Raw genomic sequence first — 144,179 nt, 5'->3', positions numbered from 1 at the left:
AGAGATCTACCACTAACTCGTTGCTTGGAGAAGCGACTGGCCCTGAGGGAGTTGGAGGCGGATGAGCGAAGAGCTCGAGAAGGAAGATATTTAGGAAGAGAGAGTTGGAGGTATTGGGGCCCCAGGCCCCAGAAGGCCTTGTGGATGATGCAGAGGGTTTTGAAATTAATCCTCACAGCCACTGGGAGCCAGTGCAGAGATTTCAGTCCTGGAGAGATACGATCCCTGGGGTTGAGGCCAAGGACAAGTCTCGCAGTCCTGTTCTGGATAAGTTGCAGAGGGCGGAGAGTAGAATCAGGCAGATTTAGAAAGAGGCTGTTGCAATAGTCCAGCCTAGAGAGAACATGAGCTGTGGAGACAGTGAGCTTCTGAGGGAAGGGGAGGAAAGGAAGAATACCTCTGAGGAGGTGCAGCTGATAGTGTGACTTCTTCGAGACGTTAGAGGAGAGAAGGAGAGTTTGGAGTCGAAGATGACCGCGAGGTTTTTAGCCTTGCATGTGGGAGCAGGAAGAAGGCCAAGAGAGGCAGGACAGAGAGCTACAGGAAAGGAGGGAGCAGGTGTGCTGATGAGGAGAATCTCAGTCTTAATGGCATTAAGGCAGAGGTCATTGGCGGAACACCACTCCTGGATAGCAGACAGACAGTCAGAGATCAGGGAAGTAGAAGAGGAGGCCGAGGTTAGCCTGAAAATGAGCTGGGTGTCATCTGCATAGCACTGAAAGTTGGGGCAGAGAGCAGCGATGTGGTGGGCAAGGAGTGCCAGGTATTGGTTGAACAGCCAGAGAGAGAGGTTAGACCCCCGGAGGACACCACAGGTAGAGAAAAAGATAGTGGAGAGGAAGGACCCAAGTTGGACCTGGGAGGGTCGGTCGGGGAGGAAAGAAGTCAGCCACACCAGATCCTGACCAGTGATACGCAGGTTATCATGAAGATGGTTGAGCAGGATGACATGGTTGACAGTGTCAAAGGCAGAAGAGAGATCAAGCAGGATGAGGACGCAAGGGGTGTTAGAGTCACGGTTGGAGAGCAGGTCTTAACGGATGTTCAGGAGAGCAGTTTCTGTGCTTCTGGCAGCTCCAAAGCCAAACTGATGTTCATGAAGACAGCCAACAGATTCAGTGTGGAGATTAAGCTGGGAGATGGCCAGTTTCTCCAGGAGCTTGCGCAAGAAGGGAGTGATGGAGATTGGGCGATACTTAGCCGGGCAGGAGGTGTCGGCAGAGGGTTTCTTAAGAAGGGGGTGCACAAGGGAATGCTTCAGGGGGGATGGGAAGACTCCAGTGGTGATGGAGTGATTGTAGAAATCCACCAGGGCAGGAGCCAGGGAGTCGATGTGGTCCTTGATAGTTTTGGAGGAACAGGGGTGAACCTGTTTCGACGAGACTTTCATAGATCGTACTTGTCTAGAAACCTTGTCTGCGAAGAACAGGGAAAAGGCAGAGAAGGAGGGAGGAGAGGTGGCTGCAGAAGGGCCAGAGGAGCAGCAGGGAGTAGGGGGAGGGATGGGATAGGAGGAGAGTGAGGACAGGATGTCCTGACTTTTAGAGATGAAGTGAGAAGCCAATGCCGTACAGAGGGCCTGGGAAGGGACAGGAGAGGTAGAGACTGCCGCAGGATTGGCCAGTTCCTTGCAGATTTTAAAGAGTTCAGCCGAGTTGTTAGAATCCGCAGAGACGTGGGCTTGGATATGAGCTCTCTTCTTGGTTAGGACAGAGAGCCGGTATTGCCTTTGCAGCAGTGCGGCAGGCCAGTTTGTCAGAGGCTGTACATGAAGCACGCCATTTCCTCTTGGCCACCCTGCACTTGTGTTTGAGGGTGACAAGGTCTGAGTTCTACCAGAAGTTGCACTTGGCTTTGGGATTCAGGCAGATTCTCATGACAGGGGCAAGGATATCAAGAGTATCAGATATAGCAGAGTGGAGCGTGGAGAGGGCTGTGTCAGGATGAGAGTCAGCCAAAGGGGGAGGGGTGGTGAGAAGTTGGCGGCGAAAGCCTCAGCTGACATGCGCTTCATGGGTCGGACGCGCTTCATGGGTTGGATGACCGAGAAGGTGGGTGGCAGTGATGGAAGTGGCTTGGCCTGAGGGGTGAGGAGGGTGAGGTGGGAGGAGAGGAGAACGTGATCACTTCAGGAGAGAGGAGTGGAGAGAGGGACAGAGAGGGGAAGGTCTGAGGAGATCAGAACATCCAGAGTGTGCCCTGCAGAGTGAGGTGGGCCAGAGGGGAGAATAGTGAGTGAGAGAGAGTCGCAGAGGTCGCAAAAGAGTCCAGAGGGAGGAAAGGAGGCATCAAGGTGGATGTTGAAGTCTCCAAGAAGGAGGAGTTGAGTGGTTGAGGCCAGGAGTGAGGAGGAGAGGTCTGCCCACTCAGAGAGGAAGGAGGAGATCTGACCAAGTGGTCGATAAATAGTAGCCACAGTAAGGGAATGGCTAGGGGAGAGAGAGAGCCTGCAGACGAGGAATTCAAAAGAGGAGTAGACCTGTGTAGGAGTGATAGAGGCAGGAATCCACTCGGGGAAGATCAGGGCTACACTCCCACCAGACTGGTTGGACCTGGGGGCGGAGAGGATCTTGTAACCATCAGGTAGGAGCATGTCAAAGCTAATGACAGAGCTGGCTGTGAACCATGTCTCAGTGAGACCGAGGACATCGAGGTCAAGTTCTTCAAGAAGGCGGCAGATATCAGAGGAGTGTTTGACAGCAGAGCGGGAGTTTAGAGTGGCAATATGGAGAAGGTTGCCATCTTTTAAGGACTTCCGGGGAGGGGTACAGATCAGAGGTACGCCCTTCGGAGGTGTAGAAGGAGCCCAAGAGGGGACAGAGAGGGAAGAAGAAGGCAAGGTAGCCAAGGAGGAGGCAGAAGGAGGTGAGGTAGCCATGGAAAGGGGTGAGGGGCCAGCGGGAGAAGAAAGGAAGTTGATGAGGCGTGGGAAGCGTCTATCAAAGAGGTGAAGGTTGGCCTGAGGGCCTTGGAACAAGACGCTCCCATTGGAGTAAACATTAATGATGACCTTAGAGGAATGGAAGGAGGCCAAGCGGGCGTCCCAACGGGTGCCACCATTAATGGGAGAAGAGGAGAAAAAAGAGAGCACAGAGACCATATGAAGGGTCCATAGGTCTGGCGAAGGAACGACAAAGAGGATGTCACTGAGAGTTTCTTTGGAGGAGGCACTGGTGTAGGTGTCAGCGATAGGGAGGCCTGGGTTGGAGACCAGAATGTCCTTTTTAAACTTCTTCCTACCAGATTTAGTGAGGAGAGCAGGATATCTATCCACTACCCACCACAACTGCCGGAAATTGCTATACCTGGTGCAGACATGCTATTGCATAATGATGCAAACACACACAGCAAAGAGTAAACTTCTAATCTTCCCACCACTTGCAACTTATACTACTTTCTCCAAGTATGGTGTTGGAACATCCTTATTGCTTTTTTGTTTTATTGGGCTGGTGTCTTTTATTCAGAGATCTGCTCCGAAATGGGTACTATATTGGTTGTGCACACTGTGTGGGGTCAGAAAAGGAAAATGCCACTTCCTATGTTAGCCAAACACTGGAAACCCTTGCAGGAGGGAGACTACCTTAGCAGTACCTGCATTGGAAAAGATGAAGTGATATTCTTCCATATGTGATGTACTGCCTCAGATTTCCCCACCATGACCATCCTTAAACTGTCACTCGGGTGATTAAAAGGAAACTTTAAATCCTAACTCCCAAACACACTTTCGGACAACATTTTCCCTAAACAGGATTTGATATTCTGGTTGGTTTGCATACTGCATTTTGCTCAGATTAATACCACCTCACCATCCCCCGTCATAGTTATCAGTCTCCGATCTCATTTTTTGTGATGGTAAAAACAAAACATGATTTATTTGTTTGTTTGCAAGACAGACAACTTCCGACCCATTAGCCAGTTCCTTCCTGACTACCCCAACACATTCTTTAGACCTACATCTTTTCTTGCTGAATAAAGCCACCTGACCATCGAGTGTTTGCAAAGGTTTGGATTAGGCTTTCCAGCAAGCTATTCCTACCTCCCACCTCCAACAAAGGGAACAGTCATAAAAAAAAGATTAGTCAACTTCACTACTAGTGATGAAAAGAAATTACAGCAATAACACTTCACGTTCAACATGGTATCCTTGAAGGACCTTTGGTCTCGCCTCTTCAGGTGAGGGACATAGGGCATTCGCCCTCATCATAGCTTCAGAATTTACGGAACAATCTTGTGTGGGTGCAATCCACTAATACTAGTGCAATCGCCTTGTCTCAGTGACGAGACATGGTAGAACATGCTCATATTCAACAGTTCTGGAGCATATGCACAGTCCAGTTCTTATGGAGCTACAGCTTGCCGATCGCAACGGGGAAAAGGGGGTTCATGTCTCCAAAGTTCACTAAAAGAAAAAGAAAATAATACAATTCCAGGTACTGGGGCAGGATTGATATGAAAGAGGAAGAGAGCAGAAAAGACCATAGGTAAATATTCCTGAAACAACTAAAAAAACACCCATATTTATTTATTTGTCTAGTCTGGGCACTACACATTACTGCAGTCCCACCCATTGCAATTCTAGTGCAACAACACACTTCAGAGAAGCATCTCAAAACATATAATAACTTTTCCATTAATTGTATGTTCCAAAAGTATCGTTTTTCAGGCGCCAGGAAAAATGGCTTTTACTATCGAATAGAAATAGAGTCTCATTTTGTGAATTATTGAACTTTCATTGCAGCTCTTGTTGAATCTCGCAAAACTCTTCATACACATCATGGAGTACGAAGGATAGGAAGAAATCATCTTTGGCATTGAAATTTAAAATTGTAGGGTCTAGGGGTTGTGTACAACTGTGCCAGTCTGATAGCACAGGGAGTAGAGTGCTTGCTTTGACATCTGTGCAGAGCCTGCTGACGCAAGTTTGAATCCTGCAGCGCCAAACTCAGCTTTTCATCCTTCCGAGGTCAATAAATGAGCACCACACACCGTGGGTAATAATAATCAGCGCTCAGATACCTGTGGGTTTGTAGCGCTATATAAGTGCTAAATTATTAATATTATTATCCTGCCCTTTTTTGTTACAGCATCTATGACATCGTACTATGATGCCTGCCAGGAAAACAAAGAACAGTAATACACATAAAGCTGTGGTTCGAGAAGGTTGCCCAGGGACTTTATTATTAACATAACATAACACAGCACCTGGAATACATAGTATGACTGTACAATGGGCAACCTTGTGTGCCTTTTCCTGCTCCTTAAACAATACCTCCTAGAGACACTTATTGATATCTGTTAACTTCTTTATTTCTGGAATCAAGCCTAAGAGATTCCCAAAGTTCCTAATTACAAGCACAGGCCAAATCCTTAGCATTGCTATCTGCAACTTCACTGATCTTTTCTCTACTCCTGCCCATAATACACATTGCTGTGCCCCTATTGGTATTATAAAATGTACATCAAACAGATGGGGTAAACACTACCAATATGCACCTGTCTTCTCCCTTTAATAACAACTTCCCACTTAATTCAATCCCTGCAGCTCTGCCATCCCAACATATCCTATTTGCAACTACTATTGCTGGTGCTCTAGTTAACATACTAGTACATTGCAAATGGGGTGACTGTAAGGGCCATGTTTTCCAAGTGGAAGCAATACTTAACCATAAATCAGACACTATCCCTGGGGCACTGGTCAAGTAATGTGCTGAGCTTCGAGGAGTTTGCACCTTCCACAAGTCTCAAAGCGCCACCCAGTCCCAGCTCTATCCGGCCCATGGGCCTGGTATGGTTTTGCTAGTGGGGCCGGGTACTGGCCCCTTCTCCTTGAACCTGCATTCTTGTTATCCACTACTCCACTCACTGTATTGCCAGAGGTCTCTCTATGGCCACAGCTCTTCTGGTACACACACATAGGGCCTCATTACACGTAGTGCGGTAAGGGTTTACTGGTACCGGTAAGGGCACCGGTACCGGTAAACCCTTACCGCCTTACTACGAGGTCCCTTTGCGGGTTGGTACTTTAACGCCTGCTGTTTAGCAGGTGTTAAAAACCAACCCGAAAAGGGACCAGGGTGCTAATTACGGTACCGCAATTTGCGGCACCGTAATTAGCGCCTTCCCCATTCCCATAGAGCCCTATGGGGAAAAAATGGGAATGGGGAAGGGCAATGGGGGAAGGGGGAATTACCGCCCTGCCAACCTTGGAATAGGGCAGTAATTCCCCTTTCCTCCAAGGCGGTGCCAGTATTTTACCGGCATGGACCAAGGTGCTAATAGCACATTGGTCCACTGCCTACCGTGTAATGAGGCCCATAGTTTCCTAGGAGTCTTGGCCAGATTTTGTGCAGGATATCTTCTCAGATGCTGAGGAGCTCAGAGTGTAGAAAACCTTGTACTCCTTCAAATGGGATGTCCCACAGACCTGGAAGAGACGACTCCTTTAATTATCTGCTGTATTATTACACCCTGGGTAATGATACTGAGATTCCCAGTAACTTTCAGCCCAACAGTATAGGCATCTGTTCTGGTGAGTTGCGCCCCGGACATAAGTCTGATAACTTTTTCTAATGTAAACATTGTCGCTGATGTATGCTACAAGGGAAGTATTGGCACCATCCCAAATCCATCCATGAATTTTTCTTTCTCCTCCTGGGGAACTTCCCCTTCAGCTGTTGCAACTTTATGGTGACACCCACTTGGTGTAATCTAATTGCGGCCCCTTCATCACAGTTAGGAAATTGTATTGCGACCTGAAATGCAGATAAAGGGAGAGTAACAATCATTTTGCTAAGGGAAGCATTTTACATGGCATACTGAAAGCCTGCGATAGCTACCCCACTTATGGTATTCCATCACAATGACTGCTGAGACACCCGCATGTTATTGTGAAACTTTGAAACCTCCAAGACTTGAGAAGCCACGAGCTGATTCAATGTGCATGTTCTATTCTCCTTATGGGTGTTATATTGACTTACAGCATGTATCACATGCAAAAATATTCTTAACACCTCAGTGTCATTCCTGTATATCAATGTAGTTGCCAAGAAACAATAAAATTCAGTTGAAGTTTTATAATCCTTTATGTCACCTTCATTCATGCTCAGTGTCCTCATTCACATCTATTGAAGGTGAATCATATCAATGTCATATGATGGTCTTCAATATCTGTTCCTACCCTCTTCTGGAGTGAAAAACAGAATAACAATTGTATATTAGATCAGAAACATGGGAAGATTCCGTGTATATTTCAATAGGTTCAACCATACAAGTAAACGTTACAGCATTGCACTTTTGGAATGGGTTTAGGGTTCTTGAACCTATGGTCATCAGCTAGTGCATGAAAGTAATCCTCATTGGACATCCAATTTGAGAGAGCTTCACAAGGGAAAGGGACCTGACCTGGCACACACAGAGCTGGTTTCAGAAGAAATCCCAATAACAATTCCACTTTGCGCTCCCAACTGGCGATAAACCCGACCCACTCTCCAGACTTTGTTTTCTTAATAACTTAGCAACCAGTTCAGATGTTTTTCCTTTACCAGAGAGGCTCTGTTCTCTACACATGGTTCTCAAAAGCTCAGCAGTGTAGTTTAAGAGGTTCTCTTCACTGTAGTTTTCCATATTTGACATGATTTTTCAGTTAATAGACTATAGCCCACCGCCCACCTGGTACCTTCCTGCCTGTTGCTCTTTTTCACCACTTAGCAAGCCCCGCCCACCTGGTGCCTTCCTTCACCATCACTGTCTTGTGGCGAATGCTGGATTTGACTTTTATGGACTTCATTCACGGTGTGTCACTCTTTCTCAACTCTCATGCTGGACTTCCTTTGTATCTTGTACTCATGGTGACCCTGAATCATGCTGTTCCCATCTTCATCTTGTATCCTGGCTTGCAACATTATGTGTTACTACTGACTTCTGCAGTTGTATTCGCTCTCCATTCTTGCTTCTCCACTCTTTTTGACTGCTTACTCTCTTTTTTCTCCTCCTTTCCCTTCTCCTATCTCCTCCCCTTACTTTCTTCTGTGCACTTACTCTATCAGAATTGTCCCTGGACCTAATATGATAGCAACCTCGTCTGTTTCCTCCACCCTCCCATTACTGTTTTTATCCTCCCCACCATCCCTCCAGCACTATCTGAAATGTCGTCAGGCCTAGTATGATAGTCGCTTGTTTTGTTCCTCCCCTCCCTTTCTGCACCCCTCTCCCTCACCTTTTGTTTTTCTCCGGCTCTACCAGAAATGTCGTCAGGCCTAGTACGGTAGTCGCCTGTCTGTTTCCATTTCCTTCCCACTCTCCCCCTCCCTTCCTTATCTATGTCTTAGCTCTTGCACTATCTGAAATGTCGTCAGGCCGAGTACGATAGTTAATTTCACATCCTTACTGTTCATGGCTTGTAAGAATGTGGTTGTATTTTCCCTTGTTCCCTCCCTTGCCTTGAAGCGCTTTGAAACACATTGTGTATAGGCGCTATATAAATAAACAATCATGTCATGTCATAGTGGTGTTTAGCCATGTGGTTAGTTGACCCAAGGTAACAGCAGCACTCTAAGTGTAATCACTATACTTAAAAATCCCACCGCTGCCACCAGTGTTAGGCAGAATCTTATGCAGTGCCCTTAGGGACCACTGCACACAATTAAGACTACAAGTGGTAGTACAATTTCACCTTTGGTACAAGCCTGTACTACACAGAAAGAGTGGTATCAATGGCTGAGCAGCCAGACTTATCTCAAGAGCAAATGAACAGTAGTAGAGATTACACAAAGGACTACAATTACTGTGACTCAAGCAAACACTGACTCAAGGTTTCTGGTTAAAACATATAAGTACATTCATTTTTGAACCATCTGTTCACAAAACACTTCACTTCTATTAGAATAAAAAACACACTTCATATATACTACACACAACCAATTCCCCTTGTGCAGATCAGTTCAAGCTGAGTACATTGGGTTTTGACAGACCGGTGTTGTGAAACAAAGACGTTACCGGGGGTTCATACGCGATCAATTTTTGACAGTAATGAAAGTTCAGTCTTATGAAAGATAAGCGTACTCGCGGGAAGAAATGTAACCGAAGTCAAACACACTTAGCACATGAATTAGCACAAGAGAATAGGGGATAAAAATCATAGGCAATACTTTTGCCAAGGCAAATAGAATCAGAGGACACTTTCTAACAAGTAAATAAAAGTCAATAGGCCTGCGCTAATGTCAAATGTAACAGGAATCCTGTTGCCGAGGATCACACGGTTAGAACAGTTCATGATTCGAGATTGCCAGGAGTACTTAGATATTGTCACAAAGGGAAGCAAAAGTTATAAGTGGGAAGGAAGTAAAGGACAAGCCTTTAGTAAGGAAGAAGGGTTCACCCCAATTCCACAAAGCCGGACACAGTACCTTATTCGTTTGAAGAAAGCTGGTGCCATGGCAGTTGTTCCTGGTAGTTCCTGCAGACCCACGGTTCCTGGAGCTTCAGTCATGGGGACAAGAAGGAGGATGTCTGGAGCGATCTGCACTACCCAGGGATGAGGCCAGCAGCAGCAAAGCAATGGTGAATAAAAGGTGCGCTCCTTTAAAACAGGAGAGGCTCTTCAGATGGCTAGCCGGACCACTACAGCTGTGTGCAGCGATTTCAACCAAGAAGAGGGCCCTCTGGCTGTTGAAGGTGAGCTGGTTGATCCCACCAGGCTCAAGGGAAGAAGACTCCGGACTGGATCTTCTCTGTCGTTGAAGGGTAGATAGCTCAGGATTGCAGCAGGGCTTCACCGGGACTCGGGAGTTGCAGCAGCTGCCTTCTTATCTGCTTTTCTTCGGTTCTTGTAGTTCCAGTGGTGACTCTGACTTCCAGCCCAAAAGTCCTGCCATTTATGCCAAAATCCCCCCTTCACACAGCCTGGCTGTCAATCACTCAACAGGGGGTTGTCCGGCCCGGGCAACCACCTCAGCCAATCGACACAAACTGCGACTAGGGTCTCCAAGGAGACCCTGTGCAGGGGGTGACTAAACCCCTCCCTCACATTCAGCCCACCTAGACACCCAGACGCCAAAGGAGGGCTTCTGGACAGAAACCCGCCAAAGGACTGCGAAGAAAGAAGGCAAACCTGGTTTGGCACAAAAAGTAAAACACAAGAAGGATGTTAACAGAAAGAAATGGCAACTGAACGCTACCAGAGCCAAAATAAACAGTATTTGGTCAAGCGAGTTTATGTTTGAGGCTAATACTATAGCCTAAAACAGTACCACGTTTATATAGTATATTTGCGGTAGAAATGTTAGTGTAGATACCACTGCCACTAGCCAAGTCTAAATGTTAAGAGAGCAAAACAAAGCTCCTAGAGACACAGACAAAAACGGGGTAGGAATTAACCCTTTCCAATACTCCATGTGAGATGGGGTGTGCTGGGTCTGTAGTTTAAAGTGACTATATAAAGTTAATGGCAACTTAACATGTTTCTGGGGGACAGTAGTCAGCCCCAGAAAAATGGAGTCAGTGGGAAGTCTCAAAGACAACCCTGTGTCACTGCACTGAAGGTGCTGTGTAACACACACAAAAAGTGGGGCTCATGGAGTGGTGTGGCTCCAGAGCCCAAGATCACACAAAAAGTAGAAATACACATGGCAAAACACATGTAAGAGTGGGAAAAAGGCTCACACTCTTACCAGGTGGAAACAATAAACTCCAGAAATCCAGCAAAGCTGCTGAGGGACACACCCGGGGAAGGGAATTAGCCATAAATGAGAATTCTCCCTAACAATGGCACACCTTTCACTCCTTGACAAAACAGGAAGTGGCATCACATAACATTTTTCCTCAGTAGACTGCGAAAAATATGGTTACAATATCACTGTAATATGATACACATTTCATACAAGAATGGATCACCATATGTAGCATTAATATCAGTCTACATATGCCCATATTACCCAATGACTGTGAATATAAGCATGTGCACCTTGGCTTACCTGAAGTTACAATCATTCACGAGGCTCCGGGCAAGGCAATTCAAGCTGCTCCTGCTTGGTGTTGGTGTGGTCCGGCTGTCCTTCTCCCAATCCTGTGCCACAGGATACAGAAACCTGGCGTAGAAGAAAATGGCAACGTGTGGTCAGGATGCACAATTACACTTGAACTAATGCAACGTTCAAATAACGAAAAAAAGAGGCAAAGCAGCATCCAGCAAAAGGACAGCAAATCCTGACTAAATGTAATTCCCTTGGATTTCATGGGGAATTTAGCAAAAACAATGCAGTCAAGAAAATAATTGTTTTGTTGTTCATGCTTTATTTCGATAATACTCTTTTTTATAAAGAGAACTTGAAAAGTACATACACCATAGTAAAGTACTCACACAAATATATAAACACTTATAAAAATATGTGAGGTAAAAAAATTCCAATTCTGGCATTATTCCCCCAACGTGATAAGGGGGAAAGCTTGGGCATTCCATTGTTTGCAATAAAAGCACAAAGTATTTGATTTGAGTGAAATTTGCTACAGTGAATACATTATGCAGAGAGAACAAATTACAGCCCTGGCTGCGGACTCCCATCCAAATACTAACCAGGCCCAACCCGGCTTAGCTTCTGAGATTGGGTGCTTGGTTGTCTGGCCATATGCAAAGAGTGAGCCAATTCTGAGTATCTTGTGCTAGGTCGGCCCATTAAAAGCAATATAACTGACAGAGATGGTGCTCTCTCACAAGGAAAAGTAAAGTAACAATCCCCAGAGAAGGGCAGGACTGTTGAAACATTTGAGAAAACCTTTTAGCACCCACACGTTGCAGAGGCGACATCTGAGAATTGAGGTGGGTCGGAGAAACAGCTAGAGGCCAATTCAAATAGGGCGCAAGTGCTTCCTCAGCCTTTCATGTCCCAGATCAGAAAGTCGAGTGGAATTCTACTATAAATGCTAGTATCATGACGCGCAGTGGCAGGAGGAAGCTCTGGCTTTGGATCACTATGTAAAAACCTGATATTACTGGGAAATCAGGGTGCAGAAGAACACAGACGCCCAGACAGCTGAGAAATTAACTCCAATCCACTTGCCCTTTCTGCCACTTACTAACATTCAAGCTAAGGCCCACAGAAAAATTATTGCAGGACGAGTACCAAAAGGTAGCGGGCATAGCGCCCATTTAACAGGCCATTGGCTATGCCATGGAGATTCATATCTGTATAGCGGTAGGGCGGTTACATACCATACATTCAGCGGTATTTAGCCAGCAGCGAGTTGAATAACAGGGACACAGTGTAACTTAATAGTACATCAATACATCATGACACACACATGGGTGTATTAAGCTGGACCACCAGCGCTAAATAATTCTGACGCTCTCTGCCCGACCCCACGCCTGCCTTACTGTTCGCCATCCATATCTTGCACTGCCTCGCTTCTGCACTCTGGGCTTCATTGAGTCTGTGCAGTACCATAAGGGCACACAACAAGCAGATCAGCGCTGCTTCCACACAACACGAGAGCTGTGGCGTCGTTCCTTTTTAAAGGAGGGTAATTACTAAGGAAATGGCCGCTGTTTACACTGCTATTGAATATCTCCACTGGGTCTGGAAGTAGTTTGTGAATAGCGTGCCCTCTCTTACCCCTTCCGTGCCGTTACAGTTCATAGAAACAATCTTATTGGGTAATTCTACATCGGCGGAGGAGTTCACTAGGTCAGGGACTTGAGTCAAAAGCCAGTTTTCACATTACACTGTCAACCCAAGCCAGCAGCTGGAGAAATTGCAGACTTTGGAAGCAAGAACAAATTAGCATCCCAGCTTCGACCAGACAGTGCGCTCCTGGTCAAGTGACAACCAAGCCAGTCAAATTGTGTAATTAAAAAAAAAGAATCTAGCTTGGAATAAGGCCAAAATGCAACCAGCATCCAGCACTGTAATCAAAACTGGTTGCATAGGTTGCAGGTGTGATTCCGGTCACAGCAGGTCACTCGGCATAAATACATGCCATCTGTCTGTGATGAGTGTGGGGCATACCTGTGCATCCTTCTCTTGGGTTCCCCCAAAGTGCGCCCTTCCTGCTATGGTTCACTTCACCATCGTCCAACATACACCCTTCATTTCAGAGCTGAGGCAAGCCTGGTTTCCATGCAGAAGGGCAGGCGGCTCTCACACTGCCAGTGGTTTAGATTCATTCGAAACCTTCCACCCATCACTTTTGTGGTCAGTTTGTTTCTCCTTGTGAGAGAGGGTATGCCCAGACGTGGGTCCCTTGCTCGCTGCGCCACAGGGAACCAGGCTGCACCTCACTGAGGAGGTCCAACAAGGCCGAAACATGTCTGGGGTTGCTTGGTTTTCTGTGCAGAGGGGACCTGGCCTAGCAGTTCGGGCTGGGCTGCTACCTTCGGTGGCGGCAGCTGCTGACTGATTTGCACATGGCTGGTCCCCTTTTGCAATGGCGCAGACGGGCTAAAAAACGGTGGTGTGGAAGGTTGGCCCAGAGCAATTGCCAGTGGTTTAGATTCATTCGAAACCTTCCACCCATCACTTTTGTGATCAGGCTCTCACACTGCTCTCATTGTGAAGGCTTCCCAGCCCCATCCCTTCCTCTCGTGAACAGAGGCAGCCCCCTAGCCTAACCTTCACTGCCTACCCCCATGGCGTTCCAATCTCTGGCAAGGGAAAGACGTCTCCAGTGAGTTCGGGGCTTGCTCACACAACCCTTCACTGGCCAGACCTCCTCCTTTCAAATGACAGAGGCCCAAACCCATCACCTGGCTGGGCGAAGCCTCCTGCTGCCTGAAGTTGGCCTGGTACTGATGGAAGTTTCAAGCAGCTTGTTTCCGTCCCTGGCACCACCTGGGCTACAAGCAGCGGCACCAACTTTACATTTTCCCAGGGGGCGAGGAGGGGTGGGGGGAGGCTCGGTAGTGTAAAGCCGGCACCCAAAAGCAAGTATAGGGACTTCTACGCAGATCGCCGTTCCCGGTATGCAGTTTCTTCACAGGCAAGGTGACATGCCCTCCCTCTGTGGAGATTTTACCAGGCCATTATGATCCTCTCCCTTTGCTCCTCCCCTCCATGGACATCGGTTGGATGAGATCTTTGTTGCTAATCAACCAGAGCACCCGCACTATGTAGCACGCTCTATCTGGGGTTGCAAAGACCATGCCAGTAGTAGCAATGGGGATGCTAGGGGTAGCTGGACCTGCCACCTCAGGGATTCGAGTCATATATCAAATATAACCGTACCCATCAGAATCAGACTGGGAAAAGAAATAGGCCCGGATATCCCCAAAAAAGTGGCCCACCCCTCTCCTCAAAAAAGTGGCCCACCACTCACCTCAAAAAAAGTGACCCTCAATCCATCATCTGTGAATCTCGTCAATTTACGATTTTACTGAAAATACTACTTATGGAGGGTTCACTTGTCTGTTGCATGCTATATTTTGTGTAAACACTTGAGAAAGTGATAACATTCCATTTGTTCTTTTTTTTAAAAAAACATCATCACATAGCTAAATATTTATGTTGCAGAGCCAGACTCAAGGCATGTCTACTCGTCGCCACCAGTAATGAATATAGAGTTGCATTTAATAAGCTGTACAGCCAAATGATGACACCGGAAAGTGCCTTGCCAGTTGTATTCCTGCTCAAATATTACATTACAACACAGCTCATAAAATAACATAACTTTGCATACAGTTGTGTGACAGAGTCCACAGCTCCGAGGCGCAGGAGTGGCATGAACCAACCACCCCCACTGCGCTTTTGAGACCTGCTGCAAGTCGTTGCTTATACAGGGGCTCCGCAACCCCAGCAGGGAAGGAAGGATAGGGTGACAATGGTTAGATAGGAAGGGGGGAAGTAAGGACACCGGGATGAGGTTTAGGGAGATGTTATGGGTAGAGTGGGGATGTTAGGGTAAGGTTTTGACCAATGTGCACGCTTCCAGCGAGCTGTTACACAGCACTCATACAAACATACGTTTCTGCTTCTGGCTCTACACACACATTCAATTTCACTATCGCAGTATACAAAGGCACAGCACAATAATGTTTATGTTTATGTGTATTGGTTTATATTGCGTCTGAGCCCGTAGGCATCAGAGCGCATATAAACACACTTGAGGTAGTGCAGCACTTAGCTTAGGTTAGTTATCGCCCAGAGTGTCCCTTTTTGTTGTCTCCTGCGATTTCGTTGTGCCAGGATGTGTCTTAGTAGCTGTTCAAATGCTGCAAGAGAGAATGCTACAATTAGTGCACATAACAAACACTGCCGCGTGTGGGCTGCTGTTCATGTGCATATACACATGCAGGAGATTTAGCGAGGCCGCACATAACTACTAAACATGCACAGTAGGTGCCGCATGTGGCTCTGGTATGTGGTAAAGTGTTAGTTAGGGAATGCAAGAGTAAGCAGTTAGTAACGCCTTAGGGTTCAAGAACTGAACAAACACAGATGCCGAACACCATGAATGGCTCTGCTTTCAAAGTGTTAATACCCCTGTGCCTTCAGGCCAGTATTAAAGACCCAATTGCCCGCCCTTCCCAAATCCATCTACCCACCATTTAGCAGACAATGGCTTAATACATTGCTCACTGTTTTTTTGTTTTTGTTTTGGCTGTTAGGTGCTGCTTTAAGCCCAAACTATTGCATTAGAGTACAGATAGAGAGAATGGTAGATGAGGAGGGACACAAAACTTGTAGGTGTTATTTGGTTATTTGCCCACCCAATGACTGCCTATGGACATGCTTATCCCCATGGCCATATCCACCCAGTTCCTGCCCCTACCCATTCAAAACACCTCTCCATGGGAATTCTTTGAGATTGCTTTAATCAAGCCTTACCATCAAACTTTGTAGTGTTTTCTCAGAGCAACCTTCAACAGTTAAGGACATTATTGGAGCTGTAAACCGGCGAATGGTGTAATAAAAAATGTCTTAGACAGGTCTGCCTTCAGACGCTATTTGTGTCCTTCACTGAAGTCCTGTTGAAAACAAGCATTGGGAAAGCCAAAGGTTTTGTCTTATATATAAGTATTAGGCATTAGCCAGGCACTGCTATTGTATGCCCATATTACACCATTTTGCTGCTATCATCAATGGCCAGTTAATACCACTATGACAGGGCCTTTCCCATTGCTAGCACAAAAGCCCAAACTGTTGGCATTACCACTCATTCCTAGTGCACAGTTAATCACCATAAGGTCCACTTGATAGACAGAGTGAAACAGTTATAACCCACAAAAAATCCCCCAGCATGAAGCTGTGCAGACTACTTACTGTAAGCCTTTAATATGCATGGAAAGTTGGAAACTTCAGAAAGTACGTAAAGCTTGCTTCTTACCTGCCTCTAATCCAGACGTGCAGCGTCCATCGTGCGACTGAAATTGGAAATGTTTGAAGGAGATGGTACGTCGGTTTGCTTTTTTCCTCCTTCACTTGAGGTAACCCAGACTCAGCAGCTCACACATCACCCACCCCCAGGATCGGCCCGCCCAGTCCACCCCAACCCCAAGCCCCCAGAACCATAGTGCACAGTGCACTTGGAGGAAGAAGCAATTTGCAACTTGCAAATGCACACATCCCGTTACTGGGACTCATGTTACTTACAATTCACTGGGAGCGGGCTGGGTTGAGGCAGCCCCAGCCCCGCCCAGCCTGGCCGCTCCCAGTGTTTTGTAAAATAGTAACACTTGTTGTCTAACCTGTCTTCACCTGGCGCCATGGTGTAACCAATGGCAGTTGGCTCAGGGCTGCCTGCAGGGCACTCTGCGCACTGTTGGTCGCCGTGCCCGTGCCTGGGCCTACTCTGATCATGCAGGCAGAGGCATTCATCAAAGAAAGGTAACACTTTGGTGTTATTTTTCTCTGATGAATGCATCCACGGCGGGCCGCAATGGAAAGCAATGTAACTTATGTTACTTAAAGTAACGTAAGTTACATAAAACCCAATCCAGCACCAGCGTGGGCTTCAGAAATCAGCCCCCAGGGCCACACCCGCCTCCAAGTGATTTCGGCACGGCCACGGGCCAAATGGCCGATGGCCCAGTCCAACCCTGTTACCCATAGATGGGGGAAACAGAGACCTCTCAGAACCATAACTTGGCACTTAGGCCAACCCAGTGAGATAAGAGCCAGAGCCTGGGCTTCTAGGGAGGCCCGCATTCTGCTCAACCCAGTGAGAATGTTCAAATGGGAACTGGGAATGAAGTATTAATCAGACAGATGCTTAGAGTAAGTTTCAAGTAGCAGTCCTGGTGTTCGTGGGCTGTCCGGTATTCTTGTTTGCTAGGTTTGTTCACTCTGGAACAGCCACCCCGCGGTGTGAGATGTCATTTAGGTTGCGTAATGACTCTTTCCAGGATACCAGGCGATGGATCTCAGGATTCTGGGTCCATTAGAACCATAGCTTCCTGCATAGATGAAATACACTTCTGTTTACCTTCCAGCTTGGAAATAACTGAACACTGGAAACCTCCCCTTCCCCTCTACTTAATGTCTTTCCCACAAAACCAAGACCTGAAGTCTCGCAGGGCTCTTTTCTTAAGAAATTAAGGTGGATGGTGCCAGTTGGTGCATTCATATTAGTTGGCAATCTTTTTTATTTCATATTTTCATCATGCCTGTTTCAAACTGTCCTCTTTAGTAGTGCATTTGTGTAAGAACGCCTAGTGTTAGCTTATTTTGTTTATCAAATGTCAAAACCTCTCTGTGTTTTTGTTCCAATCGTTTTTTGTGCCTTGTAGGGGCAATTTAAAGTGGTCTTCTATGTAGCTCTTTAGGCCGAATCTTGCTCTTGCTGAGGATGCCGTGGATGAAAATATTATTCCTTCTGGATCTACTTTGCGGCATCCTCTGGTCTTAATTGCAATGGGCAATATGTGATTACGGGGCTCCCACTCTGAGAGATTTCGCAGCTTTGATGACATATAGAATTTTCCAGCTTGTCTACTCTAGCTTCAGGCATATCAGCTCTCTTGTCAACTGAGGACACATTTTGTCAAGGTCAGGTATTGAGCTTTGGATTTCCTTATTAAGTACGGACAGCATTTGGAGCAGGCCATTCTTGTGGCAGGCTCAACAGGATCATCTCTTACCTCTGGAGGTGCATGACTCTGTGCCTCCATCATTATCTCAGACTGCTTCAGTCTGACCTCATTGTGCCTTAGGGCAAGGACATCAGAACCCTTTGAACATTAAGTTGATTTGCTTGCCATGTTTACTGTACTCAATGAGTATTAAAGTAGGATTGATGGCACCACCGGTTGATGGCACGTGGTTTCACCACCAGTCGATATATATAGACCTGAGGGATACATTTTATGTGCAGAATAAATCACCTCCGCTCTGGAGTTACCCAGGCAAGGACACACTGGAGGAGAGTCAGCCTCTGGCTGCCCCTCATCTAGCAGAGCTGGCATGCAGCACGGCTGTAGTTTAGAATCCCAGCATGCAGCTCTGGTGCCCATTGGCCTCCATGAGGGAAAACATCATGTTCCCTTGAGGAGCAGTGAGTATGTAGATGATGAAGGCGCACTGAGATATCAGGGTGGTCGGGTGTTGTCTAGACCTTCCCCATCCTGCAGAGCCCCCAGTGACTCAGAAGCACCATCTGAGGCCTCCGGTGCTGGAGATCATGGTGGGCAGACACTGAAATACCTCTGGGTGTAGATCAAGGGGATTTTTTGCTGCCCTGTGTCAGTTGGGGAGGATTGAGCCCAGAGATGCTGTTGCCTGGATACCTCAGGCACGTCCTCGATCAGAGATGATCAGCTTCCCTGTCTCACCCGACACTGACGCACTGACGCACAGCGCTATCCTGTTCAGAATAGGAGGTGATGAGGGGGAACATTTCTTTAAGAAACCCTGGTGCAAAGGGATGTCTATTGGTTCAGGAGAGGCATTTCTCTGTTTCAGGGAACCTATCTAATGCAGTAGGGATCCTGTGTGTATTGTGGAATCAGTGCACTAGCCCATTGTGGTCACTCAGCTCAGCAGAGGTCACATGGAGCATGTCCACCTCCATGATCTACCTCCATGATCCAGCTCATGCCCCCCAAAAAGTACTTTTTAAATGTACTTTTATCTTTTTTTTTATTTTTTTATAAATCAATATATTTCATCCACTTAAGCTAGAGAAAGAAAGACACCTTATCGCCTATCAACTCTTTGTGTCATGATCTTGTTATTATTGTTTCACATTTCTGGATGTTTATAATCCTACAGAGAGCTACACAGCATCTCAGCAGTAGCAACATGTTGCTACTCTGTGTAGGGAGGAGTTAGGGAAAGAGGGGGCAGTGAGTAGGGAGCCAAAACGGGGCAAAGAAGAGGTCTGGATGGTGTTCTTTGTGGATGAATGGACTGGATGATTGAGGGTTGTAAAGTACACAATGATGGAGACACAAGGTTACCTTCTCCACAGTGAAGCAGGAGATGGATGAAAACCAATATGTGAGTAACATAATCTAGTAGGATCCGTTGGCATATACTAACCTATAGAGGATATAGGATCTATAGAGGTTATACCTTAGCAACCTGCCTTCAGCAGAAGCAAGATACAACAATGGTGGGGTACCTCAAGTGGCTCAATGACAACTTCTCCTAAAAACAGTTATGGAATTTGGAATCTAAAACATAGGGGGTCATAACGAGTTTGGAGGCAGCCATGGCGCTATTAGCCCCATGGCTGCCTCCAAACTCGTATCCAGGTTCTCTGAATGAGGACTTACAGGGTCATTCCAACCTTGGAGGACCCTGTAAATCCCCATTCAGAAAACCATTCCCCATTCCCATTCGAGCCCCCATAGGGCTCAATGGAATGGACAGGGAGCTAAAAACAGGCCTGTAAAATAATGACCCGTTATTAGCTCCCTGGTCCCTTAGCGGCTCGCGCTAAGGACGACTGGTTCTACCAGCCGGCCTTAGTGGGACCCGCTAAGGGACCTCGGAATGCAGCGTTAAGGGGTTAATGGCACCGGCATCCTTACCGGTGCTGTTAACCCCTTACCGCCGGACTCGTAATGACCCCCATAGACCTATATGTTTTGTTATGTGATATTTGTATAGTGCCTAACTGCTGTTGGCACGGCTGTTTCTTAGTACGACATACCGTAGTCTAAATCTACATGATTAATAGTAAATGTAACTGCAGGAGGAGTACATTATATGATATAAGGCATTAACGATAGAATGCAAATGATGAACACTACATTGCATTGCAAGAGAAGTACAATACATTATGATAAGCATTTAAGATTTCATGCAAAGGATAATATTTGGTAGATATGCCTCGAACTGAAATGTTATATTGAGCAGTTTTATGTGTTGAGTGTGAGGTGCTGTGTGATTTTCTATGTCAGTCAATATGTGGCTGCTGGCATGAAGACCGTTGCTGTGGGACACAGCCAGCTCATATTGGAATGCTGCGCTTAATGGTGGAGTGAGAAGCATGTTAATATGCGGCTAACTAACCCTAGAGCGGTTTCCCATGTTTTGCCTGTGGCTATTTTAACTGTGGTGTTTTCACTGCAACCGTTTTTGGCAATTGTTTCTTTTTTTAAAGGGTGTCCCCTCCCAATCCCCCTTCTAACCCTTTCTCATTCCAATCGACTGGTATTTTCAGGGTGGAAAGTGCAACAGGAATAGAATGGTTCCATTGTTTCATCACAATTAAATGCAAGAAAAGGCCCCTTTTGTGCATTATGTAAGCTAATATGGCATTAATCCCCCGTTCCAAGGGTTGGAACGGCGGTTCACGGCCCGGCAGCCCAAGTTATGGGCCCATGCGAAGCAAGGGCACATAATGAGGGCTCTGGGCCATTAACCCCTATTCCAGCCATTGGAATGGGGGACTACTGCGATTAGCACCCAGGATGCCAAATCGGTAGGTAACCTGTGGTTTTAAAAACAAAAAGGATTTTCCTTTTTTCTACAGGACACTGCGCGCATCCCTTTGAATGAAGAAACATGCTTTACAAAGAGGGCCGCCATGAGGGAAGGACGGGCTCTGTATGAAGCCCCTCTTCCCTTTCCATGGCGGCTGTTGGGAGCAGAGCAGACCAGAAGTGTGGGCGCAGCGGCAAGTGCCATCACAGCGAAATAAGGTAAGTTTGGGGGATTTTAAACAAAAGGGGGAGAGAGGGAGGGGGAAGATGGCGGCGGGGGGAGCCGGCCGTCAGGCGGCCTTGGAACACAGGCTTTCACAGGCAGCTCAAGCCCACGTTTCTAGCCACCTGATTGTCTGGTACCCCCACCAGGGTGCTAATATAAATAAACATTCAATACAATTACCACTTAAACTACCTCTATAGTAATTTGTGTTATATCCTTAAACCCACATGTCACTAACTTGTTCCAGTACACGTCGATAACATATCCTGTATGTTGGCCAAAGTGAAAGAGTGCATTGCTAGAATTTGTTTCAGGTGGAGAAACCTTTTCTAGTGCATTAGTGCAGCCATAAAATGTCTGTAAAACTGAATAAACCCTTGACAATATTGAATGGGGCAACATTGTTACATGGCACTTTAAATGTTTAAAACGTAAAATACAGGTTGGAGGCCAGTGATGTAGACAATTACAGTTATGAGGAAAAAACTATTTCACCAGCGTATAAACACAAAGCGGTGTGCAATTGATGGAAAACCAACATGCAAATTATGTTTTAATGAACTTCCTAGCTGAAAAGCTCCACTCACAGGCAGCATTGCTGACGGGCAGGGCTTCAACTATTTTGCAAAGACTGAAGAGCTCATCAAACACCTCTTGGTATGGTTCTAAAAAAAAACAGTCAAGTCTATATTGCTTGCCAACTGCACCACCCCACCCTCAGCCTTCCTTTTAGAAAATCCTCCTAGCCTGGCAAAGCTCATGAATAGGATCTTCATGATTGCAACCATACATTTCACCCAAGCCAAGTACCTGATTGTCTTGAAGGAAGGTACTGCTTTTAGGGTGTAGGGCCTGTACACCTTTCATTATTACACAGTTTGGTTTTTGAGAACCTTCTTTCTATTTCACAAATTATGGAGTCAAGGATGGGGTAGAGTATTCTCTGCCTGACTGTATCTTTGTCATCATTACCCTTGTGCCGGCCAATAGTACATGTCACATAAGACCCACCAAGTTTGGAGCTAACCTTTAGTGATCTCCTCTTCTCACCATTTTCAACAGCTATATTGCACTGTTTGGCTGTTTCTGCTATGTCGTGTCACAGTTGATCACTAAACATCTCAGTCCTTTACTCCTGAAATGTATCGTGAAGTGACTCCACACTGTTTACTATCATAGATAAAGCAACTGAGGGCGACTGTATCAGGTCAGAAAGCAGCTTTGTGTTACCAAACAGTTTTGGGAAGGCTACACAGAGGCCTATGAATGTGAGGTCAATCTGTGCAATCAAACCTCGAGCATCAATGGACTTGTCTCTATGATTCTCTGTGCTTATATTTTGAAGAACACACAATATAGCCTGTAACGTTTCCATCTAGTTCCTGCAAGCCAACGCTCTACACGCCCATCTTGTGTCCCTACGTTTTTATAACTCCCTTGGCTACCCACCATACATCTCCTTTTGAAGATCCAGCCATTTCTGGTGCACTCAACTTCCTGACATGTACGCACAGATCTCTCAAGCAGCAAGAAGAACCAATCAGCATAAGGAACTGACTTCACAGTGTCATCTAAGACCAAGTCAGACAGTGCGCATTACAGTGGACATACAACTCATTTTTAGCCTCTGTCTTATTTTCTGGCTGACACACCTGAGTGTTTGCCACTCATCACAGAGGCCCCATCATAACCTTGTCCAACAAGAATTGATTTGTACTGACGGCCATAGCTTTCTAAACTCCAGATAACAATTTCTCTCTGCCCCTTAGTATCTAGATGTTGGGCATGTTGGAAAGGAAGAAAGCTTTCGTGCACAGCCCCCTGTAGTAATATCTAAGTACTAATTACAGTGAATTCTCCTTCTTTTGAAGATCTTTGCTTTCATCAGCAATGACAGAATACCACACTCTCATTCACTTGTTTCATAATTCAATCAGACAACATACTTGCTAAGCATGGCAGAATGTCATTCTGCAGTGAACTGCTTGTGTATTTTGCATTGCCTTGTGCCTTAATTTGTTGGCATAGCACGTGATTGTGTTTAGCAATCATTTCTAGAATTTCTATGAATCTCCCTTTGTTTTCAGATTCTTCGTGTTCACTGTGACCTTTGTGCTATATTTTGTGTTGCTGTCAACCGCAATACATCTGCAACTGTTTTAATATAACTGCGATTTTCTTCAACTTTCTTTCTGCTCTTTTTGTTAATCTTGTCTAATATAGTAGAATATGTAAGCGCTGCACTCTTGTGCTCAACCCAAGCAAACATGGCATTAATTTGAGACTCAGATTTCTCATGCAACTTAAAGCCACCATTTTTTTAACTTTGCTTTTTTCCAATATAAAAAGCCTGATTCTGAGGTGAAAAAAGATTCTGATGCATTAGGCAGGGAGAGGTGTCTGCATGCATAACAGTAAGCTGAATCTTTCCTTTGTGAGTATTCAAGGCATGAATTCAGGTTATAGAACAAAGGATTGAATAACCTTCTCTTCTCACCTTGGATGGTTTTTGGAAAAATCTTTAAACGCGGTTGAGTGGGACTGTCTGCTTTTGACTGTCAAAAATCTGAACGTGACAACAGCATGAGAATCAGATGCTGCATTGATTTTTGTGTGACTTATTGGGAAGACAGATGAAAGAATTTCATGAAGTGCAATATATTAATTAAGTCCAATATATTTTATATGAAAAATGAAATATTAAGGCATACCATGAGGTCCACACTGGTCAACAAGGGCTGCCACATCACTATCCCCACATGGCACTGCATGGCCTGCTGGTACTGCTGGATGGTTCTCATTGTCAGTGTAGGTTTTTGACTCTTGGAGTGGCTGACTTGTTTCAACTTTAGTTTCAATGTCTGGTAATTAACCACAATGTCCTTGATATTACCAATGATAAAGTACTTATTTCAGAGAAATCTGGAACTCTCGGGATTTGACATGCCCCTTTTTATAGCTAAAGCCGGAGGCTCCTGTTGTACATCCCTTCTAGTGTCAAGCTGGCTTTCATCCTCTGACTGGCCCGCACTGCTGGATGCCCTTTCCTGCTCTGCTGTATTGGATGTCTTTCTTTTGATGAAGTCCTGGATGTTTTGATTTCTTTTCATACTGTAATTGTACGCCCCAAGACTATGGAACCTCCTCCCTGTCAGCAACAGACTCGCCCCGACGCTCCTACAATTCAGAAAATAACTCAAGACCCACCTCTTCAAGGAATCTCTCTGCCTCAACACTTAGGCCATCACATCGCCCCTCACGCCGCCTGATTTGCTAGATGCCGCCCACCCCTCTCCTCCCCGCCACCTGGCACAGCTGTACCCCTCTTCTGTGCCCCTCTGTCTCCCACCCCTGCTGTTTATCTGTTGCATTGTTACTTCTGTAAAGTGCTCTGTTATGTGGCTGTACTGTTGTACACCTCTTTAAAGCACGCCAGTGCTTAGCAAAGCCAGGTCTGTGCCCAATAAATACAATCATAATAATAATAATAATATTAATAATAATAATATAATAATAACAATAATAATTTTAAAAAGTAGTGGTCAAGGCATAGTCTCAGGAGAGGTGAGTAGTGTCAGGGGTCCACAACGTGTCCGCACAGTGAAATGCACAATGATTATACTTAGACAGGTAAGTACAAGAACACACAATGGAGGAGGAGATAGAGGCACTGGTAAGTATTGCGACTACTCACCGGCCTTACTCCGATTTTCCCTAAGGAATTTCCCAGTCAAATGGAGGTCATTGCAGGTAGGTTTGCCCGCCATTGTATCCAGTATAAGATGCCCAAGAGATGTGGGTCCAAAGAAGTTTCTGATTGCATCCACAAGCTAAGTGCAACCCATTCCAGTGAAGAAAAGCAGCAGGCACCTAAGCAGAACTCTCCAGGACACTCTACCAGATGAGGGTAGGCCACACCCAGCGACAGTTACTGCGCACAGGTGACAGCAGGCATCTCACTAGTTGCAAACAAAGGAAGCCTTACTCAACAGCACCCGACGATGCTGGGATGATACAACTTGGCAGGAAGATGACTTGTATGACTAGCTAGAGCTCACACCAAAGTTCCAGGCAAAAACACAGAACCGCAATGCTTCTGGCATGGTAGCCCAAAAGGGAGCTGGTCAGTCCACCGGGTGGATACAGGGACACTTCTCAAGGCTCCAGGCTGCAGGATCGTGAGAAGGCATTTAGACTGGTTGGTCCCACCAGTCAAAAGGGTCTAAGCATCAGCAAGGGTCTTCTGAGATCAAGTAGTCCAGCAGGGATTCATTGGGACAGCAGCAAGAATGGTAGCCAGGCCTCTTCAGGATTCATCCTCGGGTCTTCCGTCATCTGCACAGCTACACAGGATACTGTTCAAAGTTAGCCCTCCAATAGCAAGGATTTGAACCACTCATGCACACCAGCAGCGGTCCAGTCCGGGACCACTGCAGAGTTGACTCATGCATGCACACTATACACACTGGCACCAGTTTGGCGTTTGGGACCAGACAGTCCCATCGCATTTCCTGAGCCCATACACACATGGCATGCACTAGCCTGCGAAAACAGCAATGTTCCCAGGCAAATGCATGGCCCTAAAAGGGAATTCCAGACCCAAGAAGGCAGGAAGAAGGCCAAAGAACAAAATGGGCAAAGAACCAGCGAAAAATCTCGTGGCGTCACTAGGCATTGTTAGTAGCCTAACGCGATAAACACAAATGTGCTAACTAAAAATGTAGCAGAAATTGGAAAACTGTAACTGCTGCCACCAGCTTGTCTTTAGGCAGATTTAAAAGTAACCAAAGATCCTGTTGGTGTAAGTCTATGGTGATACAAGAGTAGCCCCATTGCACTGCATTGCAAGATGATGTGTGCAATATGAAAAAGTTACCCAAACAGGTAACATGTCGAAAGACAAAAGGGTATTTTCAGTCTGAAGTTTGCCTATAAGAAATTAGCAAAAGGCCAGTGAAGTGAAACCAAAGGCTTCAATTCTCTGTAAAAAGTCAAGACAAGGTGTAAAAAAAAAAGCAAAAGGTTTGGGGGGTCCATAGAATATGGAGGGAAAGTTGCTAAAGGAGAAAACGTTGCTACGATTGATAGCATGCATATTCTGTCTTCTTTCTACAGTGTTTTTTTTGTGTTTTCTGTTTAGTTATTACTGCATATGGTATTATTAATTCAAGTAAATATATATTTATAGATCCTCGATTGGACATTGATTTCTTTTGGGCTGTTTTACTTGGCTGGTTGCTACTAAACCACATTTTCACCCCTCTTGAGAGCCTTCCCTCTACCCACATTACCACAAAAGGCAAAGGAGGCATATCTCTTAACTGTGCCTGTTTTACCTTTATGATTGTGTTGGCTCTTGGTCTGTAGAAGTGTGAGGGCTGAGTAAGCACTTTAGCCTCTGCTCGTCCTTGTACTCCCGCAGGGCAGAAGTCAGTTTGTCAAGCCTGCTTTATTAATCCTAACCCTAAAGTCTACAATTCATAGTGCTTCGAAAGTAAAAGGTCATAAATGCAAAGAAATACAGATGCAATTCAAAATAAAAAAGCACGACTTTAAGAAGTAGCAATCTGAAAGAGAAAAGTTTTAAGAACTAAACAAAAAGATAGCAGACCAATTAAAAAGCCAGAAAATAATCATAGTGTTGCAGAAGTACATGCATAATAAACAAAGGGGTGCCAAAGTGAGCGATTGCATATGACGTTAATGCCAGTCTGTAAAAAGAGAAAGCTAACTTTAATTTATAAAAAAAGACCTGAGGAAGAACAGCGAAAATCGTGGCTTGCACACTGCGTATCTTCCCATTTTTGAAGTTAGTTTGCAAATATATAAAACATTTAACAACACAGGGTTCAATTAATATTGGACTGAAATCCAATTTTGCCATCTTCGCAGTGATGCATGTCGACATTACATTCAACACATGCAGGGCCGCCAGAGCGCCATTCATTTTTAATGGAAACGAGGCAACACAGCAACTGGCGGAGCCAGGAGGGCATTAAAAATGAATTAGCGCCGGAGTCTGACAACAGACTGCAAAGCTGAAAGCGCCCATTTGTGTGTCGAGAAAACTTGTCTTTTATCCTCTTTTCTTTGCCTTGCATTTTGAGCCACATTAGAAATTATGCAGGCACCTTTTCTTCTTTCGTCAAACGACCAGAAACACAGATTTGATTCTGTATGACACCTCTCTCTCAGAACAGATGGGCATGAATACCAGGGATGTGCTTTGTTTCTGTGGAAAGAGTTGCTGTTATCACAGATATAGGTCGCTCCAGCGCTTCACAGAGACACGGACCAGACAGGAGATGAGATAGAGAGAGGACAAGAGGGAGAGAGAGATCGGCATGACAGCTTTGGCACAAAGATAGTTCAATTCCGCTGATGTTATGAAAGGAAACAAAAAGCCTGCATCATTATCACCGTAGAATTGATTTATTGCAAACCTTTCCTGTCAATGGCGGGAGCAGTACATGTCACACTTGTGATAATGTATGTAATATGTTTTAATTTTTGCATGCTTTTTTCGTTTCGGCCAGCGACATATGCAGACAAGTGCCATGGCTTTAGGTGTCAGTGAGACCACTGACCTGACCATCATTAGGCTGGTGAACAAGGACTTCTGAATAGCATGGTTCGTTATTTTTACTTTGGGCTATTAAGCGCCACCTATAGGCCAAAACTATTGTAATGGAGTACAGGTACACGGGAGATGACATGTGAAGAGGGACACAGAGCTTGTGGGCGTTGTTTCCTTTTTACCCACCCACTGACTGCCCCTGACAATGCTAATCCCTATGGCCATTCCTACCCACTACCTGCCATACCTGCTCAACACACATCCTCCTCGGATCTCCTTGAGTTCATTGTATCTTTAGACTGTTGCTGTTATTTGTGCGCAGCCTGCTAGGAGTTCATGGTTTAAAATGACAGCTGCAATTGGCTACTGGAGTAATACAAATGTCTTAACCTAGAGCGTCTTCAGCCACTTGATTAATATCTCTACCATGCACTGAAGACCTGTTAAAAACAAGCAAAGACAAAGCCGCCAGTTTTGGCTTGAGGTATTAGATAGGCATTTGCCAGGTACTGCCGTCATATTCCCAGGTAATCACTATTTTCCAACTTTTACAATCTTATGGCCAGGGGGTACCATTAGGCCAGTGCTTAGCTAATGCACATCCCATGCCTACACAAAAGCCCAAACGGAGGCAATTAAACTCTACCTTCTAAAGTTTCTAAAACATATAAAGTTGGTGATTGTGTGACACTTCCACATTTTTCAAGTTTTGATGCAGAGAATGCTTGTTCTTTTTTAGGTTGCTTAAAACGTGGAACATTAATTGCAGTAGGAGAAACATATGCAGCTACTCGTCTACAAAAATTAAAATATCAATTTAGACATGCTTTCAAAAAGTAAATATTTATTCAAAGCAAACGTTTTCACAAAATAGTTTACATTTTGTACACATTTAAAATATTTAATCAATTAATAAAAAAAATGCACACAACATATAACATAGTTTTTCATGTTGCTTTATGCTGTACAAAACATATTCACACTACCTGGAGTTTTTACTAATTAAAACATTTAAAAGTACCAAAATAAATAATATTAATAATGTGTCAGTTTACTTTGACATGCTTCCTCAATCTCTGGTGATTGTTGTAATGATAACCAGAACAAATTGAACAAGTACATAAAAGTATTCTTTTTATAACTTGAAGAACCTTTAATTGGTATTTTTCTAAAAGCTATTATACAGAAACTGTAAATGAAATTTAAAAAATTTCAAATTTTGTATTTTCAATTGGACTCCTTTTCAAAGGTTCTTATTAGAATTGCAAGTAAGGGACAACTTTTAGAGGTGATGTGGAGACAATCAAAAATAAAATGTCCATTTTCACAAATATAACTAAGTTCAATTTTACACAAGTGCATAAAACAATTACAGCAAACATTCACATACGTATATTTTAGTTAAATATTTAAAATGTATTTTTGTTTTTCATTTTATTGAACTGGCTGATCAAATCAACCTTTCAAAAATAAAGAATATTTTTTCCATACAAATCAATATTTACATTTAAAAGTATAACATTCTTCCATTCATCATGATTACATAATTATTATCCCAACAATACAAGGCATTGTTCCTGTCTTTGTCACAATTAAACTTGTCATATATTTCTAATAAGATATTGCACACACAAATATGGTTAAATAGCACCATCAGCATTCTAAGGGCACAATTCAACTTTCCACAGATTAAACTCATTCATATTTTTCCAAGTTCAATTCATTCAAGAAGTGTATCACTGCCAATCTTAAAGACATTTGGTTGCTGTTGATCAATAGCTCCCACATTGTATCAGCTGTAAGTTGATAGTAATGGCCAAGTAGATGATAAAAGTACTTTTTTCTTAATTCGGTTAAGTCCTTGCATTCAGTTAGCAAATGTTTTGAAGTTTCAGTAATAAATTTATCCTTGCAGAATCGACAGGTTGCATCGCCATCCTTGACAATTCCCGACCTCTGGGTTAGCTCCTTAGTGTGCCATATACCCAATCGAAATCTTAGGTATTGATATCTTGCTTTGGCATTGCACAACTTCACCAGTTACTTTGTGTAATTTTTTGGAAGAACGGTTCTTTTCTTGAAACCGTTTGGACTTCATACATGTTTCTCTGTTTAGACTCCAATCCCATTGATACATCTTTTTTTTTAACTCTATCTGGGTTGGTTTCTAAATCATGATTCGAGACATTCACATCTTTCAGAATGCGTTGGACTTTTGTTAAGCATATTCACAACTGATTACTTGCCAGATTCAATACATGATTTGCAACAACATACATAATTGATTTGTCTTTTGGTGCTAACAGACATTTCTGGTAAAATGCAATCATTTTCCATTTATATCCCATAGTCTGGGATACGAAGCCCAATTCTTGTCTAATGGTGAATATCGGCTGGGCTTGTGCTAGCATTAATACTTTTCTCCAATAAGTTCCCTCTAGCCTCATCCAAAAGGGGTCGTCTCTCCATGCTCTAGTCTCATATCGGTGTCACTTTTTGCTTGTAAAAGTGCAACGCGGGTAACAAGGAGAACTTTCCATATTTGCCCATTATTATACATGCCTGGGGTGTGGCAGTTTTGACTTTCTTCTTAAATTCTTCATAATATGGTATGTCAGAGGGATGATCATTTGAGTTGAGCCCAAGGTATTTATATTCGTGAAAGATGTCCACTGTGTTGTTCTGTAGCAGCCGTCGCGGCTGCATCTTTACTTTGGTTCGTGAGTTGGTGTTGACCAGAATTTTACATTTCTCCTTGTTGATTAATAAATGGTTTTTCTCCACATATACATTCAAGTGGTTTAATAGCATTTGCAATCCTCTTGGAGTCTTTGCCAATAACACATGATCATCGGCATAAAACAACCAGGGGATGCAATGCCCATTTAGTCTTGGGGGATCAGAAGTGTACCTCATATCTGATACAAAGAAGTTAAAAACTGCTGAGGCGTGAATTCACCCTTGTTTTAGGCCTTGTTGGGTGACTCTTCAGGCTGTCAAATTTCCGTTCAATGATAATCTAACCTGAATTGTTGTATTAGTGTGTAGTTGTTTGATCCAGTATTGTATTGGAACAGGACATGCTGATTTTGTAAGTTTGTCACACAACAATTCCCTCAACACACAGTTGAACCCGGCCTTGAAATCTATGAAGGCCATGTAAACAGCCTGATGTCTCTCTTTTTCTAAGAGTTTGATAGCATGCAGGGTCATAAGGTTTACATCTGTTCCCATCCCTGACACAAACCCAGTTTGAAATGGGTCAGCTATGTTTGTTGCTCTAACCCAAGATGTGAAGTGTTTGAGGATTATGCACGCAAATATTTTTCCAGGGACATCCAGCAAGGTGATGGGGCAATAACATTCAGGTGTCTGCTGATCTTCCTATTTGTATAGGGGTACGACAATGGATTTTAGCCAGGAGGATAAATTCGGCCAGATTGCAAGACTTGTTTGTAAATTATCACCAAGATGGAGGCCCAGTATTCGGGATGAGTCTTTATCATTAGATTAGACAGGCCATCTGGGCCTGGGGCCATGGACATATTAGTCTATTCATATAATTGAAAATGTCATCCCTGTCGAAGTCGATGGCCAGCTGTTCACCAGCTAATTTGTCATGTGTGGGAAGGGAAAGATGCATTTCTGCATATAGGGTCTTGTAATACGTGGCCCATACCTCTTCAGGAACTGCATTGATCTGTACGCCTAGTTGACTTTGGCCTTGTGTCTGATTTAGAAGACCCCAGATCAAGGCAGAGCTTTTAGAAGCCAGGGATCGGAGCATGTTTGTGAGTCTTGTTGATACATGTTAGCCTTTCTAGCCTTTATCCAGTTCTTATATTTCGTTTGCAACTGCTTCAAATTTGGTTGTGTCTCCGGGTCATAAGTGTGAGTATGTGTAATGATTCTTTGATCTACTATACCCCCCTTTCTGTTGCTATTCTCCAGTAAAGTGATATATAAGCCACTAGTGACATTAGGCACTTGATTTTTATGTCTGATGCGCTAAGTTAATTGATCCTCAAAATCAGCTAAAGTCGTTGAAGTCCATCTAAGCCTGTTTCGAGGATTCATAGCTGTCACATTGGTGATGTTTGATTCATAAACTATTCTTGTAATCATCTCTCTGAACAACGTTAATTCTAGTAAATTATGGTCACTACTAGACTGAGGGAGTACCTGAAAAGTTTCTGTCTTGGTAAAGAGATTCTGATTAACATATATGTAGTCTATGAGAGCAGACTGTTTGCCCCTCTGTTACATAGACTTGGGCGGGATATCTCCACTAATTGCCCCGTTCACTATTATCATCTGTCTCTCCTTCATTAGGGCAGACCATTGGAGCTTTACCTTAGCCGGTCAAGTGGCACAGCGAGTTGAGCGCTCGCTTTGACATCCGTGCCTAGCTTGCTAACGCAGGTTCGAATCCCGGGAGTGCCAAACTCAGCCTTTTATCCTTCCGAGGTCAATAAATGAGCACCACACACCGTGGGTAATAATAAGTGGCGCTCAGATACCTGATGATTCGTAGCACTATATAAATGCAAAATTAATATTATTATTTAGGTTGTGCACGTGGGATCTTTGTTAGACATTTAATGTTTAAATCTCCTACTATGATTACAGGTCTGACTGCTTTATCATTATGGACATGCTCAAAGGTGAGCTAAATGTTTTTGAGAACATTTTTGAAATGTTTGCATTGACGTATTCAGCTAGTTCATTAGCTGTTAAAGCCATAGGTTTAGGAGAAGTTAGGAGTGAGTCTAGAGTGCCTTGTAGCCGGCAAAGCCGATTAGAGTGATAGTCGATGAAGGGGGAGGAATAATTCCCTTTTTGCTCTATCAAGAAAGCACTTGAGAGAGTTCAAGACAGAGAGGTACAGTTGTATGTCCTCATGCAAGTGGTTTATAGTGATAATTTCGAAAACAAAAATTTCGAAAGACAAAATATCGAGAAAAAAATATCGAAAAAAAAGTCACATTTTTTTATTACGTTTTTTTATTCAAAATGGGGGGGTTCCCCCAACCCCTCTTTTTTACATTTGTTTTGTTTTACCCATTTTTTTTATTCCCAGACCCCAAAATAAATATATAATAATAAAAAAATTGATATTTTTTTTTCGATATTATTGTTTTGACATTATTGTCTTTCAAATTTTTTTTTTCAAAATTATGACTGACCACCCATGCAAATATGTATGCCTCCATTTGCACAGCAGCTGATGTATGTTTATGCAGAGATATCGTTTGAAGGGGTGACCCATGATTGAGGATGCTGAGTGAAAGTTAGCAATGGTGAGTGAGATGAGAGTAAGTCATGTAGTAGGGATTGAAATCTGGAGAAGACAGTGATAATGGAAAAGGCATCAAGTGTGAAGAAGCAGAGTGAGAACTATAGGTCATAGAGAGAGGGGGCAATGGCAGAAGGTTTACATTTCCTTTTAGTAATAGGTGAGGCAAGTGGTAAGGAGAGGTCAGAGGGTGGAAAGGAGATCCTGGTGGAAACAATAGAGTGATCAGATAGTGTTGGTGTGACAGTGGTATTAGTGACTGAGGAAAGAGGTGGAGTTGAATAAGCCACCCAAAGAGTTGCCCCAGTGCGGGTTGGTAGGTAATGAATAGAGTGATGAGTGTGGTCACTAAAAAAAGACTGGTGCTCTGATTTCTGAGAAGTGTTTGGAGAGGGAAGGCTAAAGTCAGCTAAGAGAATAACGTGATGTTTAGTGGAAAGAGAATTAAGGAGTCTCCCAAGTTCACCAAAGAATGGTCCGGTGGAATGAGCAGGGCAATAGATGGAGGTGCGATCTAAGTGAAGTAGAGCATTGGTAGAGATGGTGAATTCAAAAGAGGTAGGAGAATATATGGAATTGGAGATTTGTGTGGCGATGAGGAGGGAAGAAAATAGGTGTCCGACACCTCCACCTCTGCCAGTCAAATGAGGAGAGTGACTGAAGGATAGTTTGGAGTCATGTGGTGACGCCAGGATGGCAGTGCAGATGGTTGAATCCAGGTTTCACTTATAGCAAGGAGATCTAGGAGAGGAGATGTGGCATGAAATTATTCAGTGATAAAGGAAGTTGTATTGCATATAGACTGAGCATTCCAGAGTGCAATGTTCAGTTGATGCAGTAACAAAGAGTAGAGAAGTTGAGTCTGAGAGGAAAAGATGCTAGGTGGATAGGTTTTAGGGGAGGTGTAGTTTGCTCATCGGCTTTGTATATTGCAGTAGGAGGTGCAAGAGAGATGGGATAGTGGGAGTTTTGAAATGTGAATTGTATGGTAGGGCTAGGAAAGGAGGAAGTTGTAGCGTAATGGGAGAAAGCATAGGAAGAGGCGAGCTGGAGGAGCAGCATGAGTAGCAGTAATGAATGCATTATAGGTGAGTACCACACTGTGGAGAGACAGCACAGTAATTAGCAAGCTAAGGGGTACCCCTAGGTGCAGTAGGTAGGAAGGCAACAGCAAAGGCTTATAGGAGAAGAGGCAATGCAGATTGTCAACAGCTGGTCCTCGCCATTTACTGTTCTGCCCTTTACTGGGATGGTCTGGACTGGACCGACCAAGGAAGTTCAGATAACACATCACACATATTTGTCACCTGATCACATTGTCAGACAATTAGGTGTTAAACAACTACAATTTGATGGCTTCCTGAGTTCTTTGTATTCTCTTTCTGGTGCCTGTAATTCAACTAATTATTTTTTGATGACCATAAAAAGACCTATTCAAGTATGCTTTTCCAAGAAACAGTTATCAAAATTAAGTCTCTTGAAATGTTTTTTTTACATATGACAGCCAAGGGATATCTTCAGATCTCAAGATATGTGTCAGGATAAAGTGGGTCATGGTTACTTTCGGATCAGACCAGACTCCTAGCCAAAGATTGATCTGTTCAAAATATAATTCAGCCTCTAAAAAGGGAGTCCAAGTTCAGTATGTACTTCAGTATGATCCTGTGAGGCTAAGAACCTTAGTGTCAGGTTCGACTCCACCATCTCCTTCTCTCTGCACATTTCTGATGTCTCTAAAAAGTCAAACTGTCAGCTGCACTTCCTCAGAGGTATTCTTCCTTTTCTCACTTTCCTCAAGAAGCTCATTGTCTCCAGAGCTCCGGTCGTCTCTAGGTTAGACTACTGCAATAGCCTATTTGTAAATCTGCCTGCCTCTACTCCTCGACCTCTACAACTTATCCGGGGCCGGACTGCAAGACTTGTCATTGGCCTCAAGCCCAGGGATCATGTCTCTCGAGCACTGAAATCTCTTCACTGGCTCCCGTGGCTGAAAGGATCAAGTTCAAGACCCTCTGCATCGTGCACAAGGCATTCTGCAGCCTGGGACCACTCTAACTCCAACTTTCTCTTCCAACACATCTTCCTTCTCGAGCTCTCCGCTCATCCACCTCCAACTCTCTTTGAGTCAGATGCTTCTCCAAGCAGAAAGTGGGAGAAGATCCATCTCCTCGGCCGGGGCCTCACTCTGGAACAGCCTCCCTCACTCTCTGAAACTTCAGTAGAACCACCTCTGGTTCCGGAAGCAACTCAAGACCTTCCTTTTTGCTTCCGCTCTCGCTCTTCCTCTCCCCTGCTGATATACCTGACTGCTCCTCACACTGGTCACCTGGATACCCTCTGATCTCGGGCCTAGGCTTCTGCTTGTCCAGTTGCCCTCACACTGCCTCCGGGCTCCCCCAGCATTTAAGGGTCTGTTCCTGCAACCCTGCAGTCCATTTCCACTGTACCTATGAGCCACCAGCTAGCTGCACTTATTTATTTACCTGCAAATCTCCCTTCTCCCCGCCATGGCACTTCTCCCCTTTCCTCTTCCCTGCACTTGCGCGATCTGAATGACACAAGGCCTAGTAAGATCGTTGTTTTGTTCTTCCTTTGTTTCCCCCACCTCATCGTGTCACATCTAGAAACACTTATGTACAGGCACCCTATAAATGCCACATCATATCATATGATAATTTTAGGCAGCATCAGGTAGCGGAAGAATCTTTTTTGAAAATTTGTTCTCCTGTGTTTGAAGAGGCGACACATTCAAGATATCCCACAGACCTGCACTATATCTGGTTGTAGTATTGGCTTTAGTTTGATAAATCCTCAGCATCATATCAATTGGATTTGCTTGGCATCTGTTCCCAAAAAGGAATATACCTCCCAATACCTGTATAACTCTTGTTGTGTGTTTTAAATATGACTAAGACCATTAAATCCAGATGAATATGAAACAACTACATATTCAAAAGCGGTGATAACAATTTAAAGCTGTTTCCCTGCTGAAAATGTTTAGAATTTACATTGACTATTACCAGGTGTCTACACCATAACAGCATCTTTCATTGCATTTACTGTATCATCAACATAAGGGAGTACAGCTACATTATTGGATCCAAAGCAAGGTACTCCATCTTCACACATGAGTAAATTATCATGCAGCCTACTGATATATAGCAAAAACAATAAATAGGCCAACACACAGCCCTGTCGTATGCCGGTTTTAGTAGAAAGCTATAATATAAAATTACCTTCACTGCCCAAGTGCACGCAGGCTTACATATCAAGATTTGATAAAGTTATGATTGTCACAAATTCTTCAAGACAATTTAAATCACTTACCTAACACCATAGTTAAGCACAGTTGCATAAAAGCAAGATATATGATTTCTTTTTCATAAACAATGAATTGGAGACAATTATGTAGAAATTAATAACCTGCTCTTTGTTACCAAGACCTTCCCGAAAATCCCAATTAGATGCTAGATAAAATGTTTTGTTTTGCTACCCAGATTTTTAACCAGGGAAAAAAATCCTCCCCAAAAATTGAAATTGAAATTCTTATAAAGAAATTGCAAAATAGGCTGCTGGGTTCATCCTCGACCCCTTCTTAAATATAGGTAAAATAATGGCACATTTCCAGAAGACAGGGAATTTTCCACTTTCCAACATGTACATATTTATATTGACCTATAGTTAAGGTGATAGCATTGAGTCATAAAAAAGCTGAAAAATTCCATTCCTAATAACGTTTGACTTGCAGGTCGGATATGGCTGATATTTTCCAAACAAAAAAGTGTGTCTGGGGAGCCCCCACACTGGACATTTTGGAAAAGATTGATTGCAAATTGAAAAAGTTATTAAGAAAGCAAAAAAATGCTGGTTTCACCCTACTCCCATTCATTTTGCCATAGAGAAAAAGTCCAAATTTGGTAAAGTCGAAGCGCAAAAACTGCTGGGCGGACTCGAACCAAATAAGAAGCAACTTGGACCCTAAGTGTTGACTTAATTTCTGGGACAGGTTTGGGGCTATTCCATCCAGGAGTTTTCAAAACTATTTGATGGGCAAAAGGGAGCCCTCTGCTCCCAAAAATATAGCTATATACTGCATAGTGCTTTGCAGCACAGAGGCTTTTCAGAAATTGAAGGTGGCATATTTTTTTTTTTTTGCTTGATGCAAGTGATTACCGGGCAATACCGGGGTAAAGCATTTATAATTATATTTGGAGGAGGAAAAATTATTACAATGCATCAAGCTAGAGGTTGGGAGGGGAAATGGGGGAATCTTGCGAGATTCCCGCAGCTACTACAGAAGACGCACTCGAAAAGAAAATGCGTATCTCAAACAAAGGGGGTAATGGCAGAGGTATAGGGAGGGAAAACTCAGCTTAGGGGAGTGGGACACTTAGTGATTGCTTGAGAGTCCTGAGAAGCATTTTTGATTTTTGAACATTTTTGCATTATTAGGGGGAATACCAGGGGAATACCACGTGAATAGGTAGTTCATTGCTGCTGCATGTTGCAATTATCGGGGGAATCCCACAGGATTAGGGAGAGAGTGAAAAAAAGGACATTTTACAACTATAGTGATCACATCTTCTAGGCAGGGGGTAAAGGGTCTTTGTGCCAAAGGCCATGGCTAGTGAGCCCTAAAGAAACCGATTGGAGCAACATGTACAGTGGACATGGGTGAAGAACATGGCTAGTGGCCCACAAGGAAACCTATTGGTGCAACACGTCAGTGGCCTGGTCGAAGGCCATGGCCAGTGGGCCACAAACCCTTGAAATTCTTTTAAAAGCCTTACTTAAGAGAGAGTTAAGGTAATCAGATTTAATGTGAAAAAAACATAGCCAACAAACCTTTGAAATTCAGTACTCAAGTTTAAGTAAATCCATGGACCATGAGGGAGGTATGGCACCACCTGCACATATTGCATTGACCCCCTGGGACAGTACGGGGCCCAGAGGTCCAGGGTCATGATAAATAAATCTGCCGGGACATTGTCCGGGCCCGGGGCTTGGTTATACCATTGGCTACCTATAGCTTTCTTGATCTCATCCACAGAGAAATTAGTGCCCTCCCTGGCCAGACACCCCGCACCATCCCCAATCGCTAACCCACAGTTCTCAGCCCCCTCCTAGCACTGTATTAGGAAGAGAAATGCTCCAACCAGGACTTATCAGGTACATTGCTAATCATAGTGTCCAGTTTGTATTTGTAAAAGGGTCTCTGCTGGGCAATCTCCCAGAACAATTTAGTATCATTGTCCCTGGAGGCGCCCACCCAAGTCTCCCATGCTTCCTCCTAAATTACTCTTTTTCTAGTAGCCAAAACCTTCTTGTAATGCGACATAGCACCAACATTAGCTTTTTAGAGAGCCCTGCGCAGCCCAGAGCGGAGAGAGGATTCACCTCAGCTCTGGCACGCTCTGAATCAAACAACCCCACCCCCCCCCCCACCTGTCCTGTTCATTTGCCAGGGGCACAGGAGAACACCAAGGAAAGCTTGGTCAGCAAGGATCCAAACTCCCCTTAGATGGTAACCTTTTCCAGATTCCCTGATGGCAGATTTTCTAGTTCATGTGGGCTTAATTGGACTGCCTTTCTTAATAAATCCTCCTTTCTAGCCTCCCTCCATTTTAGCCTATGCCAGGAGGCATCCAAAGACGCCTCCAGGGGATACTGCTGTCTCAATATGAAGGCCCTTGGTGACAAATGGTCACTGCAGATGTTATCCACCACACCAAACCCCTTTAAATGGTCATGGTAGTCAACTGGGACATAAAAATAGTCAATTGTGGAGCTTCCCATTACTGAGGAAAATATAACCCTACCTTGGTTGTACGCTCCAAGTCGCCCATTTACAGCATGCAGTCTCCATTCGTATAGATCATGCCATAGGAGCAGCCCCTCTGCACAAAGCCTAGAGTCCATCATAATGGTTGAGGGTATCCCCGCCACCACGTCTTCTGTGTCATCATACAATATGTTGCCAGGACCACCCCCAGTTTTGCATTCAAATCAGCCCCCAACACCAAACGCACATTCCCCACAGACAACCAAGGGGAGAGCTCCTCCTGAACTGAAGCCAACACACCGAAACAGTTCTTGCCATGAAGTTTGTGTGTGCTATTATAGAAATTGACCACTAATAGACCTACCTGAAAAGGTCTGTAGATGGTTGATACAGCCGACATTCCTGTTCCCACATCGCGTCTGAAAGATCGAGTTAGAGAAGTGGAGGTGAAGCCCCTCATCAACAACCCGGACTTGAAAGGTTTACCCAGTGAAAAAATTACTACGGCCACAACAACTTGGGGTGTGATGCAGGTCGCATACCTGAAGGAGAACACTGATTCAAGATTATAGAGAGGCAGCATTTCCTTACTTGAAACCCCGCCTTCTGTGTGGGCTACGCCTCTTCCTGACCCATATAATCTTACCCACCAGCGCACCGTGCGTGCACCGCCAAGTACAGGATAAGTACCGTTGGCTGAGGCTGTGTGTCTGCTGTGCTCGTTTCAAGCCCGACCGATTTTCGCATTGGAGGAAGTCTGAGGCTGCAACACCACATCATTACCTGACCTTGCAGAAAGAAGGCAGCATTTCCTTACTTGAAACCCCGCCTTCTGTGTGGGCTATGCCTCTTCCTGACCCATATAATCTTACCCACCAGCGCACCGCGCGCGCACCGCCAAGTACAGGATAAGTACTGTTGGCTGAGGCTGTGTCCGCTGTGCTCGTTTCAAGCCCGACCGATTTTCGCATGGAGGAAGTCTGAGGCTGCAACACCACATCATTGCCTGACCTTGCAGGAAGAAGGTGACTGTTTTGTACAAACAACCGTAGTGCCGTGCTACGGGCTGTGATTTAAACGTGGACTTACACGCTCGCACATGCCAGGCTCTCAATAGCATGTGCTTTAATCGTATCAGTGTGCCTATCTCCGTATCAGTGTGCCTAATTCTTCATTAACATAGGATTAACTAAAATAGCGTGTGCTCTTTGTAGTTCTGTTATATGTTTCAATCAGTACTCAGCATTTAGTTGTAAGTAAATTCACCATTTCTTTGTCTTTTGTTTAGGCAGCATTTCCTTACTTGAAACCCCGCCTTCTGTGTGGGCTACGCCTCTTGCTGACCCATATAATCTTACCCACCGGCGCACCGCGTGCGCACCGCCAAGTACAGGATAAGTACTGTTGGCTGTTCGCTGTGCGCGGTGCGGCTCGCGGGTACCGGCTCTCTGCTTTAGCCAGTAGTGAACTTGGGGTAGGAAATTGATTTTTCTTCCTGTTTAATCCACGTGGTTAATTATTCTTGTTCTGTGTTATTCAGAAGTTCAAATTACTGTTGTATTATGGATTTGGCTTTAAGAAATGGGAAAAAGAGGAGGGAGTGTTCCTCTAAAACCCTTCCCTCCTCCGACTCTCCAAAAAATGTAAACAAAAAGAAAGAATTTAGCCCTGTAACATCACTTAATGGTAAACAATCGTTTCTTTCCATGTCAAATCATGACGATGCGTTGAAACCATTTGATGAAGTTGACATTATGTCTGAAAAACAAATTGTACCCGTAGGGTCTGATGTAGTTTGTTCGTTAAAAAAAGCAAACGATAATAAAACCAATGATCCTTTTGATACAGAGGAATACACCCGCAACATTCAAGATATAATTGTTGATATCCATGACAATAGATATTTACTGATTTCTGACATTTCTATGCTTGCACCTGTAATTATGTCAGACTTAGACAAAAGAGTTCGTTTATCACTCGGCCCCTCCACTCCAGTGTCTACTCAATGCAAGCAGATGGAGCACCTACACTTTCACAAATCTAACATTAAAGAGTCCAATTATCAGTGTACAGACTCAGGAAATATTATAGAGAAGATTGGTGCGCAATTTCCGTCTACCAGTTCGCCTGCAAAGATATCCGTGTCTAATCTACTCACACAAAGCCCACTCTTTGAGCAAAAGAATACTTTGGTTCCTGTGTTTAACCTTTCCAATGTGCCCGTCATGCCACAGACTCAAGAAAACATTGAGGAGGACTGCTTTGAACAAAAAATCAATGATCTACCTATCTTCATGAAAATTTTAAACTTGTTGGATCGTGGTCACGAATACACACATCTTCTTTTGCAAGAGCTACAAAGGGAAATGATAAAAAACACTTCCCACATTACCAAAATTGAAGGTTACATCTTAGCGCAAGAAGCATGGCAGGGTTTTCACATGAGCTGCAAAGTGAAGGATGCCGCAGAAATCAACATCCTGCTGGTTGAAAAAAACAAATGGGTACGCAAACCTCTGATGAACCAATGCTATTAAACGGTGTACCAGTGACTTTTGCACAAATAGTGCAGTGCAAGGTCGAAACAGTAGAAAAAGAAGAGGACAAGGAGTCATTGTCGGAACCTATTAAAAATGATTACCTAGAAGTTGCTAAATTGCAACATGAAAGATTGACACAAGTCGAGAACATCTTGGTCCAGATGAACTCCAAAAATAATATTCTAGACATGCTAAAAGAGGATCAAACCCCCAATGACAGCAAAGATTTGCTAGAATTTGCACCGGACAGTCCTACGATTTTGATAGATTTAATGGATAACGCCACGGCCAAAGAAGAGCATCAAGAAAGCGCTGAATAGCAAGCAAAGTTCTATTATACGTCACGAAGATCCAAGAAAAATCATTTAAAAGCTTTAAAAAGACGACACAAAAATAAAGGAACTTCCCTCAAAGACGAGAAAAAAATGCATGATCTGTCTAAAGAACTTTCTTGTGGAAATAAAGAATCCATAAGCACCATTTTAGGTGCAGTTTTGGTGAGCTCTCCGGAACAAAAATGAAACTTAAATGAGTTAAATGAGAAAAGCAAAAATGCCCTGCAATTGAAACCATCTCCTATTCATGAAATTGCTCTGAAGCAACTGGTTACTCAAAACAAAAAAAACACAGAAGCAGCTCGTAGAACGTTTGAATGTGGAAGTGGTTGACATGAAAGGAAAAACTCATACGGAAATCGAATCTAAGGTGCCGTCTGAGTTGATGGTTCAACCCCATTTAACATCATTTTTCACCGACATTTCCTCAAAAAATTCGGATGGGTTTACTAGAAACTTAACACTCAAAAGTAAAGAGGACAGTTATGGAGAGACTGCGATTACTGCGGTTGAAGAAGAAAAACATTCAAAAACCATGCATAGTAAAGAAGTGTTAGAAAAAATCGCCATATTACTAGAATCAATCCCCAAAGAAGAAAGCTCTTGCATAGATATTCACTTCATGCAAGGTCAATTTATTGAAAAGGTTCTGCAGACGAAGGGTCCCAGTCAATCTATATCTGATTCTATAGTAACTACCCTTGCTAATAACATCCTTCCAGAAGCAATCATACAACAAGATCAAGATGGTAAAACAAGGGCTGAACCTAGAACAATAAATTATCATGCTGGGGGTGACTTGCCCGAAGAATTGAAAGAGAGCGCTGATGAGACTTTCCAACAAGAGTGCCCTGATGAAGTAGAAGAGAATCAAACCATCCAGCAATTCCAGAATATCCCCTCTGAAATGAAAAACACCATTGTATGGATCAGTGACATCAAAACCAATGGGACAGCTCGCATTAACAGATAGTTCCTTATGAACGCCCTATATAAAATTCCTCCACTCAGAAATTTGGTTACAAATGACATAGAGTGGATTAGATTGCCTAACATGAATAACAACAGGATGCTGTCTAAAGTGTCTTCTCCCATAATTGCTAAACTTATGTGGGATCACCAAAGTGATCTTTTGATCCTTGGTCTGGCTATGGTTGGTTTTCCACAAATAAAAATTGCTATGGATTTTCTGGAATACCAACCACCTCCTCCGAAACTAAACAGTGACTCCACAGATTCCCCATCTGTAGACAATGCATTGAACAAAAACATGTCGGAACAACTTTCTGCCTTGACTAATGCCCTAAATGGGCTCACATGGCTGGAGCCTCTCATAAAGTCTGCTGTCAATATGAGTTCAGCTACAGCCTCTTCATAAAGTCATGATCTTAACATTGTGCCATGGAACTGTTGTGGGCTACTTAACTTACTGAAATGGAGAAGAGCGGCAGAACATAAAATCTTACCTAACATTTTATTTATTCAGGAGTCTACGGCCATGAAGGATATCCAATTTGATGGCCATAAAACTTATTCCCACCATGCTAAGAAAGGGTTGAAAGGGAGACCTACTGGTGGCATTGCGATCTTGATTGATACCTGTTTAAATTTTACCATCAATAATATATATGAATCGGATATGTTCATCATGTTGGACATTTCCTTTAAGGTCAAAACGAACAAAAATCTATTGTTGGTCTCCCTTTATTGGAATCCCGCTCAACTTCAAATTGAAAAAGCGGTTGAGATCTTGGGTGATGCCCTTAACCTTGCACTCTGCAAAGCTCCATATGCAGAAATCCTTATCGGAGGAGATTTTAATTCCCATATGGGACACCATGGCATCTCTAGGAGTTCCCACTCATACCATCACCATGCCTCTAGTCTAAAAGGAAAGATTTGGTGTAAATTCCTCAAAACCTGAAACATACACTTAATTGACTACACAGATACTCATTCTAATGTCACTTGGATCGATCACATATTTGCCTCAAATGGACTTTCTCGTTCTATGATTAAAACAAATATCCTTAGGACTGATATGGGAGATCATGTGATGATCACCACCTCAATTCGGAACTATTTCACTTCGTGTCCTCCAGTAGCTCAATTAGCACTAATTCAAAGTCACAAACCAGGTGCTTCAATCAACTGGTCTCCTGCTACATGCAGAGATTTTACATTCATTGTCAACAGAGACCTCTGGAAAGATAAAGCACAAAATGGCATGTTTAATTCTGCAATCCTAAAATGGAATTGTGAAATGATTGCCACACATTTGGCGAAAGGTGTTTTTCGCAAGTCTGAGCAACTCTTCTGTGAATATAACAGAGATGACTTTTGTGCCAAGATAGCAGTTCTAAAAAGTAAGAAAAACGCTCACATACGGATGTTAAAGAAGTCTACATGGTGCTTCAATGCCGAGTATTTTGCGCTAAAAAAAAGGTTCTATTTTCATATAAAAAAGCAGTAAAGGAGATTAATGATGCTAACAAACTACTTCAAAATCAAAAATAGTAACTCTTCTTTGTAATCGCAAGACTAAAGACATATGGAATACGATAAGATCTCTAGAAAAAGAACCATCGCTTGAGTTTGTCTCTGGCATTGACAGTGCAACCTGGACTTCTTTTTTTCTCTGCAAATATGCTCTCCCAGAAAATTTTAGCGTGCTTGATACTCCACCTGATTGCCATCTACTTCCTAATGTTTGTCCTTGGGGAAAGAATGACATACTTTGGGCTATTCAGAAATTAAAAAAGCTCTAAATGTGCAGGTCCTGATGGACTCCCTCCTTGTTTAATAAAGGATGATCCTTTATTCTGGGCCCCTTTCTTTCTTACGATTTTCCAAGAGATATTCAAATCCAAAAAGATACCGGATTCTTAGCTTACTTCTATTATCATTCCCTTACACAAAAAAGGCTCAATTGAAGACCCAAATAATTATCGTCCTATAGCGATTATTGATGTTGCTGCGAAAATATTCGCCTCTTTAATTCTACAAGAGCTTGAAATATTTGCACGCAACCACGATTCTTTGTGTTCTTCGCAAGTGGGTTTTCGCAAAGGGATGGGAACCCCCCTTAATGTGTGTTTGATGGCTCATATTATATCTCATGCCACATGCCCGTCTCACGGCCCCATCTTTGTTGCCTCCTTAGATCTGAAAGCTGAGTTTGATGGGGTTATTAGGAGCAAATTATGGGAAAAATTGCGGAAAGCAAAATTCCCCCAATACCTCATTACCCTTATTCAAATGTTGCACTTTAAAACTAATTTCAAAGTTAGAATTAACAGGGAAGGCTGACTAACCCAAGCTATTCCATCTTTCACAGGTGTTAAACAAGGCTGTAATTTAGCAGCAATACTATTTAATCTCTATCTATGAGATATAGAAGATCTATGGAATGCTAAGAAGTCGTTTGCAATTCGCATTGGAGCCTTTACCTTGTCTTGGTTAGCGTACGCTGACGACATCTTATTTTTTGATCGGACTCAGTCAGGCCTTCAAGCTAAACTTGATTTTGTAATATTGTAACTCTAATAATTTGGTAGTCAATCCTCAAAAATCTAACATTATTATCTTTTCAAATAAGAAAAAAGTACGTAAGTTTGCATGGAAAATTGGTGTCTCTCCAATTACAATTAGCCCCACTTTACCGTACTTAGGATTGATTCTCTCTAAGAATATCTCCTATAAATTCATGAAAGAACAATTGATTGCGAAAATTTCTCCATTAAAATGCCAAATGAAAATTCTACTAAGGAAAATGTGCAAATTTTCTCTATTGCCACTATTGGAATTTTATTCAAAAAAAGTTGAAGCCATTCTATTATACGGAGTTGAACTTACCTTACATGATCTAGGGCCATTGTACCAACCTCAAGGGCAGATTTGGAAAGATGTATTAGGCTTACCTTCATCAATGCCTAATGTTGTGATAAGACATGAGTTGGGGATTAACTCCCTCTCCTCCAGATACAATTGGCGCATGTTAAACAATTTTGCTAAAATAGTATTTCCCATTAGAAATTTGCTCTACATAGGGCTAAACAGAATGTTAACAGATAACAACCCTCCCTCTATGGTGCAATTTAAAGAACGCATGCTAACCTTACTGGATAAGATCAACCTCCCAATAGAAGATCTGGAACTTTTTCAAGAGATAATCAAGAAAAAGTTACTGTTACAGGATTGGGGCGATACCTGTACGAAAATGGAAATTTACTCTTCTTGTGCAGAATATCGCAAATTTATACACAAGCAGAAACCACGTATGTCTTACTTAACACTTTGCCCCTGTTCTAAGGTCTGTCGCACTTTTATGCACTTCAGGCTAGATTTAATTCACACTCAATCTAGAACGAAACACTGGTCTAAAGAAACATTGGCCCACTCTAACGAGGTATGTCGTTTTTGTAATCAAGCTGTGGAGACTTTAAAACATCTGTTCTTATATTGCTGTTACTTTGAAAATGTACGACGCATTCTTATTAAGTCCTTTATGAAAGCTAATACGATTCTAGCTAGAGAGTGGATTTGGACTAAATGTATGTGGGGATCAACAGATACTTCTGTAGTAAAAACAACAAACTTTGTAAATATCATTGAGAAAGAACTAGAAAATGCATCGCAACTTTAAAGTACTAATGAATGTTGAGAATTGATGGTGCTTAAATCTAGTGTACTCTTGTACAAATCTTAATTTATGAATTTGATATTTTTATGTTCAACGTGTTATATCGATTGTGTTCATACCATAATATCTTATGGTGTCTGATTTTAACAATTTTGTACTGTCTGAAAGATTCAAAAATTATTTGTAAGGTCTACTTTTTTGATTAAAAACAAATAAAGTTTTTTTTAAATAAAAAAAAACAAAAAAAACAAAACAAAAAGGTCTGTAGATCTTGACCACTAATGTATAAGGCACCAGGGTCTTCAGGACCACCCGCTCACTCTCCAAGTGCAATTTAACCCAGATAAATAGACCACCATAATTGCTCCCTCAGTTATTTCTCTCCGCCGGCACCAAGTATGAGACAAAGCCATCCACTGTAATCTTGTCCTGAGACCACATCTCTTGGAACAGGATGACATCTACTTCTCCAAGTGTGGATTGCGTCCCCAAACAGGCCAGCCTTGTTTTAATTCAGCCATATTCCATTACAGTAATGACATATGCTCGGCCCCCACCATGGCACCCACATCGGGAGAGTCTGGAGCAACGCTATGTGCCACCCCAAGGACTGTCTGGGGCCAACCCCTGGCGGCTGGCATCATTTGATATCGTCCATATCAACAAAGCAAGAAAATTGGTTCTCAGCACGCATGGAGTCAGATACACTACCCTCATGACCCTCATGACCAGTGGGACCGCTTTCGATGCAACCTGGGTCATATGAGTGCTGAGGTACATAGTTGGCAGTTTGTCAGGAACCAAGGGGCTCTTTTGCGAAAACAAAACCCATGCCCCCTGGTGCAACACTTCCCGCCTCCCTACCGTGGGGATAGAAATAACTTTACGGGACCAGCCAAGCCCTGCAATTATGGCTGGGGGTACCCAGATTAGACTCAACCATATATTTAGTCGCCTATGCATGTTTAAAAGTCACCACCACACAGTCCCCAGCTATCGATTTGGCCGTGGGGCCCGATTAGTGTAGATTTCTTCGAATACAATTTCCCCTAATGTGATTTCACCTAATCTATTTCACCGAAAATGGTAGGGGAAATGGTATATGTGTAAGGCATAACAGGTGCGATGTGTAGTAAGGATATAAGTTACGATGGGGAAGGGTTAGGAGGTCTGTGGGGGGTCTCCCCCTCATTAAAAATAAATGTAAAAGAAGTGGTTTTTCATGGAAATGGATTTGAGGAAATCTCCAGTAGGAGAAATATATTTAAAGAAATCACATCATACATCCGTAGAGCCCGCCCATGGCACTCTGCAAGCAATTAGTATCAGGAGGGGATCATAAGGGCTACCTCGAATATATGAATTAACCCACTGGGTTTAACTGTTGATCAGGGCCCCACTGTCCTTGTTAGACCCAGCTTCCAGTATGCACCATTCAATATCACTCCCACCAGTGGTAAGGCCTCCGGGGGCAGCTGAAGCGGGTACCATCTTGGGTCCACCTTTTCCTGTGAGAGCAATGCTGCCCCCTCGTTGGCTCCTGCTCCCTGTATTGAGTACCCAAAGGTCTCAACCGCTGAGGTGGTAAAACGGGTCGCTCTGGCATCGGGGGAGCATATGTTGGCGGAGGTAGTGATTAGACGGGGCATGTATTTCCACTAGGAACATTAGGTCTTGAGTCTTAGCGTTCTACATACACTTCCCCCCCTTCTCCGCTGGATTAGCAGACTGCCCAGTTGGTAGACATGTGGCTCCTGGGCCAACCTCCATCCCAGATAGATCAAAGTTCAGACATTGGGGGTAATTGTGAGTATGGTGGTAGCCATAGAGCCATTAGCTCCATGGCTGCCTCCCATACCGGTACCGACTCCGGTTTGGTTCAATGGGGACTTACTGGTCCATTCCGACCCTGGAGGGACCGTTAGGTCCCCATTGACCAAACCATTCCCCATTCCCTTTTGAGCCCCCATAGGGCTCAATGGGAATGGGGAGGGTGCAAATAATGGGCTCGCTAATGGCAAGCCTGTTATTTGCGCCCTGGTCCCCTAACGGGACCCGTAAGGTACGTTTGGTCCGACCAAACGTACCTTACAGGTCCCGTTAGGGGACCTCGGAATCGGGCAGTAGGGGATTACCGGCACCAGTCTCCTTACCGGTGCCCGGTATCCCCTACCGCCCGACTCGGAATGACCCCCATTGTATATTAAGGATGCCTTAACATACTTTTTTTAATTACCTTACCAGATCATCTAAAATCAACAATGTGTTCATGATACCGGTTTTAAAATACATCATGAAATTTATGAAGGGTAACAGTAATTTGCTAGTTAGTGCCTCAACTCCCAACCCTTTGGGCAAATCCTGGGATCCAGCTGTCTGCAAGGGAGATATATATCATTGCACTCATGGGGTGCACTATAAGGGCCAACCTGAGTGTTGTCACCCACTACTAGGGACAATGAAACTAGAACTGGGGCCACAGCCAAGCCATACACTGGGTTAGGATTCCCCAATTGACACGGACCATCTTTCGCCCGGATTGCCAGTCTGTCTGTCTCTGGAGTGCTCTGTGTGGGGGACTTGCACAGGGTGCATGCCTCCAAGTAGAAGTAATTGCCAGCTCTGCCACCCTGATCTGCTCATCCAATTGCACTGCCAGAATCCAGTGCCCCCCCAGAGACCTGCGACACCCCAGGTGCTCCCTCTACCAGTGCCACTCTGTGGAGATTTTTCCTCCTCTGACTTTCCTATTTTTTCTTTGAAGGTTACATGTTCAAATCACATTGGGGTCACCAAATGAAGGTGCCCACTCCCGACACTATATCCCAAAAGAAGAATAATGGACACACTGCAGTACGGAATGAGACCAGGAGGGAGATTGCAAGTTGAACAAAGTCTATATAAAGAAAATTGTGCACGCAGAGAACTCTGTTGCCCGGAGAGCGCTCTGCCAACAGATACGTGGGCAGCACATTAAAAAGGCATCAAGCGTCATAGGTGACATCACATTACAAATGTACAATACGATTGGGTCGTGTCATCGGTGCAGTATGGATCCATACGTGTTAACCTCATGGGATTGGTGGGTGCTTAGACATCACTCCTGCAGCACGTGGGTCAGCTGGGCTCATCTTCGTGAGGTCAAGGTCAGGCCAGCAAAATGATAATTTCCCTGACTAACTGATCTTGCAAAAAAATAGCATTTGAGAGCATGAGACAAATAACCCTCGTAAAGTCAGGTAGTAATGTGGGTGCCTTTCAGAGTTCATACACAAGTTATAGGCAGGCCTTGTACCCTTTGCACCCTGGTGCCCATAAACCGAGAATTTCCTGTCCCAGGTGCCCACCTTGGAGTTTTTTGATCTACCTAATGCCTCATGATACGAGTAGACAAGTGTTAGAATTAGAAAGAATATATGAGTTTCTGGGGTCAGGACACTTGAGGGTGTCTTTGTTCAGTCACTACAGGGGGCCAGATGTGTATCTGCATCAAAGAGCAGAAGGGCATGGGCCTTGTAGTTTACAGCTTAGCAGGGTAGGAGTCAGAAGGGATACACGCAGGTTGAGTGGAGACGGATGGGTTCTCAGGCAGAAGCCTGTTCTGGTTTCACACAGTGCAATTAACTCATCTGTTCTGGGATGTCACTGAAGGTTGCAACAATGAATGGCTGGACTTCCGTGAGAACAGAGTTTGTATGAAGTTGGTAGGAGGCAGTGGGGTGTGGGGACCTGAGCCAGTGGTGTGAAGTGCGTGGCAGAGGGAGAGACAGGTGTTTAGAGATCATTTTCAAGCCTAGTAAAAGCTGGCATCTGGTGGGGAATCCAAAATCGAGCCTTTGCCTGTTAATAAGGTCTAGTTACATACGTTCCATGTTAGTAATTAGTAAGTGATTAACACAGACTGTGGTTGAGAAGAAGGGGGGACGTCTCCCCCCCTCAACGCAAGTGTGATCCGTGTTGCAGGAGTGCAGGAGGGGCGGGATACATCACTTCTCCCCCAACACTAACCATAAAACCTGAGGTCGCTTTGCGTTTCACCATAATCGACACCCTCTGTGCTCAGTACCTCTAGGGCTCTGAAGCTCTCTAGCTCCTAGGGTATCGATAGCTTTCCACAGCCAAAGGCACTACCAAATTGGCAAGAAATATGCTAAAAACCACTGTCAGCAAGAACAATTCAGTTCATATAGATCCAATAGGAGACCATATAAAAACCTAAAAAACCCTTCATAACAAATCCATACAGAGTTTAGAAAGCACAGTTAAAATATGGTTAAAAATAGTTGAAAATGATGCCAAGTGCACCCCAATAAAATTATTTGTCAGAGGAATACTGAATGGCTCACGGGGCTGCCATAGTCCATCTACCCGCCCCCGCTGGATCAAAAAATGTTGATAAAAGTATATTTTTCTGCAATAAACCGAGTTTGGCGGGCTCACCCAATCCACGCTCCACAATTGGCAAAAAAAGCCCACAGTAGCCCACACCACCACACAACCACACCAACTACGGTAGAGCAGTGCTCGCAGCCCAGGGTTTGGCAGCTCTTAGCAGCAGTTAGCCTCAGTGGGTGAATTCCTCTTCCAGGAAGGGACTCCTGCTCACAGCGTGAAGCAAAGGATAGCAAGGGCTATCAGTCACAATAAAATCTCCTTGGTGCGGTGTGGCAAACCCTGGATGCAGTCAATTATATGCCGTTAAGGCTGCACAGCATAGGTTTACCTCCCAGTTTTTGTTCCAGTTCACTCCAATCACAATCCAGCCACGCAGCCGGCCTTAGCCCGTGGCCCGTGGTCAACAACGTGCAACAGGAATAGGCAATGAGATCCAGACAAAATATCCCTCCTCACCTCACCCCGCACTTCATGGGACCTGGAGGCTTTATGGGCAATAAGGGAGGAGCAGGAAAACAGCCTGGAAACAACAGAGAGCCGGTGAAAGGAGCTTCCCTCCCCGCAGACTGCTTCACTTAGCAGCCTCTTAGCGGTCTGCTTCGCGGGCCTAGAGGCTTTATGGGCAATAAGAGAGGAGCAAGAAAACAGCCTGGAAAACACAGAGAGCCAGTGAAAGCAGCCTCCCTCCCTGTAGACTGCTTCACTTAGCAGCCACTTCACGGGTCTGCTTTCGGGACCTGGAGGCTATATGGGCAATAAGAGAGGAGCAAGAAAACAGCCTGGAAACCACAGAGAGCCATTGAAAGCAGCCTCCCTGCCCGCAGACTGCTTCACTTAGCATCCACTTCGCGGTCTGCTTCATGGGACCTGGCGGCTTTATGGCCAATGAGGGAGAAGCAAGAAAACAGACAGGAAACCACGGAGAGACAGTGAAAGCAGCCTCCCTAACTGTGACGCAAGGGGAAATGGGTTACATTCTGTTTTGTTTTTGATTGGATGAGGTTTTGATGTGATATGACAGAACCATTCTCATTTCCATGTTCTTTTCAGCACGGTTCTCAAATTCAGGCTATGTACAGAAGTTTAAAACCTTGCTTTTAGGATTGTTTAATGTTTGATTTGTTTGAAGGGTGGATGTGAGGTAAATAAAGGAGAGAGAGAGTTGTTAGCTTTGGGAAAAAGGCAGTGGGCACACAAATACATTCTCTATTCAATAGACGTGACTAACGAAGAATATACATAAAGTCTGAATGTGTACATAAGTTTGAAAGGTTGCTTTTTGGGTTGGTTAATGTTTGATTTATTTCAAGGGTGGATGCGAGTGGTATGAAGGATGTAGTGTTAGTTTTGGGAAACAGGTAGTGAATGCAGAGATAAATGTGCACTATTTTGCATGATTTCTTGATCAGTAAGGCGTGACTAGTATAAAATGTAAAAAAAATGTTTATTTTATGAAACTAAAACATGTATGATTATTGGTTCGAGAACTGTGATTCTCGATTCAGATTGTATATTTGTATATAAGAAGTTGATGGTGTTTTTGGTACTTTGTTATTTTGGGATTTATATGAAAAAGAGTACAATAGCATTGGACGGGATGCTTGGAATGTGGCTGTATACTCTGGTAGAAGCCTACATTATGAGCAGCCTGAGTGCGGCTGGCCAGCACACACCTTCCCCTGTGCATTCTTCTCCTCTCCACTCCCTGCTCAACTCTTAGCACCAGCGGTGTTTCCTATACAGGTGCTAACGGTGTTCCATAAAAAAAAAAAAATGAATTTATGGGGTGGTAATGTCATACTTTTAGAAGTAAATTTCCCTGTTGATGATGTCATTCACGATCATCAACAGAGAAAATGGATTTCAGGAACTAGGCTGTTCCGTTCAGGTGTCCCGCAAGGAAGGTTTTTTTTAAATTAAACATCCATAGCACCTGTATGGTGGTAAGGGTATTAAATTAAAAAGAAATATATGACTTTGTGGTGTGGCGCTGTGCTGATATCACGATCATCAACAGAGAAAATGGATTGCAGGAACTAGGGTCTGACGCTGAGGTGCGCGTAAGGTAGATGTGTTTTTTTTTTATTAAACACCCTTAGCAACTGCATGGTGCTAAGTGTGTTCAATAAAAAAAAAACAAGACTCTCTGGTGTGCCGTGCCATAGTTTCTGAAACCTGTTCCTTTGTTGATGATGTCACAGTCATCAACAGAGAAAATGGATTTCAGGAACTAGGGTAGGGTTCTGAAGTGCAGCGCAAGGTAATCATTATTTTTCTTAATCAAAAATCCTTAGCACCTGTTTAGGAAACTAAATGGGTGTTAATGGCAATATAATCCCCAGTGGCGGGGCGAGACTGCGGTAATGGTACTGCTGCCTGTTTTTTTTTCGTGGTGCTTAATGTTCCACGTCTCTCAAGTTAATATCTTTTTTTAAAGGTTATGGGTGGGTAGGGGCACTCCCAACTCGGGTCCAAAAGCAGGGAAAAGAGAATCCACAGGAGTGCACCACATGCAAGAAAAAACACAAAATGTATTTATGCATCGCGGAAGGGAAGATGAGCAGAAAAAGCCAACTGAGACCTGCCCATTCTAGGCTCAACGTTTATAGCCACAAACAGGCCGATAACATATCTCAAGAAAAGCGTAACTAAAACATCATCCTAACTAACATTCTGATTGACTGGTCATCACCAGGCACCTAAACAACTCTATACATTGTCAAAAAACTATTGGCAGTTACTATTTCATCAAAAAAAGAACACCCACCCCACATGATCAAACATCCTTCAGCCCCAGATATGCACCAATCCCATCTTGGAAGCAGTTCTATAAAGGGGTTCATTTTAGTTGGACCATGTCACCTCAGACAATTGGGCCGCAACAGCCCACTGACATGGACCAATAGGCAAAAAACTAACATTGCACACGCCTCCTCTATTCCTTCCCCATTCCCGCCGTCTGCACCTGTTCACTATGTAACTCCCATCTTGTTACATGTTGCCAGCCCTGGTACACTGCCTTCTAGTACTCTTCATGCAATTAATGGCCTTTTGAAAAAAACATGGCCGGTCCACTGCTGATCACCGCTCCTTGACCATCATTTCTGCTAATTTATTTCTCCGTATAGTTCAGCACATTTCTCATTGTGGCTGCCTGAGAACCCTTGCCGCAACTGTCAAAAACATTATGTATTCTTTCACAATCTGATGAGGCAGTACTTGTTGTCTGGCATTAGTTCCTTGATAAACACTTCCCTTGCAATAAAGAGCTGGCAATTACCTCACACCCATCCGCAACTGCCCTTGGGCTCTCAGCCTGTTTGTAGGACAAGACACAATTCAATCAAGTTTTTTCAGCTGACAAATTTGACTGAATACACTATAATAACAGCTTAGTGCCTCTAACTGATGCCTTTTTTCAAAGAAATGGCAGAACTCTTGCTCATAGCACTTGCATCCTGATAGGCACAGCACAAACTAATACTGTATCATGTGCTTCACACTGTGTGTTTTAAAACTACCAAAAGCAAAATGTGCACATGACCATTTTTTGAGGAAATAGTATGTGGTGAGCTGTGTGTGTGATGGATGTCTGCTGTGCGGCTTCTGTCCAGCTGCCATGTAACTTGAAAATTTGGTGTCATGAGCTGCACTGCAGGCAGGTGTCTCACACAATGTGCTGTGTGTTTTCTATGGAGTATGATGCATGCGCAAATGCAACACCATGCACTAGGTGCTTCTGCAATCATGTCATATAGACAAGGGGTGAAAGACATAATGTCATGCTGTGTGCTGTGGGTCATGCTCACATGCGGGGCAATGTGCTACATGAAAAATGATCAAGTTTGATTTGCATATGGTTTTCCCCCTTCTGTAAGGGCTTGGCAGGTTAAAAAATGATGGTCTGGAGGGTTTCCCAGAGCTGTGCCTGTGGGTAATGATAATTCAAAACCTTCCAGCCATGACCTTTTTGTTTTGCTAAAGTCACCTCGAGTGAGACGGGTATGCCCAGACTGGGTCCCGAGTCCGCCGGGCGTAGAGACCCAACCTACTCCTCCCTGATGATGTGCAACAAGGCTGAAACATGTCTGGGGATGCTTGTGGTCTCGTGCAGGAGGGCTGTGACCTAGCAGTTCGGGCTGGAATGCCCCTTTAGGGGTAGGACCAAGCCTGATTTGCATGTAATTTTTCCCCACCCTGTAATGGCTTGGAAGGCTGAAAAATTATGGTCTGGAGGGTTGCCCATAGCTGTGCCTGTGGTTATGATTACTTCAAAACCTTCCAGCCATCACCTTTTTGCTTTGCTAAAGTCACCCTGAGTGGGACGGGTATGCCGAGACGTGGATCCCGAGTCTGCCGGGCCTTGAGACCCAAGCTACTCCTCACTGATGACGCCCAACAAGGCTGAAACATGTCTGGGGATGCCGGTGGTCTCGTGTAGGAGGGATGTGACCTAGCAGTTCGGGCTGGACTGCCCCTTTTGGGTTAGGACCAAGCTTGATTTGCATATGGTTTTTCCCCTTCTGCAGTGGCTTGGCAGGCTGGAAAACAATGGTCTGAAGGGTTGCCCAGAGTTGTGCTTGTGGTTGTGATTAATTCAAAACCTTCCAGTCATCATCTTTTTGTTTTGCTAAAGTCACTCCAACTGGGATGGGTATGCCCAGACGTGGGTCCCAAGTCTGCTGGGCCTAGCTACCTAAGCTACTCCTCACTGATGATGCCCAACAAGGCTGAAACATGTCTGGGGATGCTTGTGGTCTCCTGCAGGAGGGATGTGACCTAGCAGTTCAGGCTGGACTGCCCCTTTTGGGGTAGGACCAAGCTTGATTTGCATATGGTTTTTCCCCTTTTGTAATGGCTTGGCAGGCTGAAAAACGATGGTCTGCAGGGTTGCCCATAGCTGTGCCTGTGGTTATGATTAATTCAAAACTTTCCATCCATCACCTTTTTATTTTGCACATGAAAAATGATGTGCCACACCCTGCCTATGAAGGGCAGTGCATACAAGCAATGCAATGTTATGTGCCACAATGCTGGCAACAGCAAAATTATAATGCACCCACTGACTCTGTTATGTGAGAAGCAAAAATGTGCTAATGTGTGCTATATTGTCGCCTCTCAATTGTTAACCTAAATGTATGTACCCTCATACTGTTCTCGTGGCACGTGGTCATCACGTCACTGCCGGTGTGCTGAGGCCCTGTTAAATGATCTTCGTCAGGCGCCACCTGCGCTCACGTAAGTGCGGGGCACCTGCATCTGAAGAGGTGATTCTGATAAGAACTGTTGTGGGGATAAGGAGGCGTTGGAAGGCCGAAGGAGTGGATGTAGGAAACATAGGTGGAACGTATGCAATTTTTTGTGTTTTGATTTTTTAATTAACAATCAGGTAAAAAGAAACCTCAAAAAGGAAGTAACAAAACTCTCACAAAACCCAAAAAAATAAACGACTGGCAATTTCGATCTATGCATTGCTGGAGGGTGCCTCGGGATGTTTTATCGCTATATCCAGATAATAATCAAAAAGAAAAATCAAAAGAAAAGAAGAAAAATTAAATGAAAAAGGATTTAAAAATCAATAGGTACAATAAGGAACAACGAACAGAAAACACAAATGGAAAATGTTTGGATATGTAATAGTGCCAATTGAGCAAATTTGGTAGACACAGTGTTCACTGTCTACCTGAATTTGTCACCAAAGCAATTAGGACATGTAAGGATTTCTACAGTATTTTTTTTAATATATATATCAGATTAGCGATCTATGTGTCTATGAACCAATCAGCTCTCGAATTTCATACCGTGCACGTGCTCTTAAGGCTATCCGTTTGCAGATTTAAATCGCAATTAAGAAAGAAAAGTCTCTTTTTAATTTTTTGATTTTAAAGGATTTTTGAATATGTTAAGTGCCAATTTGGTTGTTGATTAGATCAGGTGTGGCAAATACTTATTTCTACGAAGGTTACATGTATGTTTTTCCTAATATGAATATTCTTACAAATATGCAATTTGAGAATCGAATGTCGAATTTTAGTTCTGCTCACATTGCGGTTTCAATCGCGAATTTAGGCAAAATAGTGCTTTTTTTCTCTATTTCTGTTGAAGTTTTTTTTAAAAGAGAGTGAAATTATCAATCTTTTTTGTAGTGTTTACATTCTCCGTTCACATAAAATGAAGTCTTTGGAAGAGTACCATACAGTTTTTATTTCATTGGGTGTACACATGTTTCTCGTGTTTCTCGATCAGCTTTGTGGTGCAATGTACTCTTCCTCATCTCAGTATCGTCTGAATAATTCGTAACATTATGACTTCTCCATTCGCATGCTATCTTCATATCGTTCCTTTTTTGTTAATGCTCTCTGTCAAAGCTCAAAGTAATAGCTATTGTACATGATTCTAGATCTTATATCAGCACGTCCCTCTTCCTTATCCCGGTACTTTTGTAGATCTTGATCTAAGTATTATTTTTGGGGAAAAATGTAATATTTATAGGTAATCCTTAAAAGGAGTTCTGTGTTTATAATGTGTAATATATATTTGTGCACCAACTCAGTCTTCCTCATCACAGTCACCCACTAACACCTCCACAGTCCTCATCATAGTCCCCAACTACCCCACCTCACTCTTGCTTGTCACAGTTCCTAACTATCCACCTCACTCTTCGTTGTCACAGCAACCAACTATAGTCTTCCTCATTGCAATCTCTGAATAACCCCACCTCGCTCTTTCTTGCCACAGTACACCATTACCAATCCCTTCTTATCTAGTAGACAAAAAGAAGACATACTTGATAAACCCGATGTTGTGTAACCCAAGAATAGATATTGATAACTAATGATATGTTATAAGGTATCTTATCAGAAACAAAAGACAGAATTACAGGTGGTGTGAGGTATAGCATAACAAAACCCTTCAAGGTCAGTGAAAAAACCTTCGTTGAGGCAATGTTAAGGTGAAACAATCTGATGCAATGAAACCCCTATAATTGAGTCAATAAGCTTTCGTTGATGTGACTTTAAATTTAACGCCACAAACCCCTGATATTCAGCTGGTGCTGAAGCTGTGCCACCTTAATTATGATGCCCACATTGCGAGGCCCATAAGCATCACAAAGGATTTCACTGATAATGTCACATATGACATCACTTATGGCATCATTAGTGAGATCACTAGTACAGCAGCTCACTCGAGCAAGAAAGAGAAATGCAACATTTGAAAATGTGTGTTTCTGCAAATAAGGGTCGATTCAGCTGGATTGTAGTCTGCGTTTAAAAACACTGTTGCTGTGATACAGTGAAGTATCCAGGTAAGCTGCCTTCAAATGTACATTTCCTAGTATCTTGCACATGTGCATTGAAATTGCACTGTGCCTGTCATTGTGTGACTTTCACTGATAGGCCACATTTTCATGCACACTCACATTGAGATTTACACGCACGTTCACTCCGACCAAGCACTGAATCTAGGCCAAGGTGTGTCCACACTCAACAATACTTGCCACATGTACTGCCCCTCCAATTAACCATAATCCCTGGACACTTACAATATCTCAGATGCCATCAGTGATTACATCATATGAAAATTCATGCTACAGGACATCACCCGCAACCTCCTCAATGACCTCATTGCTAAGTGCCAGTCTTGGGGAAACATGTTTAACTGTATCTGAACATATGGCACAGATGCAATATACCCAGGGCCTCATTACAACTCTGGCGGTAGCCATGCTGTTAAAAATGGCACGGCTGCCGCCTGAGTTGCATTTATTCCAGCACATGCGAATGGGCAAAAAACGAGTCATGCCGAGCTCGGCGGACCCGGTAATTGCCCATTTGCGGGTGCCGGTATCAAGGGCCTCTCCATCCCCATTTTGCCCCATAGGGCTGAATGGGGATGGGGACGTCGGATGCACTGGCACATTCAGAGTTGTGCCGGTGCATCGGACGTTCTCTGCTAGTGGGTGCCGTTACACCTGCCAGGGAAAACCTGGCGGGTGACACCGCACCTGCGAGCAGAGCTCGTAGTATGGCGGTCCGGGAACTGTGGTACCGGCATGCTTACCGGTACCGTAGTTCCCATACCGCCAGGGTCATAATGAGGCCCCCTGTCTTTTAGGAAGGTCTGAAAACATTTATCAATCATTGTAAATAATGGTTAGGAACTGCAGTTGTTCATGCACACAGCACTTGATAATTTATATGCAATATAGGAAAAGTCTGCAAGCTTTCAATCGCCAGAGAAGGGGTGGGCGAAAACCCCACCAGTGAAATGGAATTGGCAAAATACGGCAAAAATTCCGTTCCGCCGATGGGGTGATTTTACACCTTTATACTTCACTTTTGGTGGGTACCATTTGATTTGGTATAATGAGAATATGTTGGCTGTCATACGTTTATACACTGACTTCAGAAACTGCCCCTTCTTATGTATGTTGTATTCTTTGGCGGACAGGTGTAAAGTCATAATTAGAGTACTCAAATGTCTTCTTTGCTCTGGGGGCTGTTTTTAGAAGAGAGTGATAAGGGTACTAGAGTATCTCTTCATGGCAAATGCTCAATCAATACAGAGAAACTCTGGTGTGTAAGAATACCATGGTTGTAAATGGGCTGTATTTTTAAATGCAAACTCCAACTAAACTGAGTCCACCCGTACATACAGAAACAGGCTTTTTAAATGTTGCAACTCTCTTTCTTGCTTGCGTGTTCTGCTGTAACAGTGATGTCACTATGATGCCATAAGAAATGTCAATTGTGCTGGTTATAGTAGAAAACGGGATCGGGATCGGGAATGAAAGTGCGTCACATGAATAATTGGGATTACTTTACGAATAACTAGGTTATTTGAAGTGCATTACTATTGTCAAGGTTGTACTAACCGCTGTTATGTGAAAAAGGTTTTTTAAAAAGAGTTAGAAAACATGATTAATAAAAAAAAGTGGAATGTTACAGCTACAGTGAGGTATGGTCTAATGGGTATGTCCGAAGTCTATGGTTACTGGGTTACTTTAAGGAACCGAAAGTCGCAATATGGAAAGTCATGGGTAAGAAGGCCATGGCTAGTGGGCCCCAATAAAACCTATTGGAGCAAAATGACAAGGTGCCACAGCTAAAGGCTGTGTGCAAGGGCCTTTTAGGACAACTATTGGAGCAATATGTAGTGGCCATGGCTAAAGGCTGTTGGCACTGGCCATGGCCAAAGAAAGCTAGTGGGCAACATGTAAAGGGGCCATGGCCGAAGTCTGAGGCCAATGGTCATGGGCGAAGGCAATGGCTAATGGGCGGGAAAGAAAGGTAGTGTCTAGTGGGACAAAAAAAACATATTTGTTTACAGTGGCCTGTAACCAAAACTATTGTATAACAAAACCCTTGAAATTCACTGCAAACACCTTACTTAAGGTGCAGTTAAGTTGTGCAGATTTAACACAGAAAACCCTTGAAGTTCAGTGGATGTGGGAAGTCATGACCAGCTTAACTGGGTGCATTCCCGTTGCAAAGCTGATGAGCACATACATATTAACAGAAGCGTGTTAAGCTGGTCATGACTTCCCACATCCACTGAATTTCAAGGGTTTTGCGTTACATCTGCACAACTTTAACTGCACCTTAACCAAGGATTTTTCAGTGAATATATATATGATGTCCTGGGTGTTAGTCTTAGCAATGCACGTAGGTGGCGCGAGTTATGGTTGCTTAGCTTACCATAATTAGCGAATGGCAAGGGTTTTTTAGTTTTACTTTGAACCATAACGTCCCTTTAACAAAGTTTTTTTTACTGAATATACATATGACCAAGCGATCAGGGAAGCGCAAAACGTGTCGTTCAGGCCCCATCCTTGGCGTCCTGCTTTATTTGCTGTGTGTGTGTTGCCTTTTTTCTTACCATCATTAAAACTAATTTCTTTACACTGATTCGAGTTCGTCATTTTTTGGGACCAGCAGTACCTCATGTCTGGAGTGTGGTTTATTTTCATCTGCTGTGTTTTTCGATACATATGGTAGTTAACCATAACGTCCCCTTAACAACGTTTTTTTTTAGTGAATTTTACGGGTTTTTAGTAGGGCAACTTAACTATAACGTCCCTTTAACAACGTTTTTTTTTACTGAATTTCACAGGTTTTTAGAAGAGGAACTTAGTCATAACATCCCGTAACAAAGTTTTTTGTAACTGAATATACACTTTCATCATGTGATTTTGGGACATATGTACTATAATTTCCTTACTTTATATACATGTAACATAAAACATACTGAACCCCCTCGCTAATAATATTTGGAAGGCACGTACAATGACCATGTAAAATGAAATGGATTATACCATAACAGAAAAAGGTATGCCTCCAACGTAATAACCTCACAGAAACTGTGCAACCAGGACGACAGTAGACACACACAGTACAACGAAGACAAATTACAACAAAATAGTAAGTGAACCTCATTTGTCTTATATGTGTGTGTACTTTTTTTGTATGAGGGGCAGAAAAAATAATGTATTTCTGTTGTTTTGACACAGAAATGTGCAGCACTTTGGAGTGGCTGGAGGAGAATGTTCTGATTGGGGAAATGTTGGAAGATAGCGATAATAATGGTACACACTACTCTGCATAAGCAAATTAATGGTCAGTATTTTATGGGCATTTAACATATATATATTTATTTTTAACAGACCAGGTAAAAAAAGAAGAAAGGCCAACAAAGGACACAGAGGAAGACAGTCTAAAAAGGATAGAAGTAAAAATGGACATACTAAATGACAATTTAAGGCAATTTGTGGAGGAATATGTGAGAGTAAAAATACGATAACACTGTCCCACCTGTACCTGCCCCCCTTCTCCATTTCCCAGTGAACCATCCCAAACCTTCAAGAAGAAAATAAACGTTTTGATGAAACATCCATCCCTTCATCCCCTCACAATTCATCCCCTCACAACCAGCCTTTGTTAAACCCTAATGCCCCTATATTCATTTCAGTATCTGCTTCCCACTGTATTTCTCTTGATTGATGTGTGTGTGTGTGTGTATTGACATTGTTTTTATGTTAGTTGTAGTGAAATGGTTTGAGGCAAAAAAAAATTATAAAAAGAGTTAAAATGTCCGCAGACAGCGCGCCTGTTCGGGCTGGCCGTAATCAATATAGTATGGATGTTCTAGGGGCAATACACCTACCCGTAGCAATTGCAACGAATTTGGACCTAATGTCATAACGCACCAGGTGTACAATTTGTCCGAAATTGGACACAATGGGGACGTCCTAAGGACATTAGACCTCTCCGTACTGGTCACAACCAATATAAAACATGTTCTTAGAACACACCAAGTGTCCAGGATGTCTGTAAATGAACAAAATGGGAGTGTCCTAAGTACAGTATACCTATCCGTACCGTCCGCAGCCAAGATGGAAATGTCCGTAGAACAGGTGCGGTGTCTGGCATGTCCGTAGCCAAACAAAATGGAGGTGTCCTAATGACACTGCACCTGGCCGTGCAGTCAGCAGAACATCTATGCACATGCGCACCACACCCATAAGTACTGCGAACATTGCGCCTCTCCCTAACTGTCCATCTCACTTGTGTCGCACCTTTAATTACTTTCAGTACCCGAACACTGTCCGTAGAACTCCTGCGTGCATGCGCATGTCCGTTACTCTGCATTTGGTGTCCAGAGGGCAGCCATTTCCTTCGCGGATGTGTTCACGACGTCATCATGTGACCGCACCCACACTGAGCTTGTGGACTAATTTGCGCAGTTTGTCTGCTTCCGCAACATTTCAAAATAACTTATACAAACATGGGAAATTATTTTACAGTATAAAATCACCATTTCACATGTCCCATACAATGGCCCAACCTTTCAAATAACTGTTTAGAATTTTTGCAATGCTTTTGAGGGATCGATATGGTCACAAGCCGCACCCCTCCACCCCTATAAATGGCCACACCCCCGAGCTCATCTTCATTGTGCTTCTGGCTATAGCAGATTGAGTTGTGCTGCCTTTACTGCTGTAGCGAACATTAGCCCAGTAATCCTTATGGCATCCATGGCTGCTGTTGCTTCATTAGCCTCAGCATCACCCCCAAACCCTCCACCGCTGCTACCACCTCCCCAAGGGCCTGCAGAGGGAAATACGGGTGAGGATGTAGACAGCGAGGAAGAAGAGGAAGAAGAGAATGAGGTCGAGGAACTCCAGACTACAAGCACTCGCCGGGAGTCGTGGGTGTGGCGGTTGTTTAGTGTTTTTGGGAACGTACCAAAAGCACGTGCAAACCTGGTCAAATGTAACCAGTGTAAGTTGGTGCTGAGTCGCAGGAGACCTGGTGTGTAAAGCTTTGGTACAACAACATCGTTCCACAGTGCTGACATTCGCAAGGTGGTGCCATGTGAAGAACGTAGATTGAATTCCTCCACATCATCTTCCGTGTCCGATCCTCTCACCACTAGAGACACTCCTGTGGGGGAGCGTATCCCTCCAGCTGCCTCCCAAGCCATTCGCGATGCTGTTGACCCTTACCTTTCGAGGGTTACAATATTGTGTATGTACTGCGACGAAGTACTCTGCAGGGGGAGAGTCTTCAAACTGCTTTTGAGGCTACGGTCACGGAGCACCAGAAGAACTGCCCCCTACCTAAGTAAAGACCACCCTACATCTTTCTCTCTCCACCTGCCCTTTCTTATCTCCGTGGTTGGTGTCCCTTCCTTACCCTCCTTTTCCCTACTCTCCTAGTGTGTCGTATGCTGAAAATCAATAAACTGGAAAACAACAAAAATTACAAAAAAGGCTCTTTTCAGAGCCACCTTTCTCAGTTTAACAATAGAACTATCAAGTGACCGTTGTAGGCCCCCGCGCATTGTTCATAAAGTCCACGGACAGTCGTAGGACGCACAAAAATGGAGGGTGCACGCGGAGCAAAACCAATGCACTTGTCGCTGGGAGTAAGTGGTGGTTCTGAAAAGAGCCGTTCGGTGGTGTTTTGTGTGTTTCAAAAACTGTGGATTTCAAAAAACGGATTGCCAAATAGATGACTATGAATCTAAAAAAGGTCGCAATGCATTTTGTACATTGCAAAGAAAAATCTGATTGCCAGCATATGTGAGATGGACTCCGTCTCTGCGAAAAATGAAAGTGCTGCGAAACAAAATGTTTTCATTGCGGAATGAGGACATGCCAACATCTCTTAGAAAGGCACAAACAGCCTTATTGACATTGCGCCTCGCTTTCTCCATTTGTGGACCAAATGCAGAAGAACGCAGCCATATTTGTATTTGTGCAATATGGGAAAAAACTATTTGGCAATTTGGAAACATGTTCATGACCTTCACAAATCCTTCCTTCATTGCAAATTGCAAAGAAATTCCAGAGACATGGCCTAAACTGTTTCCTCCACAATGAATGATAATTTTATCAGGATTAGGCTGTGTGTTTAAAGTACCACAGACAGGTACCAAGTCCAGCCACCTCATTCCACGCACGCCATGCCAGTGCACTTCCACATGAGGAAATCCAAGATCTGCAGATAGAACGCAACTTTCTGCATGCACCTTCAACCAATGTATCCATGAGTCTCCCAAAATCCAGATAATCTGTTTTCGAGCACACAGAGCCATGGCTGTCTGGTCTCCTGTCAGGGAAAAGACGTTGTGACTAAATATCTCCATTCAGAACACACCCACTGAACTTTACTGACCAATCCCTACCTTCGCACATTCTCATTTGCATGCGTCTCCACCCCAGAATCCTGTTCGTAATACGCGCTGCCTGCAGGCTACCGCCATGTCCGTGGACACGCAGAGGATCAAAGCGTGACAACTGTACATTTAAATATTATTCCTCTTTTCCCCATTAAGGTGGGCTCTGAAAAGTGAAAAGAGCTGTTTTTTTTCTTTTTTTGGGCAGATGCCTTACAGACACCTGTTATTTTGTTTTTAAAAAAATATTTTTTCTTCTTACTTTACTCCTACAATCATTACAGAACCTTCTCCAAAGCAAGCCTTACATTCCAAAAGAACATGGCATTTCCCAAAGAAGATAACGCAACACCATCTGCTTCAAAATAAGCCGCATTACTGGGAACAATGTTCTCGTGGCTGCAGAAAAACATACCAGCTCGTAACATGAAAGAATGCATGCCACGATTGATGTTACACCTCCCAATAATTTGATTAGGACAGAAAACAGAACTGTTGTCCCATTTTCCCCTAGGGAGTAAGCCAGAAAAAAATACTTTCGCACTTGGAAAGATATTAATGACTGCTTGCACCAACTGTTCCAAATCTTCCAACAAAGTACGTGAACTCACATAGCCCAAATGGCAAGCACTGTAGTGCAAAAGTACCACATGGGGACTGCTCAACCTACACATGTCTCTGCAAACGTGGAGAATTTCCGCAACATTGAGATCAGTCTCAAGGCTCCACACCACCTCCACTCCTCTCACATCGAAATTGTGTGCCACATGCCTACTTTCGGAATAGTGCTGTAAACCATGGACAAAAATATCTCCAAGCACCAAAACCCTGACTCTCTCCACCTCTGCCACACACCTTCTTTTGACACAAAAGAACAATGTGAACATCCGATTGGCTGATGCCTACAGTCCCCTTTCCATTCTGGATTTGCTGTAGAACCCCGTATGTAGCATGCCCTACCCGCGGACAAGCGCTGTCTAAGTGCGGCACGTAACTTTTACCCAGTCCTTCGACCCTTTCCACATCACTCGCGAATCCATTCCCTCATTGGACACAGCTAAGCAGTCACACAACCATCCACCAATCACATTCAACATCTCTACATCTAACTCCGTCATCAAAATTTCACACTTCAAATGTACTATTGATCACTCTGAATGTAAGTCGCATATTATTGCAAAGTACCTACTTCAAAAACTACGGTGCAAGTGTTGCGGATTTCTAGGTACAGTTCCATGCATGCGCACATGTATAAGTACAGGTATGCATATTTTAATCAGAGAACATGTGCAACCCTTATGATTTCATTTAAACAAATTAATGGCATTAAATCTACATAGACAATACATACCACTGCTCCCCCCACAAGACTTCCGATTTTTCATTGACAAACCGCACTACTTCTTACTCTCTCCCGCATAACCTATACATACGTAACAACCCTCCCTATTTAGCGCGAAACTCTATTTTCCATTAGAAAATGGCGCAATCTTTTACTGTCTACCGCCTACATTAATGCTACTTCCAATGTGATCATATGAGAAAAATAAACTCTCCCGATTGCTGCGGTGACATCTCCCTTTGAGGGTCTCCCGATTTTTCGGATTCGTACTTATAATATGAAAGTAGTGACATTTTTCCCATCTACTATAATGACCTATCACTTACAAACCTCTCTGGAATGGACAACAAAGCTTAAAAAAACAAGGCATTTTAATAAACTAAAAATTGTACCCATTTGCGTATCACGTTCAACTAGCATACTACAAATAACATACAAAGGCAGCACACAGTGAAGTGAAATGCACACATGCACTGTGTTGAGATATCAAAGGAGAATACTCAGACGAAAGATGCAGAATTTACGTGTACAGTAACATCACTGCTTTAAACACACAAAGTTACTAACTTCTTCTTTGTACAATTGCAGTGAAGACTACTCTCCTGAAAATCAACAGCATCTACACTGCAAACGACATATCCGAAGAAACCTGGTCATTCCGCAAAAAAAGTAAGTACAGCAATACCTTTACATTCTTACTATTCCTCAAACAGACTGTGTGGGTTATTTATTTAATTTGCACACCAAAACAAACATTGATTTCTGAACCATTCTACCCACAAATCCCCATTTACTAAAGAAAGAATAACAGGCAGAATGGCTCACAAATCCTTGTGTTTTTGGAACTCAAATAACATACAGAAGCCTTAGAATGTTAGTACTAGAAAACAAACAGCTGTTTCAATTTTATACCATTATGTTTACTATTAATGCTTCTCCTCACAACTAGCTCACTTTGTACTCTCATCTGAAGCACAGTGCAGCCTTCCCAACTCATTGTAACTGCCCAATGCACATTCACTCACCACCACAAAGAGCTTTCCCATCAAACTCATGCACGCATGCACACAGCAAACATACATTGTACAACAGACCAAACCATGCCTTCTTTTTTTCAACAGACCCCAAAGAATGCCTACCAAAAAGCAAGTACGTAGAAAGGAATGTAGAAATAGAGCAAATGAAAATAAAACTGTCCAAAGTAAGCATCCGTCTGTAGCAGAGTTTGTAGAGAACGTTGGAACAAAACAGCCAATACAGTCATTTATCGAAACAAAGGACGCTTCAGCTACCGAAACTGTGGCTCCTCTATCAAAATGTGGCACAAAACAGAAAACGCTTTACAAAAAATCAGCTACCAGTACTGCTAACTATGCTCCTATTAATCCTGATATAGTAACAAGAACCCATAGTAAAAAAAGTATTTTAGCAAAAATGATTCGCCGGAGTCCTTCAGAATCTAATAAGAAGAGGACCGAAATCATCCTCAACCCTTAAAACCTACAGTAGAGAATTAATCCTACAAGCTCTCGTAGACAGTGCAATCCTTCTCAAAAGGAAGTTATTTATTTCAGTGTTAAATAGGATGAAACCACTAACAAAAGTAAGTACTAAACTACAAAAGAAACTTATCAATAAACGGAATGTCAACAAAAATAACTTCTTAAATATGTGTGGAGGTGAATGGAGTCACACAACAACCACAGAACCATATTTCAATGAAGAACCATACATACAAAATCAAACAAACACAATTGCCATCCATAGCAGTGGACGAGGGTATGAAAAAATCAATAATACCATCATGGAACAAGAAACACTGCTTACAAAAGTATCCCCTGAAAACTCAGAATTACCTCTCGATTCGACTGAACCAGACTGTCCAGTATACAAATGGCCGTGCACGTCAATGTGTGAAATTCCTAACACATCTTTCAAATCTTTACGTCAGTTCCTCAATCAGTATGTGAAAGGTAAAGACAAAATTAAAATGAAAGTGCTGCAAAATATGGATATCTGCCCAGTGCGCAAATACACAGGACTACAAGGACATTCATTAGCCTTCATTTCAGGACCTATTTGCAAAAGCACCTTCCATGATATCAAAAGGATATCAATACATCATTCAAATGTAAGAAATATAGTGTATAAAATGTACTATGCTAAAAGTCCAGCTTTAGAATTAGCCAATATAAATAACACTCTTCTGCATGGTACACCCAAATACCTACAAGAAGAAATCGACCATATCCAGAGAAAATATTTTGGAAGTGAAAGCCACTTACAAAATGCAAACAGACTAGCAACAATTCTGCACATAGCAACCTTCTATTACACACATACAAAAAAGAAATACTAAAATTTAAAAGTGCATCGGCTGAAGTACCAAACCATGTGTGATGTGTGTTGCCGCAGAACGTTTTACAAAAGGAACACAAAAAATATGGACGTAACATACAAAATAGAAGACAATGAAGATTCCAAATGGTTTGAATTCGCTCTCTACATTTTAGCAGAAAACAAATGCCAAATAAGTGAACCCATAATATGTTGCACTTACTGCACTACAAAACTGGACAACAACCAAACTCCTTCACGTGCTATCACAAATAATTTGGAATTGTTCCCACTACCAAAACCCCTGCAACAACTCAATTTGTATGAGAGCATCATAATTCAAATAGTTCACCCAATCAAGGCAATAATACGCCTTCAACCAAAAACAGCAAAATTACCTCCCTCTGAATTGCTGAAAGGCATTTGTGGCAAAGTAGTTTATTTGCCATTAGATCTGACAGAAAATGTACACACTGTAGGAGTGCAATGTCCAATAGAGCATTCTTTAATTGTCTTGGTAAATGGTGTACCAACAAAAAACAAAACAATTTGGCAACAACTGGTGGATTTACATAAAGTTAGACAAGCCTTGCAATATCTGAAAGACACTAACGAATACTACAAAGAAATAAATATTGAACAAAGCTTAAGGGAAACAACTGAAATAATTCAAGAGTCATCAGAAACTGGTCAATTTGAACTTCTTGATCCTGCTGCAGTATCCACTCTTTTGGACCATTACACAATGCATCCATTGCATTCCAATGAAAGCATAGATGATGCACTAGAAACTTACCAAATGCGACAAACCAAAGGGTCACCAATGAGCATATGGGAAAAAAGTATAGAAGCACATGCTTTTCCACTGCTATTTCCTACTGCCAAAGGTACAATGATAGACCCACTCAGATTACGGCATCAGAATACCACTCATTAGGAATGTATTAGCAAAATCCCATATTTAGACAAAATGTGGAATACATATTCGACCCACTCTTTGAAAGTGAACTAGCAACCCTATGTTACGGAGTTGCACACATTTTGAAATCCGGAACCCACTTTCAAAATATGTCAGCTACGCAATTAATACAAAAAGTACAAGAAAAAGATGAGGTTTTACAATCAAGTATAACAAATCTGTTTGCAAACATGCGTGGTACAAAAGAATACTGGTTCAGACGGCACAGAGACGTACGTTGTATGATCAGAAACCTTGGACCATCGACTTGGTTTGTTACACTAAGTTGTGCAGAATATGCATGTGAAGATTTACATCAGTTCCTACACATATCAAACAACAACAAAACCAACATAGCTATATTAACACCTGGAGAACTTTGCTCTCTAGATCCAGATAATATGTAAAGATATTTACATCATCGTTTCATTGCTATGCTACACTTTATTTGTAATAAAACTGTTCCTTCCCTCAGAGAAGTGCAACACTTTTTTTGGAGAAAATAATACCAAGCGAGAAGAGCACCACATATTCACATGCTTTTATGGATCAAAGGTGCACCTAAATTTGGTCACGACAGTGATGCCACTGTTTTGCAGATCATCCAAAAATATATCACTTGTGAAATCCCTTCACAACGGACACATAGTGACCTGCATGGACAGATTTTACAATTTCAAAGACACAAATGTGGCAAATATTGTCAACGCAAATACAAAAGCAAAGGGAAATACTACACCAAATGCCGCTTTGGTTTCCCTAGAACAGTTACAGAAACAGGTGAAGTGAACAACTTCATGTCTTCAGTTCGACATAGTGTTAAAGGTAAATCACCTAAGAACACGTATTGCATAAAAAGAACAAAAGAATCAAAATATATCAATGATTACAATGAAATCATTGCCCTCTTATGGAATGCAAACATAGATGTGCAGTACATTGCGGACAATTCCATTGCAGTTGCACGATATGTTACAGCCTACTTAACAAAATCAGAAAAAACAGAGCTTCAAGACCTCTGGAATGACCTATCATCAGTCAAAACACTATCTCAGAAATTGTACAGGCTAGGCATAAAAATGCTCTCTCATAGAGAATGTGGCGCCTATGAAGCGGCAGATCGTTTAACCGGTACTGCTTTGTATGGAAAATCAGACAACATAGTATGGCTAAGTCTTGGTCCTGCTAAATCTAGTAAAAGAGTTCTGAAATCATATGAGGACATTGAAACAATTGCCAAAAATGATCCCAACAGCCAAGACATTTTACAAAACAATTTACTGGACACATACTATCCGAACAGGAGTAGCACTTTGTAAAGCATGTGTCTATACCACATAGCTCAAAACTTTGCATATAAAAATAATATAAAACCCTATGAAAGAAAAGGTAGATAAAGAGTGACAGATTGTGAAGGCAGCTTAGTGAAACTTACCAAACGAAGCTTAATTAATCATGTCAAATTGTCATTAAAAACTCCTCAACAGAAAGAACTATATTACATGTCTCTGCTACAACTTTTTAAACCATGGAGAAAAGAGGAAGAGATACTAGATAACTATGACTGCTATGAAGATGCTTTCAAAGAAAATGAAAGCGATATCACTGATGTGAACTTGACGCAGTACAAAAAAATGTTGCACAATGAACAGCAACATGAAGAAGAACATCAGGCCCAACTAGATAAGGACACTTCCGACAGTAGTCAACCTTCTGTAACAGGAAACCAAGAACCACTAGGACAGCCACTAATAGCAAATGAGGCAGAATTAGCTATGACAGAAGTGTAAAACACCATGTGTCACTATGAAGAAGGTATAGAAGACTTAACTGTACTACAAGCAAAACTTAACAAAGATCAGCGCACCTTTTTTGAAGAAGTAACAAAACAAATTGCACATGGTGTACAACACGAAAATAAAGAATGTACTTGCCAAAATTACAAACCTATACTGCTGTATGTCAGTGGTGAAGCTGGGTCAGAAAAACATTCTTAATCAAAATCATCAGCAAGTTCCTTCAACAATTCACAAGCAACAAACTGTCAGCTGTTGTAACTGCCCCCACAGGTTTAGCTGCCTACAACATAGGCGGTGTCACTTTACACCGATTACTACTCTTTCCAGTAGAACACCAAAACAAATTAAACTATTACAAACATTCTGCAGAATCTGCAATGGAACTACGCAGAGTATTAAAACAAATGAAAATCCTACTAATAGATGAAGTGAGCATGGTCTCCAACCTAATGTTGGCTTTGATTCACCTCAGATTGCAAGAAGTACTTAAAACAAACTACAAAGAACTCTTTGCAGGGAAACACATTATCGCTTTCGGAGATCTTCTACAATTGACACCAGTGAAAGGTGAACCTATTTTTTAAAACCTTAGGACACAACCTCTGCTGTAAAACTGTTGGCAGCATAGGAAATGTCAACCTTTGGCAACATTTCCAATACAGAGAATTAACAGAAAACATGCGGCAATCTGCAGATCTCACTTACGCCAACATTTTAAAAAGTATTAGAGTTGGTGTACTATCTCAAGAAGCTCAAGCAATATTGAAAAACCGGCACATTCATGCACTTTATTCTCGTTAAAGCATGTGCTACTGATGTTATGGAACAATTAGCGCACAAAAATGCCAATTGTATGGCCTTAATGCCAACTCTTGCAAGCTGTTTCAAATTCAATGAAACAATGTTAAAAAAAGAAATGTAACCAATAATGGAAATTTGCGCCACAGACAAACTAGACGTACATGGTATGACACTACCCATGTGTGAGCAAGCCACAACAAGACTAAATACCTTAGAAAATTCAATCTCCAACACAGCTGGGTTGGAAAAAATATTAATATTATCCTTAAGTTGTAGAGTAATGCTTAAACGTAACCTTGACGTGGAGCAAGGGCTAGTTAATGGGGCACTGGGTACAGTTGTTGGCTTTCAAACATACCCACGTGACAACAACATTCAGTTTGTCAATATTCACTTTGACAAACTTTCAGAAGTAAAAAGGATAGGGCGGTCAACTGCTCGATTCCTTCTCTTCAAAGACATGTATGTACATAGAGAACAATTTTCTCTACCTCTTGCATATGCAGTCACCATTCATAAATCCCAAGGTCTTACCATAGACAAAGCATTGATAGATATAGGAAACACAGTCTTTAAAGAAGGCATGAGCTACGTAGCACTATTACGCTTACGTACACTTGATGGTCTATTTCTAATCAACTTTGATGCAAGTAAACTGAACGCTGATATTCCTTGCATTTTAGAATACAATAGACTGTGTTCACTGTACACCCCCCATCTGAAACCATATCCTGTTCCAGAAAAAGTAAAACGTGGTAAAAGAAAACTAATTCAAACAGAAATGCAACAGAATCTGACAGCAAATCCTTCAAAGAAAACAAAAGAAGCTAAAACTTCATCAATTACCACAAGCAAAGAAGAATCTATTAGGGAAAGAAGGAACAGAAACTCCGGAAAAAAACACACAGAGACAGAACTAGCTGGTCCATTCAAATTTTTAAATGAAACTGGTGTGAATTGCTATGCAAATGTAGCAATGAATATTCTATTTCAATTGCCACCAATTGTTAACAATATTTACTTACACAGTACAGACCAATTGTGTTTGTAAATGTTACTCCTTCATAAAACACAACAAACAATCCTGACAACATGTACAGTGGTCACGGAATAAGACAAGAATTGGACTACTGTGCTGCAATGGTGAGATTCACTTTAAACTCACAAGAAGATCCACAAGAATTTCTAATGTACTTACTACAAGTACTGGAAAAGAAAAACATACCTATAAATGAAATCTTCCAGATTTCATACATGTGGAAACATACATGCACTCTCTGTAACAATGTGATACGGGAACAAATCCCAAATGAGTGATTTGTGTATGTATCCATACCTAATTGTGAATCCATTTCATTTCAGCAACTTGTAAAGAATGCAAACCATGGCACCATGGAAGATTATGTGCTATGTGCCATTCAGATAATCACTCCACCTTACTGATACAAACACATAGTAACTACATAATACTTATGCTTCTATGTTACAATGCAAATGGTACCAAAAACAACTGCAAGATGACTGGATTCACACACGGTCAAGTGTCAGTTGGAAAGAAAACCTTTACAACAGTAGGTATAATATACCATGTATGAGCTACAACCAATGCAGGTCACTACACTGAATACATTAAAAAGAAATATGGATGGTTCAAATGTAATGATAGCACCATTACTCTAAAGCAGAGATTGCCAGCTAATCTTACAAATGCGTTTTTCATCTTCTTAAAGCCAAAATTGAATAACTAATGTGTACTTCAACATTAACAAAAATTCAAGTAAAAGACTATAAACAGTTAGATTAAGCCAACAGGTATCTAACTGCCCAAGAGTGTATAACAACCACACAGATAAATGAATACCACAGATCCGTAACAAAAGATGCACAGTTAGAAGACGCCGACTGACCACAAAAGTGATGGGTGGAAGGTTTCGAATGAATCTAAACCACTGGCAATTGCTCTGGGCAACCTTCCACACCACCGTTTTTTAGCCCTTCTGCACCATTGCAAAAGGGGACCAGCCATGTGCAAATCAGTCAGCAGCTGCCGCCACCGAAGGTAGCAGCCCAGCCCGAACTGCTATCCAGGTCCCCTCTGCACAGAAAACCAAGCAACCCCAGACATGTTTCGACCTTGTTGGACCTCCTCAGTGAGGTGCAGCCTGGTTCCCTGTGGCGCAGGGCGAGTTAGAATACGCCAACAGGTATCTAACTGTTTTTAAAAATCTGCAACAAGCCAACACACATAACATTAATCAGAAACAACAAGAAAACATTCAAAGAAAACAAAGAAATATTTTGTAGCATAGCAAAGAAAGGTTTTTTTAAATCCGACAAGGACGTTTTTCCCCCAGACCCAAACACAGAAACTGAGCAAAATGCACAGTACACTGGTTTGTGAACTAAATATGAGGGAAAAAATAAAAGCTACAATGTCTATTGTACAATGTACAGTCTTCATAAAATACAAACACTAACATGCTCTTTTCTTTTATCACAGAAATCAAAAAAGGATATTTCCGCCAAGTACTAAAGTCATGTAAGAAATATATGGATTCTCAACAAAGTAAACAGTAAGTATAACTGCACACATGTTATACATATTCAAATTTACATGTCTAATCTATAGCAGTAATATGGTGCAGTGGCTGTAGGCAGTGCCTAGCTCGTGGATGTATGACCTACCACCTACACCCTGTGGCCAAGAAACCAAGACTATAGGTCCTACCCACAACCATTGCAGCATATCAAAACCATGGTGCTTATAATTTCACTACTTATAACTTTACTCTTGGGTGCATGGTCTGCAGCCATGCACCTAGGACTGTAAGTCATGCACGCACGCAACCACCGCACCAAAGCACACCCATGCTGACTTATAACCTCACTGCTTATGACTTCAGTCTTGGGTGCATGGCCTTCGGCTCTTGGTCCTGGCCAGAACCACCACAGCATATCGCACCCATTATATCTTCTAACTTCACTACGTATACATTTGGGTTTGGGTGCATGCTAGGCCCTCCACACAACCACCTGAATGATGTTTGATACTACCAGTGTACCTATAGCTCTAATATGCTGCAGTAGTTGTGGCCAGAGGCTAGAGTCTTGAATGTAAGGCCATAGATTTTTCAATGTATGCATGTGCAGTATATAAAACCCATAGTGGCTTATAACTCCAGTGCTTATAACTTTGTTCTTGGGTGCATGGCCTTCGGGCGTATCCATTTCTGTGACATGCTGCGGTGGTTGTGGCCAGGGCCTAGAGTTTTGGAAGTATGGCCTACGGCCTTTGGGTATGCACCAAAGACTCTACGTCCTGGCCACAAAAACCACAGCATACTACACTACATACAAATGTGGTCTTGGGTGCATGTCCTTCGGCCATGCACCCAAGGATGCAGTCCCTCCCCACAACCACCTGAGTGATGTTCGATACTACGGGTGTACCTATAGCTGTGATATGCTGCAGTGGTTGTGGCCAGGGCCTAGACTCTTAGGTGTATCTCCATAGATATTTCAATGTATGGTTGTGCAGTGGCTTATAACTCCAGTGTTTATAACTTTGTTCTTGGGTGCATGGCCTTCGGCGATGCACCCAAGACTCTACACACTCCCCACAACTATCTGATCGATAAGCAATAATACAGGTGTATCCATTGCTGTGACATGCTGCGGTGGTTGTGGCCAGGGCCTAGAGTCTTGGAAGTATGGCCTATGGCCTAGGGCCATGCACCCAAGACTCTAGGCCCTGGCCACAACCACCGCAGCATGTCACACCCATGGCGACGTATAAATCAATAGCACACCCATAGAAAAAAAATGTAACTATGGCATGTACTCAATTTCAATGTTCGCTAACACCACGCGTGTCCTTAGAACATTTTCAAGTTGCCTGCGAACAACACGGACTGAAGTACTATCCTTATTAGACCTCTCATTTTCTGTACTTACAAACATCCCGAACAAGGCAGGCATAGGGAATACATCATTAACACCTACTGCGTGAACAAATACAGTATTTCACCCATCTCTTACTCACTGAACCTCCCCAAGCACTCTGACACACCAAAACAGTTTTCGAAATAGCATTTTGCCGCTAGTCGCCGCTGCGCTGTCGGTGTATCCAAGATGTCGGGCACATCCAAACAATCTGACGCAGAACACGGCTTACTGCAGCCAATCGGCAGAGATGTCACGTGTCCGCGGTCATGACGCCGGCCCCTTAGCCAATTGTTATCTTGTCCGTAGAGCGAACAGGGAAGTGTGACCACGGAGCGGACATAGATATCACTAATTTTTTTAGACCTACTTTTTGGTAATTTTAAAGAAAACTACTGCACGGATTGTCACCAAATTTACGAAAGCACTCTTTCGGGACCAAGCCCCTGCCGCTGCTGCAAATTTGGTGAAAATCCGTTGAGCGGTTTTGCCTGTAGGTGCGCGGAAAGTTTTTCCCCCATTCACTCTATGGAAAAAAAGATGTTTTGGGACCCCCCTATAACTTTCCCCCCCCTGGACCAAACAGCACCAAACTTTGCAAAGAAAATTCAGAGTGGCCCATATACTTTTTTTTGCAAAGTTTGGTGAGGATTCGTCCAGGGGGAGCGAAGTTATAAGCCACCCAAAAAGTGCTCTTCCTATGGAAACAGCAACTTAACCATAACTACCGTGGCCGTATAATATATATATATATACATATATATATATATATATATATATATATATATATATATATATATATATATATATATATATATATATACACACACACACACACACACACACACACACACACACACACACACACACACACACGCAAACATCAGAAAAGTTATGGTGGGTTTAAAAGACTCGGAAAAACCGTAAACCTGAAATGTGAAAGCAGAATCAGTTATTACAGACCGGTCGTGCACATTACCTCACAGTATCCATCAATAGAAGACAATTTCCTGATGCAATGAGGTGACATTTGAGCTCATCTGACTACCCAAAATGCATTTCCGCTTCGGCTCTGGTTTGGAAGTTAACTTGATGTTTGCTGGGTGGCGTTGTGCTTTTTGTGACTTGCCTGAAATGGCTAATTCTATGACAAGACTGGAGGCGAGCATTATGCTTCAACTTCTTTAATTCACTACTCTTCAGCAGTTTCAACAAACTTCCAAAACCATAGCAAAACACTGAAAACAGTCTGAACAGACTTTTCTTTTTATAGAACTACAATCCCCATAGTCTCTGTAGTCCAGCACACTCCATGCCCAGTAATAACCACTTCCTGTCCCTGGGCTCCTCCTCATCTTTTACTGTTCTTCAAGCAGGTAAGTACTATTTTGGTTCTCTCCCTACTTTAGGTGGAAAAGTTGTAGTTCCAGCGCATGTAGGGTTAGATATGACAGGATAGAGTAATCAGAGAGATTGATTTTAGGAGATTGTAAAGCAGTAGAGTTTTATTGCATGTTTAAGTGTGTTTTGGTGCCGCGGCACATAGTGTATCTGAGCGATTTTACATTGGGTTTTTAGTGAGCCCGTACGTTCGGGCAGCCTTTCCACGGATCGAGCTCCCCGTGCCGTATGGCCGGCACATTAGGGGATTGATCGTGATCAAGCAAAAGCGGCGGCGATCATCAGGATCGTGCGTAATACTCCCCGGCTATTTCACCCCGTACAAGGAGTCGCACGCCGGATAGCGGCCCCCTCCCTCGGGGAGGCGGAGCCCTAGCGGCAGAGCAAAGGGATCAAATCCTTTCCACCTCCACCATTGCGGAGGCGGGGTCGACGAGTGCTTTCGCTTCCGCGGTCGCATTTTTTTAAGCGACGCGGAGCGAAGCACACACGGGGAGCCGAGCCCAGCAGTGATACGGCAGTAATAAGCCGAAATAAGGAAGAAGAGGCCTTGCCTCGTCAAGATCAGTGTTACGGTCGCAGGAGCGGCAGATAAGCACGCGACCAGAGAAGGATTCACACGGAGGCAGCTACAGCTGCAGGAGAGCCTCTCAAGGTTAATAGTGACGGAGTAAAGTCACTGGGAGCGTGCCTCTCATAAGAGGTCTGATTGAATACAGCCCATTCCAGGCTGTGTTATAAACATTGACTATCTCCCTTCCGGTGCAGCCACAAAAAAAAAAAAAAGAAAAGAAGAAAATATTTTTGGAAAAAAAAAGAGAAATTATAAATAATTAAGAATAAGAATAAAGAGGGGACGCTCACACAGTTCCCAGAACGTCTATAGCGAGAGGGCGTGCAGCGACACCCATTTGGGGTACATCAGGCACACAGCACCCACGCAAGATGTCCGAATTCGAATGGAGCGAAGAGGAGCAGTCGTCAGAACTGGTTGCCAGCTTCAAGCAGGTGCTAGGAAGCTCTCTAATAGATGCAGTGGCTCAAGGGGTATGGCCCCTGCAAGACAGGCTGGAGTCCCTACAGGCGATATTACGCCAGCCCTTAGACAGTACCGGACGGAGAGGAAGCACGCCCGACAACCCTCAGAAGCAGGGTCTATGGGGAGTACTGAGGCCCGAAAGAGGAAAGCCCTTCTTGACCCCCAGGGCCCTTCGGATAGGGCAGAGGGAAAGGCCCCGGAGGTCGTCGACGCCTTCGTAAAGCTGCGGCAGGCATTTTTGCAGCATCAGACTGTGCCAGACCTCACGACCACCTCAACAGGGGACGAGGAATATGGAGAAGAAGGCACAGGCTCCGAAGTTGAGCCGGAGGAAGGTAAATCTCTCTCCCAAGAGGAGGAGGAGGAAATAGAGATCAAGCCTAGCGGAGGAAAGAAAAGCCACAAAGAGAAGCCCCTCGAGGAGGTGGAAGAGGACATGTTCGATCCGAACAGCATCCGGAACCCGAGATCCTCAGACTGGCAGTCCTCGCCAAGAGTGACACAATATATGACAAAGAGATTGCGGAAAGCACTGGACAAAGAAGTCTGCAAGAGGCTCCGTGCGGAATGTCCGAGACCAGATCTCCCAGGGAAGGTAGCCGAGACGACTGAATTGGATCCTAAAATGTTGACGTTCGTGTTGAAAACTAGCAAAGTGTCATGATCTCTGCTTCCAAAAGGTCAGGGTTTTCCCAACTCCCTTGGAAGCAGATCCATAACCCAGGTTCCGAGTGCCAACCAGTCCCAATTGGGACCTTTTGGACCCAGTCCTGGCGCCAGTGGCACCAGGCTCATAAATATGCCCAGTCCCAGCACTGGAAGCGCCGGGCTCATAATGCTTGGGTGGATTTACCTTCAGCAGACCATGCTGCTTACTTGCCTGCCAGTTGAGCCTCTGATCCTCTTCTGTTTGGAACTACTTTTCCTGTTGGGTGGGGCTGGAGCCACTCCCTAGATTCAGAACACTGGAACTCTTCTGGAAGGCAGGAACTCTTTTCTTACCAGGAACTCTTTTCTTACTTAGGCGTGGCTGTGGAAGGAGACACCTAAGCACTACAGGAGGCTATTTAAACCACACCCGGTGGATGAATCTTGCTTTGCGTTATTCTGCAACCTCTGCAGCAGAACGCTCATCGTGTCTTCTGCATCCGGTCCTGGGCCTAAGGAAAAAGGCTTACCATCCAGTCTTCAGCAACACCTATAAAGACAAGAAAGAACAGGTTAGCATTCCGGCATCTGAAAGGCAAAGGCTTACCATCCTGAATCCAGTCTTCAGCAACACCTATAAAGACAAGAAAGAACAGGTTAGCATTCCGGCATCTGAAAGGCAAAATCTTACCAACTCTTCGCACGCTCCGGAGGCCTTCGGCGCTGCATCCCGCATCTGAAAGACAAAACAAGGTGCGTTTAAAGACATTGGGGAACTTTAATATTCACGTGCCATTACTCCTTTCCACATCTAATCCAGTGGGTATTCCGGCACCCTGCAGCCGCTCCGAACTCGTACCTGCAAAATAAAAAGACAGTTAGAGCGCATCGTGAAGCAGGCAACAAGCGCTTACTTACGTGCTTCCAGGCGCTTCTATTCATCACACGGGCTCCATCTTCAACTCACTTCAGCCTGTCATCCGCCATCGCCGGAACCCTGCAAAACAAGAGACATCATTACTAAAGACTTTAAAGACATTTGAATGACTCGAAACTTACCGTTCGTGCAGTAAACGACGGACAGCAGTCCTCTGAAGTCAAGAGGCCTGTGCTACCTATCCAGTGAAGAAACTGGATACAGCACCCTGCCCCGAGGCAGATGGAGAGCTCGGCATTCACTTACCTAAGGTGAGAGCGTTAACCTTTGGGGGTCTACAGGAGAGGAGAAGAGGAAAGAGATAGGGACACCCCAATAACCCCAGTTCATTAACCCCATATTTTCTATCTGCAGACATCTTACTCTACACGTCAGGCATACAGTGCACAGAGGTCCAGCCCAAAGAGCCAACCGGGTGCTACACATCACCTTTGAAGATACGGTAGTCGCCCAGTCAAGACCGGCGCCTCTGCGAGAATCAGGTGAGCGTTACAGAACACAAAGCCTACCGCAAAACTCTCGCCCAGGCGCTATGGAAACCTCGGATACTGACCCCCTAGCCCGGTTACTTGGGGAACTAAGGGCAGAAGTGCATGCAGCTCGTCAGGAAACGAATGCTCTAAGAAGGGAACTAATTATTTCCAAGGAGAGAACAGACAATCTTGCTAGACAAGTGCTACAGTCACAAGCCGGACAGACCCCGTTACCCGCATCAGGGGCAAATCTTCCTTCAACATCCTCTATGAATCCAGTGCAGATCAACCTACCTGGGAATGTACCTCTGGCTCCGCCCGAACGATTTTCTGGTGACCCAAAGAGGTTTGCAGTATTTATCAATCAGTGCCGGTTGCACTTTTTATGCCGGCCAGCAGCCTTTCCAACTGATCAAGCAAAAGTAGCTTTTGTACTTTCGTACCTTAGTGGCAATGTGGCAGACTGGTCGATACCTCTAGTTAATCAAATGATCCGGTTCTCCATGATTTTCAAGCCTTTCAGCTTAGTATGGAAAAACTGTTCGCAAGACATTCACAGGGGCAGGCCTTGGACAATGAGCTTCTTTCGTTGCGACAGGGTAATCAAGACCTTTTGGCTTATATTGCATCTTTCAATAGACTAATAGTGGAAACTCAATGGCCTGAGGACAAAAGGATTACGCTGTTTTATAGAGGTCTACGTGGAGAGCTCAAAGACGTTTTAGCCCAAGTAGTGAATCCCCCACAAGACTGTTCGGATTATATAGACTTGGTCGTTCAAATAGATCACAGGCTGCAGAACAGGAAGGCCGATCGTTCCAAGTTTGATGCTCGAGTATTTTCCAAACCGCCAACTCCTTCCAAAGGAGTAGACTCCGGGGAACCCATGCAAATAGGGGGTCTGAAAGGTCCTATAACACAAAGGGAGCGGGAAAGGAGGAAACAGTTGCAATTATGCCTATATTGCGGAAACTCAGGGCACTTTCTTCGAGACTGTCCGGTGAAACCTGCCAAGAAGGCAGTAGGAGCTGCAGTTACCAAAGTTACAAACTCTGAGCAGGGAAACAACCTCGCCCGACAAGAATAGAGGTCCTCTTGCCGAGCGTGAAAACCAGTTCCGTGACCTCGCATTTCGTGATACCTATGGTCCTCATTAGCCCTGATAATCCGGATCAATTACATGCAATTGAAGCTTACGTCGACAGCGGTGCCATCGGCAATTATGTGGATCATGAAATGGTTTTGAGGATGAATCTAACTCTTTGTCCCAAGGCTGTAAAGGACGTCATTACTACGGTGGATGGTACGGAGATAGCCTCCGGGCCAGTAACGCATACCACTCAAGAGGTGACGCTAGTAAGTCAAGATGGACACCATGAGAAGATCGTGTTCGATGTGATCAAGGCCCCTCAGTTTCAGATTATTCTAGGAATACCTTGGTTAGAGAAACACAATCCTCTGATCGATTGGCGAGCAAGAACGGTCCAGTTTCCAGAATGTGTCTCTACTTGTCACCCTCCACCTGGTGTTGCACTGGCCGCAATTTCTTCAGAGACTCCCCAGTTACCTCCCGAATACCTAGAATACCAAGATGTTTTCCGGAAGGATCAGGCTAACTCTCTACCTCCTCATAGGTCTTATGACTGCCAGATAGGCCTGATACCTGGATCTACTCCTCCTTGTAGTAGAATTTATGCCCTCACCGAGCCTGAGAACCTTCACCTTCGACAATACCTGGATCAATACCTGGCAAATGGGTTTATTCGTCCTTCCAAGTCCCCTGCTTCTTCAGCTTTGTTCTTCGTTCCAAAAAAGGAAGGAGACCTTAGAACTTGTATCGATTATCGCTCCCTGAACCAGATCACCGTTAAGAATAGATATCCGTTACCTTTGATCCCTGAACTCCTGGACCAAGTCAGAAAAGCATGCATATATACAAAGCTGGATCTTAGAGGAGCTTACCACTTGGTACAAGTAAAAGAGGGCGATGAATGGAAGACGGCCTTCCGCACCAAGTATGGGCTATTTGAATATCAGGTCATGCCATTCGGACTTTGCAATGCCCCGGCCGCCTTTCAATATTTTATGAACGATGTCCTCAGAGAGCTCATAGATGTATGTGTTGTTGTTTACATCGACGACATCCTCGTTTATTCTTCATCGGAATCTGAACATCGGAAACACGTGAAAATGGTCCTCGAAAGATTGCGTCAACACAAACTTTTCGCTAAGTTGGAAAAATGTGTTTTCAACGTGACTGAAGTTGAATTCTTGGGATTCATATTATCACCTGGCGGAGTGCGTATGGATTCAAAGAAGGTCGATGCAGTTCTCAAATGGCCATCACCATCCTCCGTAAAAGGTGTGCAAAGCATGTTAGGCTTCGCTAACTTTTACCGCAGGTTTATCCCCGAATTCTCTCGAATAGTCCAGCCCATCACTGCCTTGTTAAAGAAAAACAAACGTTTTGAATGGTCTACCGAGGCGGAACAAGCTTTCCAGGATTTGAAGACTAAATTTATCTCTGCACCAATCTTAAAACACCCTCGCCCCGAACTCCCCTACATCGTGGAAACTGATGCTTCAAGCCTTGCCATGGGGGCAGTTCTATCACAAAAGGACCCGGTAACCAATCAGTTGCATCCCGTGGCATTTTGGTCCCGCAAATTCTCGCCTCCTGAAATCAATTACACGATTACTGACAAGGAACTTCTGGCTATCAAGTCTGCCTTTAAGGCTTGGCGGCATTATCTGCTGGGGGCCCGACACACCGTTACTGTGATTACGGATCACCGAAACCTGCAATATTTGAAGACCGCAAAAGCCCAATCCTCTAGACAACTCCGTTGGGCATTATTCTTTGCCGAGTTTGACTTCATAATTACCTATCGACCTGGTACAAAGAACGGTAAAGCCGATGCCCTTTCTCGGATGGGAGTGGAAGAACACTTGGTCAACCCTAAACCTTCTCCAATCATTCCCGAACAAAGAATTCTGGGTGTAATCGCCACAGAATCCATAGAGGAAGTTAAGGATAAAGCCAGGCAACTTGTAACTCCAGCAGACATACAGAATTGGCATCTGCAGGGAAAGGACTTTGCAGTAAAGGACAACTTATTGTATTTCCAAGAACGATTATACCTACCCAGCACAGATTTACAGAAAAAAGTAATCTCTTGTTATCACGACTCTTTAATGGAAGGTCATCCCGGTATAGCCAAGACCTCAGAAAAGATCAAGCGCTACTTCTGGTGGCCGTCTTGGAAAAAAGATATCAGAGACTTTATAATGTCCTGTGGAGTATGCGCCCAAAGCAAGAGTCAAAAGGAAAGACCAGCAGGCCTCTTACGCCCTATTGACATCCCACCTCGCCCTTGGCATACGCTTTCTATGGACTTCATCACCGATCTACCTCCATGCTCCGGATACAATACGATTCTAGTAATCGTGGACTTATTCTCCAAGATGGCGCATTTCATTCCGCTCAAAGGCTTGCCAACAGCAGCAACTCTGGCCCGAGAATTTCTCGAAAACATCGTCCGACTGCACGGTTTTCCTTCGGTTCTAATTTCGGATCGAGGTAGTCAATTTATTTCTCATTTTTGGCGAAGTTGCTGTCGGTCGGCTCAAATTGATGTGAGACTATCGACCAGTCACCACCCTCAGACCGACGGACAAACCGAGAGGACCAATCAAACTCTGGAACAGTATTTACGCTGCATGCTGCAACAAACTGAAAAAACTTGGAAAGATATCCTTTGGATAGCCGAGTATGCCTACAATAACTCTGTCCATTCGGGAACTGGGAAAACCCCGTTTTTTCTTTTGTACGGCAGTCACCCTCGAACCTCGGAGTTGGATCCCCTCCAAGATCTTGAAGCACCAGCAGTAGACTACCTGCATTCTACAATCACCCAAGCCTTTAAGGAAGCTGTTTTTCACCTTCAAAGGGCTAAAGAACAATACAAGAAAGGAGCAGATCAACATCGGAAGGAAGCCCCTCACTATCAAGTAGGGGATCAAGTCTGGTTATCCACCAAATATCTATCTCTAAAAGGGCCACGCACATTCAACCCAAGATACCTTGGTCCCTATTCCATCACTACCATAGTAAACCCAGTAGCGGTCAAGTTGGACTTGCCCCCGCACATGAAGATACATCCGGTCTTCCACGTCTCTCTATTAAAACCCGTGCAACCTCAAACCCGACTAACCAAATCTCCAAAACCTATCCTAGTGGATGGAGAACTCGAGTTTGAAGTCAAAAGCATTCTGGACTCCAAGATCTCCAAATCTAAACTATTCTACCTAATTGACTGGAAAGGCTACGGCCCCCAAGAGAGATCCTGGGAACCTGCTGAATATGTCCACGCTCCTCGCCTAATCAAAAGATTTCACCGAACATTTCCTGACAAGCCAAAACCCCCGGAGAAGCCCGGTTTGGGAGGGGCCTTGAGGGGGGGTACTGTCATGATCTCTGCTTCCAAAAGGTCAGGGTTTTCCCAACTCCCTTGGAAGCAGATCCATAACCCAGGTTCCGAGTGCCAACCAGTCCCAATTGGGACCTTTTGGACCCAGTCCTGGCGCCAGTGGCACCAGGCTCATAAATATGCCCAGTCCCAGCGCTGGAAGCGCCGGGCTCATAATGCTTGGGTGGATTTACCTTCAGCAGACCATGCTGCTTACTTGCCTGCCAGTTGAGCCTCTGATCCTCTTCTGTTTGGAACTACTTTTCCTGTTGGGTGGGGCTGGAGCCACTCCCTAGATTCAGAACACTGGAACTCTTCTGGAAGGCAGGAACTCTTTTCTTACCAGGAACTCTTTTCTTACTTAGGCGTGGCTGTGGAAGGAGACACCTAAGCACTACAGGAAGCTATTTAAACCACACCCGGTGGATGAATCTTGCTTTGCGTTATTCTGCAACCTCTGCAGCAGAACGCTCATCGTGTCTTCTGCATCCGGTCCTGGGCCTAAGGAAAAAGGCTTACCATCCTGAATCCAGTCTTCAGCAACACCTATAAAGACAAGAAAGAACAGGTTAGCATTCCGGCATCTGAAAGGCAAAGGCTTACCATCCTGAATCCAGTCTTCAGCAACACCTATAAAGACAAGAAAGAACAGGTTAGCATTCCGGCATCTGAAAGGCAAAGGCTTACCATCCTGAATCCAGTCTTCAGCAACACCTATAAAGACAAGAAAGAACAGGTTAGCATTCCGGCATCTGAAAGGCAAAATCTTACCAACTCTTCGCACGCTCCGGAGGCCTTCGGCGCTGCATCCCGCATCTGAAAGACAAAACAAGGTGCGTTTAAAGACATTGGGGAACTTTAATATTCACGTGCCATTACTTCTTTCCACATCTAATCCAGTGGGTATTCCGGCACCCTGCAGCTGCTCCGAACTCGTACCTGCAAAATAAAAAGACAGTTAGAGCGCATCGTGAAGCAGGCAACAAGCGCTTACTTACGTGCTTCCAGGCGCTTCTATTCATCACACGGGCTCCATCTTCAACTCACTTCAGCCTGTCATCCGCCATCGCCGGAACCCTGCAAAACAAGAGACATCATTACTAAAGACTTTAAAGACATTTGAATGACTCGAAACTTACCGTTCGTGCAGTAAACGACGGACAGCAGTCCTCTGAAGTCAAGAGGCCTGTGCTACCTATCCAGTGAAGAAACTGGATACAGCACCCTGCCCCGAGGCAGATGGAGAGCTCGGCATTCACTTACCTAAGGTGAGAGCGTTAACCTTTGGGGGTCTACAGGAGAGGAGAAGAGGAAAGAGATAGGGACACCCCAATAACCCCAGTTCATTAACCCCATATTTTCTATCTGCAGACATCTTACTCTACACGTCAGGCATACAGTGCACAGAGGTCCAGCCCAAAGAGCCAACCGGGTGCTACACATCACCTTTGAAGATACGGTAGTCGCCCAGTCAAGACCGGCGCCTCTGCGAGAATCAGGTGAGCGTTACACAAAGTCCCTCGGAAGGGTATCGATAGGTCTTGGAGGAGTTGCCAGGAGAAGGTGTTAGACTTGGCCGGACCTCTGGTGAAAATAAAGGGCCTGGCCGAGAGAGCCAAAGATACCGGGGAAGAGGTGGATCCCGATGCCCGAGCAAGTTGGGCACAAAGAGCAGTGTGCCTCCTAGGCAACGCGAATTGCACCATCGCATTAGAGCGCCGGCTAGGCCTCCTACTGAAGATAGATTCAAAGCTAAGCGATTTAGCGTCTTACGAAGCCGGAGAAGCGGCGCAAGGACTTCTCTTCGGGGAGACCTTCGGCAAAGAAATGGGGCATTTCGTAGCCACCTACGCGTCCCTGGAGAAGGCGCAAGCTTCTATTCGAAAGATCTTCCCCAATCAAGTTTTTGGAGGGACCAGTCGCCACAGAGGTTGCTCGGCTGGTGGCAGCCAAGGGGGAAGAAGACCTCAGAATCCCAGGGCCCAATACTGGGAGAATAGGCAGCAGGACTCCTTCTTCCCGTCCAGAGGACGCTTCCCAAGAGGTCGTAGAGGAAGAAGAGCCGGACGTGGACAAGACTTCACTCAAGGCGGGAGCAGCGTATTACCCTCCAGTGGGAGGGAGAACGAGCAGATTTTTCAGAAACTGGCGCGAGCTTTCCAGTGACGCCTGGGTGTTGCAAGCGGTAGAGGGCATGCGGCTAGAGTTCGTTCAGCCACCCGTGCAAGAGAGCAGGCCACATCAGCAGTGTTTAGAGCGCGCAGAGCAGGCCTTCTGGATCAGGAGCGTCATCTGCTAGCGGCGAAGAATGCCATAGAAAGGTTCCCGGGAGATCCCGCGTTCATAAGCAACATGTTCCAAGTGCACAGGAAAGAGAAGGTATGACCAGTTATAAACCTGAAGGAGTTCAACGGGTGGATAGTATACCGCCATTTCAAGATGGAAGGCATCCATCAGCTCTGAGACTCGCTCAGGGAAAAGGATTGGCTGACAAAGCTAGACCTGAAGGATGCATACCTGACTATCCCTATGGCGGAAGAATTCAGAACTTTCCTAGCTTTTCGCTGGAAAGAACAGCTCTGGTGATTCAAGACTATGCCCTTCGGGCTTGCGTCAGCGCCATGGGCCTTCACCAAGGTAATGAAGCCAGTAGCGGTGGCTATAAGGGAGAAAGGAATAAGGATGATCATTTATCTAGATGATCTCCTCCTCCTAGCCGAGGAGCGAGAAGCCCTCAAGTATCAGACGAAGTGGGTCCTGGACCTGCTCACGTCCCTAGGGTTCTTAGTGAACAAAGAGAAATCAGACATCGTACCAGCACAGAGGCTAGACTTTTTGGGTTTCATCCTAGATACAAGAAAAGCAACGCTCGAGCTGCCGGCTCGCAAAATCCGTGACATCAAAAGGGAAATCAGAGGATGTCTGCAGAGTCAAACAGTGTCTCTCCGAACTTTAGCGAGTATCGTAGGGCTGTTAGCAGCTTTGATTCAGCCCATTTTTCCAGGACCGCTGCATTATCGAGCACTGCAAAGGCTAAAGATAAAGCATCTGCAGCAAGGCCTGAGATATCATCAATCGGTTCCGCTAGATCAGGAGTCCAGGCCGGAACTGGAATGGTGGTTGCAGAATATGAACGCCTGGAATGGTCGTGCCATTTTCAGAGACAGACCAGATCTAGTCATAGAGTCCGACGCCAGCCGGCTAGGCTGGGGCGCAAGGTGCAGGGACCTCCAGACAGGAGGAGGAGCTCCGTTTGCATATAAATTGCCTAGAGTTGCTAGCAGGATCCTTTGCGATCAAGGCCTTCACGAAGGAGAGGATGAAATCGTGTGTACTGCTGAAAATGGACAACATATCAGCAGTACGGTATATAAACCACCTGGGCGGCACCAAATCCAGGATGCTAGCTGAACTAGCGAAGGACTTCTGGCACTTCTGCCTACCATCAGAGACGTCGGTCACAGCGGAATATCTTCCCGGGAAGCTGAACGTCATAGCAGACTGGGACTCTCGGTACCTCACAGATTCCAGCGATTGGAGGCTGGATCCAGCAGCATTTCGGAGGATGACCGAGAGATGGGGGCCAGTACACATAGACCTCTTCGCGTCGCGATTGAACGCACAAACAGCGGAATACTTCAGCTGGAGGCTAGATCTGGGAGCACTAGGGACGGATGCGTTCCTACAGGATTGGGCCGGAGGCCCACACTATGCGTTTCCCCCGTTTATGATGCTGAGCAGAGTTCTAGCGAAGTGTCGGAGGGAGACGGCGGAATTGCTGCTAGTAGCGCCGTGTTGGAAGTCGCAAGTGTGGTTCCCAGCCCTTATGGAGCTAGTAGTGGATTACCCGAGGATGCTCCCAGAAGGGGAGCACCTGCTCACGGACCCAGCGGGGTCATATCACCCTCTGAGAGTGAGGGGGGCTCTCCCGCTCGTTGCGTGCAGGATATCAGGAGACGCTGGGCGTTGCCAGGCATTTCGTCTCAAGCTGCACAGCTCATCGCAGATTCCTGGGCTCCATCCACTAGGAGGAGCTACGACGCGGCTAGGGCCAAATGGACTAGCTGGTGCAGAGGGAGAAGTGTTCATCCCGTTTCTGTGCCTGTAGTGGAGATATTGAACTTTCTGGCTCGTTTACTGCAAGACGGAAAAGCATTTCGTACCATAGGAGTGTTCAGGTCCGCTATATCCGCGGGGCACCTCCCTATCGAGGGAGTGCCAGCGGGTGAGCACTCAGCAGTAGTGCGGCTTATTCGAGGAGCAAGGTTTAGAGTGCCGCCGGAACCTCGTTATAAAACAGTCTGGGATGTCTTAGCAGAGCTTAAGCTGTTGGAGAGTTGGCCCGGCAACAAATATTTATCACTGAAACAATTATCAGGAAAATTGGCAATGCTTTTGTGTTTAGTGTCTTGCAAACGAGTGTCAGACGTGAGAGCACTGGATATAGACAGGAGGTCATTTGGTCCAGAGTGGGTGACGTTCACTATTGTGGGAAGGACTAAGACGGTAACAGCGTCAGTCCACTACCCGTATTTTCCAACTATAGCTAAATGGTGTGTAGCAAGCTGCGTGAAGGAATACGAGAGTAGGACAGCGGAATTCAGAGCAGCGAGTACTAAGCAATTGCTAATAGCGCGTAGAAAGCCCTTCAAAGGGGTGTCCACAGCCATGATAGCCAGATGGGTTAAAGAAATCATGCTTGCAGCAGGAATAGACGTGGAGAAGTATGGGGCACATTCAGTTCCTTTACGACAGGAGTGTCTCTTAGAGATATTATGTTAACGGCAGACTGGCCAAATGATCGAACTTTTAAAGAATTTTATTTTAAGCCAACTTAGAATTTAGCAGTTACAGTGTTGGGAAGCTTTGAACAAGCATAATGCTCGCCTCCAGTCTTGTCATAGAATGAATATTACCCCTGCTATCTGCGCAGGGAGTATTAATTCTATTAAAGACTAGGAGGCGAGCCTTAAATTCCCACCCAATTCTATGTATTGTATAAGTGATTATGAGATGGCACAAATAATGATGTTATGATAAGGTCAATACATGGACGCCACCCTGTTGTTTCTGCTTTCTTTCATGTCTAGGAGAGGAGCAGAAGAACAACTGATATAGGAGGTTAGCGACAGGAGTCGTCTGGAATCGAAGAAGTTCGATATTTGGTTGGAGTTTTCAAGTCGTTGGCAGTTGCAAGGCTTTGCGTGATGTTCGCAATGAGACTTTCGGAGCGAGTAAAAGAGAGGAGGAGCCCAGGGACAGGAAGTGGTTATTACTGGGCATGGAGTGTGATGGACTACAGAGACTATGGGGATTGTAGTTCTATAAAAAGAAGTCTGTTCAGACTGTTTTCAGTGTTTTGTTATGGTTTTGGAAGTTTTTTGAAACTGCTGAAGAGTAGTGAATTAAAGAAGTTGAAGCATAATGCTCGCCTCCTAGTCTTTAATAGAATTAATACTCCCTGCGCAGAGAGCAGGGGTAATCTTCATTATGCTTTCACATTTCAGATGGAAGGGATTTTCTCAAGTCTTTCAAACCCATCATAAATGTGCTATTGTTTGTTCAGTCAGACTCAATGCTCCACCCACAAAAATGCAGACTATACTGTTGATTCCTAATAGGGGTGAATCGTGTTTGCAGTTGTCTGAATCATTGAATGTCGGTTCTTGGTTGAAAAATGCTATTTATAAAATAGCAGTACCCTATAGGTAAGACATTTTCCTGCAGAAAAGACCTGACACTTGAGCTCATTTGCATACCCACAATGCATTGCTAATCTGGCTCTGAACTGGAGGTCAATTCTAGTGATGGCCACTAGGTGGCAGTGTACTTTATGCAACTTGGCTGAAATGGGTTCTCCAATCAAAGAATGGGTCAGATGAGGCACACGCTTATTGGGATCACCTGAATCAATCATGTGCACGTTCACAATGCTCATTTTGCTGTTTGTTTAAGTTAACTCGTTAATTCTTTGCTGCTGGCAGTTTTCTGTAAAGTAGATAATGCAAAATGACATGCTTTGTGCCTTGTCTTAATGTGTGTGCTTGATAAGGGTGCACAGAATCAGAAAACATAACTGCACTACGGCTCCTTGCTGTCCCCGGCGGTTAGTTTCCTTTGACCTATAATAGGTCGGTTGCTAGTCATGTTAAATATTCTTTGAGAATCTGCAGACATGTACTAACTAATGCTGCTCCATCGCCTGTTGAGACCATCACAAATCCATGTCCGACCTCTGAGTGGGTATTTTGCATGTGCAGGGGCCTGTTTCAGAATAAAAAACACGTTTCCTGCCGTGGTTATAGACTTACAAAGAACTTGGTATTTTCCTTTACTGCTTGAATAGGATACATGATGCTTGGGTTATCCCAATGGAACTCGTTAAATGTACACATCCTGTCTGGCTGAAATGCAAGGTTATGGAGGTTAACATATTTAAAGTGCGTCATTGCCAATGCTATGTGTAGAGTACAGCCATTGAGGTGAATGGCCCTTGGCTGCAAACGGGTTAAGAAATATAAATACCCGCAATTATTGCCGACTTTACACCTGTGAATGCTTATTAGGAAATAGAAAACATTCGCTCATTGGAATGGGGCACGCGTCTCGCCGGCGGAGTCTACTGCTCTGCACTAAATATGATTAACTTTATCAGCAATCCCTGACCAATCCCCAGGAGCTGCCCGGGGAGCTGAAGGCTTAGCCAGATAACGTGCCCTGCTCGGGTAGCAATTTTGAAGCTGAAAACGCTCAGATAAGCATCAAGTAAACATACAGAAAATTGAGTGCAGTGCGTTGTAGATGGCATAGTTCAGGCTGGAAGTCTCCTGTTCAGCAGGTAGCTGCGTTAACAGCCACAATCTTTCTGGTGTACTTCAGCTCAAGTCACCTAATTTGTGGGGGCCATGGTTCACAGTGACCTGCACAACCCGAGCTGTTCTTTTCCGCAGGTTTCCTTGTTCTGCATAGTAGTGCCCTGGGAATGTTGTACATGTTACACCACAGTACTGGCAGAAATCCTCGAGATGCTACAGTCCAGCTGACTATGCTTTTTCCCTGTATTCTGTTGATCTTCCTCTATATATCCTTATTGTTTATATATATCCAGAATACATCTATATTGCAAGGAGCAATTGAATTTACAAGTTGTGGATGTTTCATTCTTTTTTAACCCGGATAAACTGTGGTGCGGGAGGGCGTGGGGCTTCCAATGAGATCCTAAGTAATTCAGTACAAATATGTACAGTCTCATCACCTCGTTTAAACATCTCTCTAGGTGCCAAACCTCTTCCGGTGCTTACGATTTTGAATGTTTTAAGTCAAATCGTAGTACACATTGAAGAGAATGTCCCCCTCGTCCCCATGAACATGACGGCCAGAAGAGTAAAGAACGCACAGTCACTCATTAGTCAGACAACCCACAGGAGCACCAGTGACTGACACGTACGCAGAGAGATATTCTCTCAGACAGCCATTGCAACCTTATCCGCTGAATGTCTTTATGGATACAGGTGCTTCAAGAGTAGTCATGGATCCAAATGCGATGATGAATGACGTTGACTAAATGCAGGGAAACCACTGTGCTGACGTCATTAGTGACACCACGACATAGCAAGGTTAGTTATGAAATACACTCGCAACGATGCACAGTGTTACACAAACACACACTTGTATACATGAAGAACATGCTTACACAGTTCTGTAGATAGAGGACGAATACATATATATACTGTCAAAGCTTTTATTATTTTTCTCATTACCAAGCGCAGAAACGCTGGACGGAAGACAACAAAGAGATCCAGTACAAGCTTACAGATGCTTATGGCAACTAAACCTATGGAACTAAAGGATCATATAAAGAGCCTGGCAGGACCAAATAGAACTAACATATGGGAAATATAGCACAATATAAGTGCATAGAGATCATAGTATAAAACACAGAAGTTCTCGAGCCGCAATTTCACATCACCTTGAAGAGGTACACGGAGGGTTGAGAACAGAACTGAGTCCCAGGCCTGAGGAGACCAGTTCCAGCCAATCAGGGGACAGAAACCCAGGGGTGGATGCCGGGGGGCAAGGGCCAATGGTAATCCTGTGACCCTGCAACAATGTAATAGATAGTTCTTCCGGGAAGGGTCAGAACAGCCACCTGACATGGACAGATCAATTGGGTAAGATGTATAAGGGCAATCTATAGTGTCTACCACTCTGAGCGCCCAGTGAATATGTGTGATAGGTTGATTGGGGAGGGCCCAGTTGGTGACACCATTCTGCATCAAAAAGGTAAGACACATTTGCTGGAATTGGTGACTCTGGGGATTCGCGAATGTCCTGTATGATCCCTGTTGGTTTTTGTAATTAAACGACAGTTATAACATGCCCTGGCTGAGTCCTCCGTTTGTTCTGGGGGAAGGGATGTTGGGCCCTTAGGAGCTAAACAGGTGAGCTCGTAGTAACCCCCAGATCTCTGGTATACCGGAACCTCACCAACAAGTTGGCAGCAGAGAATCGGTTAGCTATGCCCTTTCAGTACAAAGCCGCCTCTGCTGCCGCAGTGCCTGGACGGCTGCGGGGCACCTTGCGGGACCCGAGACGACAGGGAAGTGCACCCCTGTACAGAGGCTGTCAGGAGCCAGCTCGGAAATATCCTGCCCATAATACGTGTGGAGTCCAGCAGATCAGAAAGCAGGCGTGGCAGCTTTGGGAGACCCGGCAGCCAAACAGCATCAGTGAATCACAGATTGTAAGTATTGACAGAGCCACACAGCAATTAAGGGGAGTGGGGAAATAACTGAGGCTGCAAGCGTGGTGCTGAGCATTGTTGAGTATCTTTGAAGTACTGTCGAGTATTGTCTAGTAGTGTCGAGTATTGTCAAGCATAGTAGGGTAAGGAGCAGAGGTAAATGTAATTTTTGTGGTTAGGGCACATTCAGTCTTGAGGTAAAAGGTTCTGGTGAATAATCTAGATTATTAATTTAAGAGCACGGATGACCATAGTTGTGTGATTCCCTGTGGGTTGGGTATTTTAGCTCAGGTCATAGATGATGGTATCCCTGTATAAGGTTTAGAAAAAGGAGCTTCCCTAGATTGTGTAAGGTGTTCTTCTGGTTAAGTCTCGCAGGGGCATTTTATCTGCAAGGCGACACTGTAGATACAGACTGAACCCTATACAATATTGCTATCCCCTGTTAGGAGGCAGGAAGACAGCTGTGGGTTCTTATTGGGTTTTTATAAGTATTTGTGTAGCGGGACATTAGCATTGTGAGTGTTGTAAGTGATTGTTGCACTACCTCATTCAGTGAGTTGGTGATGTCACCCATTAGGTCTGGGTATAGGACTTGGAGAGCACAAGGTGTTGTAGAAGCAGTGTTGAGGAGTCTCAAAGTTGACGCAGGAGGTTGTTCGGTGGTGGTGCGTGGAAAGTGCATGCACAAGATTAGTGGGCGTTACCCGAGGAGGCAGAGAGTTGCAGAAGGGCGGTGTGCGGAGCACACCTGACAGGTTGTTTTGGGGCCAGAGAGGCTTGAGGATAATTGTTAAAAACTGGTGTTTAATTGTGCTTGTACAACAGCGAGTGTCGAAAGCCTCGATTTGAGGTCATGTAAGTATAAAAGCAATGTATTAAGGGAGTGCGGGGGCACACTCCCCTACAGCACTTGTGTAAGACTCTTCCATGCTATACGGACAAGATTTGTAAATATATCACGGAATGAACGAAAAGTACAGATGGTAAATTGACTAAGCCTTGGCCACAATGCAGAAGTTTCTCAAGAAATGTGCAGCAACCACTACTGACACACTTGCAGGACACTTTTAAGGGGAAGACATTAGCCAATCGTATGGCAATATTTAAACTCTGGATGATGTTCCAGGAGGCCAAGGGGGTAGTAGTGAGGTGCCAATGGATGCTGAGCCAACAGGAGACACCGGGGCCAGCGTCCCCACCCTCCTCTCCGCCACCTTCTCCTGCAAGTGAAAAAGAAGGGGATACAGAATATGAGCAGGGATTATAACCTATAAGGGAGCTAAAGGCAGCAGAAGGGTACACAAATCCCATATTCCTACCTCCACCATATACCAAGGAGGAGCAGAAACGGGTTGGACAGATGGACAGTGGAAAGGAAGCGCGTGGCAAGGCACAGACTAGAACCAAGGAGAGGCTAGGGGGCCTAGCCTGGAACGAATGGGTAGGGGGCAGATCCTCCTGAAATTGGATGGGAAGACAACGGGAGAAGCAGCAGGGGAAATCAAAGAAATGTAGGGCCTTAAGGGGAAAAGCTAAGCAAGGAACTAGGCAGAGATAATGGAAGAAGTAGAGAAAAAGCAGATGGAGGAGAGAAGTGAGAGAGCCTGTAGCGGCAAGCAAAGAGCAGAAGAGAAAGCACGAGCAGCGAGTGAGGAGAAGGACGGAGCTCGCAAAGATAGAGAGACGCAGGGAAGAAGATGAGAAGGAAAAGCAGGTTTTAGTGTAGTGGGGCGGAGAAAGTGGGAAGTAAAGTGACTTGCAAGAGAGCGCAAACGCAAGGAGGAGGAGGAGGGCACGTGCAGAGCCAGAAGGACAAAGTGGGGAAGGGGCACGGGAGACAACAAAATGGGAGGAAGTAGGCAAATGGAGCCAGACAGCACTAACATACAGGACAGGACTGCCACTCTTTCGGACAAGACAGACATGGGGTCCTTCGGGAGAAGGGACAGCAAGGACTTGATAGACTTTGAAGGGAAGCCCAGCGCAGACATGGCCTCCAGGAGGCTGAGCTTCGGTAATGATTTTTGCAGCGATATGGACACAGGCTCAGACAGAGACAGAGGGCTAAGTGTGGACGAGGGAAGAGGGCTACCCAAGCATTAGTCGACAGGGAAAAGCACAGACAAAATTGTGACTTGGGAAGTAGGAAAGGACACTTTGGGATTTAGGTGTGACAAGGATGACCGATCACAGCAGTCTAGAGACACATCGCACAGTCATGATCCCATAACTGCAAGGGTTATCGATCTCCCAGGGTGACAGAAGGGGGAGCCAACAAAGGCATGCACTGACATTAAAGATGCAGACCAACCTGATAGACAGTTCAGGCTGATTCAAGGGGCAAATGGGGAGAACGGGTTTACATAGTTGCCCCTACTGGAAAAATGAGGGGGCGGCCTCAATATGTACAATGGGAAAACCTGAGGTGTAGGCTACCCTTGTTAACAGCGGGTGTGGGGAAATGGATATATAAAAAATGGGAAGGATGACAGCGGGAGAGAAATTAGCCGTGGATGACATGAAGGGGATACTAGTGGCAATTCTCAGGGAAGCCTGCTGATGATGTAAGGAGAAGGGCGGAGTACCCAGGAGTAATCACCCAGGACATGACACACGATGGCTCACCATTTGCAAACTGATGTGCGGCTGTATGTCAATTTCTAAGGGCACAATACCCAGACACGTCAGACATTATTGCGATAATGGCACGCAAAATGGGGGAAGGCGAAGACCCCTTACACTGCATTCAGACAATTCAAAAGCTTTGGCACCTTGAAACGTGGGAACGGTGGTACAAAACAGTACAATTATTCTACCACATATTATGCCAAGGGTTGCCAGTGCAGGTGCAAAAGCAACTGAAGAAATTGGTGGTGATGGAGCCAAAGGCTTGGTCAGAAATACAACTCACAATAGTACACTATTGTAGGCTATTGCAAGAGAACATGAGAAAAAAGCAAGAGTAAAGGAAGCAAGAGGAAGCGAAGTTAGTACAGAGGAAGCTATCTAAATATGCCATGGAAGGGGCAGTATTGACTAGCATGGGAGGACAAGGGGCCCTACATAGGAAGTACGCACCGCCACCCATGGGTGGAGGATTCATGGGGCGGGAGAATGCACAGAACAGGTTTCAAGGAAGAGGTGGTCCACCTAGGGGATGCAGGGACGGGCAACAGATGCAGCAGAATCAAGGGGGATTTCCAGGGCGGTTTCAAGGATATGGGCAACAGATGCAGCAGGGCCAAAGGTTTTTTTGTGGGGGGGGTTCCAAGGGCAGGGTAGAGAGGTACCCCAATGCTGGGTGTGTGGACATATAGGACACATCCCGAGAGTGTGCAGAGCAGGGGAGCGCAACAGAATGGGGGAATGCAATACCCGCCAGCATACCAACGGGAACAGGATGAGTATTACACACAGAACCAGCCACCACACCAAGTAGAGGCACCAAGCGCATACCCACAGACACATCAGCCCATGGCGCAGGCACCACAAATGCAAGCACCTGTGCAGCAGTACTTGCAGACACCACTGAAGCCACAGATGCAGGGTAACTCACAGCACGCATACACAACACAGCAAATGCTGCAGATGCAGAACAGCACACAACCCAATGACGGAATGATGGCACGAACAGACTCCATGACAACGACTTCTATTGGGAAACTGGGGGGTCACTGTAGTGGGGGCAACCCATTCCAAGGGAATGGGATGTCTTTATACTCTCAATAGAACAACCCACAGATGGACATGATGTGTTCCGTCCTATCGATTACACCCAACCCTGCGGAGGGACTTCGCATAGGTGTGACGATAGGTGACAAGACTTTTTCATTTCTTGTAGACACAGGGGTGACCAAATCCTGCATCCAGGAAGGGAAACATAGAATGTCAGGCGGTGCCATGAATGCTCAAGGATTCTCTGGGTTGATAGAAGTGGTTCCTTTTACAGACAATATTGCACTTTCTATAGAGGGAGCATGATCTATCCTTGCCCCTACTTTACTGCCGACAGACACCTGCAAATATACTGGGGAGAGATATTATGAGCAGACTTAACAAAACCATTTCATTCACTGACAAGGGGATAGTGTGCTCCATACCAGGGATGCACTTTCTCAATCTGAGGGAAATCACTCAAGCCTATTGTGGACAAAGGATAGAGAGGGGGTGCCAGTGGACAAGGAGCTGTTCCAATATGGGAATGAGATTGTAATAGCATGGCTCCCAGAGATCCGGGGGAAGATAGTGCCACTAGAATTATAGGTAGTAATCGTGGGAGACAATTGGATACCAGTACATGGGACAGATGACACAGGGCAACCATGGTGAGCAGTGATCGCCATAGCTGAGGTTAACCACAGTCACAGATGAAGAACTAGGCAAAGACAACAGATCAGATCATGAGATGGTGTTCAAAATGAGCATCAAATATTGTGTGAAAATACATTACACAGAGGTACCACAGAGAATGGCAATGGTTCTGAAATCGCCACTGACTTTTCTCTAAGCAGGACTTGGCAAGGGTCCCCAGTATCTTATGGTCACTTAGTCCATATGATATGGGGCTTCTGGAAGGATAGGAAGAGTGAAGATAAAGCTCAAGCCAGGAGCCATTTGACCACTAGTTAAACAATACCCTCTCTCAAAGGAGGCAGACGAGGTGATCTGTGAAACCATTGCAGCACTAGTGAAGCAAGTGCCATCAGAATCACCATGCAACACAGATGTGTACCCTGTCAAAATGGCGTCAGGGGGTTGTGGCATTTTATACAGGCTTTGCACCTTCTTAACCATATTGTAGAAGCAGAATACCCTTTAGTTTCGAATCCAGTGACAATTTTGTGCAGCATTCCTACGGAAACTGCCCACTTCATGGTCATAGTTTGAAGAATGCCTTCTTCTCTATACTATTACATCCAGACCCACAAGACTTAACTTCATTTCTATATAGAAATAAGAAGTGGAAACATACAAGACTTCCTAAAGGGTACTGTGAATCACCTTCCATATTCAACAGGGTCCTCCAGATGGACCTAGGCAACATACAGATGAAGAGCATGGCCATACAGTACATAGATGACATACCGATTTGCAGCAAGACAGAAGAACAGTGCAGAAATTACTCAGTACACATGCTATCAGTATTAGCAGACAAGGGATAAAAGGTGGACAAGGCCAAATTACAATATTGTCAGACATAAGTGTTATACATTGGACAGATGATCTCCAAAAATGGCTGACGAGTGACGCCAGAAAGAGCAGAGGCAACACGCAGGACAGCAAAACCCACAACATTCAGAGAGATGCAGCAGTTTTTGGGACTGTGTAATTACTGCAGGGCAGGGGTGTTCGACTACAGCACATACACCAGGCCCTTATTAAGTGCACTGAAGGAAGCAGAGAATAGGGGATAAGATAATACGGTGGACAACAGAAATGACTGAGGCATTTGACAAGCTAAAGGAAACAATATGCACAGCTCCAGTATTAGGGATCCCAGACTATCAAAATGAATTCTTTCTGTTCTCACCATCCGATGGAGTAGTAATGACAGCAGTACTGATACAGAAGACTAGCATGGGGCACAAGCCACTAGCATATTACAGTGCAAACTAGACCCAGTAATGGAGGACACTATCCATGCGAACAAACATTTGTTGCAGCCATATTTGCAGTGGACAAATCAGTGAGTGTTACCATGGGATGCAACACCACTCTTTACGTGGAGCATGCTCTCTTTGCAAAACTGGAAAGGCCAAAGAGCACACCTAAAATACAGAGAGCCTCAGGGTATGAGGTGTTACTATCTAACCAAGCTCTCAAAATAGTGAGATGCAGACTTGTCAACCCAGCGACATTTCTTGCTGACACATTGGAGGAGGGTGACTATGGACACGGCTGTACAGCAAACTTAGAAGAATTCAGTGACACTCGCAAAGTACAGGAGGACACACTTGAGAGGGGAGCTGTGCTTTATATTGACAGGTCCTCAACAATTGACCAGATAAATGGAGAAAGACAAACTCGGACAGCAGTAGTGAGACTGAGAGAGGACGGGACAAGTGAGGTAGTGATGTGCGCACGACTGCCATCACATTACTCAGCACAAGCATCAGAATTGTTGGCCTTAATATTGGCATTGGAGTGCAGCAGAGGGAAGATAGTGATGATTTATTCAGATTCAGCTTGTGTGACATCCACAGTGCATGGGCTTCACACGTGCTGATGGGACACTGGTGCAAAACACACTCGTATTGGGCAGATTGGTAGACATCATAGATCTCCCAGAGCGGCTAGCAATCGTTATAGGCCAAGCACACACAAAAGGGGAAGATCCTTTCTCAAGGGGATACAAAGCAGCAGATGCAGAGGCAAAATGCGCCAGGACATTCTAGAAATGGAGGCTTTGTAACACACATGCAATTATGCAAGAACAATGATACTCAAAAAGGGGTACAACATACTACCAGCGACACAAATTATGGAGCTTCAGGGAGCTGTGCCCAGCGAGGAAAAGGAACTGTGGATTATGAGGGGATGGTACAGTATTCCCAACAGATGCTCTATGGTGGCAAAACAACACAGGGAAAGTAGGTATGCCACTAGCATTATTGCACACAGCGCTGACACAGTTACATTACCCACCCCAAACAGGGAAAGAGGTGCTTGCCGCTCATGTTGGAGAAACATGGTTCGGTCCTAACTTGGTGGAACATGTGGCCAAATTCATGAGTAATTGCTTGACATGCAATCAGTTTACTGCAGGCCATACATTGAGGGTAGTGAGAGAAGCCATACCACGCCCAATCGGTCAATTTCAACATCTCCACATCGACTATGTGGACATGATTCAAGTCTTCCAATGGTACCGCTACATGACAGTGGTTGTGTGACCATTTTCCCGTTGGATCAAAGCTGGTACTTGTTCCTATCCTGACGCCCTTAGAGTGGTGAAATTCCTGGTCTGGGAAATATTCCCACGATGCGGCGTATGTCAGGTCCAGCGGTCTGACAATGGTCCTCACTTTGCCAATGAGATGTTTCAGCACATTACAACCTTGCTACGAATCCAACACAAGTTTTCCTGTGCTTGTCACCCACAAGCGAACGAGGTGTGTGAATGTCTCAACGGCTTGTTTAAAGCAGACATAGCCAAAACTAAAAGTCTCAATAAAAATTGATTGCATTGCCTAGCCTTAGCCCTGTTTGCATTGAGCAATAATCCCGGGTCTGACCACCATTGAACCCTGCACGAGGTGGTGACAGGACGGCACATGCAACTTCCACTGGCTCCTCCCACTAGAGCAGTTAAGCACGCTGAGAGCGCAGCAAATGTATTGGGTCAGGAAATGTATAAATATGTGACATCCTTGATTGCTAGTGCCTCTTTTATCTCTCGCCAGATACAATGACACCAGGAGGGGCCTGAAGTCAGCTAGGAAAGCAACAGCGTCACCAGCCAAGAGGACTTACTTAAGCAGCCACCTGTATACCCAGGAAACCAGGTTCTCCATAGAAATGTTTCTAGGTGGTGGGATGCACCCAGGTTCACGGGTCCTCACACCGTTGAAGCAGTGACTGAAAGAGCGGTCAAATTAACTGAAAAAAGCATTTGGAATCATCTAAGAGACATTAAGCCCAACAAAGCTGCGGCCTCACCTGCCATCGATATCGGCAAGGCCAACGATCCTAAGCAAGAAGAGCAAAGAGACAATTTGGAATCAGCACTGCCGAGCAGAGGACACCCAATGTTTACTCCAGGGCATTATCATTATTTGGACTATCTGTGCCTTGTGAGCCGCAGGCCTGCCTTGCAATCCTCTCCTTCCCCGCTCCCTCCCTTCAACATCCACTTCCCTCTTGTGTTCACTCCTGCCTCCCAGCCTGCCCTACATCCCTGATTGGGCTTGACCCAGGTCTTTAGCGACCCCCCAAGGACAGTCCTCTGCCCTGCAGCCCCTGTGGCCAAGGGCCCCGAGGCAAAGGGTGGCTCCTCAGTGTGGCTCCAGCTAGTGTCTGCAGGTGTCAGCAGGGGAAACCAGTTGCCAGCCGTCTACCAGAAAATACTAAGTAAGGTAGGAGTGGCACAGGTTAGGAGTGGAGCCTCCACCCTATCCTGGATACATTGCCACTTAGCAACTTTGCACACTTAGTGTATTTTTTTCCTCCTGTTCTCCTGTTTTAAAGTTGCACTGTGAACGTTTTTAAAATTGCATTGTGAAATCTAGGCCATTTTCTCCACTATTCAGGACTCTCAAACTTAGGTGTGTTTTTCTCCTATTTTAAAGTTGCACGGTGAAAGAATTAAAAAATTGCATTGAGAAAATAGTTCTGTTCTGTGGCTTGCCTCCTAGCAAAGCACTCATCTAGCGAACCTCTCCACAACTATCTAAGCGTCTGTCATCTTGTCCAATTGTCTCGTCTCTCTCTGTCTCGTCTACTTGCTCCCTGCCCTCTGTCCTTCCCTAGTGTTCTCCCTAGCCCTTCCCACTCCCTTCCTTTTCTCTCCTCTCCCTACCTACTCTATGGGGCTCTCTGTCTCTACTATCTTTTCTAACGGCTTCTCTATCGACTATCCTGCTCTCCTCACTAAAACTGGTAGGAAGAAGTTTAAAAAGGACATCCTGGTCTCCAACCCAGGACTCCCAATCGCTGACACCTATACCCGTGCCTCCTCCAGGCAGACTTTCACCGACATCCTCTTTGTTGTTCCCTCTCCAAAACTATGGACTTTACATATGGTGTCTGTGCTCTCTCCTTAATTGTGGCACCCTTTGGGAGGCCTTCCTGGCCTCCTTCGACTCTTCTAAGGTCATCATCAATTTTAACTTGAATGGGACCATCTTGGTCCAAGGCCCCCAAGTCAACCTTCTCCTCTTTGATAGATGCTTCCCGCGCCTCATTAATTTCCTTTCCTCCCCTGCTGTCCCCTCACTTCCCCTCTATGCTTCCTTGCCTCCTCTTGATACCGCCTCCTTGGCTACCTTGCCCTCTCTTCCTTCCTCCTCTGTCTCCCTCTGGCTTATTCTTCACCTCTGTACCCCTGATTTGTATCCACCCCCGGAAGTCTTTCAAGGACGTCAACCTTCTCCATTTTGTCGCCCTAAATCTTCGCTCAGCTGGCAAACACTCCTCTGACATCTGCTGCCTCCTGGAGGAACTTGACCTTGATGTCCTCGGTCTCACTGAGACATGGTTCATGGCCAGCTCTGCCACGAGCTTTGACACTCTCCTCCCTGATGGCTACAAGATCCTCTCTGCACCCAGATCCAACCGTACCAGAGGGGGTGTAGCCCTGATCTTCCCTGAGTGGATTCCTGCTGCTGTCATTCATACGCAGGTCTACTCCTCTTATGAATGCCTCATCTGCAGGCTCTCTCTCTCTCCTGGCCATTCCCTTACTGTGGCTACTATCTATCAGCCACCTGGTCAGTTCTCCTCCTTCCTCTCTGAGTGGGCGGACCTCTCCTCTTCCCCCCGGGTCTCAACCACTCAACTCCTCCTTCTTGGAGACTTCAACTTCCACCTGGATGCTGTCTGCCCTTCGTCTGGACTCTTTCGTGACCTCTGTGACTCTCTCTCACACTCTATTCTCCCCTCTGGCCTGACTCACTCTGCAGGGCACACTCTGGATGTTCAGACCTCTGCAGGCCTTCCCCTTTCAATCCCTCTCACCACTCCTCTTTCCTGGAGTGATCACTTTCTCCTTTCCTCCTATCTCACCCTCTCCACCCCTCAGGCCAAGCCAACTCCAGCACTTCCACCTATCTTCTCGGTTATCCGACGTATGAATCGTGTGTCAGCTGAGGCTTTCGCCGCCACTTTCTCACCCCTCCTCCCCCCTTGGCTGACTCACACCCTGACACAGCCCTTTCCATGCTCCACTCTGCTATATCTGATACTCTTGATGTTCTTGCTCCTGTCATGAGAATCCACCTGTAGCTCAAAGCCAAGTGCAACTCTTGGTTTGACTCAGACCTCGTCACCCTTAAACGCAAGTGCAGGGTGGCTTAGAGGAAATGGCGTGCTTTCTGTAAATCCTCTGACAAACTGTCCTGCCGCCTGCTCCAAAGGCAATAGCGGCTCTCCGTCTGCACCAAGAAGAGAGCTCACATAGAAGCCCGCATCTCCACGGCATCTAACAACTTGGCTGAACTCTTTAAAATCTGCAAGGAGCTGGCCAAACCGGCTGCAGTCTCTACCTCTCCTGTCCCTTCACAGGCCCTCTGCACAGCCCTGGCTTCTCATTTCATCTCTAAAACTCAGGACATCCTGTCCTCTCTCTCTTCCTCTCCCCCTCCTCCCTCTACTCCCTGTTCTTCCTCTGGCCCTTCTTCTGCCACCTCTCCTCCCTCCTTCTCTGTCTTTCCCCTGTTCTCCTCACACAAGGTTTCTAGACAAGTCTGATCTATGAAAGTCTTGTCAAAACAGGTTCACGCCTGTTCCTGCAAAACCATCAAGGACCACATTGACACCCTGGCTCCTGCTCTGGCTAATTTTTGCAACCACTCCCTCGCCAATGAAGTCTTCCCCTCCCCCTGAAACACTCCGGTGTGCACCCTCTTCTCAAGAAACCCTCTGCTGATCCTTCCTGCCCAGCTAACTATCGCCCAATCTCCATTACTCCTTTCCTGGGCAAACTCCTGGAAAAACTGGCTATCTCCCAGCTTAATCTTCACTCTGAATCTGTTGGTTGTCTCCATCACCATCTGCCTGGCATCTGAATTGCCAAAAGCACGGAAACTGCTTTCCTGAACATCCATGAAGACCTGCTCTTCAACCTTGATTCCAACACCCCCTGTGTCCTCATCTTACTTGATCTCTCTCCGGCCTTTGACACGGTCAACCATGCCATCCTGCTGAACCGTCTCCTGGGCTGTTAAACCAATACCTGGAACTTCTTGCCCACCGCGTTGCCGCTCTCTGCCCCAACTTTCAGTGCTTTGCGGTTGACACTCAACTCATTTTCAGGCTCCCTTCTGCCACCTCCTTACCTTCTCTCATCTGTGACTGTCTGTCTGCCATCCAGGAGTGGTGTGCCACCAATGATCTCTGCCTTAATCCCAGTAAGAATGAGATTCTCCTCATTGACACACCTCCTCCCGCCTTTCCTGTCACTCTCTGGCCAGCCTCTCTTGGCCCTCTTCCTGCTCCCACCTGTGAGGCTAAAAACCTTGGGGTCATTTTCGACTCCACACTTTCCTTCTCTCCTCACATCTCTGACGCCTCTAAGAAGTCACACTACCAGCTGCACCTCCTCAGAGGTATTCATCCCTTCCTCTCCTTCCCCAGAAGCTCACTGTCTCCAGAGCTCTGGTTTTCTCTAGGCTGGACTACTACAACAGCCTCTTTGTAAATCTGCCTTCCTCTTCTCTCCGCCCTCTGCAACTCATCCAAAACAGGACTGCAAGACTTGTCCTAGGCCTCAAGCCCAGGGATCGTATCTCTCCTGGACTGAAATCTCTGCACTGGCTCCCAGTGGCGGCGAGGATTAAGTTCAAAACTCTCTGCATTGTCCACAAGGCCTTCTAGGGCCTGGGACCTCAATACTTTCAACTCTCTCTTCCTAGATATCTTCCTTCTCGAACTCTTCACTCATCCGCCTCCCACTCCCTCAGGGTCAGACGCTTCTCCAAGAAGGGAGTTGGTGGTAGATCTCTTTCTTTAGCTGCGGCCTCCCTCTGGAACATGGGCAAAAGAAGAAGTCCCCAAAGCAAGCTACCTATTGATGTCAACATGTAGGTTTGGAGATTTAGACTGATATGAGGCAACTGTAAGTGAAGATCTTGTGTGGAAACATATATCACAAGATATGTGCAGGAACCAGTGTTACAAAAAATATAATCAATTATATTTTTGGTACATACTAAAAAGAAGGACGTTAATGGTCCATTTATAAAAAAAGGGCCAACGTGTGACAACATATAACAACAGTGAATCAAACACTGTATTCAAAAAACATACAAATGTATCTCTAGACAACGGTTAAATCTCAACAAAGCCTATTGCTAGCTTTTGGTGGTGTTAGTAGAACAAGGTGACTTCCAATCATAAGCATTTATCATTGATTTTTTTAAAGGAACCCTCGTACACAATGTGTCTGAGGGTTCCTTTCAAAAAATCATATATGTTGTCACACGTTGGTATATTACTATAAAGTAATTTGTTCATTTACCTTGCGGAGTTCGAAAATCCGTTTCCATTGTGCCTTGATCAATGTTGTTATAATGTTCGCTATAGGGATTTGCTGTATCTCGATGTTATCTGGTGGGAAAAAAAGGTGGAATTGGCTGTATAAATATGCTGTGGATATTCGCCCAGTCATTTGTATTTTTGGGTTGATATGCCTTTCTCAAATGCATATGTATCTGATTATTATTACAGCGGTATGTAAAATGACCGTGGGGTATAAAATAACTGTGGTCTCCCTTTTCCCACGCCCAGGCATTACTTACTACTCTTGAAAGTGCTCCCATTTATAATACATCTCAGAAACGTGTGTCAGACAAAAAGTGCGCCTCTTAGCGAGTATCTTGTCTTGTATTTTAGTACTTGTCCTCTCATATGTTCGCGTTATTGTGGCCACCATTTTGGATTTGAATTATTTATGCTTGGTATCACGTGATCGCTCCACGTATCGTAATTCGGGCATTCCTGCGTGCATGTTATTTTTCGTCTTTTAATCACCAAGCTTATGCAATCTTAATGAATAGACTATGTGGTTCAGATGTTGTCTGGTCTGATGCCTTAATACGTTAAAGTCTCGCTGTTCGTATTCAACTACTAGGTAGCCCCTAAGTTGCTGGGTAACGTAGTTTATTCTTGTTCTCGTAATTGGAACAACCAGCTGTTTTTGTCTTTTAATCATAAAGCTGTTTGCAATGTTACTGAATTAGCAATGCAGCTAAAATGTTATCTAATCTTGTGCCCTCATTGATTCGCATCTTGCTGCTCATGATCAGCTGTTTGATAGCGAATGTTATTCTGGGTAATGTAGTTTATTCTTGTTGGAAGTTTCATTTCTGAGTGATGTTGCTTTGAGTGGGCAGATTTGCAATGGAAAACATAGTTATTCTTTATTGTATTCTTGATTTTAAATTACCTCGCACCCTATCGGAATAATGACTGAGATTGCTATATCCATTTGGATTATAAGAGTATTTCCAATAATGATGGTCTTCCCAAATAATGGGCATTAGCTATGTGATTATTTTGGCATGTCTGGATGCAGATACTGGGTGTGTGTCTCATAGCTGCTGGTCATCCCAAAGGATGGATATTGGCTTTTAGATTTTCTGTGGCATATTTGAATATAAATACTGGATTTATGTCACCTAACTGCTAGTGTTTGTCAGCAGATCTCTTCATTAAGTCCTTCTTGGTGGGTTCTCAATCTATATATCCACATTTGCTCTCGTTTTAGTAACAAGGCCGATATATCTCCTCCTTGTTTTGGCACCACCATCCTTTCTAAGACAGTCCATGTTATATCATTCTCTGAATGGTTATGTTGGGTGTAGTGTTCCACCAGGGGAGCTGTGTTTTTTTTTGGTTCTTATGTTTGATCTGTGTTCCCCTATCTGGGTCTTCACGACTCTTGTTGTCATACCTATATACTTCTTATTACACGGGCATTGTATCAGGTATACGACATTAACGGTGTTACAATTGGTCAGAATTGTTGTTCCCATGGTGAATGCCACACTATGTCAATATAGATTGTGCGTTTGGTAAATTGGCATATTCTGCAATTTCCACATGGAGTATGTCTGGTGGCCCTTGGTGCATACCAGATTCTCGGTTCACCTTCTTGTTCTTTGTGTCTCTCTTTGTATGTGTGCAGCAGGCCATCCCTGATGTTTCTCCTCCTTTTTATTGTGAATAATGGTGGTTTTAGTTTGCTGTCTCCCACGTTCAGAATGTGCCAGGCCCTTTTGATTTCTTTCTTCAGTCTGTTGACTACTGGGGAGTAACTTAGGACTGCGGTTATAACATCCTCATCGCTTGCTCTTCTGCCGTGCTGTTCAAGTGTTACTTCCTGGGTTATGTTCCTAGCCCTTTTCCTCGCTTGTTTGATGATTTTATCTGGATAGTGTCTTTCTTTTAGATTTTCTGTCAATCTGTCAGCCTGGATATCATATTCTGTTTGTGTAGTACAGTTCCGTCTGAAACAGAGAAATTGTCTGAATGGTAGGTTCTCCTTCAATGTTCTTTGATGGAAGCTGTTATATTCCAACAGTGAATTTCTCTCTGTGTTTTTTTGATAAACTGTGGTTTCTAAATTGTTCCCTTTTCTCATGATTTTCAGATCTAAGAAGGTAGCTTCAGTTTTGCTGAATTCATGTGTGAAATGTAAGAATGGATTCAAACCATTGAGCCACATTATGAATTCTTATAAGGTGGCTTCACTCCCTTCAAAAATCATCAGAATATCATCGATATAGCGACGCCAACTTAAAATGTTGCTGGTATATAGGTTTGATTGATGGTAAATGTGCTTTCCTTATAAGTAGGCTACATATAGGTTGGCCAGGATTGGGGCAAAGTTTGCTCCCATTGCCGTACCTGAAATCTGCTCATGATAGTTTTCTTCCACTAGAAAATAATTCTTGGTGAGTGCGATTTCAGCGAATTGCATGATGAGTGTGACTGGCATCTCAATTAGTTCTTGTTTGTTCTGTAATACCTGTTCTATGACTTTGAGTGTTTCCATCTGTGGTATTTTGGAGTAGAGGGATTCTATGTCCATAGTTACGACATATATTTCCTCACTTTCAAGTGTCACTTCTGTGAGATTTTTTACACTGCAGTGGTATCCTTTGTATATGATTTCATTCGTGGGACTTCGTCTTTTAAGAAGAAGTCTACAAACTGAGAGAGGGGTTCCAGTATAAACCCGATTGCAGAAACAATGGGACATCCCAGTGGTGGGGTGATTCCCTTGTGAATCTTGGGGAGTGAGTAGAATGCCGGGCATCTTGGATATTTGGGACAGAGAAATCCTGCCTCCTTCTGATTTATATAACCTTCAGCTTCTGCTTCTTCGATTATAGGGTTTATTAGATTCTTCAATCTCTCTGTTGGATCACTCCTGAGTTGTTTATAAGTCGTCCTGTAGCCAACCAGTGTGTTGACCATATCTTGATAGTGCTTTTTAATCATAAGGACTATTGCCCCTTCTTTATCTGCTGCCTTCCCCACTATTTCTTCATTCTTCTGTCGTTCCTTGAGTGCTGATGTTTCTTCTCTAGTCATAATCTGGAATCTTCCTTGTTCTTCTGCTTCTATCTCTTATAGTTTCTTTAGTATCATCTTTTCAAAGGCGATCGATTCTGTGGTGATGGCATGTGGTGGTGGGTAAAAGGTTGACTTGTTGTGCAGGTTCGTGACATCCTTATTACCCTTGTAGGTACTTTTGGCAAAGTGTTGTTTCAAACAGATTTTCTTCATTAACTGGGTTAATTTGATTCTCGTCTGAAAGGGGTCATGTTTTGTTGTTGGGACAAATGATAAACCTTTTTGTAGAACTTGTAAATGGTCAGCATTAAATACTACATCTGATAGATTCACCACTAGTGATTGCCCTTTATTCTGCCTTACTGTGGAGGGGCATTTTGCTTGTACCATCCTCTCCTGTGGTTCCTGGTTATCCTGGGGGATTGCTCTTGCCACCAGCCTCTCGGTCTGCCTCGTCCTTGTGATTGTTGAAAACCCTGAGAGGCGCCTCCTCAGTTCATTTCTTGGTCTTCAAATCAGAGGTTTTTCCCAGGTCTTCCCGTGTCCTCATCTGAGCTCCCACTTGAAAAGTTCCAATTTCCAGGTCCTGGTCTTTGTCTTTGTTGGTATTATCTGCCCTTCTGTTGTCCATTATTGATGTTCTGTGCTGTGTTTTTCTCTGCTTCTTCATAGTACTCATTCGTGGTGTAGGGATATGTTTTCTCATGTGAGAAAGCCTGGATATCTTTTTTGAGTTTGATAATTTTCTTGTTTAGATTAACCTCCTTGAATTCCTTAATTGTTGCGTTTAATGCTGCCATACTCTTCAGATAATTGCCTACAATGGTTTTTGTTGTCAGGGCATCTTGTTTATTGATGATCTTATTCATTAAGGATTCTCTAACTGATTTTGCAATATTTATTATTAATATGATCCAGTCCCTTGTGCATTTATTCCCTATGAAGCTCCAGTCTTTCCTGAACTGTATATGGTCTAGGAATATCCTGGGTTCAATTCTAATGATTAGACAATTAGGGGCAATGCGGGATCTCAGGTATTCGGTCATAATGGCGCCGTGTAGATCTGTTCTAATTAGTTTCTTGTTTCTTGCGTAAAGCTTCCAGTTCGTTCCACTCATCTCCTTTCAGTTCCAGGGCTGTTTGTTGTTCAATGCCCAATATTGAGGGATTTGCTAGAATTCCCTCTACCAGTTCTTCTGTGAATGCTTGATGTGTCGCTTCCACCATATCCATGCCAATTTACTTCCTGTTGTACCATACACCGTATTCCTGTGATGTGTCCGTTCTCCCTACTGAATTATTTATATTTTTAAGTGTCCTTAGTGGTACACTAACGCGAGGTAGGTCTCTGCTCAAAGGTATTTCTATACAGTTAGGAGTCACTGGGCGATTCCATTCTGTCTTTACCCAAATACATTTTAACACAATATCGACAGAACTAGTTATTACAAAGTACAGGGATATTTTTGTAGACATAGGGACTTAGACCAGTAGGAATACGAAGAGATCTAGAATTAAGGCATTTTGGAAGAGAGATTTGGATGTTGTGCGGACCCTGGCCCCATAAGCCTTCTGGACAATGCAGAGGGTCTCGAACTTGATCCTTTCAGCCATTGTGAGCCACTGGAGAGATTTCAGGGCTGGAGAGATACAGTCCCTGGGCTTGAGGCCAAGGATAAGTCTCACAGTCCTGTTCTGTATTAGTTGCAGGGGGCGAAGAGTAGAGGTAGGAAGATTGAGAAAGAGGCTGTTGCAGTAGTCCAGCCTGGAGAGAACCAGGGATCTGGAGACAGTGAGGTTCTGGGGGAAAGTGAGGAAAGGTAGAATACCTCTGAGGAGGTGCAGCTGGAAGTGAGCCTTTTTGGCAAGGTCTGAGATGTGATAGAAGGAGAGAGTGGAGTTGAGGGTGACACCAAGGTATTTTGCCTAACAGGTAGGCGAGGGTAAAGGGCCCAAGGGGGGCGGCCAGAGTGAGAGAGGGAAAGCAGGAACAGGGGTCCCAATGAGAAGGATCTCAGTCTTACTGGCATTAAGGCAAAGATCATTGGAGGTGCACCAATCCTGAATTGCAGGTAAACAGTCAGGAATGAGCGAGGAAGGTGAGGAGGCTCAGGGAAGCCTGAAAGAGAGCTGAGTGTCATCTGCATAACACTGAAAGTTAGAAGAGATGGTGGAGGTCAGGTGGGCCAAAGGGGCCAGATACACATTGAAGAGCCAGGGTGAGATAGAGGATAGAGCCCTGGGGGACACCACATGTGGAAAGAGAGTGCGGGTGGAGAGAAAGGACCGAAATTGGACCTGGGAGGGACGGTCCAGGAGGAAGGAGGATAGCCACGGCCTGACCCGTAATGGCCAGGTTCACACTGAGTCAGTTGATCTGGGTGGCATGATTACCCGTGTCGAAAGCAGAGGAAATGTCAAGGAGGAGGAGGACAGAGGGAGAGCTGGAGTCGAGGTTAGAGAGTAAATCTTCACGGGTGTTCAGGAGAGCAGTTTCCATGCCTCTGGCTGCTCTGACGCCAGACTGATGGTCATGGAGGTAGCCAACAGAGTCAGTATGGAGGGTAAGCTGGGAGATGGCCAGCTTTTCCAAAGAGTTTGCCCAGGAAAGGAGTGACAGAAATTGGGCGATAGTTTACTGGACATGTAGGATCTGCAGAGGGCTTTTGAAGGAGGGGGTGCACAAGGGAGTGCTTAAGGAGAGAGGGTAAAGATCCAGTGGTGAATGAGTGATTGCAGAAATTGACCAAGGCTGGAGTGAGGGTGGCAATGTGGTCCTTGATGGTCTGGAGGATCAGGGGAGCTCATGTTTGGATGACGCTCTCATAGATCAGACTTGTCTAGAGACATCGTAAGGTGTTGTGAGAGCGAAGGAGGAAAAATTAGGAGGAGAGGGAGAGGCAGCCAAAGGGGCCCTGAGAGAGGTAGAGGAAGATGAAGAGGGAAGTGAGGACAGGATGTCCTGAGTTTTAGTGGTGAAATGAGAGGTCAGAGCCATACAGAGGGTCTGGGAGTGAACAGGAGAGGTGTAGAGTTCAGGAGGATTGGTCAGCTTCTTGCAGATTCTAGAGAGTTTGGCCATGCTGTTAGAGGCTGCAGAGACATGGGCTTGGATACAGACCTTCTTCTTGGAGAGGACAGAGAGTCTGTATTGCCTTTTGAGCATGCGGCAGGCCAGTTTGTCAGAGGATGCAGCCGAACCCTTCACTTCCTCTGAGCCCCCCTGCTCTTCCGTTTCATTGTGGCAAGGTCAGAGTTGTACCAAGAGTTGCACTTGGAGGTAGGCTTCAGACGGATTCTCATGACAGGGGCAAGGATGTCCAGAGTGTTGGAGATAGAAAAATGCAGGTTAGAGAGGGCTGTGGCAGAGTGCGAGTTAGATGCAGGAGTAGTAGGAGCAGAGAAAATAGAGGCAAAGGCGACCAATGACAATCGCTTCTTGGGCCAAATTACTGAAAAGGAAGGTGGCAGTGCTGTGGAAGGCTTTGCTTGAAGGGCAGGAAGTTTCAGGTGAGAGGAGAGCAGAAAGTGGTCAGCCCAAAAGAGAGGAATGGTGAGAGGGTTAGAGAGGGGGATGTCTGAGGAGATGCAAACATCCAAACTGTGTCCAGCAGAGTGTGTCGGACCAGAGGGAAGAATGGAAAGGGAGAGAGAGTCGCATAGGTTGCAGAAGAGCCCAGAGGAGGGATTAGAAGCATCCAGATGGATGTTGATGTCTCTGAGGAGAAGTTGACAGATTGATGCTATGAGAGAAGAAGAGAGGTCAGCCCATTCTGAGAGGAAGAGGGTGATCTAGCCATCTAGTCTGTTCATGGTGGCCACAGTCAGAGCGAGGCCAGGAGAGAAAGAGAGCCTGCAGCCTAGGCATTCAAAGGAGGAGTAGGCCTGCGTAGGAATGACAGAAGCAGGTACTCATTCCAGAAAGATCAGACCCACTCCACCTCTGGGCCAGTTGGTTCTGGGCTTGTAGAGGATCTTGTAGCCCTCAGGGAGAAGAGTGTCGAAACTCGTGACAGAGCTGGCTGTGAACCATGTCTAGGTGAAAGCAAGGACATCCATGTCAAGGTCTTTGAGGAGGTGCAAGATGTCAGAGGAATGTTTGACAGCAGAGAAAGTGTTGAGAGTAGCTACGTGGAGCAGGTTGCCACATTTGAAAGACTTCCGGAGTGGGGTGCAAGAGTGAGGTACACCCATCGGAGGCGGTAGAAGGGCCCAAGGGTGGGCAAACGCAGTAGATGGGGGTGGCATAAGGGCCAGAGCAGAGGAGGAGGAGGGTGCCAGAGAGGTGGCAGAGGAGGAAGGAGGTGGCAGAGGGGCCACAGAGGTGTTAGAAGGTGTGGCAGGAGAAGGGTTGAAATTAATGAGATGCAGGAGACACCTATCTAGAAGTAGAAGTTTGGGCTGAAAGCCCTGGACTATTATGGTACCATTTAGATATACCTTGATGATGGTCTTGGAGGAATGGAAGGGGGCTACGAGGACCTCCCACCAGGTGCCACCATTAATGGGAGATGAGGGGAATGGAGAGAGAGCATCGAACATATGGAGAGGGAACGACAAAGAGGATGTTGGTGAGAGTCTGTCTGAAGGAAGCGCTGATGTGGTTATCAGTGATAGGGAGGCCTGGGTTTGAGACCAGGATATCTTTCTTGAGCCTTTTCCTTACAGACTTAATGAGAGGCATAGAAGAGGGTAGTAGTTTGAGTAGATGGGAGAGATTGAGAGCACCATAGGGGTGTAAGGAGGCAAGAGTGAGGGAGGGAGGAAAAGAAGCACAGCCCACATCTGCACATCACAGGAAGCACCAGAAGGGGGGGTCACACAGAGGGAGGCATACAGCAGGCAACAAGCAGGCAACAAACCACCGGGGAACGCAGGAGAAGTAAGGACAGAAGACAAGAGGGTTAGCACACTGCAAAACACCCAGATTTTACTTTCCTAAAAGGAGGGGAAAAAGGCCTAGTTTTAACACAACAGCAATGCAAAAATACCCATATTCGACTATCCTAAAAGGAGGGTAAAAAGGTTTAGTTTTAACACAACAGCAATGCAAGAAATGCAACTTTCCTGGAGTGATATGGGAGAAGGCTAAACAATAAAGGTCCCTGAGATGCTTAAAAGTGGTGTGATAAGAGAAATAGGAGTAATTTGAGGGAGGGGTCAGTTTAGTGGGGTGCCGTGATTGCTGCCCCCCATGTCCGCACCGCATCTACTGTGACAGTCACAGCAGGTTGATGGCTGCAGGCTTCTTGCTTCCCCGGCTGACACCAGCAGACACCATCTGGAGCTGCTTCTGTGGAGCTGTCCTTAGCATTGGGGTCCTTCGCCAGAGGGGCTGCACGGGCAGAGGGGCTGCCCGGGAGAGTAATGTAATTAAGGACAAAGGGCCAATCAGCACAGGGGGTGGGCAGAGGATGGAACACAGAGGAAAACCATGAAGAGGCAGCAGGGACACCGTCTGTAGCACTCGGAGCGCAGGCAGGAAATAATGACAATTTTAAAACAAACCCAACCAGTTACAACCTGGATGGAAAAGAGTGTCTACTAGGGCACTGCCTACCTTGAGCCATGGGATTGCAAGTGGCAAGGTGAGCCACACAAGCTCACTAAAGACCTCATTCACACACAAGTCAGGCGATAAAGGGGCAATGAAGATGGGGAGAGGGTCGGGAGTGGGGAACATAGAGGAAAAGCAGGAAGCGGCAATAGGGCACCATCTGCAGCGCTCGGAGCGCAGGCAGACAAAAATTACAATTTTAAAACAAACACAGCAAATTGCAACACAGATGGAAAAGAGTGTCTCCTGGGTCACTGCCTACCTCTAGCCACAGGATTGCAAGATAGGGTGGTTCTGTTGGGCAAAGGTGTAACAATATTGCCAAATATTGACCTCACGGTTCCCATGAGTAATAAAGACCCGCAGGCCACTACTTAGAAAAACAACCAAGTCAAACTCAAAGTAAATGAATGAACAATCCAACTGCCTGCAGACCACATGGTCTCCAGTTCTGTCCAACCTGTAGAAAACTCGCCTCATAGTTACAACAGGCTCAGATGGGGAGTAGAGAAATATTCTCTATGTCAACATTTTATTGAACAGCGTGGACAGGGTTCTTTTAATAAACACATTGTCAACAGATGCTTGCAACCATATGGGGCTCCCTCCACTGGAATTATGCCTGCTCTCACAGGCTCGACCCTTACACCTTTAGGGAGACCTGTTTTGGATTTAAGAAACAGGAGTGAGCAAAATAGGGGTGAGGGCGAGGTGTTCCATCTCTGTTTATGATAAATGTTCTGTGCTTGCATTCCGGCTCCTATAAAAACCTGTATTAACAAGTGTATTAATTGGTTTCACCAGATTCATCTCCTAACTCCATGTTTGAAAATGTCCAGGTGTCTTTGAACTCATGGTCTTTGGTGGAAGGAGTCCTGGGCATTGATCTCCGTACTTATCCGCCAAACAATGTTAACATCATTCTGAAATCTTATGAATCCTTCACCAACAGTGGGGTTTCTATCAACCATCCCAAGGTGGACGGGGAAGAATGGTGTGTCATGAATATGCTAGGCAAAGTAATAATATGCACTGACAGACCACTCAGTCCTCTAGAGTGATCAGGTAATACACTGATTTGGAAGCTGTAGATTGACTGGAATGTGGTAATCTTAGTACCGATAACTTTCACACATAGAACATTTGATCTTGTAATGTGGCAGGTCTCTCTCGTCATACCAATGACCGATATTGATGGCAATTCATCCGAGATCACCAGGTGATCTTTTTTCAAGAAACTTGGTCAGTGGAACCTACTATGGTTCAAGAGTTTAAAATCTTCACCATTCCATCTGTCAAGGGTCAAAAAGGGAGGCCATGGGGTTGTTTACAAATTTGATTGGATGCCAAATTGGAGTGGGATATAACTGACCTGTGTACAAATTCACCCGATTTACAAATGTTGTTCATCAAAACAAACGCGGGAGAAAACATGTTGTTTTGTTCTCTGTACAACAGGCTGCAGGGCCGCCAAGGAAAGGCAGCACTATATAACCTCAGAAGTCCGGTAAAACCAAAGATTCTCCCTACATTGATAAGTAATTATACCTCTGTGGCAGGCGACTTGAACCTTCAAATCGAACCTTTAACAGAGTCAATGGACCTCTGAGACAACCAAGATCAGGGATGTGGTATACCTGATCTCATTGCTGATCCTCCCAATAGAACTCATCCACTCGCAGTGTAATCATTCTGTATTTTACAAACTCTCAATCTGAGGGCGTATAACGGCTAAATTAACATTTAAAGGGGGATGTGAGTCGTCCTCAATCGATTACATTATGATTTCTGGCAATAAACGGGGAAAGGTTCATGATTTTGAGGTCCAAACTAGATTAGAAAGTGATCACTACCCGTTGCTCATTACCATCTTGTCACCAGGCGTGGCCAAAGAGGTCACTTGTTCACCTAGGGGACAGCAATGTATCTCTTTATCTGGCCGCACACGCAAATCAATAAAATAGGACAGAATAGTAGAGGGACAAAGCTAAACCTTTGCTATACAGTGCAATTTTGGAAAATATAGAGAGCATTTGTAATAGCAAGGCCAGAGACCCTGAGATCGTGGTGGCATTTGAGTTGTTGGGAAAGAATCTGGTACGGTATGTTTCTCCGCCCAAAGTGGCTGTAAAAAAAGAAAGCCCTGTGAACAATTGGCTCGTATGATGATGCCTGTGCCAAAGCCAAAAAGAGATTAATGAGATGTGTGCAGACGGATCTGGGGGTGGACACAATTGAGCTACGATCCCTACGATGGGAGCATACAAATCTAGTTACATAGAAGAAGAGATATTTTGTGGTAAACCACTGGAGTTGCCTCAGAAAAAGCATTGCATGAACAAAATAATATTGCATTCTAGAAACTGGTTACTGCAAAGTAATAAAATGGGGATCAATCAAAACACTGCATGATATCAGTTGACCTTTGGCACACCCACTTTTCTGTTTTATGTAAGAGTGGGGAGGACCTGACGTTCCAGACCAATAAGCTCTTTGACGCGTTGAACGCAGAACCCTCAGGTCTTTACATATCAAGTTTAGATGTAGAAAGTGTATTGAATGAACAGAAAGGTGGACAAGCAGCAGGCCCAGATTTTATTCCATTGGACCTTTACAAGGATGAAGTGGCAATCTGGGCCCCAGCTTCAACCAATATTGTCAATGCTGTCCTCAGATCAAGGTCTTTTCCTGACTCCTGGCTGAGTGCAGTAATTGTCCCAATCTATAAAAAGTGGGTCATGGGGTCCCCGGGAAATTATCCACCAATTTCCCTTTCTAGACTGTGCAGGAAAGACCTTTGGTAAGGTGATCCTTAAACATCGGAAGCACTGGGTCAATAATAACAATGTGCTAAGTGATTTGCAAGCAGGCTTCTGGGCTAATAGGAGCAAAACAGACCATTTCTTTTTGTTGTACATAGTTATTCACAAATACATTGTACTCCGTAAAATTAAATTCGATGCTATTTTTCTTGATTTGAAACAGCGTTTAATACAGTCTCCCGAAACTCATTGTGCCATATTTTGCTGAATTGCAATATTCCCCCACAATTAGTATCCCTATAATACTGCTTTATGGTGAGAATCATGCTATTCTATGTTATGGTTTTGGTAGTGAGCAGATTAACATGGGGGTCCTGGGAGTCCCTCTGCCAGACATTAGTCCTGATTACGAGAGACTTACCCAGAGTCGTTAGCTCACTATCTTTCACAGAGAATAAATATCCCATACATATCAGTCTTTGTCCTGCCCTGGGGCAGTCCAGCACCGAAATGCTAGGCAATTCTCCTCTGAACAAGAGTACCAACAGCAACCCCAGGCACGTGTTTCGGTCTGGTTGGACCTCATCAGTAGGGTGGAGGTGTACCTCTCTAAGAATAGTGAGCAAGGGGTCCACGTCTGGATTCCCCTAGTAACTTAGGTTGAGAGCAGACCCAGCCATTTATTGTAAACAAAGGGGTGAGACAAGGAGGTGTACTGGCTCCACTTCTTTTTTGTATTTTCATCTAGGAGGCAATAGACTTCCTTGCCAGTGATTCTTCTGATTACCCGAAGATGGCAACTTTGAAGATTCCTGCTCTCTTTTATGCGGGTAATGCAGTTATTCTGGCAACCTCTTCAATGGGCTTGAAAAACTCACTGAATATTTTATATTGCCAAAGTGTAAGATACTGCATCTGGAATCAAATGCAGAAAAAACTAAAGTCATCGGGCCTCATCACGAGTTGGGCGGTAGCCCTTAAATGCGGTGGTAACACTATTACCGCTGCATTTAAGGGTCCACTCAAACATGGGTCTGGCGTGTTTACCCCCTGCTCAGAGCTGGAGGTAAACGTGCCAGAAAAATGCCAATTTTCGGGTGCCATTAGCGCTGCGCTATTAGCGTGCGCTAATTGTATCACAATTTTTCATTGGGTCCAATGGACCCATTGGGGAATGGGAAATTACAGTTACTGGCCAACCCGTGATCCGGCGGTAATACCGCTGCAGGGTAGGGCGGTAATGCAAATACATATGGCCGGTATCCCAGTCAGGATACTGCCCAACTCGTAATGCGGCCCATGGTGTTTAAGCCACAGTCTGCCAAATACTGCCCCCTGCTAATGAAGGTAAATGGTGTTATATTAGAGCAGCTCAAATATTTTGACTATCTGGGCGTCAGATTTCAAGACTCTGGTGCATGGTCTCAGCAAGTTTTTAAAGTGGCAACCAATTTGGAGAAACACAGTAGGGCAATCCAATTATTTTTCAGTAGATATGGCAGTGGCACAATATCCCCGGCTCTGGACCTGCATAAGAAGCAGGCTCTCCCTGCATTCATTGACTGATCCAAACTTTGGGGATATGCCAACAGTGGGAAACTAGTCGTCATTGAACATACATTTTTACAAAAAATAGTTCTATTGCCAAACAGTGCACCCTCGTCACTGGTACAACTTGAATTCAATGGGCTTGTGGATTGATGACCAGATCGAGCATAACCCAGCCTTATACTGGGAAAGTCTGTGCAATACAGATGATCTGGTTATGTATTGTAAAGCTGCAAAAACACTTGCTATCATTGAATGGGGCTGACAGTGTCAAATGGCTATCACATTTGAAACATACTCTTGGGGTTTTAGGAGTTTGTGACCCTAGGGAACATCCAAGAGCTTGTTTTGGCTCTAGGGCCCTAGATCTGAAGGTGATGATACAAATAAAATTAAGGGAGAGGTTAGAATGTAAAGTTGCACTGGGACCAGATTATTTAAATTTGCAGACATCGGGCGATGATCACACTTATCTTTTATCTCTTGCCCCCTTTGAACGCTCACTATATGTTTGTGTGAAATTGGGGATTCTGCAGACCACTTTTTTTAACTACATTGTGACTTGAAAATGATTCGGGATTATGCCCCATGTGCAGATCAGCCATTGAAACGCGAACTCATTATTTACTGGTTTGCCCTCTCACACTCGATCTGAGATGTTGTTACCTGAAAACTGTATTAAATGAAAAGGGGATTTGCCATGTAGGCGATGCAGTAACATTTTTAAGACAATCTCCACAACCCCATGCTATCTTTGCAACTGCCGGGTACACACATAGGGTGTGGTTACACAGATCAAAAATCTTAAAGAGAATCTCTGAGGGAACCTAATGTATTGTGCCCTATAATATTCATAACTCTGTGTGTCCGGATTACTTTTGTTGGAAAACTTGGAATACCAGAGGGATAGCTCGGACTGATTGAACAAGTGACACCGGTGACAATTGGCTGATTTCATTAGAACATGTTTTTGCAATGTATGACATCGAATAATGATGCGGATGAATGAGGCTGCTTGATCACTGATGCACTGTTTCAGAAACTGTAGGGGCTACGGGTTAACTCTCCCTGTCAGTATTGTTGTAGCTTGTTTTAGCTTTTACCTTATGATTTGGGTGCTCTTATATGCTTTCACCTCTTAAATCTGGGAAAATGTTCCAATCTATTTTATTTCAGCTTTTGGCTATTTTATTAATTTTAGGATGAAAGTATGTTTTAGGATGCTTGTATCACTGTACAACCTGAAAGATTTTACACACAATAAACGTTTGTTTGACTGACTGATACATTTTTTACCTATTCCCACACTTTGACCCATTCCTACAAGATCTGAGAACCAATATCCCTTTCCCATTGTTTCTTAATTACTTGAAATTTCTGGGGGGATTCTACTTGTATTGCATTATTGATCCTAGAAATCCTGCCCCACCTTCTCCCTGTGATAGTAACTCCTGCTTCACCTGACTAGTGCTTGCCTCCTCTGGACTACTCACCCACATGACATCTAATCTTTTGACAACTTTAACTAAGATCCCATGCAAATTACTCCACTGTTCCAAGGGCATCAATTTCCCATCCACAAAAAAGTTCCCCAGAGTCATGCAGTCTTTTTCCCCAAAGTTGGCTAGATCAACCCTTCTCATTGCTGATTGAATTTCTGGGTCCACACTCCATGGTAAATCATTACACTATAACCTTTCCACATGTAATTTAGCTAACAGTTTCTTCCAAACCACCCTCACCACCTGAAACACATTAGTGGCACCTTTCCCTACCACCATGCCCTATAGCAGGTCGATCCCCTGTTGATACTTCAGAAGACTGCCTAGCAATGCAGTCAACATCCCCCCACCCCCTGTGCAGGGACGTCATTTCACGAAAATACCTGGGGTAGCGGCAGTCACATCAAATGACCCTTGACCTCTGAAGACATCACAGGAAGTGATGTCATTTGACCCCACCCGGAAGTGACATCACGGGAAGCGATGGGACACTACTGTTTACCCCTTGACAAAACAGGAAGTGGTCACACATAGCATTGTTTCTAAGTACACTATGAAAAATATGGTTACAATATTAATTTAACGTGATATAAATTTCATGCAAGAATGGATCACCATATGTATCGGCAGCAAAAAACATGCCATAACTGCAACTTGCGAAAAGCAAAACACATAGTACGAAATGGATGCTTATTTTACTCTAAATGTTTTTTGCAGGATTTTGTCTGCATTGTGTATTTGAGGTGTTTAAGAACACACTAAATCAGAGACTCACCCCCTGAAGTGTGCCTGAAATAATCCTTTAATGAGTATAGCAATTATTGTTTAGAATTCCAGAAAGACAAATTATTTGTTATTCCTATTCTTTCTTATTTAGGGTCACTACTCAAAGTGTTACACTTGTGGAACCCTCTGATTTTTTAAGAAGCCTGCACAAGAAAGGCAGCCAGTCTATAAACAAAGAGGCACATGTCACTGGCCACAGCCCAGGAGCTTCAATTTGTTAAAAAAGAAAAGAAACGTGTTTACATTTTTTTCTTTTTTTTGGGGTAGCAAGGCAGACCACAGGGGTAGCAAGGGAGACCCCAGGGGTCGCAAGTGCAACCCCTGGAGAACCCTAAATGACGTCCCTGCCCCGTTTCATTCCAAATAGGTACTGCTTGTTATTGAGCCGTCATGAAATACTGTTCATTGGGCCTCATCAGGGGTTGGGCGAAGCCGAAAAAATGCAGCGGTAATAGTGTTACTGCCACTTTACCGCTCCTCACAATCTCGAATATGGGACAAAATCTGAGATTTACCTCCAGCTTTGAGCTGGAGATAAATCTGGCCACTTTCTGCCCACTGTCGGTGAAATTACTGCAGGGCAATTTTTCACTGCGGTAATTGCGCCGATACTGCCCCAAAGAGTCCTCTGGACACTTAAAAAAATGGGGAGTAACAGCATGGCTGCTACTCGGGATCCGGCGCTCATAACGCCGGACCAAGTAGCAGTAACGCTATTTGCATTGCAGGGTATCGCGGCGCATTTACCGTCGGGATACAGCCAGACTTCTGATGAGGCCCATAGTCTGGTCAATTAAGACACCCTCCAAGTATGGGCATCGCAGAGTTGCTAAAGACACTCCCTGCTTTCCCCTGTTCCATAATAACTCCCCGATTCTTTCATCAGGCATTTTAAAGAACTTTTTAAAATGATATACGGGAGGTTAGTAAAGAAATACAACAACCTTGGAAGTATCACCATTTTGCATAGTGCTACCCTTCCCATAATGGACAGAGGTACCTTTTCCAAAATTGGACTGCTTCCGCAATTCCCAAGAACGCCCGACCAGTATTGTATACAAAACTCGCTTCAATATCATTAAAAATTTAAATGGACAGGTACCTGAATGATTCTCCTTACCCTCGTATCCATCAGCTCGAGAGAGTAGCATATCCCACATGCAGAGACCCCGTAATGGGAATAGCAGTGACTTTTTCTTATTAATGCGAAAACCTAACAGTGTACCGAAATTACCCAGTATCTTGAACAGCATTGTCATATTCTCCAACAGGTTACATGCATATAACAATGGGTAATCCGCATACAGAGAGACATTGGGCCACATTAAAAGTTAGCCGGCCCGGATTTAACGGTGCCGGTAAAACCGTACCGGCACCGTTTCCGGACCGGCTAACTACGAGTTCTGCAGGCAGGTGGTGTTACTCCTGCCAGGTCTGACCTGGCGAGAGTAACGCCACCTGCCTGCAGATGGAAATGGAAACACTGGCACCATTAATTACTGTGCTGGTGATTCCATGGTCCTCATCCCCAGGGAGTCCTAAGGGACTCCATGGGAATGGGGAGTAATGTTATTCTGCCTGCGGAATTACCGGACCACCGGGGCTGTCATGCCCCGGTAAGTCCAGCAAGTCCGGAGGCGGTAATTGATTCCAGGTCCGGTGGCAGCCTGCCGCTTTTTCCGGCATGGCTAACGCCATGCTCGGAAAGAGGCCCATTGCGTTTCATCCCTACCACTAATAACCTGCCTCTCTCATCTCCCTCCTAAAATATCCCACTAACAGTTCCAGCGCCATTGAAAATACAGTAGGAGATACCGTACATCCTTGTCTCATCCCTCTCCCCAAAATCCATTGAGATGAAACCCAGTAATTTGCCTTTAACCTCGCCACTGGCCTGTTGTACAGTAATTGCAACCACTGACAGATATTATCACCAAACCCAAAACATCTCAGCACTTTAAACAACCATTACCACTCTAGCAGTCGAAAGCCTTCATTAAATTGAAGGTTGCAATCGCCTGTTCCCCTTTCGAGTCCCTAACCTGATCCATGACATGATAAACTTAAGTTCATTGTGGTGTTCCATGCTTCTATGAATCCACATTGATCTGGATGGAGCAGCGCAGATGCCACCCTAGACAGTCTATCAGCCAATATATCCTCCGGAATCATCGCATCTACATTGAGTGGCAAGATGCGACATTAGGATTCACATTTCAGGGGATCCTTCTGCTCCTTCAGCAGAAATGTAATGATTGCCTCACTCATAGAGTCTAGGAGAGCACTAGATTTAAAGGCTTTATCATACACCTTTTTTAACTCGGGAGGATAGTTAAGTGGCAACATGCTGGCCTTGGAAGCAAGGCAACACAGAGCAACACAGGTTCGATCCCCGGGTCCTCGCTTAGAAACCTCTGGGTATTAAGCGCATCATAAATAACCTATCATATCATATCAACTGAGGGACACATAGGTCAGAATACTTAAAGTAAAATTCCAAAGGGAATCCATTGCTGCCCAGAGGCCTACTTTTATACATTGACTTAACCGCACTATGTAAATCTGATTCATCAATCAGCCCCTCCAACCCCTCCTGAAGATCATCAGCTAAGACAGGCATCCGTACCTGGTCCAACAACTCGTCCGTATCTGTCTCGGAATATGTGCCCTCACTAGTGTATAATGATTGATAATAATTCTGAAACGCCTCATTAATTACTTGCTGGGAGCTCAGCAAATCCCCTGACCCCTGAAGAATCTTTGTGATTGTAAATCTGGGTGGCTCTCGCTGTATCAACCAGGCCAGTGAGGCCGTGCCTTGTCTCCTTCTCCATGGATCCTTACATCATATCGGCTCCAATCAAATTTTGACAATTACTCCTGCACTCCGCAGGGCTCACAAAATCTCCTCACCCACTCGCATAGGCGAGGAGAGTTTGAGGGGCGAGGAGAGTTGATGAGGGGCGAGGACAGTTTTATTGTCCCCTTCATGGCGAGTACAGGGATGTTATTTACTGCAACACAATGTTATAAGGGTAGAAAAATGGGCTGCTGTGGGGGGAACACTGCCAAATAAAAAAATTAGAAAATCACACATAGCCCAAATAAATTATCACTGTGCGAGTGTGGCCATTGGGTTCTAGCATGGTGCCAAATATGATATTTATTAATGGTGAAATGCACCATTACATTTTTTTTAAACGTGGATTTTTTTTTCATCATATTTGGAGGGGTGAGAATAATTTTTAGGGGCAAGTAGGTTGATAAGTAACTGGCCCTGTAGGGCTAGTGACATTTTTTATAATTTGCAAGGCCTGCTCCATGAGGCGAAATTAATACCTGTGCCAAAGTATCTCCTGTCTGCAGTCCCTCCACCATATCCCTTTCCAACCATGACACAGACTCCTCTGTTTGCAGCAATGAATCATTCAAAACCGTTCGTACCCCAGACACCTTCGAAATGCATACCCCTCTTATTGTAACCTTGAAGGCTTCCCACATAGTGCCAATATCTGCAACCGATTCCTCGTTTAACAAAAAATTCTTCTCCCTCAGTTTCTCACCAAATGCTGCATCATCTAACACTGTTGCCCCTAAGCGCCACATCCAGATCGGCGATTTGCTCATAAATCCCTGCAGTTGCGTCACCTAAGGCTAATGATCGGAAAGGATCTTACCCAAATGCTCTGTATTGGCAAACAAGTGAAATGTTCTGTTCCCACAAAAATGTAATCCAGTCGTCAGCACGAACCATGTGCTAACAAACAATATGAATAACCCTGCTCCTGCCCATGTGGTTCGCTCCACAGCTCCACTAAGCCCAAATCCCTAATGACCCCCTATAATGGTGCCAGTGCCTGCTGTTTTACAGAACCCGATTTCCCCATGCTGTCCAAGTCCGGATTTAGGAGACAATTAAACTCACCCTTCCTTGTAACCCCCCATCAAGTTCAAAACAGAAGGAAAATAATCTTTGTCATCATTATTAGGAGCATATGAATCAACAACAGACAGACCCCTCCCTTCAAGTGTTCCAAGTAACACAATGGTCCTTTCAACTTCATTAGTCACATCTTTGTACACCTGTATGGGTACTCCAGGGAGCTACCCAAATTAAAACTCATCTAGCATACAACTAATATGATGTTCCCACTATCTGTCCTCCCACGTATTCCTCTGGTAGTCCAACAGCCATTTCACAGCCCAAGCCCTCCAAACCATCACCCTGCCATGAATCTCCACTGCGAAAACCTCACTGATCTGCACATCCAACCGGACCTTAACCACTACTTGAATAACCAAATCCGCCCCAACCACCTACCAAACTAAAAAATCCAATGATAAACGTCTGAACTCTCTGGTCATCACCTGTCCCTTTTCACCTTCCACCCTCCCTACCTGCTATCTCCTCACCTCCTCCCGCACCCAGATTCCCCCTCTAGTAACTGCAACAAACGCCCAACCCACAACATTCTCCCCTTCAATCTTCCCCACCTTCTCATAAAAATCCCCCCTGCCTCATCCCCCTAGCCCGATCTCTTTGACCCTCCAGTCACAACATCCACTCCAATCCCCGCTCCAATGGATATACAACCTTAGGCCCAGAACTCACACTGCGCTGATCGCATCTCACTCCCATAGCCCCACCATAACCAACAGTTTGCCAAGTCTCTGGAACAGGCTGCCCTCTAGCACAACAAGGCCACCATGTCCCAGTCTGAGATCAATCTATAGGCTGAAAGCACCCTCCACCTCGGTTCTCCGTTGACTAGGATGCTGTGCTGTCAAATCTAGCTACTTCAATACTTCCTGAGGTGATGTGAAACCAGGATTTTCCATCTGCATTAATCTTCAACTTCACTGTGAAAAACATATTGTTTTTGACATTCTTTTTTCTCTGAGGTGCCTTCGTACTGTATCAAATGTTTAGTGATGCCTTTGAACCCCCAGCGTAAAATCTGGAAAAATTAGCATTTTCATATTACCCACCTCATGGTGGCTGACTTTTCAGGATTCCTGCAGGATAGCGCCCCTGCCCCTAAAGGTTGGTATTTACATCCCTATCCCTCTCAGTAGGCTTCCAGGTGGCAGAGCTCTTCCTGGCACCGTATGCGCCCTCTCCACATTGAAGATTTTTGAAAGGCCCTTCAGTCTCAACACCTCCAGGATCAGGTGTTTCACAAATAGTTCTACACTAGGCACCTCCTCTCTCACTCTGGGACCCCACAAAGCGTATATTGCATCGCCTGGAGCGGCCCTTTGCATCCTCCACCCTCATTTACAGGGTCACCGTTGCCCCTACTAGGCCTGTCACCTGATTTTTGAGATGCAGTAGATCGTCCTCCACTGTGCTCACTCTTTGATCCACTTCTGTCAACCTCTTGCATACCTTGCACAGATCTGCACGCACAGAGGGCAAATCCATGCACACCTCTTTGATGCTCCCCCCCAACAATGTTCTGGTTGCTTGTATGGCCTCCATCAAAGAGTCTAAAGGAACACATGCAGCCACACCTTCAGCAGCATCTGCCTCGCGGTCTTTCATTTTTATTTTGTCTGTATTTAGGGTCCACATACTTCTCCATTTTCTGTTGGCCTTTAACCATGTTTGCGTGATACTCCACACCCAGTCCACAAACCTGCTCTCCTGCTACAAGTAGACACCATAAATCCAGACTTCAATGAGGGGCCAACTCGCACTGTATAGCCCACACAGACCTCCAACCAAGGATAATATCACCATGGCTTCCCCCACAGCACCAGCAAGCATAATAGCCTCTGATCAATTTCAGGAGACAGTCTCTTTAGTAGAGAACAAGTGCTTCGTGGTGCAACCCGCCGCCGCTTAAACTGAAGCCATGGGCTGCGTTGCACCACGTGTTGAAGTGTGGCTCATTGGTGCCTTCCCAGTGGGAACTGGGCTGAAAGATGAGTTTGAGGGGTGCCACCGATGGTTGCACCTGTCCTAGCACAAATGTGTTCACTGTGTACTCATAGTGAAATGGATGACTTCTAGCTGCAGCATACAGGACTGCTTTGAGATTATACATTGATCCCACTTGAAAGCGCGATTCCTGCCATCACTATCCCCCGGTCCCTGACTTCCACCCACCATTAGCCCACTACTAGCTGGCTCCTACCATCCATAGTATGTCAGGCTTGGGGCAATCCTCTCTTTTTCCTCTGGCCGGATCCCGCTCCCATCTTGAACATCTGTAGCTAACAGAGTTCGTGAGCTTCAGTGTCGACTCTCTGCCTCCTGGGCTTTCCCAGAGCCAATCTCATGCGCGCATGGGGTGTGGGGTGTGCCGCCTCTCATCTGGGGTATCAGGCCCCACACAGTCTGACGTTCTGCAGGCTGTCGCTGCTGCTTCCTACCCACTCTGGATTTCTGTGGGCACCCTTCTCTGTCGGGTGTTCGACAGCCTCTGCAGATTGCTCACTAGGGATAGCACCCCTTGCTGGTCCTCTTGCGTTGTGGATGTCCAGAGGCTGCTCAGTTTCTGTGACCTAGGCTTCTCGCGGCTGTGTGTTGGCTACTGCGCTGGGTCCCTTAATCAGGACCCGTTCATCCTGTGATATTGACAACTTCAATTTTTAAACATGTTCGCGCCGTCCCGTATGGTGCTGTTGCCGGACCAACGGGTGTCCGAAATTAGTTTAGCCCGTTCCACAGGTGGATATTTCACCTCTCCAAATGTTCCAGATGCTGCCATTCTGCGTTAAGTCGAACTCGGTGTGCTAGAAACAGGATATGTACAGGACTACGGCAGGCGGCCGCAGTAGCTGCGAAGAGCTACGTGTGCATGCTTCGCCTGCTGGCCACGCCCTCAATAACAATAAATACTTGACAGTTCCCTATAGGCTTGTGCCTTTATCTTCGTAAGCTGTAGGATTTGAGCACATCGAATGTTTTTAAAAACAGCTGTAGAAAAAAACGCACACAGTGAAATGCCGTTTGGCATGCCTGTGTAGGAAAAGTACAGTGGCCTGAAAAAAGGAGGAAATAAATAAAAGCAATACATACAAATAAAATACAATGCCCACAGCAGTGTCTAGAGTTAACAAGGGAAACAGAACATTGGTGGAGCATGTCAAAATCTGGTTCCCAGTTGAATGAGGGGGTCACCTAGTTGATGAGAGGGATCACCAAGATCAAACCATGGTTGCCAGTCAATTGCTGATAAACGAATTAGGTGGCCAACCTCGGGTCTACCTAAGTTAAATGGAACAACAGGTGATTGAGTGCCTAATGCTTGAAAGGAGGTCAGTGCCACACTTCACGCTTCCTCACATTGAGTCTATATGTGATTAGGCCGGGGAATGCAGGCAGTCACCTAATGGCAAAACTATAAACAGCATCTCAGAAGGTTGTGGCTGGAGTGTATCAGAGATACATTTGGGCCAAATAGTTATGAAATGTGTCAGTGAGTAGGGTGATTCGACTAATGGGAAAGATCGTCAGGTTCAAATGTCACTCTCAAGTACAGTACATGAAATGTTTGATCTAAGAATCATGCCAGGTTCTTCCTGAAGCAATGTAGTTGGTTGTATATGTATAATAATTGAGCTTTTCACAATTGACCTCGCGAGAATGGACCTCAGGAGAATTGACCTAATTTAGAAGGTCAATTAGGACATATATGCGGGGGGGAAACCCCCCGCAGGCCCCCACCCAATCCAAAAAACCCTGCAACCCACCACCCAATTCCATTATATTATTTATAATCCAGAACCTGCCCAATACATATATAAAATAACTAAAATAATATAAAGGTCAATTGTGCAGAAGGTCAATTAGGACCACTATAATGAGGTCAATTGCGCAAAAGGTCAATTGTAAAAGGTCAATTTGGGTAATACAATGTAGTTGTATGGTTTTATCAACGAGCACAGGGATTGTTTACACCTGCAAAGAGAAAACCTACGGATGCACAAATCTCTGTGAAAGCTTACTGAAAATACAAATTCTACTTTGCCAGAAGAATACAATGTGAACGATGAGGCAATCTAATGGCTTTTATTTATCTTCATGTACAAGATTGACCTTGCACGAACAATACCATCTTTGTTAAAGATTTTGGGTTACGCAATGACCACATTTGTCATTGTGTCGAGAATGCCCAAATGTCCGAAAGTAAGTGTAATCTAAAATGAGGAAACCTGTTATGTTGCCAGGTAAATAGTCCAATCTCTAGCGCTTCAGTGCTAGCACTAGCTTGCTGGATTTTCAGTGCATTCCATCGAGATTAATGAGGAGTCCGTTTAGGTTTGTGGTACTCCTCCTGTCATGAGCCTGTAACAACATGTGTGTAGTGACTCCACATGACATGGACACTCTGCACACGTGTGGGGGGACTCCCCCTCTTATAGGTCTCTTACTGCACAGGGGCACTGATGATTCCTTATGATCTACCAACTGTGCACACTTCTCTAAGCATGTACAAGGCAGAGTAGTGACAAGGTGGATACCACTGTCACTTTTCCACCGCACAAATCAATATGTTAGATTGTATCTCCATTTTGGTGGCAAAACCAAACTTGGAAACATCGGGCAATCCTTGAAAAGTTACTGGGGACACCGGAACCCGCAGCCCTTACTGCATACAATGCAACTGCACTTGTGTGGGTGCAGCACAGTTGGATTATATGCACAGTGCAAGGAATGCAGGCTACAGGCGCACTGTCTGGAATAGCCGGTGGAAATGCGTTCCAGTCACGCGTCTTGGACTGTCAATAATGGGGTCTCCAGACTGGAGTCAACAAATGTTGACATTTCATTGGATGAACACCGCCCAGCTTCCGAAGAAATTGCCGCTGCGTGAAGATCCACAACTGCAGGCACTTTTGAAATATGAGAACTGAAATTTAAACAAATGATCGCAATTTGGTACATTCGCGCCAGGGAAGAGATGCCGCGCACGAAGATGTTGGAATTAACTTAATAATTCAGCTATAGATGATGAAAAAAAAACAGACACACCATGGGGGAGATTCGTGAGGGTGCATAATACAGGATTATATTACCAGATCACTCTTACTCTCCAAGACATCTCAAGCAATTTCCATCATTAAAACACTGTTCAAATTGTTGAAAACGAGGCAAAGGGACATTTATAAATATGTTTATGTGGAAAGTAAAAAGTCCTTAGTTTCTTTAATAGTACTGTACATCAATAAAGGAGCTTTAGAGAGCCATCTAAAACCGGTTTTCTTACTTAGATGGGTAAATGGTTCTGTTCTGTTCGCTCCCTCCAAAGGAACAAACTATCGAAAACAGCAAAGGGAATGGGACAAATTTGCATAATGGATTTTATTTACATAAATTACACATGGCTTGTATAGCACTTCACTGATACGTTTGGCGATGGGAGAGACAGTTTAAATGGAGTATAACGATATGAGTAAATAGCCAACTCAGGCATTCATTCAGTGAGTTCATTTCTTTCTTTTCTCCGCTGCAGTTTAATAGAGTGTAATAGAGTGCAGTGGGTGTGAGGCTGTCACCTTAGCGAGGGAAGAATCTAGGACATTTTTAGAAGTGGATTTTTTTAAAAAACTTTAACGAATAATAGTACCAGAAAAAGTTACGTATTTGCAAAGTAGGAGACTGCGGAAGCAATTACCACTCTTCGGACACCTGTAAGTCCGTATATGCCAGCGGATAACCCACGGGTTGAGCGCTTGCTTGTGACATGGTGCAAGCCCGCACTTGGCAAGTTCAAATCCTGGCACTGCCAACTTAGCCTTTGCTCTTTCCTAGGTGGATGAATTGGGTGCCACCACGGTGGTTAATAATAAAAACAACTATTAGAGCACTTACAAACAAAATGAATCCAGCATTAGGATTTTTAAAAAAACTGATATTTTAAAAGGCGAAAACACCACAGACTGGTACCACCTATACAATATGGAGCTCATGTTTTTCAGTGGAGTAATGCGAATGGAAGGCATAAAAGCCTTGACTAAGGATTTAATGATTTCCATTCACGCCATGGCACATTTTCAATCATTTGTATGGCAGAGAGAAGGCACGACAAGCAGTTTGCATTCCCGCCACCTTCCATCCTCAGCCATAGAAATGCTCCCGTATTTGCGGCGGAATGGATTTTTATGTGCACGTGGTAAGCATTGTTCACAATTACAAATAAATGCTGTCTGACATGCAAGCATGTCGGGCAGTGTTTAATTGAAATTGTACATGCTACCTGCAATGAGAGAAGGCAGGCACAGTGTACAATGCATCCCTTTGGGGGTCCACTGGCTTTATGCTGATGCATAAAGCAGGCGCACCCCATAGGGATCTCCATAATTTTCATCAGCATGGAAATCCATTCCAGCACAAATGCTGGCAACGTACGCGTACCTCTACTACTTTCATTCGTAATTCAAAAACAATCTCTTTCACACACTTTTTTTTAAGCTTCCTCATATTTCCAGATTTGTCAGAACATTGGTTAACACATTTAGAAAAGTATTTAATGAGACCTAGGAATGACAACGACACCTGCCTGGCCTGTGTCTCTCCATCCTCACATTAGAATCAACCAAATATTCCTTAGGGCAAACTTCTTCATTCATTAACTTATGCCCCAAATATTCAGGTTGTTTCATCTAACCATACACTTTTCTTAGTGGTAAATCTGCATGGCAAAATATATTCAACATCATCCTTTGTTTTGATCATGCTCCGTGTTATTGTTTTCACAAACAAGAATGTCATCCTGATAACACCTTCCTCCTGCTTAGTTACCCGATAGTTTGTGCATCATACTCTGAAACATGTTGACCTATAAGCTCTCGCAGTACAAGGCCATAGTGTTGTGTGATGTAGGTGCACAGGAGACGCTTCCCGTCATACGTATTATGTTGTGCCTACACCCACACATCCAAACCTTTAAGAACCAAGGATTGAACTCACTGCAATGCCCTCACAGGACAGGGCTGCAGTGTTGTGTGACTCAGGTGCACAGGAGATGCTGCTCGTCTGTACTTAATACATTGCACCTACTTCCACACATCCAAACCTTTAAGAACTGAGGATTGGAACCTCTGAGGCAAAACCCTCACAGGACAAGGCCACAGTGTTGTGCAATGCAGGTGTGGAGGAGATGCTGCCTGTCGGTACGTAATACATTGCCCCTCTGCCCACTCATCCAAACCTTTGAGAAGCAAGGATCGGACCCTCTGCGACAAAGCCCTTGCAGGACAAGACCATGGTGTTGTACGATGCAGGTGTGCAGGAGATGCTGCTGGTTGGTACGTAATACATTGCACCTACGTCCATGCATCCAAACCTTGAAGAATCGAGGATCGGACCCTCTCTGGCAAAGCCCTCGCAGGACAAGGCTGCAGTGTTGTGTGACACAGGTGCACAAGAGATGCTGCCCGTCGGTACATAATACGTTGTGCCTACGTCCACACATTCAAACTTTTAAGAACCAAGGATTGGACCCTCTGTGGCAAAGCCCTCGCAGGACAAGGCTGCAGTGTTGTGCAATGCAGGTGCGCAGGAGAAGCTGCCTGTCGGTACTTAATACGTGCGCCTATATCCACACATCCAAACCATTAAAAACAGAGGATCGGACCCTCTGCGGCAAGGTGTTTGATGATAAAGGGGTAGAGACACAGAGTGCGAGCATGCAGTACAGCCGTCGACCATCAGCGAGTGAAAGGTAAGGAAGGTGTGGTAAATTGGGGCAGCCACTACTCCTCTTTACTAAACTGCCCGCCTTTGCGTGTACTCTGGCCTCCCGATTGCTGACACCTACATCAGTGTTTCCTCCAGACAAACTCTCGCTGACATCCTCTTTGTCGTTCCCTGACCAGACGTATGGACCCTTCATATGGTTTTGGCTCTCTCCCCTAACTCTTCCTCTCCCAATAATGGTGACACTCTGTGGGAGGTTCTCTTGGCCTCCTTCCACTCCTCCAAGACCATCATTAATGTCTATCTGAATGGCACTGACTTGTTCCAGGCTGCTCAGCCCAATCTCCTCCTTTTCGATAGGCGTCTCCCGCATTTTACCAACGTCATTTCTTCTCCTGCTACTCCTACTAGCACATGTCAGGCTTCTCTTCCTCTTCCTTCTTCCTCCACCTCTCTGGCACCATCCTCCTCCTCCCTCCACCTCCCTCTCGCCTCTCAGGCCCCTCTACCACTTCCGCTGGGTGTACATCATGCCTGTACGCCCCCCTGGAAGTCTTTCAAATGTGGCAACCTGCTCCACAACGCTACTCACAACTCTTGCTCTGCTATCAAACACTCATCTGCCATCTCCCACCTCCTCGAAGAACTTGACCTGGATGTCCTCGCTCTCCCTAAGACATGGTTCACAGCCATCTCTGTCACAAGTTTGGACACTCTTCTCCCTGATGGCTACAGGAACCTCTCCGAATCCAGAAACAACCGTCCCGGAGGTGGAGTAGCTCTGATCTTTCCGGAGTGGGTCCCTGCTTCTGTCATTACTACGCATGTCTACTCTTCCTTTGAATGCCTGGTCTGCAGGCTCTCTATCTCTCCTTGCCCCTCTATGACTGTGGCCACCATCTACAGGCCACCTGGCCAGGTCACCCTCTTCCTCTCAGAGTGGGCTGACCCGTCCTCTTCTCTCCTTGCCTCTACCTCTCATCTTCTCCTTAGAGACTTCAATATCCACCTGGATGCTTCTAATCCCTCCTCTGGGCTCTTCTGCAATCTAAGCAACACTCTCTCTCTCTTTCCATTCTACCCTCTGGTCCGACACACTCTTCTGGTCACATGTTGAATGTTCTCATTTCCTCAGACATGCCCCTCTCTAACCCTCTCACCACTCCTCTCTCTTGGACTCACCACTTTCTGCTCTCCTCTCACCTGAAACGTTCTGTCCCCCAGGCTAAGCCCGCACCAGCACTGTCACTTACCTTCTCGGTCATTCTGCCCATGAAGTGTGTGTCAGTGGATGCCCTTGCCACTATTTTCTCTGATCTTCCTATGCCTGTGACTGACTCACACTCTGCCACAAGCCCTCTCTAACCTGCATCTTTCTATCTGCAACACACTGCACAGCCTTGCCCCTTTCATGAGAATCCGTCTGAAGCATACCTCCAGGTGCATGCAACTCTTGGTATTATTCTGACCTTGTCGCCATTAAACGCAAGTGCAGGGTGGCTGAGATGAAGTGGAGGGCATCTGGTGCATCCTATGACAAACTGACCTGCCGCTTGATCCAAAGGTAATCCAGACTCTCTGCCTTATCCAAGAAGAGAGCCCACATCAAACCCCACATCTCTGCATCCTCTAGCAACATGGCAAAACTCTTTAAAATCTGCAAGGAGCTGGCCAATCATTATTGAGAGTTATTGCTTATCTTATTCTGTGTTCCACTGATCTGAAAAGCAACTGTAATACTTCATTACAACATTAGGTGTCACACATCTGGTATAACTGAAGGTTATCCTGACTGTAGTTGCATGTTTATACTGTTCCATGAACTTGTGTTCCACTATTCGGAGAGGAGTATCCTGGTAACAGGGTTGGTTTACAATGTGATTTCTTAACTGAGTGTCACTGCATGACTCGCATAATCTATTACCTCGAATTACTGATGGTATTCATAAAATATATGTAATCTGGTTTAAATCCCCAAGAATAGCTGATTGAATACGGAATGTATTCTATGTTTACCTAACCTTGAATTGCTGACTGCTATTCTTATTAAGGTAATACTTTGGGTTGTATACCTTAAGTATTGAGTTGGTTTTTATAATTATGTTTATATATAATGTGATAGTACTTATTTATCCAAGATTCATCCTGGCCTACTTGTATTTAAATAAACAATTTATTATTTCAATACATCGTGTTTCAGTATTTCATTGAACCATATGTATGCTAGAATCTCTTTATGCCAAGCTGCACCCCTCTCTCCCTCCTAAGATAAGCCTGGCTGCTCTGTCTGTGCTACCAAATACTCAGGTGACACAGCTTTATACTAAGAGTGGAGTTTTGTACTGTCTCAGTTGTAGGTTTTAATTAAACCCTTAGCTGGACTTCAGAAAAACTGTCCTAACAAGGTGCAACAAAAAGCTCAAATAAAGTTGAAATAACTAGTGAATGTCCAGAGATTCAAGACAACCAAGTACAGCAGTATGTATTTTGTAAAAAAAAATGACCTTGCATAAAGCCCCTTTACCAAAAATAAGACACAATACACAATTTGTCAGTGATTCAAAATTGCACACAATGTTTAGCAGCATGAGTAGGCCTCAGATCCACACCCTTTGCTAGCCAATACACACCCTGCACCAGTATGTACCAAACTCATGCTTCTTAAATATAAGATGGAGAGCACCACATCACATGAAAACGATGAATAAACTAGACTAGTCGGCAAAATCTGCACAAGTATGTTTGGGTTGCTTCAGATATATTCTAATATTAAAAGCTTGTTCGCCCATTGATATGGCCAAGCATTTTGTTACAAAGGAAGTTCATGGGTCATAATGGTAAATCCTTAAGCTACTTTATTGGATGCACGCATACAGGTTACATCAGGAACAACATGTACAGGAGACGGTGGGCAGGATAGTAAGTATCACAGGGAGAGCCCACTCGCTCCCACCAATCAGGCGTCACGTCTCTCTCTCTAACTGACTCTGGGCGGAACCAAGCTCAAGGCATAACATTCCAGGCTGCTGCTGCAATAGCTGTGTATTCTGTGTATTCCATGACATCACAGCCACACAGGATGGATCTACACAGATGAGCCAGGAGGTGGGGAAGCAGGATATAACACACCACCGTCCCTTAAACAACCGTCAAGACAGACTGCAAACACCAAGCAAGCAAGGGAAAACAAACACAACACACATTCTCCCTTTAACCAACCAACAAGCAGGAAAGATCTGCACAAGATAACACATGGGGAGAACAGGAGGGGGAGAAACATGGATTTCTGAAGGGCGGGAGATGGAACCCCGAAGGGATGCAACAGGCTGAGCTGAAGATATGCACAAAATACTGAAAGAAAATCGGTGAACTACATCGCTCACGCTGACCATGACCATGTACCGCACATTCGAGCCCCCTCAAATTAGAGGTGCCAGCAAATGCTCCCCTTACCATCGAAAGCAACCATGGACTACATGTCCGGACCCTACCAAGTCACGCCGGCCCTAAACCAAATCACACTGAGCACCTCAGCGAGCATCTCCATTATCATGGGAGACAACCGTGGACAACACCTCTGAGAACTCACATACACTAGCAAAATGCATCATTTCTTTGGAGTGTCCTCCTGACACTTGCCAAAACACAAACACCTCACTGTGGCGTATTGCAGGGTCCTCATGACACATGCCTAAACCACAATGCAACTGTGGCTCCGCAGTGCCTTCCTAACACTTTCCAAAACACAAACACTTTCCTTGTGGGGCCTTACAGTGTCCTCCCTGATGCTTGCCCAATGAGGCCTCACTGCGTCTCACTGATGCATGCCCCCCACACACACTAAACCAAAGGGTATCGTGGTATCACAGGGTCTCTCCAGACCATGCCAACACCACTTCTCATTTTCGTGACATGTATCTAGACATGTGCGCTGCAGTGGTGTACTACTGCAGACACCACCTGTGTTTCTATTCCGCTGTGACCAAAACACCACTCTCATTCCACATGACCATAGACTATGTGACACTCAACACACTCCCACTCAAGCAGTTTAAAGTTAACACATGCCCCGCACAAAGCTCCACAAAGGAAAATGTTTGTGTGAACATTTAAACACATCCTAAACATAACAGAGATGTCATTGCTTTTACAAAAGAAGTCCATTGCTGCATCGGCGTGCAGCATAAGTCTGCAAATACCTAAAAAATGGTTAGGGCCCTGGATTTCTTTCATACCTTTATATGGGTAAATGCTAAAATCTAAAAGTCCTTGCTGCGTGGGTGTGCAGCCTACAGCGGGAAGTTCCTCAAAAGGGAGCCCGTTTTTTGCATTTGCATCACACTGCCAACACACGACGTTGTGCCCATTAGGCATGATACTTTTAACATTGCCAAAAGCTTGACATCTAAAAGCCCTTGCTGCATCACAGCGTAACGCTGACATTCCTCAAAGTGGTTACTAACTACAATGTGTTTAACATCAGCTGTAAGCATCTTTCACACACTCACTGCGCCATCCACACACACTCAACCAAATTATGGCTACACATTTCCATGTGATCATTGACTGTGCAAATCAGAAATCGGGACGTGCCTTTATTCACCTCTTATCACAGCATATGCAAACATTCTCAGAAAGATGCTCCATTTGTACACATGGCACATTAAGACCAACACCACCGGCAGTCTCCAGAGCACCTGTGCCTTATCCTCACAATGTGGTATGTGCCGGAGAAGCTTTTCACACTATCTGAACTTCCCATTGCTTGGCATTTAATATGAGCCTCTGCTCTGTTCCTTCTCCTTTTCGTACCAGGGAGGCATTGCCCTTCTCCCTGCCAGTCGTTCAAAGGGAGGCTCCATCTCCCAATTACTTTGCTGTTCTTCAAGAGAGACATGCTTTAACTCCATCATTCTCTCTCTCCTTTCATGGGTGGTTTCATGTTATCCTGGGCCACCCATCCCTTTCCCAGATAGGTTCTCCACCTGGGGACGCCCTGGGTTGACATCTTTGCCTTGGGTGTATCACCTTGCCCTGGGTGGTGGGACCGTCTCCTGGGGGCGGGGCAGTGGGTCTCCCTCACCTTCGCGTCAGTTGCTTCACCGTGTACTCCGCACCCCCCTCTGCAGTCGCCTCATACCTGTCTTCTCCTCTCTTTTCAGGTAATGTTCTCCAGGGTTTGTGTGAAGTTCCTTGTTGCCAGTGTTACAAAGGAAGTTCATGGGTCATCATGGTAAGTCCTTAAGTTACTTTATTGCATTGCACGCATACAGGTTACATCAGGAACAACATGTACAGGAGATGGTGGGCAGGATATTGAGTATTACAGAGAGAGCCCACTGGCTCCCACCACCCAGGCGTCACGTCTCTCTCTCTAACTGTCTCTGGGCAGAAACCAGCTCATGCCATAACATTCCAATAGCATGTGCTGTGCATTCCCTGACATCACCATCACACAGGATGGATCTACATAGATGACCCAGGAAAGCAGGACATAACACATTTAAAGGGCCAAACACCAGGTCAGACCAGTCCCTACTCAGAGACCTACTTCCCCTGGGGTGTGGGACACCCCAGTCCTCTCCCCTGCATCTCTGAGACATTTGTGCCCAGTGACCCACTGGACTGCCATTCAGAAATTGTATTGTGGTTGGGCAAGTTAGTCATTTGGAACTTATTCCACCCGCAGTGAACTGTACATTTGATAAGTACATACTCCATTGTCCTCCATTGGCTCATCCAGACTTGGCCAGGATAGCCTGGGATACAATGCACACGACCTTTTTGACCTCTGTGTGATCATTTGGGGGCTAATAGCGAAATCACCTTCTGCATAAAGACTCATAATTTTTCTCTTATGGCTGGAGGGAAGGGAACAGTGGCTGAGCAGTCTTCTTGTATTTATGTGTTAAGGAATCCAGGAGGCATTTCCGTATTCAAATGATTGTCTCACAGAAAGAGCATTGGGAAAATGGGTCTGTGATGAATTCCTTGGAATTTTCTAATAACCGAAATATGGCTCAATCTCCTATCTGCAGTGGAAAGCCAGGAACTCATGCTGATACACTGTGCAGCTGTGGGGCTCTGTGTTGGGATTTGAGTTGTGGGAGAAAAGAGAAATACATTGAATACAGTGGTTGAATAAACGAACATTAAATGTATGCTGGAAAGTAATGGAAATCTAGGCCACACCGCCTAGCTGCGGAACCATAGTTGCCATGTTTCCCAGTTCCTTGTGGTCCCTTCTAGCCAGTCCTGGTTTTTGCTTTCAATTGCTTGCTGGAACTTGTAGTTTTTGTTTTTCCCATTGTAAGGATGAGCCTACAAATCTGAATATGCAGTGTGAAAAAATTAGGACTAACTCGAAGGCACCCTCATGGAACTGGGAAACTTGGCAGCTATGCATTCCCCATGACATGTTCAAGAATATCCAGCCTGCTGAGGGGAGCCCTGCCAGCCTGCATGAAGCCTTTGGTGCTCTTTTGAGAGGTCTACCTTTCTGGGGCGAATCTCTTGGGTGCTAACCCTACCCTTGGGATCCTGTCTCCCTCATGGGATGGCCACCCCTTTGCCCAGTGGAGTTCCCCGCAAGCCCTGGCAGGGGATCTGTCACTCCACAGAGAGAAAAGGTCCATCGCGCACTGACCAGAGCTACAGGATGGCTGGGGTGCTTCCCACACACTTAAACACCTGTCTCCCATGCGGGTCCGAATCCCCCCTGCCCAGGGTAGCTCCATGTGTACCCCAGCAGGAGGTTCCATCAGTCTCCAGAGGGAAAAGCTCTATTGCACCCCAGTCAGAGCTCCAGAATTGCCAGAGGTGCTGCCCTTGCCCTTATGTGCCTTCCTCCTACATTGGTCAGCCACCTCCTTGCTCAGCGGAGATCCCAGCATGCCCCAGTGGAGGCCCTGTCCATGCCTGGAGGGAAAATCACTATTACATCTCGGCCAGAGCTCCAGAATGGCCAAGGAACACCGGTGGTCCCGGAGCACCCCGGCGGTGTATCTGGTCCTCTACAGAGGGCTAAGGCATGGAGGCCAGAGCGCCGGCCCCCACCATCCACCAGTCACTTCCCCTGGCCATATGCGCAAGCTGCCAATGTGGCGCTGTCACCCCCTCCCCCTTACCCATTGTTGTCATCTGCATGCCCCAGTAAGGCCTCTGGGCCTTCAAAGCTCAAATGCATTTAGAGTTTGCTTGCAACACTCGGGTGTGCCCCCCTAGTGCCCACAATCTCCTGGGTGTTGCCTCCCAGAGGTCCAGAGGGCCTGCTTGTCCTTTGCCAAGGGGCCCTTCATGCCCAGGCCCATTGGAATGTGTGACACTACCAGATGGCTGCTCTCCAAGCTCGGCCATCTCGTAGTAGGCCATAGGAATGAATAATTCAAGTACCAGCGGTGGCCTGTTCTTGAAGACTACATGAAAGCTTAGTCACCTTCCCTCCGATTACTGTAAATAGTGTGTATGGGTCTTGTCTGTGCTTTACTTGGGTCTCGCTTTCCAATCTGGGCTCCATGGTGTAATCACTGCATCCTCCCACAAGCCGGCCAAGGGCTGTTCGCATTGAGTTGTTGCAGCAGAACCGGCCAGCTGGGGACACCCTGCCGGCCCATGTGAAGCTTTTGGTGCTTTTTCAGGAAACCTACCTATCCGTGGAATGATGCTGACTAGTGTTACAGTGGTGTTGTTCCCATGACCTGCCAAACAGCTTCTGGGAAACCAAAGTGTTTGGATTCCGGGAGGAGCATGGTTGCAAAGCTGAAACTTAATGGAATTTACAGCTGGGCACTGCCAGCAGGGGGGGGGTTTAGCTCTAACGTGGCCTGGCCCGAGCCCCGAAGGAGCCAACGCCACTCTTGGTTGCCAGCTCCCCGACATGGGGTGGTCACTGCCTTGCGCAGGGGTGGTCAAGTCATGGCCCTTTGAGGGGCCCCAGATTTCTTCCAAGGTCTAAGCTCTAACGCCTCAGGGCTAGAGTCCCAGGGCCTCCCTTTGCTGCAACCCCTTTTTCTCTACCATAGATGCCCAGGAGCCGATGTGGGTGCCAGACCCACCCCAGTGGATAGCTCATTGCTGCCATGTTTCCCAGTTCCATGTGGTTCTCTTTGAGCCCGTCTTACTTTTTGCTTCCAATTGCATGCTTGCACTTGTAGTTTCGTTTTACCCATTGTAAGGCAGGGCCTTCAAGTCCCAATATACAGTGCGAAAAAACACAAGACTTGCTCTTGCAAAGCTAGTAGAGCCCTTAGGATTATTTTGCATTCTTGTGTACTCTGTGGGGTTTTGATGTATTATTAAAGGTTTGGCTTTGCTTTTACTTGTTTTCAAGTAAACTTTGTGAATGTGCAGATGACAGGACTGGAAAAGTGCTGTTCATCAACAATTGGAGCCAAGCATGTGTTAGCCCACATGATTGCCCAGACTTGTTAGTCTGATATGAACAATGGACTGCACATAAGAGAGTGGACGTTGTCGTGGTGGGAATCATTGGACAGGAAGTCGTCATATGACAGACTGACTGGAAGTGGACCCTGAGAAAGGACTCAGTTTAAATGAAAGGATTTATTGTATTGCGGGAGGCAAGATATATTTGCAAGAAGGTCTAGCAATGGGTTCCAGAATGTTATTAGGTTTCTAATCAGTCAGGTTAATAAAGGTGATAAGGTCGTCTTGAGTGGTCAATTCCTAATAAATGTTGGATGCTGTCTTTCCTTGCAATGTAAGTCAACAAATAAAGCTGTCTCTGTCTTCACCCAAAATGGATGTGTGGGCTACTTTTTCCGACCAACTAGCACCATAAATTGGACCTATTAATCAATGCAGCAGCATTTCATCTTTGGGGCTCCTCTTTTCCGAATGCAATGGGGGGCAGACAGATAGGTAAGGATTCCTACCTAAATAATCCAATGGCATGGTTGGGAGAAGGCTGACCATAAGTGATCCACTGGCTTATCCACTCATGGGAGCGGAGGACTTTCATGAACACCCCTGGAAAACTCACAGACACTCAAAAACACACCACTATGCTAGCTCTTGCCTCTTCACCAACAAAAAATAGAATGCAGCTACACCCCTCGATTAATTCATCCTAGCTGCACACATATTTTCACACCTCCATGTCCACCTTAACAGTATATAGAACTCAGCTATAGCCATCGAATGCAGTCTAGCTGCAGACATAACGTCCTTCCACCAGCACTGACAGAAGGCAGATATCATAGTCCATTGGTATTTCTGCACACATTCTACCGATCTTACAAAAGCACTGCACCACACCTAGCACCAATATGCAGCTATACATCTTTGCATACTAACTGCACACATACCAAGGGCACCCAAGCATGTTGTACTACACTACTCTCTCTACTGACCTTGCCAGCGGTCCCTGAGAGCGATCAACCCCACAGCACTTTGGAATCTTGACAATGGTAATAGGCGCTATAAAAATGTCAAAAAACATAACATAACACAGCAAGAGGCAGACTTTTTCCCAGGTTTATGATAATTGAAGATTCTGGTTTGAATATTTTGGTCTGATAATCTTAGTTACATGGTTAATCAATATGGTACTTGTTCTAGTATATCTGTTAATGACGGGTAATAATTTGGCAAACTATGTGTTATTATTCTGGTCTGGTGATCTGGTCTTGTAAGGGTATAATGTCCTTCTGGTATATTTATTCTGGTCTTCTGAGGTCTAACAATCTTTTTGGTATTTGCCTCCAAGTTGTCAATGCTGTAGTTTGTAATTTGTGCCGAGGTGACCCTACATTTTATGTATTTTGCTCATACATGTTCCAACATAATTTTTCTCCCAGGTATCACCACATTATTACATACCAGTGGGTCCCCCATGTGTTGTTTCTAGGTGTCCCCACTGGATTCTGCTCCTGAGTATCCACAAATTATTTTACTCCTGGTTGTCCCCACTGGATTTTGCTAATAGCTGTCTCCAGTGCATTTTGAAATGTGCTCCTATGTGTCTGATGTGTACCTTGTTCATAGGTGCCCCCTCCCCCACGTCCCCTGGATTCTGCTCCTCTGTCCCAGCACAGCATTTTACTCCCAGGTGTTCCCATGGCTTTTTGCATTGTGTTCCCCGGTGCCACCACTGTATTTTGCTCCTACTTGTTCTCGTGTAATTTGAAATATGCTCCAATGTGTTTGAACTGTACCTTGTTTTTAGGGATCCCCACTGAATTGCGTCCCTCAGTGTTGACACAGTATCCTGCTCCTATGTGTCCCCACCGTATTGTGCTCATTGATGCGCCTAATGCATTTTGATCTTTCTCTCAGGTGTGCCCTCCTTGTTGAACGCCTAGAGTTTGTCCCACCATAGCTTTGTGCTCCTAGACTGTGCCCTGTGTTCTGCTGCTCCACGCTGTGATTTTGCTCCTAGGTTGTGTCCAACTTAGATTGTGCCCTATTGACACCTGCAAATGTCAGCATATATCAGACCTTTCATCACAAAAAACTGACCTACCGCCAATGATCACTAAAGCATAGAGGCTAACCGCAATCCCAAAGGGGTTGTAACTTGAGAGAATAAAAGGAGTACAGATAGGTGGTGGTGGGGCTAAGGTGAAGAGAAGGAGGCTGGAAGTAGAGCAGAAAAAAGGAGCTGGGGCGAAGATATGACGTTTGGTGAGAGGAGATCAGAAAGGAGGGGCGAGAGGAGGAGTGGATCATGAAGAAGACACGTCAAGCTCTGGCTTGGCTTGCTGGACCTTTGGGAACGACAGTTTGCTATGACCAGGGGATGTTCGGGCCTGATTAAGGAAGCAAGTGTGAATGAGAGCAGGAAGTCAATGGTAACATCTTGTGAAAACTCTCATGCAGCCAGCAATATTTGGGCTGCAAGGAGGGTTTTGGTTTGGTTTGAACCATACTTGGACACAGTACAACCACTGTATACACCTTCTCTTTTTATTTATCTGAGAGCTGGTATCCTGAAAACAGCTGCATAGACGGCGAACTGGTCTCCACAAAATTCACCCGCTTGTTTAATGTGCGGTGCCTCAGTGGAGTCGATTTCTCACTTCTTGTTATGTCCTAGGTAGGCTGTATTAAGATCACAGTACCCAGATTGCACGATATCCGCAGGGTCGTGGACGCAATTTATTTCTGAACTAAAAGTACCAATCCTTTTGAGATTCAATATTTGTACAGGGCCTGGTTAAATAGATTGGGAGTCCTTAATTAATCCGACAAAACTATCTAGCTCCCTATCCATTTGTTCTTATCTTCTTTTGAATGTAATGTGCTGAATTGTTTTACGCATTTTATGATGACGTTTGACATATATTTTGTAATAAATGCTTTGATGTTTTTTTTAATATTCGAGTAAAGCTTGCTTGAATAAAGAAGCGTTTATAGCTCAGATGAATTTGGGGGAAAAGAAGTTGAAGAACGACACGTAAAAGGAGGAAAGTGATAAAGACAAAGTGGGCAGGAAGGAAGTGAAGATCAGCTAGGAGAAGGAGGGCAGTGATAAGGAGGAGGGGCAGAAAGAACATGCAGTGGCGATGAACAAGAAGATTTACAGGAGAAGAGTCTAGGAGGAGTTGGAAGAGATCCTATAGATGGGGGCGAGGGGCTAGATCGAATTAAGAGGAGGTGCAAACATTTGACCAGCCTGCGCACTTGCCTAACGTGGGCCACCGCAGCCCCCATGGTGCTCGGTGCCGCACACTCTCATGTCCTGTGGGGCCCACGCCTTAGCTCTCACTCCGAACTTAGAAAGATAAAATGCCTTTCTAAAGTCAGGGCTTGGGCTGCGCTGGGGCCGAGCTGCAGTAGCAGCTGGCTGGCAGCATGGGATGGGGTTGCTCCAACTCTGGATCCCCTGGGCATGTCAGGAACCACGCATCCCTCCCTGCTTCCTGGTTTTTGTTTGCGTGGAGCATGGGACTGGAGGC

This window comes from Ambystoma mexicanum, chromosome 6p, assembly GCF_040938575.1.
Source record: "Ambystoma mexicanum isolate Mex_15411 chromosome 6p, UKY_AmexF1_1, whole genome shotgun sequence".
In the NCBI taxonomy this organism is placed as follows: Eukaryota; Metazoa; Chordata; class Amphibia; order Caudata; family Ambystomatidae; genus Ambystoma; species Ambystoma mexicanum.
This window is presented reverse-complemented; position numbering follows the sequence as displayed.